The 142152-nt window shown below is 48.1% G+C and overlaps 1 protein-coding gene, 1 long non-coding RNA gene and 1 other non-coding gene across 10 annotated transcripts; 2 read left to right on the forward strand and 1 right to left on the reverse strand.

Annotated features, from left to right (window-relative positions):
• Positions 1-1799: 1799 nt before the first annotated feature.
• Positions 1800-94442, forward strand: ACTR3B (actin related protein 3B). 8 transcript variants are annotated; one of them, XM_043590015.1, is made up of 12 exons: positions 2948-3099; positions 22835-22890; positions 37296-37420; positions 38301-38411; positions 49490-49585; positions 51596-51703; positions 54381-54524; positions 57453-57626; positions 59208-59300; positions 92001-92126; positions 93013-93096; positions 93576-94442. In XM_043590015.1, exons 1-12 carry the CDS (start codon positions 3056-3058, stop codon positions 93669-93671), a joined length of 1257 nt encoding a protein of 418 aa, XP_043445950.1. In that variant the 5' UTR covers positions 2948-3055; the 3' UTR covers positions 93672-94442. The 8 variants fall into 8 exon arrangements, with proteins under 8 accessions (XP_043445952.1, XP_043445954.1, XP_043445950.1 ...); XM_043590013.1 differs by lacking the exon at positions 2948-3099 and adding an exon at positions 4007-4617; XM_043590017.1 differs by lacking the exons at positions 2948-3099; positions 22835-22890 and adding an exon at positions 1800-1912.
• On the forward strand, positions 41897-41999 carry LOC122488805. Its single transcript, XR_006298728.1, has one exon. It is a non-coding gene; the product is annotated as a U6 spliceosomal RNA (small nuclear RNA).
• A 21913-nt stretch (positions 94443-116355) lies between the features above and the next one.
• On the reverse strand, positions 116356-119307 carry LOC122486519. The gene is made up of 2 exons (XR_006298177.1): positions 119092-119307; positions 116356-118819 (listed from the first exon to the last, which is right to left on the reverse strand). It is a non-coding gene; the product is annotated as an uncharacterized LOC122486519 (long non-coding RNA).
• Positions 119308-142152: the final 22845 nt, after the last annotated feature.

The raw sequence follows: 142152 nt of genomic DNA on the forward strand, positions 1-142152 counted from the left end.
GAATATGATCTTATTTGGAAAGAGGGCCTTGGCAGCTGTCATCAAGTTAAGATGAGATCATTAGAGTGGACCTTAATCCAATATGACTGATGTCCTTATAGGAAGAGGGGAATGCTGTGTGGTGATGTAGATGTGCATGGGGAGAACACCGTGTGACAGTAGACAGAGGCAGAGATTGGAGTGATGCATCTATAAGCTGAGGAATGCCAAGAATTTCTGGCAACACCAGAAGCTGAGAGAGATGCACAGAACAGATTGTCCTCTGGAGTCTTCAGAGAGGACACAGTGTTGCCAACACCTGATTTTGGCCCTCTTTTCTCCAGAACTGTGAGATAATAAACGTTCGTTGCTTTGAGCACCCCAGTTTGCGGGCTTTGTTACGGTAGCCCTAGGAAACAAATTGAGTCAGGTTAATGAAACATGAGGGGAAGCTGCTAGGGACTTCTGGGAAAGTGCTTCCTTCCTCTCGCTCTTAGAAAGGAATGAAGATGGGGACATTTCCCCCTGTCCCTGTCCATTACCGTTATGTGGAGTGGCTGTAGCCATCTTGTTTTTTTTTTTTTTTTTAATTTTTTTTTAACGTTTATTCATTTTAGAGACAGAGAGAGACAGAGCATGAATGGGGGAAGGTCAGAGAGAGAGGGAGGCACGGAATCCGAAACAGGCTCCAGGCTCTGAGCTGTCAGCACAGAGCCCGACGCGGGGCTCGAACTCACGGACCGCCAGATCATGACCTGAGCCGAAGTCGGTCGCCCAACCGACTGCGCCACCCAGGCGCCCCATCCATCTTGTAACAGTAAGGTGGTAAGCCTGAAGACAAAGCCCAGTGTGCAGAGCCTGGTAGAATGGGACGTACAGGCCTCTGATATGTCATCGAGTGGTCGAATTATCCTGGAGTTTCTGGATTTCTTTTCTTTTTGTAATTTTTAAAAATATTTTTTAGTGTTTATTTTTGAGACAGAGAAAGACAGAGCATGAATGAGGGAGGGTCAGAGAGAGGGAGACACAGAATCCGAAGCAGGCTCCAGGCTCTGAGCTGTCAGCACAGAGCCCGACGTGGGGCTCGAACTCACGGAGTGTGAGATCATGACCTGAGCCGAAGTCAGAGGTTTAACCGACTGAGCCACCCAGGCGCCCCTGGGGTTTCTGAATTTCTTATCATAAGAAATAAAATTTGCTCATTCTTTGTGCCACCTTAAGTTTTCTGTTATCTGCATATGAAAACATCTTAGCTGATACACCAAGGGGTATCAAGAGGGAATATCGAGGTCAGGAAATCTTTTATTTCCTACCAGCTGCTGATCATGGCCACCATTCCCAACTAGTCTTATGCAGAGGGGACACCCCCACAAAGGCACATGCTTTATCATTAGCTAGTCCCAATTCCATTAAGGCGTCTTCTCTGGTGAAGCAAACTGGGCCATATGTGACATAAAACCTCACAGTAGGCACTTGGTAAATATATACTAAGTGAATGAAAATAAGAGACATGGCAGTGACAAATTGCAATCTGTAGTTTACCTACAACATTCTGACGAGGGCCTTGAAAAAGTGGGAGCTGGGCCGGCCCTCGGCAAAACGCAAAGTGGGCAAGTCAGTCTTTGTCCCTGGCTTTGGGGTCCTATACTGGGCTTCTTCCATTCTCCTGACCTTTCATTTCCCTCTCATCTTCTATTTCTCTCTCTAGCTCCCTTGGTGGGGGTGAGGGTAGGGTGGGGGTAGGGGATGATCATGGGTTACCTAGAATGACCAACTAACCTATTACTTCTTCTAGGGAGAAAAGCACATTGCTTTAAAACTAAACTGTATGGAACTATGTCTCCAGAAAGCTCCTAAAAATTAATGTCACAAATTTATGATAGGGCAGGAGCCGGAAGCAAATGGGACTTTCAGCACCTTCATAACACAGTAGGTAGGTGCTTGCCTGCTTTGGTCCCCCCCACTTTTTAAAAAATGTTTTATGTATGTATGTATGTATGTATGTATGTATGTATTTTAGTAATCTCTACATGCTCTACCCGCTGAGCCAGCCAGGCACCCCCCCCCTCCCCGCCCGTCCCTAGTTTCAGTAAGGACTTTGGGGGTCATCTCATGTTTGATGCTTAAAAATATTTTCCCATGAGGATCTTGCTGTAGCGTTAACTCCATCTAAGGTCATTGATTGCTTTCTTTTTTTTTTTTTTTAATTTTTTTTTCAACATTTATTTATTTTTGGGACAGAGAGAGACAGAGCATGAACGGGGGAGGGGCAGAGAGAAAGGGAGACACAGAATCGGAAGCAGGCTCCAGGATCTGAGCCATCAGCCCAGAGCCTGACGCGGGGCTCGAACTCACGGACCGCAAGATTGTGACCTGGCTGAAGTCGGACGCCTAACCGACTGGGCCACCCAGGCGCCCCGATTGCTTTGTCTTTATGGTGAAGGTTATACACTCATTCAACAAAGAGTTGGGTGCTTCCCGTGTACGCACAAATACCGTGCTAAGCACCAGGTCATCAATGGTAAGACAGACACGAGCCCTATCCTGGTGGACCCTACAGTCCAATGGGGTGGGGCTGGGGGGGAAACTACAAATAAATTAACGTTAAAAATTTGCTCCAAGCTTTGTCAATGAGAGCAGTAGGCTGTTGAGATAGAGTAAGGCGCAGGGAGGAGACCTAGTTAGGATGATTAGGGACAACTTCCTGAGAAGGTGACATTCCAGCCGAGATTTACGGGATGAGAAGGAGACAGGCCCCGGCAACGAGGTCATGCTCACCGTAAGTCAGATAAAAATAACTCCCAATCTCTCTCCAGCAGCGGCACCTGACGTCCGCGCCAGCAGGCCTCGCCGCCAGCACTAAAGATGGCGGGCGGGCGGCGGGGCGGGGCGGGGCGTGCCCGCGGCCTGATTGGCCGGCCGGGCAGCGTCACGTGGGCGGCCGCCGAGCATCCGGGCCCCCCGGAGGCGGCGGCGGCGGCGCTGCGGAGGCTCCCGGGAGCGGGCGGCGCGGCGAGCGGACGGCGGCGGCGCCTCCCGGGCCGCCCGCGTGGGCCGAGCGGCACGCGTGCCGAGCATGGCGGGCTCCCTGCCTCCCTGCGTGGTGGACTGCGGCACCGGGTAAGAGCCGCCGGCGCCCGCCCCGCTCCCGCGCGGCCCGCCCCCGCCCCGGCGCCGAGCACCTGCTCCGCGGCCCGCCCTGTCTCACCTGGCGGCCGCACAGCGCCCCGCCGCGGGGCCCGGGCCCGGCTCCCGGCCGCCCACCTGTGCGCCCCGCCCCCTCCTCCCGGCCCGCGGAGGCCGCGCGCCGGTCACCTGCTCACCTTGCGGGGCGCCGCCCGCCTCGCCTCCCACTCCTCCCGGGCGCCGGGCCGCTGCAGCCCCTCCTGACGTTACCTGCCCCCTCCAGCCGCCGGCCCGTGCCCCTGCCCGAGACCGGCCCTGGTCCTGTGCCCCCCAAGTGCATGTCCCTTCTTGTTAATAATCCTTTAGCACTTACTTGCGGAGGTTTTTACGTCGCTCTACCAACTTGACACCTTTTGTGCAACCCGCTCTGCTCCCTCCGGGTGTCGAACGGTTCACTCAGCCTCAGCTCTTGCTTCGCTTGGCCGGTTCACCTGCCTTTTCGCTTTAAAAAAAAAAAAAAAAAGAATGATGTTAAAAAGCCTCCATTTTGGAAAACAATGTCTAAATTGGGGAAAGCCTTTTTTTTTTTGTGGTCTAGTTTTTTTTCTTTCTTTCTTTCTTTTTTTTTCCTTCTTTACTTTTCGGTTGAGATAGTTTCTTCTGATGTTGTTAGCGACGCGCGAGAGAGACCTTAGGAAATTTCCCGTACTTTCAGTGTCCCAAGCTTCGCTGAGTTTAGTTAGGAAGGTGAATCCATCCGGCTGGTGCTTTGGAAATTCAAGCATGCCTGCTTGCGTTACAGAGGATGTACTTGGTAAAATAGCCTGGAACTAAAATTGAGTCTCGTAAAGATTTTTCGACACGGGATTTTAAGGGTTTTTGCCATAAAATCTTCTGGTGGCACGTTCACCTTAACCTTGATTCTTTTCTGTAGGAAACTGCACTTGGTTTGGTTTCCTTGACAACCTTGTGGGGGTGTCTTTAATTTGTTACAGTCCATCTCCTACTGATCGTGCTTTCCTTTTCCTGCTGAAGCCACTAGCATTGGTTACAGGCTGCGAAAAAGTGCCTCTTGGCTTGTGCTAATTCCTTTTGAAATAAGCATTTGTATCCGAAGTCACGTGGCCTTTTATTTTAGAAGTTGTTTTGCTACCCCAAACAGAAGCCAAAATCAAAATTGGTGTGAACACCTGCCCCTTAATTGTTGGCGTCTGACGCATTCGTTCCCCCTGCAACATCTGTATGCATCCCATGCCCAGCCGAGCTGTGGTCGTGTCAAAGAGTGAAGGCCACAGGGAGATGTCTTTTTCATTCCCACACGTGCATGCGAAACCCTTGCTTTTGTATTTTTGGTCTTGTAAACCTAGTGAAATCTAAAGCAGTTCTTGGTAGCTGGCGCTTAGATAATGCCCACGGAGTTCGTCATACCTTTTATGTTAGTGAGACGGGAACCTTACTCATCGCTCTTGCTATAAATGCCTACAACATGGTGCTCAGTTTTGACCTTTGGAGGTAAGTGATAAATGTAACTTGGCTTGCTTGGAGATAACACTTCAGTTATGTCACTGTTTTGTGACCCCACTTCCTTGCAGTTGTTTTTTTTTTTTTTTTTTTTTTTTTGTCTGTCGTAGGCTTTGGCAGTCTGTTGTAGACAGTGGCAGGGAATCTTCCCAGTGGGTTCCGCGCGGACATATTCAGTTATGGAAGTGACTGATTTATGAATTCCCAGGGCCCAGTATGTGGTCAGAAGGAGCAGCCGGGGAAGGCTTAAGTTCACTTTAGTGTATCAGTAGTTCCTGTATTTCCCAGAGAGTGAAAACTATTTTTGGATTGACTTTAGCCTCAAAATGGGATTAAATAAAAATGCACCTAAAATGAGCCAGGACCAAGGGGAGTCCTCCTACGCTGTAGACAAGCGGCTGTTGTAGTTGGGCCTCGCATTTGGCCTTAGTCTCCCTGCCTGACAGTTACGAGAGAGTCATTGCCAATTATGTAATTGTTGTCATTAGGAAGGCAGAGGCATACCTGCTCCTCAGGTGAAAAAGCCTTTTTTCTTAAAAAAAATGTTTTTTTTTTAATGTTTATACTTAGAGCGTGAGAGAGTGCGCACCAGCGGGGGAGGGGCAGAGGGAGAAAGAAACATGGAATCCGAAGCAGGCTCCAGTCTCCGAGCTATAAGCACAGAGACAGACATGGGGCTCGAACTCCCAAACCGCGAGATCATAACCAGAGCCGAAGTCCAACACTCAACCTACTGAGTCACCCAGGTGCCCCTGAAAAAGCTTTTTATCTAGTATTAAATTCTAAAAGAAAAATTCATGTTGAACTGTACATAGTGAACAGTAGTGATTTAGCAGTGTACCGAATAGTGTATATGTACATATTTTTTTCTTTTCATAGCAAATAAATTTCATCTCTGTAACTGCACATCCTCCTCTAATAGTCCCTGAGATCACCTTAGTGAGCACAAGTGTGCTGGGGACCAGGAGAATATGGACCAAGGTACCCGTTTGATCTGAAGATAAAGCTTTGTTTATTTAAAGGGACTAGTGGGTTACAGAGTTTTAAGAGAATATTCCACAAATTCCAGTCTTGCTTCTCTTAACTTTTTTTGCATTAAAAAAAAAAAACAAACCAACCTTAAGTAATGTCTACACCCAGCATGGGGCACTTGAAACCACAACCCTGAGATCAAGAGTTGCACACTCCACTGACTGAGCCAGCCAGGTGTCCCTTTCTTGCATTTCTAAACTTATTTTGGAAAAAAAAATCAGAAATATTGGAAAGCTACAAGAAGAGTACCAAACTACTATGTATCCTTCACCTAGCTTCACCAGCTGTTAACATCACTTCCATCATTCTGGGTATTAACTGTACATAGTATTTTTCTGAACCATTTGAGAGTAAGTTGCAGATCTTGTGCCCTTTTATACCAAAATACTTCAATGCATACAGGGACTGTCTCTTCTGTAATCACAGACCAATGACTAATGTGAAAGAGTCTAAGATGCATGCAGTGGTGTTGTCCACACAGCCTGGATCCCCAGGGCCTGTCCCATGATGACTTGTGGCCTCTTCCGTCCCTTGTCCAGCTCCGCACCTTGTGTTTTGTCGCCAGCCTGCCTTTCAGATCTCATTCAACCGGATGAGTCCCGGAGCTGTTTTCTGTTTTTCAGGACATTGACATTTTTGGGAGCCAGTTGCTGCGTATATGGTCCCTCGGTGTAGGCTTGTCTGGTGTTTCCGCAGGATAGATTCAGGACACGCGTGCATTTTGGTCAGGAATACCACACGAGTCGCCATTCTATCCAAGTGCATCCTACCAGAATCTCCCCACCCCTAGCGTGATTGAGATACAGAGACCCTTGTAGAAGTTCAAGTTGTGCAACATTTTGATTCGTTTTATCTGTTGCAAAATGATTACCACCTTAGCTTCAGCCAACACCTCCCTCACATCACATAGTTGCCATTTCTTCTTTGTGGTGAGAACATTTAAGGTCTCTTAGCAACTTGCAAGTACATGATACAGTATTATCAACTGTAATCACCACGCTGTACGTTAGATCCTCAGAACCTCTGCCTCTAGTCAGAAGGCTTAAAATAGTGAGTGATCTGTCTCCTCTTGGATGAAGCTCGCTTGGGTTATTTGGATAGAGTGATGTCTGCTAGATTTCTCCACTGCAGTTTTCCCCTTTGTAATTAATATCATTTATAGAGAGAGATTTGAGATTATGCAAATAAATACCTGTTCTTTCCTTAAACTTTCACCCATTAGTTTTAATCTCCACTGGTGATTTTTGCCTTAATTGATGATTGCAGTGGGGTTGCCAAATTGTGATTTAAGTTTAAACTCTAGCATCATTTCTACTTTTATTAATGTTTTCGTCTAAGAGCACACTTTTCCATCATTGTCATCTATTTATCAGATTCAGTATGTAGGGGCTGTTGTTTTATTCAAAAGGTAGTAATCTGTTATAATCAAAAGGTTTTTATCTGTTATTGCCATTATTTGTTTTGATGCTTAAATTGTTCCAGATTTGGCCAATGAAGGCCCATGCAAACTGTTTCTGGTGTTCTTTAGACCTGTCCCCGTCTTTTTTTGAGCATGTTGCTGTTATCTGAAGACTTCAGCAATAGCCTTGTGCATGCATACATCTTTTTGTGTGTTTTCCTGGGTTTCCCTGGGATAGATTTCTAGAAGTGGGATTTCTGGGTCAGAGGGTAACTGCATATGCAGGTTTGCCCATCAGTGCGAAATCCCGCTCAGCAGTATGTATCCTTACCAGCAATGTGCGAAAGGGCTTGTGTCTTCTTATAGACTCACCAACAGAGTACATTGTCAAAGATTTTGATTTTTATCAGTCTAGAAGATAAGAAGTGATAGTACAGGTTTTTTTAAGCTTATTTATTTATTTTGAGAGAGAGAGAGTGAGCGAGGGGAGGGGCAGAGAGAGGGAGAGAGAGAATCCCAAGCAGGCTCCATGCTGTCAGTGCAGAGCCCGATGCGGGGCTCGAGCTCACAAACCGTGAGATCATGAACTGAGCCGAGATCAAGTGTCAGAATCCTAACTGGCTGAGTCACCTAGGCACCCCAGTGACATTAGAGTTTTGAGTTTCTTCTCATGTGGGAAGATGAGTATCTCTTCATGTGGTTAAGAGGCGTTACATTTCTGTGTCATCATTTCTCTAGCCCATTTTTCTGTGTGTTTTTGGTCTCGTGCTTCTTTGATTTGGGAAGCTCTTCGTGTGTTAGGATGTGTTGGACGTCACACAGACTGCTCCTGGCTTCAGTGATTTTCTAGGAGCAATTACAGGACTGTAGTGAAAAAGTACAAAGCAAAAACAGCCAAGGGAAGAGGCGGGAGGAAACCAGGAGCAAGTTTCCAGAGTCGTCAGTGGAGTGACACGGACGTGCTTAGTCAGCACCCAGTCTGACAGCACACCAAGGAAGCTCATTAAAGACGGTGCCCGGTGTTACTGGGCCTGGCCATTTCACCCCTGCCTAGCACATGCCGAAGTTCCAGAACCCCCTAAGGGAAGCAGATGTTCAGCATCAACTACTGTTTGCACGACTTAGGCACAGTGAATACCGTTTAGGGAATGGGGGGAACCCTCCTGAAACCCGAGTTCCCAGATGCCAGTCAGAGGCCCAGCTGGCAAGCAGGACTTGTCTCAAGAGAGCCATCTTGAGCCTGTTGACTCTTTTCTGCACGTGAGGGTGTTAGCTCTTCATGGTGTCAGTTGCAAAGGCATTTTCTTCCCTATGTATCATTTGTCTTTTGCTCTGCAAAGATTTTTTTTTAAGCAATCACATTTATCTTTTCCTTATTGTTTATAGAGTTTGAGTCAAAGTTTTTTTCCCCCTGTTCCCAGGTTATTTGGTGTTTTGTTTTCTTTTTTTTTTTTTTTAATTTTTTTTTTCAACGTTTTTTATTTATTTTTGGGACAGAGCGAGACAGAGCATGAACGGGGGAGGGGCAGAGAGAGAGGGAGACACAGAATCAGAAACAGGCTCCAGGCTCTGAGCCATCAGCCCAGAGCCTGACGCGGGGCTCAAACTCCCGGACCGCGAGATCGTGACCTGGCTGAAGTCGGACGCTTAACCGACTGCGCCACCCAGGCGCCCCTGGTGTTTTGTTTTCTAATGGTTTCATTCCTCTCTTCTCCCCCCCAGCCCCCATTTAAATCCTTAATCTATTTGGAATGTATCCTGGGATATGTAGTATGAGGAAAGGACCCAGTTGGAACGATTCCTGTCTTTTTTTCCTTTTGGCTGTGTCATTTATCTCAACATCATTTATGAAAAAACCCCTGTGCTTAGAGATGCTGTCTTTATCATGTACTAAATTTGTGCAGTTGTTTTTAGTTCTAGATTTTGTTTTGAGTTGCATTAATTGGTCTATTCATACACCACCGCCACAGGGTTTTAATTACTGAGGCTTTAGGATGATTTAATACCTGGGGAGGCCGGCCTCTCCTACACATCCCATTCTTTTTTTAGGGCTTTCTGATAGATTTTTGCTTGTTGTTCCTCCAAATGAGCTTATAATCAGCTTCTCTAGTTGAGCGGGGGGTGGGGGGAAGAATGCCTCCTGGCATTTTTATTTGGAGTCTATTAAATTTATAACTTAATTTAATGAGGACCAACGTCTTTTTTTTTAATTTAGTTTTTTATTTTTAAAAATTTACATCCAAATTACTTAGCACATAGTGCAACAATGATTTCAGGAGTAGATTCCTTAGTGCCCCTCACCCGTTTAGCCCATCCCCCCTCCAACAACCCCTCTACTAACCCTGTTTGTTCCCCGTATTTAAAAGTCTCTTGTTTTGTCCCCCTCCCTGTTTTTTATATTATTTTTGTTTCCCTTCCCTTATGTTCATCTGTTTTGTCTCTTAAAGTTCTCATATGAGTGAAGTCATATGATAGCTGTCTTTCACTGACTAATTTCACTTAGCATAAGACCCTCCAGTTCCATCCACGTAATTGCAAATGGCAAGATTTCATTCTTTCTGATTGGCGAGTGATACTCCATTGTATATGTATGTACACCACATCTTCTTTATCCATTCATCCATCGATGGACATTTGGCTTCTTTCCATACTTTGGCTATTGTGGATAGTGCTGCTAGAAACATGGGCGTGCATGTGTCCCTTCGAAACAGCACACCTGTATCCTGTGGATAAATGCCTAGTAGTGCAGTTGCTGGGTCCTAGGATAGTTCTATTTTCAGTTTTTTGAGGAACCTCCATACCGTTTTCCGGAGTGGCTACACCAGCTTGCATTCCCAATGAGGGCCAACATCTTTATGATGGTGACTCCTCCTATGGAAGAACATGGCGTAGCTTTCCATTAGTTCAAGTCTGTTTGTGTCTTTTAGGAATAATGTTTCCCTTAGGTAGATTTCTTGTTAAGTTTACACATAGGTATGGAATTTCTGTTTTGCTGTCATAAATGGTGGCCTTCCTTCCTTCCTTCCTTCCTTTCGCAGGACTTGAACTCACAACCTTGAGATCAAGATCTGAGCTGACTTCAAAAGTCTGACACTTAACCAACTGAGCCACCCAGGCACCCCAATGTGTTTTGTTTTTCATTATGTTTTCTGTTTTTCTTGAACACATTAAGGGTATTAGTTTTCTGTGTGTGTTAATTTTGTAACTTGTTACTTTAAAAGATACTGTTGTGTTTGTATGAGTTTTTTCCTTGATCTTGAGGGTTTTCCAGATACAAAATCTTTGGCAAATAGAGTGTTTTTCCCTTTTCTTTCTATTGGTAAGGACTCTGTTTTTTTTGACACTTCAATGACCATTGCCTCTAAAATGTTAAATAGGAATGGAGTTAGTGGGCATTATTCTTTTGTTCTTTACTTTAGTGGGGGCAGCTTCTGGTGTTTCTAAAATAATATGCTGGCTTTTGGGCTACTTTGTGTGTGTGTGTATGTGCCTACATACACACATGCATATGCAAGTATACAAATATATGTATGTACGCACATGCACGCACAAGCATACAAATACATGCGTTTACATGCACGCACATATACGAACACACGCATGCATGCGCATGCACACACAAGCCACAAACACGCATGTATGCGCATGATACAGATACACGCGTGTGCATGCACACATGCACACATAAGCATACAGAGACACACGTGTACGCACATCCATGCACATGCATACGGAGACACACGTGTATGTGCATGCACACACAAGCACGCAGAGACCCGCGTGTACGCGCATGCATGCAAAGCACGTAGAGACCCGCGTGTACGCGCATGCATGCAAAGCACGCAGAGACCCGCGTGTACGCGCATGCACGCAAAGCACGCAGAGACACGCGTGTATGCGCATGCACGCACAAGTATACAGATATACGCATGTACGCACATGCATGCACATGTATACAAATACACGTACGTACACATATGCATACATATATCATGTTATTAATCAGTTTCTGTTTTTTGGAATGTTTACAACAGGAGTGGGTGTTGGATGTTGTCAGGTATCTTTATCGTAAATGGAACAGGTAGTTTTCTTCCTTAGCCAGTTAGTATGATGGGTTATATTAACAGATTGCCTAATATTGAACCCCTTTTGCATTCTGGGATAACCCCCATTTGATCATGATGCATTATTTTTTGATGTGTAGGTAGATTGTTAACATTTTATTTAGATTTTTGCTTCAATGTAAGTGTGACTGATTAATGGCTTAGTGTTTTTGGTGCAATCATTGTCAGATTTTGGAGTCAGCATTAGGCTGTCTTCATAAAACAAATTAAGAGGTTTTCCTTCTCCTTCTATGCTCTGGGACGGTCTGGGATAGTATTGGGATTACCTGAGTTTTAAGGTTTTGGTAGAATTCCCCCGTGAAACTGTCTGAGCCTAGTGCTTTCTTGTGGGGAGAGTTTTGTTGCTCACCCTATTAGAAGCCTGTGGGACTTTCCATCTAGTGGAATCAGTTTTGCTGTGTTGTGTTTGTCTAAAAACAATTCTTTTCATCCAGATTTTTCAAATGTATGTATACAGTAGCCTCATGATTTAAAAAAGTGTCCTCTGCTTTTTTGGTTATTTTTCCTTTTGTCACTCAAATTTATGTGTTTTGTTTTCATCCTTTTTTTCTTGGCTGACCTAGTGACTTGTCTTGTGGATGTTTTTTCAAACAATGAGCTTTGGGGTTTACTTCCTAGTTGTTAGTTTTGTGTATTTTGACTCATTTATTCTGCTTTTGTCTTTCTTTTTTTTTTTTTTTTTTTTGCTTTCCTTTATTTTATCTTTTTATTTTTGCGCTGGTTGTTAAACTTATTTTTATTTTTTCCTTTACTTGAAAAGGCATTTATTACCACAAAATTTTGACTGATATATTTTAGGCTGTATGTATCCCTTAGACTTGGATTTATTTTTTGCATTATAATTTTCAAGAAATTTCTGGGGGCGCCTGGGTGGCGCAGTCGGTTAAGCGTACGACTTCAGCCAGGTCACGGTCTCGCGGCCCGTGAGTTCGAGCCCCGCGTCGGGCTCTGGGCTGATGGCTCAGAGCCTGGAGCCTGTTTCCAATTCTGTGTCTCCCTCTCTCTCTGCCCCTCCCCCGTTCATGCTCTGTCTCTCTCTGTCCCAAAAATAAATAAACGTTGAAAAAAAAAATTAAAAAAAAAAAAAAAAAAAGAAATTTCTGTATTTTTGTTTTGAGTTTCCCCCATAACTCAATATTTCCCTACTAGCATGTTTTAAAATTTTCAGGTATAAAGGCCTGTTTGGTTTTTTATTTTGCTTTTAATTTCTGGTGTTGTTGCAGTATGTCCACAGAGAGTGCTGTTTGCTTTATTTCTGTTCTTTGGACTTCATGGGGTCTAAGACCCGGTCAGTTTTGTGAATGTTCTGCACGGACGTGCAGATGTGTTTTCAGCTAGTGTGTCCAGAGTTTGAAGCGTACCTGCCTGTGTGAGCCGCTTACATGATGTTCCCCGGGCCTTCGGGTCTCCCCCGCTTACTCTGTGTCGGCCCGAGAATGGTGTGTTACGTCTTGCACCCTTATTTCCCTGGCCTTCTGGAAGGGGGTGCTGTCCCATCGGGTACCTCTGTGCCAGCAGTTTGTGTCTCCCCGAGCTGTGACTGTAGTGCTGTGAGGGTGTCCTGTTTTTAGGGGGCTTTGCAGTCCCTTGGGAGTCCCAGTTCTGCTTTGTCAGACAGTAAAAAGGATGTTCAAAAACATGCCAGACTAACAGCAGGAGTGTTATTTAAGCTTTAAAGGAAGCAAGCGGTTCATTTAATCATTTGTTTTGGGGCTTATGTAAAAATTTTCATTTTATCAGAGTAATATGCATACTGATTAAAGGTCAGATAGAGCTCAGGGGCTTATGTGAAGACACATGGGTGCTGTCCTGCCTGCTTTTCTCTTTCTTCAGAAACAGCTGCTTTCAGCTCTTAATTCTGTATCTTTCAGCATTTATGGATTTCAGTGTTTCTAAATAATATGCACATCAGTCTGTCTTTTGATTATCAAATTTTCACATTATCTCTTTAATTCTCTCATCCTGGGGCACCTGGGGGGCTCAGTCGGTTAAAGGACAGACTCTTGATTTCGGCTCAGGTCACGATCTCATGGTTCGTGAGTTCGAGCCCTGCGTCGGGCTACACGCTGACAGTGCGGAGCCTGCTGGGGATTCTCTCTCTCTGTGTCTCTCTCTGTCTCTCTCAAAACAAATAAATAAACTGAAAACAAGAAAAGGGTTAAATTCTCTCATTTTGCCTTTGCCCTCTGTTTCTCCTTCCCTCTTCTCCCAAAAGGGGTTATTACATTTTCCAGCTAGTTTGTGACGCGTGTTTGTGTTACCATGCGTGTGCAGATGTACTTGCTCATGGAGTAAAAGTGTGCCATGATTATTTTTTCTCTTAAATTTGGTTTTTATGGAAGCTCATGATTGCCGCCTTTATTTGGGTTTCTTTGTATCCACTGCTAATGACTTTCCATATTTTCGAGTAGCCAGCTTCTCACTCCAGTTTTCCACAAGGTTAATGACGTTATAGATCCCACCAGTCAGTTTGTTTTTGGAGATGTTCCTTCTGCAGACTTTGGCCCTTCTCTCTGGGGTGGTTGCTTCCCAGGCCTGCCCGCCACACAGCCTAGGACTTTGCTTATAACCTTCTAGGCATTTCCTTTGCCTTTCTCCTGGATTGAGTCCGTTTCCTGAATCCTGCCTTCTGGCTGCTTGCTTTCCTCTCTGCCGGTGGCCGTCCAATAGCCAGCTTTGTGAGGCTGGGAGGCACCTGTGGGTGCAGGGATTCACAGTGAGTGCTTTTGACATGCCCGTGTCCCTCGTCCTGTCCCTCCTCTCCAGTGGGTGCACCTTTGTCATCCTGGCGTCTCCTGCCATCATTCTGGGGCACACGAACCTCTCTCCCGTGTGTTCTCTGTTCCATGTCGTCGTCTTTTTTGGTTTTCTCCTTTGTGTTGGCAAAGGACATCCTCCAGTAGCTTTCTGAGAAAGGGTATGCGGGAGGGAGATGTTTACCTTTCCTGCTTGTCCAAAACGTGTTTGTTCTAACCCTTCACTTGGTTGATCATTGGGTGTAGTATTCAGTGTTGGGGAAGTAATTTTCCCTCAGTTTTTCAGACACTGATTCTTTGTGTTCTTCTGCTTTGCTGCTAAGAAGTCTGAAGGCTTCATAAATGACTTTGATTCCCCTACTCTGCTTCCTGGAAGCTTTTAGGGTTTCCTTTTTGTCTCTGGTTTCTGAAGTTTCACAACAACGTGCCTTGAAGTGAGTGTGTTTTCCTCTGTTGTGCTGGGCTTTGTGTGAGCTCCTGCAGTCTGAAGACTGGCATCTTTGAATTCTGGGTAAAACTTTAAAAATGTTTCTTCCTTTGCTGTGTGTGTGTGTGTGTGTGTGTGTGTGTGTGTGTGTGAGTGCACGTGCTCATGTGCATGCTCTTTCTGGAACACCTGTTCACGTGTTGAATACTTAGGCTGTTTCTCTGATTTTCTTACTCTTTCTCTCTTGTTCTCCATCATTCTGTCTCTTTTCCTTCTAGGATATGCCTTGCCTTATTTTCTAGTCCTTCTCTTCAGTTTTTTCCATTTTTGCTCTTATTTAAATTTCCAAGAATTCTTTTTGTTCTCTAAATGTTCTTTTACTAATAGTATCTCGTTTTATTTTTTGAATGTAGTATCTTCTTGTAGGGTATTGATGATGGTGTTTTTATGGTGGTGTTGGTGCTGTATCTCCCTATATAGGTTTTGTTTTTTCTCCTTTTTAAAACATTTTTTAATGTTTTATTTATTTTTTGAGAGAGAGCATAAGCAGGGGAGGGGCAGAGAGAGAGGGGGACAGAGGATCCAAAGTGGGATCTGCACTGACAGGCTGACAGCAGCGAGTCCGATGTGGGGCTCCAAGTCACGAACTGTGAGATCATTACCTGAGCTCAAGTCGGATGCTCAACCGACCGAGCCACCCAGGTGCGCCTGTCTTGTTTCTTCTGAGTTTTCATCTTTTTCTGCGGTAGAAAGGGTTTCCTCAGATGTTGGTAATTTCTGGCTGCCTGCTTACGATGAAAAGTCAGAAAATGGAAAAGCTCATTGGGCTTTCTGAATGTGTAGATTTGCGTATTGATTTTGAACGTCACCAGGAGTGATGCAGGCAGGTTGTTTGTTGGGGAATGTTCTGGCGTCTGCGTCTTCAGATTCTTCCTTTTGGACTGGTCAGTTTCCCCAGAGGCTACACTTCGGGTCCTCTGCGTGGAGGCCGGGCCTGGGTGCTGGGCTTCTGAGAGCGGAGCGGGGAGAAAGCAGTGGTGGGACAGGGTGTCTGAGCCCTCAGCTTTTGCCCTGTACACGGTCAGGCGGCCCTTCGTTTTCTGATTGGTGCTGGTGTCCCCCATGCCGAGTGACTGCCGGTGGAGGCCCTTTGCCTTACAGTCTCCAGAGAGTCCACGTGCAGAGTGCGCTGGGGTCACGGGGGAGCTGTGGCCCAGCTGTGGACGGAGGGGAGTCTCGCTCGGACCCCCTGGTTTGGGCCCTCGGGTCTCAGTTCCCCAGAGCCCGTGCAGCTCCCAGGTCTGGAGCCTTTCAGGACGCGCGCGTGCGTGCCGGGCTGGTCCTCAGCTCTTGCCTCTGCTGGTTTTCTTCTCCCCAGGCCGGTCACCACTGGTCCTCAGCTCTCCGGAGCCAGACTCTCGCTGTTGTGTCCCTTCTTTTCTTCCCGTCATTGGGGATCGATATACCTTTAAAAAGTCATTTTGCTTTGAGTTTTGTGGGGCTTTGGGACCAAGTGAAATAATGAAATCATACGTTTGGTCCACCATTTTAATCTGGAAGTTAAAGTTCCCTTTAGGGAGATCAAAATCCACAGAGAGACCGTACCTCATGATGTTCTGTTTCCCCAAACTAGGGCAAAAAATGCCACCGATAGAAGGACAAATGGACAAGTGTATGTGGTCAAGTTCACAGGTCAACAGACAAAAGAAGGGTGTTGGATTTAGGTGAAATAATTAATACATTTGAACTTGTCTGTTGAACTCTTTGTCCTATAAACAGAGACTCCCCTTTTCTATTCAGTAGCCCAAGGAGTGTTTGAAGACCTTAGACCTTGATCATGTGCCAATTTACAGTCTCGAGAGGGTGTATATTACTTAGAAACTATAATTAAGACATGAGGATAATTTTAGTGTCCTGAGAACCATATTCTAAGGCAGTTGTGGTCCCCCCCCCTTTTTTTTAAACTGAAGACCTTACGAAGGAGGGGAGCTATTTTGGCGGAAGTTTGGGGTTTGAGACTGGACCTCATAAGGGGTCTTAATCAAAAGAACCTCCCTATAGGATACGGTTTGAAAAACACTGTTCTAGGATGTGACATTTCCACTTTTAAACATAGATTAATTGAGCTTAAATTGTCACCTTCTGCTCTAGACACATGGTTGTAGGAGGAATTTTAACTATATATAAATATGTTGAGTTGACAGATTAATTCTCTTGACTGCAGAATTGAAAAGTCTGTGTTACTGCCGTGGAAAAATAGTGGCGCTTAACGGAAGAGTGAAAGAGGCTCTGCCCAAGAGCTGTTTAAAATGTTTGGGGCAAATGAGGATATTTTGTATTGACAGAAAGAGACTGTGGAAGGATACGTAAGAATGGGAGGTGGTGGAAGGCAGGGGTGGGGTGGATGGTGTCGGCCTGGGAGTGAGATTTGGTGTTTGGAAGTTTGAGCTAAGAGAACATATTTGTTTAAAAGGCAGAGTGGTATTGGTATTGCTTCATGCAGCTTTTCATTCTGTTTCCATGTGAGAAAGGGTCTCTGGTCAGGGGATGCATGGATGTGGCATTGAGTTTGAGAATGTGGCACAGTTTATGTGTTTTTGGAAGCAATGCCTACCTCAACTATGCTGGCTGTCCTTTCGGAAGATCGTGTTCAAACAGAAAACCAAGGGCTTTTAATGTAAAAGTTGTTGGTCTTGATTCCTTATGTACACATATTTGGGACAAGTTGATTGACATAGCTCTCTCCATTTGGATGAAAAGACATACATAGCACTGGAAGAGGAGTAATATGAAATTTTAGTAAAGTGAGGGACTTTTCAAAGTAGAAACTACCCAGGAAGTTGTTCAGGAAGATAAATGGTAGATTTGATCATCTAAACTGTCAACGGTTATATTCCAGGAAATGTATAACTGGGAAAAATTGGTGACGTATATGAGCAAGCATTCATGTCCTCAATATGTAAGGGCTCGCACAAATTGATCAGGTAGTAAAGCTGTAGCAGAAAATTATTGAGGGGTCATATGTGGAAAAACATAGAGGGCTACTGTGCCTCAAATAACATTTAATAGTAACAAAGTTATCAAATAATGGGATCCTTTTACGTTTTGAATTAGGAAATATTTTCTGGAAATGGTAATATTTAACATTGGGGGGGTTATTATCATTTGCCTCTTACAGATGAAGAAATTAAGGTACGGAGGGGTTAACTTACTTGCCTGAAGTAACATAGTGCTGTGTTTTGAGCCCAGCATTGTGAGTCCAATTAAACTCCCTTACATCACAAACATATACTGTTTTGCAGCTTCTTTCAAACCGCATTGCCTATCTGTGTATGGCAGTAACATAAATCTTCATTTTTGATGGCTGTGTAGCATTTTATGGAATTATTATAATTTACTTCCTACATCAAATTGATGGCATTTGAGTGTTTCCAGTGTTTTGTTGTTTTGCTATTAGAATGCTGTAGTGAATATTTTTTTGTTCCTGTCTTTTTTTGCATACATCTAAAAGTGCTTCATTGGGGTAAATTCCCAGAAATGTGCCATTTGGACAGTAGGGTATATGCATTTAGAGTTCTGATAGATAATGTGAAACATGTGTGTATAATGACTCTTCAACCTTTTACTGTCACCCATGTATAAGTTACTACCACTGTCTTCAGTATTGGCCCAGATTTTGAATGGTCTTGTAATCAGTTTGTAGCTGGATTTAATATTTGATGTTTCTTTCTTTCTTTGTTTTTTTTTTTTAATGTTTATTTATTTTTGAGAGAGAGAGAGAGACAGACAGACAGACAGACAGACAGAATCTGAAGCAGGCTCCAGGCTCTAGGCTCTGAGCTGTCAGCACAGAGCCTGACCCAGGGCTCGAACTCACGGACTGTGAGATCATGACCTGAGCAGAAGTCAGACGCTTAACCGACTGAGTCACCCAGGCTCCCCAATGATATTTGATGTTTCTTAAAAGAATATTACTCTTCCCATGTAAGAGTAAGACTTCTCTCAATTTATTTGCCTGCTTGTATATTGAGAGTTCTTCACACACATTTACCTATCTCTGTATCTCTATCCATTTATCTGTATAGTTTAGTCCTAAAGGTAATATTATTGCCTTTAGTAATAGTAAAGGTAAGTAGTAAAGGTAAATTGTTGCCATTGCAACTAGGGTCTCTTCATACAGCATAGATTCTCACTTGTTCTTGTTAGGTAGGAAAGTTGTTGATTTTTGTCTGTTTATTTAATACCTGGCCATCCTACCGAATCTCCTCTTTCCTTTAATTTTCTACTTAATTTCTTTAGATATTCCAGGTCTGCAATTACCGTTTACAAGTAAATTTTTGTCTTCTCCTTCCCAGCGTCATTCCTTTTCTTTAGTTCTTTGTGATTTGTATTATCTAGTGATTTCTAAGCATGTTGACCATCCGAACCATGGGGTTGGGACAAGGAATGTTCAAAATATAGGTGTCCAGGCTCCTTCTCTGCAGATTCCCATTAACGGTTCTGGGACAGGCACTGGGAATTTGTATTTTAGAAATTTCTCCGCGATCTGTTCAGCGGGTTTCTTACGTTTTTTCTGGAAGCCTACCCAGATGATGTTAAACTGGCCTGCCGGAGAAAGTAGGCCATGGTGCAACAAAAAACTCAATTTGAAATCCTGTTTCTAAAAGGTAAACATTTTGAGGAGGTCTTTGAGGGTGGGCTCATGCTTTCTGCCTCCCTCTTCATTATCCTTAGAGTATGGCTGCTACATGCATGGTTTCTGGCTAGTAAACTGATGGGAATAAAGTAATGCTGCTTTGTTTTCATAAATGGTGTCTGGGACATGGTCCGTATTTAAGAGTTGTGTTTTACTTGCTGATCTTTTTTTTTTGGTCCTGCTGTTTATATATAGTTGAGTTGTTCTAACATCATCTCTAACGGGGCATACCAGTCCATCACTGGATTGTCCTAGGAGGGAGTTTTAGAATGAGCACTTGCTAGCTTACATGTACTGGGTTCTAGATAATAGGTTCTCACTGAAGTTTGGTATGAGCCTGGCTTGATGAAAATTTTATTAACATTTGAAATTTGAATGTTTCTTTAAAAAAATCTTGCTAGACATTGGTTACATTGTGGTTATTCAAAGAAACTAAACCTCAAGTGTGTTTGATGCTGTATAAGGGGTAGCACAGAAAAACTAAAGGCATTAAGTGACCATAAGTGATCTGAATGGTTTGTACTTTTGCCTTTGTTTTGAATGGTTTCAGTTTTGGTAGGAGGGTAAGGGAGGATCTCATAGTAATTTATTTATACATAAGAATGTTAATATGTCTTAAAAATTTTTTTTTTTTGATGTTTATTTGAGAGAGAGAGAGACAGAGAGATGAGTGGGGAGGGGCAGAGAGAGAGGGAGACACAGAATCGAAAGCAGGCTCCAGGCTCTGAGCTGTCAGCACAGAGCTCGATGCAGGCCTCAAACCCACAAACCATGAGATCATGATCTGAGCTGAAGTCGGATGCTCAACCAACTGAGCCACCCAGGTGCCCCTGAGTATTAGTATATCTTAATGTTAGTTTGCCTCAGTCATGAAAATCGTCGTTCACTTACTGTTACCGATGCTGCGTTACCTGCGTGACTCCATGACAGAGGCCTCCCTTGAGGGCCGTGCTGTCTGAGAGACCACGGTGGCCTCAGGGTCTCCGCATGCGCACAGCTGCTGTCGAGGGGCACGTGCTGGTGGCATCATCAGTATTCAGTTGAATTTTGGTCTAAACGTGCACCAGCCCATCTCTGCAGCCTGACCTTTTGCTTCTCGGGGCCATGGCTCACGATTTCAGGGTACAAGACACAATTGTGGAAGGATGTCTTCTATCTGCTGGGCTTACCACTTGTGCATTTTATTTCCACCGCAACGCAAAGTGGGGTGTCTGTGCTGTAGAGTCACGTACAGCAGAGGGACTGAACGAGGCCACAGAACATGCTGTGTGCGTTTTCCGAACCTTTCAAAACTTTTAAGTTAGGAAATATTTCAAACACACAGAAAAATAACAGTCAAAAAACTTACTATTATTTTTTAATGTTTACTTGTTTTTGAGAGAGAGCGAGAGAGAGAGAAGCTGAGTGAGCAGGGGAGGGGCAGAGAGAGAGGGAGACCCAGTCTGAAGCAGGCTCCAGGATCCAAGCTGTTCGTACCATGCAGGCACTCCCCCACCCCCCTCAAAAATATAACTTATATAGGTAGCACTGTTCTAGGGCTTTCTCTGCTTCCTTATTTATATATAAAACTCACTAAGCCTAGGAAACAGGTTGTATTATTATGCCCATTTTACAGATGGAGAAACTGAGATACAGATAGGTAGAGCAACGTGCCGAAAGTCACACATTTGGCAAATAACAGAGCTGGGACTTGAATCCAAGCAGTCCGGTGCCAGAGTGCATGGTCTTGACCAATACAATGCACTCTGTTGACTTTCAGAAATACAAAATATAATGGAACAGATAGAAATGATACTTTCACCTCATTTTAATAAAGGTTAACATTTCACTGTGTTTGTTGTTTGTTTGTTTGTCTTAACTTCATCACACAAACAAGTGTTTTCTCATGTGTAGATGACAGATTGTGCTTAGACGATGGCCCTGGTCTTTATGTGGCCCATCGCATTGTGTTTCTGACCTTCAGCACCCCCCTTTCTAACACTGCCCCTCTCCCCCGCAGTTTGGCAGTAAATCCCTTTCCTTACAAGGGTAAGAACTCATTCAGCAGATATTTATGGGGTGCCTGCCACATGCCAGGCACTGGAGGTACAGTCAAGAAAAAGAACTGCGTTCTGTCATCATACAAGCTATAATCTCACCACGCGGGCAGGCAGATAATCTGAGTGCAAGCTGCATAATTTTGGGGGGATGGGTGAGTGATGTGGCCTTTAAAAAAACCACAGTCTTAAATTTGAGGATTTTAGTGATTTCTGACCTGCTTGTTAGGTTTCTTTAGCCTTGGGTCAGCAATTCAGTTCATTTGTATTTATTGTCTGGAACATACTTCCAGAATGATGGTCGAATTGGGAATTTTTGAAGTTCAGTATATGTTGCTTTCCTTCTGGAAAGTCCCCAGGCAGGTCTGGGTCAGCTTTGAAACCTTGCTCTGGGTCTGGTGAGCCCTACAGTGGGGTCCACTTGGTTTGTGCATCTGGTAATTTGTGGAACCTGGAGGGCCCACAGATGGCTCCCAGAAACTCCTGGCATGGCCTGATGGTTTTCAGAGCCCAGCCTCACCCAAGTTCCTGTGGCACCAAGAACTTGGAGACTGAGCAGTAAGGCGTGATTTAAATGGAGCGAACTTGCCGTTTTGGGCTCCCCACGCCTTATTCATTCACTATGTGTTCAAAAATAGTGAAATTAGCATATGGTAAAAATACATCTACAAATCATAAAATTAATTTATTAGAATTTGGAATGTAGTACCACATCAAAAAATGTTAGTATCAAGCATCTTGAAATAATTTATAAAAATGGAATGAATTAACAAAGTGACTTTCAACACTGCTGGGAAGTGTTTTTCTTCGTTATGAGCGTTACTGCAGGATGATGGCTCAGTTGTCCAGACTTTACTGTTCATTACAGTCGGCTAATAAGGAAGGAAGGGCTCATGAGTCTTTTCGATTTTCAGTTTTTTATTTCCAGCAGATGGTTCTCCGTGGTGGTCCCCCCCCCACCACTTTTAAAAAAAAAATTTTTTTTTTTATTTAAGGGATTAGCAAATGCTTTTGGAACAGATAGTAGTATTTTGGCATTTGTTTTAGTTAAGACTTTTGGAACCCATCACACAGAGTATCTTGACAGAAAATGGGCTCGTTCTGAAATGAGATGAAAAAGAGATGCTCCTGTCAGATATTCTCAGGAGGTGGCAGTGGCTGTTTCTAGACATATGCCATGACATTTTAAGAAAATTATATAATCATTTTTTAAGCGCCCCCCCCCCCCCCTTTCAAAAGTTCATGAAGTTTGAGAAGTAAGTGTGCTTCTCTGAGAGCCAGCTCTGGAGTTTAGCCTGCTCATTCAGATTCGGGTTCTTTCTCTGTTCACCAGCTGCTTGGCTCGGGGCAGCCGAACGAACATCCCAATGCCTCAGTTTTCTCATCTGCAAAATAGGGACAAGGGCTACTCCCTTTGCAGGACTTTTGTGAAAAGGAAAAGAGTGTAAAAGCACGTTTAAAGCCGTGAGGGACACGCAAATGTAATTTATGTGTTAATGCATGTGTGCAAAATTTTTTGCCAGTAGAAAGAAGCTTCACATTTTATGTTTTAATAACAGCTCGCTTATCTGAAATTAGTGTTTGATTCTCAGTCATCATAAGCTTTTTTTTCTTTTTCCAAGTGAATATTTTGAGGCTTGATGTTGTAGGACTTGGAGAGCTTATGATAAAAGACACTAATGGGATCCAGAGGACAGTATTATTATCTAAACCTGTGTTGATGACTTTGTGCTTTTAGGTATACCAAGCTTGGCTACGCAGGCAACACTGAGCCACAGTTCATTATTCCTTCATGTAAGTACAGCCCCACCCTCAACGTGTGTGAAGGACCGGGGTTCTCGGCATTGTGATTCTGTTTTCCAAAGCATATTCATTGACTTGCCATCTGCTTTTAGAAGATTGTCCTGGTTACTGGGGAGGGTTATTGATTTTGACACCTAGTCCTGAATACTGATATAGACCGTAGCTGTGGCCTAAAATCCCCCAACTTTCTGGCCCTTTGGTCCTCTTCTGAGAAAGCCCCTTGTCACCATCGTTGGAGTTTCAGCCTGGGTGGTTGGCTGGGGCTTTTCCTTCAGTCATAAATGTCTGAGCTGCCTTGAAGAAATCTGGTCCTTTAAGGTTCATTTGTAATTTTAAGTAAGTATAGTTTTATTAACTTAGCGACTCCGTGGACTGAGCATCCATTGTGCTGCACTGTTCACTCTATTGAATGCCCTTTAAAAAAAAACCCCAAAACACGAGAGGCCTGATGACTGTTTTATTGTGTTCAGAGTGTCTGCTTTTGTTTAAATTTTGGTCAGTAGAGAGTGATGGACGTAAAAGAAGAAATGTTCTCACATCTTGGCAAGAGTACGTCCTACCCACTCTTTGTTTCCCACAGGAGCCTCCAAGGTCAGGTCAGTTGTTTTTAGGGTAGAATTTTTCTCTGAAATTGTTTAAATTCCGGGTTATTATTTGGAGACCGTTTACCAGACTAACTTGTATCAGTCCAGGGGGAAGGGAAACACTGCCTCCTAAGTGTAGATCTTGTGCGATGAATTGTGATCTTAGAAGTTGTAAGGTGGTGCGGGGCCAGGGACCCAGTGAGGGTAGGCCCTTGTCAGCAGTATGGAACATTATGGAACATGGACAGCTTAGGAGAGCTGGGGAGAGGAGGCTTAGCGTTTATTCCAGGGAAGGCGCAGGCCTTTTTGGTGTATATGGGTACTCACCTCACTAGGAAGTGTACCCCAGATTCCTCGAGCACATGTTATTTATCTCATTCTCCTTCCTTCCTTGCTTGCTGTATAATTGATCATGAATCTGATTTCTAGGTCTGAACACCCTGGTACCATGGCGGGTGTCCTTAATAACAGGCACAATTTGTCTGCTGTGTTCTTTATTTAGGATTCATAATTTGGTGTATTAGTTTGCTGGGGGCTGCCGTTATAAAATACCACAGAGTGATGTCTTAAATAATGGAAATGTATTTGATCCCAGAATGGAGGCTCGAAGTCCCAGATCAAGGGGCCATCAGGACTGGTTCACAGTGAGGCCTCCTTCCCTGGTTCTCAGACAGCACCTCCTCACTGTGTCCCCACATGGCCTTTTCTCTGCATACAACCGAAAGAGAGATCTCTGTGGTCTCTTCCTCTTCTTATGAGGACAACGGTTCTCTTCGATTAAGTCCCACCTTACGACCTCATTTAACTTTTATTACCTCCTTACGGTCCCCACGTCCGAACGCAGTCACACAGGGGGCAAGGGCTTCAACATAGGAATTTTTAGGAGACGTAATCAGGTCCATCACGTCTGGCGCTTTGTAGGCTAGGTCAGTCCTTTGAGAATTTTATTATTGCGAATGCCCCGGAACTTGATCGTTCCATGTTGGATTGATAAATCGGACGTTCTGACTTTTCAAAGCAGATTGGATTTTAACCTTGCTAAGTGCCACGGCTCTGAAAGGCTGACCTTGCACCTCCTGCTTTAATGCGTTGCCGTTTCAAACTGCCAGCAGCGTTCAGCCGGCTGGCCCGTTCAACCCGTCATCATCAACAGGGAGGAGAACTGAAGTCAGTTATTAGCGGGATTTCATTCGCCGCCAGACAGCAAGGCGGCTCTCAGATTGGTGCTTTCAGAACCTTCACAGTAGCAGAAGCTAGAAAGAGCATAGAAAGTCGGAGAAGCGGGAGGAAAGCCACAGCTATATCGTCGGCTGAGTCCGTTGCAAGGGATGGAGAAGCCCCGGGAGGCGGGGTGACAAGATTTGGGGGCCCGGTTAGGATGCTGGGTTGGGTGCAGGGCCTCGGTCGCCCGGGGCTGTCGGCTTTCCTGCTCGTCTTCGTTCCGGGAGCTGAATCATTTTTCCGGCTCTAGAGGCTCCGTCCACAAGGTGAAGTTCGAGACGCACGCGCCGAAGTGGCACCCGCAGACAAGAGGTGGGGCTCGTGCGGATGTGCGTCAGCTCGTCGACGACGCTGGCGGACATGGGCGGGGCCCGCTGGGTGGGCGAGGCGCGTGCGGGCCCTCGTCGTGCCGGAGGCCACGGCCCTCGGCAGCCAGTGGTCCAGTGGCCGGGAACGTGGCCGGGAACGTGGGGGAGGGCCAGATGGCGACAGACTCTGTTCTCTCGAGGGATTTTACCTTTATCTCGCACCCGGGAATTTCCACGTTGTTCCCCGAAGGGCTCCCTCGGGCCTGAGCCAGCGGACGGGCGAGGTGCCGCGCGCCCCGGGCGGCTCTGCCCGTGTCCGGCGTGCGCTTCTGGGCGGCGTGTTCAGGATTGTTCGAGTGGAGGCTTTCCCGGCCTTTTTTTGGTCTTTAAGTTGTCGGAGTGTATTGAGAGTCATTGAAAAGTTTCCGGCAGAGGGGTGAGGACGTGTGTGGTGATGGTGTCCGTGGAAGGCGCACGAGGGAGGTGCGGGGAGGGGTCGGGAGAAAGTTAGGACGTGTCAGACCTTCGGCGTCGGAGGAGTTCGGTGTGAAGGTCCCGTTGGCATCAGGTGAAAGGCTTCATGCTCGGAGGAGCGTCTCCACGGGAGGTGGGGACTGAGCCCAGGGATGTTTTTGGGTTTTCTTTTAATGGAATAGTTACAAAAAAGTTTTTGGAGGTTTATTTGTTTTTGAGAGAGAGGGAGACAGAGAGAGTGAGCTGGGGAGGGGCAGAGAGAGAGAGGGGAAGAGAGAGAGAGAGAGAGAGAGAGAGAGAGAGAGAGAGAGAACGAGAACCCCCAGCAGGCTCCTCACTGTCAGCACTGAGCCTGATGCAGGGCTCCATCTTGCAAACTGTGAGATCATGACCTGAGCCGAAATCAGGAGTCGGATGGACGCGTAACTGACTGAGCCACCCAGGCGCCCCTATTGCATAGAGTTTTAAAAAAATGTTTATTTCAGCTAAAAACGGTTGCAGAAGATAATGTGGCACAGACCTGTGTACACACCCACTACTCAGAATGAACAAACGCTGACATGATGTCATCCTGTAAATCTGTAAACCCATGCATCAGAGTGGGCAAGGTCCTCTCCCTTTTCCTCCAGCCCATTCCCCTCTCTTGCTCTCCCTCCTCTGCCGGGAACTTCCTGTGGCCAGTGTGTTCTCTCCTGACCTTATGGGAACAGGGTTCCTTAACTGTATGTGGCCTTGTTCTGCCCGTTTAGACCTTTCTAAATGATACCATACTGTAAATCACTTTCAGCATTGTCCTTTTATAAAGAACCCGCCCCCCCCCCCCCCCCCCCCCCCGGAAATAGGTTTTTAAGATTTAGCAATGTTGATACATACAGTTCTTGATCAGAGTTCTAGCATTTGAATCTCAATTTTTTTTTCATTTGGGCATTTTCCAGTTTTCTCTGTTACACAAAATGGTGCAGTAAACCTCTCCTTACGCACACGCGCTAGTTTCCCAAGAGAAGATGAGGAGAAATGGGGTTGTTTCATCGTGCAGGTGTGCACCTCTTCAGCTTCTCAGCTGTTGTCAGGCTGCTCTTCTGAGTGCTTGTGCTGAGTTAAACTCCCGTAGGTGCTGGTAAAGGGTTTTTGTTTCCACACAGCCTTGACAAAAGTTGGTGTTGGTAGACTTAAATTTTCGCCAGTCTGACGAATGTGAAACGATGCATCATTTTATAAATTTGCATTTCTCTGATGACTAGTAAGGTTGGGCACCTTTCATTGCCTGTTCGTATCTTTGCCCATTTTTTCTATTGCATATTTTTTTAAATCTTTTTTACGGAGTTTTATGGAGTTGTCTTTGTATACTCTGAATATTAATATGTTGCAAATATTGTCTTCTATTTTATGGCACCTTTTTAAATGATTTTTTAAATCTAGACACGTAAAATTTTGATATAGTTAAAATATTCAGTATGCATTTTCCATTTATAATTTGTTTCTATCTTGAAAAATGCATTTCTACTCCAAAGTCATAAGGACTTTCTGCATTTTCTTCTGCGACAATTTTGAGTTTACTTTTTGAATATGGTGTGAGATAGTTATTTTACTTATTTTCTGAATGGAAGGACACTTGTCCCAGCACCATTTATTGAAGAGTACATTCCAATTTGTTATGCCTTTTAAATCATATTGAGGTACCATATATGCTTGGGAATATTTCTGGTGTTTTTATTTGGTTTCATTTATGCATTTGTTTATCTTCACTCCAAATTCATGCTGTCTTAAGTGTTATTACTTCAGCCAGTGTCTTGATATCTGGTAGGTGTGGTTCCTCTTCCCTTTTTTCTCAGAATAACCTCAGCTATTCTTAGGCCTTACTTTTTATTACAGATTTTATTTTATTTTATTAAAAAATTATTTATTTATTTATTTTGAGAGAGAGAGAGAGAGAGAGAGAGAGATCGTGACCTGAGCTGAAATCAAGAGTAGGACGCTTAACTGACGGAGCCACCCAGGTGCCCCTTTACTACAGATTTTAAAATTAGTTAAGGTCTATGAAAAATTGTAGTGGGGTTTTGATTAGAGACACATTCAGTTTATAGATTAATTGGGGAAGAATTTGACATCTTTATGAATTGAGTTTTTCTATCCATGAATATGGTATATATGATCTTTATTAATGGCTTTTGTGTTTTTCAGTAATGTTTTTGTAATAGACTTCATAAAGCTCATACACCTTTTACTAGATTTAACTGTAGGTACCCTTTGTGTTTGTTGCTGTTGTGAATTTTCTGAAATTACATTTTCTAATTAGTAATTGCTAGCATGTAGAAATGCTATTGAGTTTTTTGTTTTTTAATCCAGCAACCTTACTTGCTTCTCTTGTTTGTTCTATTAGCTTGGAGATTCTTGTAAGTTTTCTATTCAGAGTATTAACTGCAAGTAATGGTTGTCCCTTTCAATCTCAATATTTTATATATATATTTTTTGGTCTTTTGTACTGGCTAGAACTTCTCCTGCCGGAGTGACTAGAGCTGGAGGTAGTGGGTGCTTTTGTTAGTCTGATTTTAAAGACAGTGATTTTAGTGTGCCACTAGTCATTGCTCTTGGTTTTTGTGGAAATGCTTTTTTCAGGTTAATACAGTGCCCTTTCTATTTCTAGTTTACTGAGAGCTGATCATATGGTTTTGGATAGTTAAGGTCCTATAATATGATGAATTACATTAATATATTTTCAAGTATTAAACAGTCATTTATTTCATTCTTGAGATAAACCCTACTTGGTTATGAAATATCAACTACATGTTGAATTGTATTTGCAAATATTTATTTGGGTTTTTGCATCAGTGTTTAAAAGTGCGATTACTCTATAATTTATCTTTCTTGTACATTTTCGTCTGGTTTGAATATCAAAATTAGACTGGCTTTTGGAGATGAGTTTTTCAGCTTTCTTTTCTGTTCTTTAGAACAGTAAGTAAGATAGGAATTATTATTTCTTGAAGGTTTCATCAAATATATGACATTCTTTTGGGAAATATACTGGATGTATTAGTTAAGAAATTACTGTTGTCTGGTAATTACTGTAGTAAATGTTCCTAAGGTCTAGAATTTATATGTAAGTTTTGAGCACCTTTCTGATAATCTTCCCTAGATTACCCTCAGATGACCTTTTAACATTTGGAAAATAATCTGTTTCTTCTGGTTACCCCCATTCTATACTCCTACAGTTTTTTTAATCTGCAGAACTTTTACATTTTTCTTTACTAAGTTTAATCTTATGAGTTTTGGTTCGTCATTAAGCTAACTGAGGGGGTTTATTTTTTAATTTGTTTAAATAATTTACAAACTATATTTTATTTGTCTTCAAATATGTTATTTTGAGATAATTGTAGATTCATAGGCAGTGTAAGAGAGAGCTTGGAGAGACCTGTGTACCCTTCTCCCTGTTTCATCCAGGGCTACATCTTACATGGTTATACTATAGCATTAAAGCCAGGAAATGGAAATTGGTGCAGTGTGTGTGTGTGTGTGTGTGTGTGTGTGTGTGTGTCTGTTCTGTGTCTGTGTCTGTGTGTAGTTCTGTGTCCTTTTCTTCCATGTGTAGATTCCTGTGATTACCACTACAGTCAAGATGTGGAACCATCATATCACCACAACAGTCTCTCCTGAGCTGTTTCTTTATAACTACACTTGACTCTCCTCCCCACCATTCCTAACCTTTGGCAACTACTAATCTGTTTCTATCTCCATAATTTTGTGGGGTTTTTTTGGAGAATGTTTTATAACTGGAACCATCCAGGCTATGTCCTTTGTGATTGGCTTTTTCACTTGGCATAATGCCCTTCAGATCCATCTGAGTTGTTGTATGTAGTATTGACAGATAGTTTCTTTTTTTTTTTTTAACATTTATTTATTTTTGAGACAGAGAGAGACAGAGCATGAGCAGGGGAGGAGCAGAGAGAGAGGGAGACACAGAATTGGAAGCAGGCTCCAGGCTCTGGGCCATCAGCCCAGAGCCCGACGTGGGGCTCGAACTCACGGACCGTGAGATCGTGACCTGAGCTGAAGTCGGACGCTTAACTGACCGAGCCACCCAAGCACCCTGATAGTTTCTTTTTTTATTTGAGTCGTATTTCAATGTATGCATGTACCAGTTTGTTTAAACATTCATGTACTGAAGGACTTCTTGATTATTTCCGCTTTGTAGCTATTATAAATAGAGCTGCTATGAAAATTGTGTACAGGTTTTTGTGCGGACATAATTTTTCCTTTCTCTAGATAAATACTGTGTAGTGCAATTGCTGCATTGTATGGCAAGTTTATGTTTAGTATTATTAAGAAATTGCCAAAGTATTTCCCATAGTGGCTGTACCATTTTACATTTCTACCAGCTGTGTATGAGAGAGCCGGTGTCACTGCATCCTTGCCAGCATTTGGTGTTGTCACAGTTTTTTAATTTTAGCTCTTCTCATAAGTGTGTAGTTGTATCTCATCATGGTCTGAATCTTCATTTCTGTAATGGCCAGTGGTGTTGAACATCTTTTCATGTGCTTATTTTCCATCTGAGAATCCTCTTCTATTAAATGTCTCTTTATGTATTTTGCTCATTTTCTAATTGTTACATTTTTACTGTGAGGTTTTGAGAGTTCTTTATATATACTAAATAACGAGTCCTTTGTCAAATATATGGTTTGCAAACAATTTCTCCCGTTGTGAGCTTCTCTTTCCATCTTCTTCATAGGGTCTTCTGCAGAGCAAAAGGTTTAACTTTTGTTACACCAGCTTTTAGATTCATTGGTTTTCTCTGTTTTTCATTGATTTCAATTTCATTGATTTCTGCTCTCATCCTTCTTTCTTGCTTTGGGTTTTGTTTTGCTCTTCTTTTTCTAGGTTCTTAAGGTGGGAACATAGATTATTGATTTGAGACTCTCTCTCTCTCTTTTTTTAATTAAAAATTTTTTTCTAATGTTTATTTTTGGGAGAGAGAGACAGACAGACAGACAGACATGGAGTGTGAATGGGGGAGGGGCAGAGAGAGAGGGAGGCTGAACCAACTGAGCCACCCAAGGCATCCCAGAGAGTTTTTCTGTTTTCTAATGTAAACTTTTAGTGTTAAAATTTTCCCAGTTATCACTGCTTTTGCAGTGTCCAACACATTTTGATATTTTGTATTTTTGTTTCCATTCCATTCATGTATTTTAAAAACTTCCCTGAGATTTCCTCTTTGACACATTTAGAACTGCATTGTTCAACTTCCAGATGTTTGTGGGATTTTCCTGGTAACCTTTCTGTCATTGATTTTTGGGTTTATTCTGTTGTAGTCAAAAAGCATACTCTGTATAGAGTTTAACTCTTATAAAATTATTTATTCTTTACAGTTTATTTTGAGAGAGTGAGAGGGTGCGTGTGTACAAGTGGGTGAGCGGCAGAGAGAGAGAGAGAGAGAGAGAGAGAGAGAATCCCAAGCAGGCTCCTTGCTCAGTGTGGACCCCGATGTGGGGCTCGATCTCAATGACTGTGTGATCATGACCTGAGCAGAAATGAAGAGTCGGACGCTTAACCGACTGAGCCACTGACTGAGCCAACCCGTACAACCAACTGACTGTATGGTTTTACAGTGATTATAAAATTATTAAGGTTTCTTTTATGGCCCCGTATAAGGTTTATTTTGGTTCCACGGGCACTTGTAAACAGTATATACTCTGTTCTCTTTGGGTAGAGTATTCTGTATATGTTGGTTGGCTCCGTAGGTTGATGGTATTGTTGAGCTCTTTTGTCCTTCTATCAGTTGTTGAGAGAGGCATTGAGGTCTGCAGCTCTAATTGTGGGTTCGTCTGTTTTTCTCATCAGTTTTTGTCTCCAGACTTTGCACTTCCATTCTTTGTTACGTGCACGTTTAGGATTGCGGTGTCTTCTTGATGGACTGACCCTTTATCTTTTTTAATGTTCTTTTCAATTTTTTCTTTCTTTGTTATAAAATTTACTTTTTCTGATGGCAATATAGCCAATCATGCTTTCTTTGATTAACATTTGTGTGGATATCTTTTTCCATCTTTTTACTTTCAACCTACATATATCCTTATATTTGAAGAATCAGGTTCTTTCTCTTTTTCTTTTTTTTTTTTTAACGTTTTTATTCACTTTTGAGAGAGGGAGAGAGACAGTGCAAGCAGGGGAAGGGCAGAGAGAGAGGGAGACACAGAATCTGAAGCAGACTGTAAGCTCTGATCTGTCAGCACAGAGCCCGATGTGGGGCTCAAACTCACAAGCTCTGAGATCATGACCTGAGCCGAAGTCAGACGCTTGATGGACGGAGCCACCCAGGTGCCCTGTGAAGAGTCAGGTTCTTTTAATCCACTCTGCCAATCTCTGTCTTTTCATTAATGTATTTAGATCACATAATTTATTGTAATTATTGATTAGTGCTTTTTCTGCTTGTTCTTTTTTTTATTCCTTTGTTTTGTTTTACCTGAGTTCCTGGGGATTATTTGAGCATTTTTTTAGGATTTTATTTTGATTTATGTATTGTGTTTTTGAGTGCATCTCTTTTTATTTTTTATTTTTTAAAATTTATTCATTTTTGTGAGTGAGAGAGACAGAGCACAAGCAGGGGAGGGGCAGAGAGAGAGGGACACACAGTATCCGAAGCAGGCCCCAGGCTCCAAGCTGTCAGCACCGGGCCTGACGCGGGGCTTGAACTCACGGACTGTGAGATCATGACCTGAGCCGAAGTCAGACACTCAACCGACTGAGCCATCCAGGTGCCCGAAGTGCATCTCTTTATGTAGCATCTCAGTGGTTGGTCTATTACATTTCCTGTACATAACTTTTCTTAGTCTCCTGTGTTAACACCTTACCAGTCTGAATGAAAGGCTCCACATTTCTGATATAATTGTCTTGAATATTTCTTCTACGTACATTGAGAAGGACATCAGTGTTACAATTTTTGCTATAACTGCCAAACATAATTTAGAAAACTCAAGAGGAGAAGGAAAGTAATTATGCTTATTTTTTGCTCTTGCTGTGTTTCTTCCCTCCTGATGTTCCAAGATTCCTTCTTCTTTTTTGTCTTTAGTTTTTTTTAATGTTTATTTATTTTTGAGAGAGGGAGAGACAGAGCACAGGTGGGGGAGAGGCAGAGAGAGAGAGAGGGAGACAGAATCTGAAACAGGCTCTAGGCTCTGAGCTGTCAGCACAGAGCCCGACGCGGGACTCGAACTTGGGAACGGCAAGATCGTGACCTGAGCCGAAGTCAGAGGCTTAACTGGCTGAGCCACCCAGGCGCCTCCCAAGATTCCTACTTTTATAATTTCCTCTCCATTTAGAAAACTTTCCAAGCCATTTTTTAAGAGTTGGTATGCTGATGACAAATTCTGTTAGCTTTTGTTTACGAATGTCTTGATTTGCTCTGCATTTTGGGGGATATTTGGGCTGAATTTAGAATTCCGAGTGGACAGTTCTCAACACTTGAAAAATGTACCATTTCTTTCTGGGTGCCCTGATTTCTGATGAGAAATTTGTTGGAGGCTTTTAGAATTTTTTCTCTGGTCTTCAGTTTTTAGAAGTTTGGCTGTAATGTATCTTGGCATGGATTTCTTTGGGTTTATCCTGTTTGGGGTTTGTTCAGTGTTGAATCTGTAGGCTTATTTCTTTTTTAGTCAAATTTGGCAGATTTTTAGCCATTATTTCTTTGAATACTTTTTCCTTTTTCCTCTCCTTCTGGGACTTGGAATGCATGAATGTTAGCGCTTTTATTATATATCCTACATGTCCCTGAGGCCCAGTTCATTTGCTTTTCAATCTGTTTTCTTTGTTGTTCAGGCTGGGTAACTTCTATTGTTATATCTTCAAGATCAGTGATTCTTTTCTCTGTCTTTTCCTGCTGTTGAACTAATCCACCGAGATTTTTATTTCAGGTATTGTATATTTTTAGTTCCAAAATTTCCATGCAGTTTTGTCTCTGTCTTCTATCCTTGCTCTCACTTTGTGCTTCTTTGCTGAGACTTTCTTGTATTTTCCATTGTTTCAAGTGTGTTTGTAGATTGACGCATCATATGATTGCTCCTAAAATCTTGCTTAATAATTCCGTTATCTGTGTCGTCTTGGGGTGGGCATCTGTTGATTGTCTTTTCTCATTTCGGTTGAGATATTTCTGGTTCTTGCTGTGGTGAGGGATTGTTTTTATTGAAACCTGGACATTTAAAAAATTTTTTAAAAAATGTTTATTTTTTTGGTGGGGGGAGGGGCAGAGAGATTAGAAGGAGACACAGAATCCGAAGCAGTCTCCATGCTTTGAGCTGTCAGCACAGAGCCCGACGTGGGGCTCGAACTCATGAACCATATGAACCGTGAGATCATGACCTGAGCTGAAGTCGGAAGCTTAACCAACTGAGTCACCCAGGCGCCCCTAAACCTGGACATTTTAGATAGTCTGAGATTCTGGATCTTGTTTAAATCTGATGTTTCAGCAGGTTATTTCTGATACAGCTCCAGTAAGGAAAGGGGGATGCCCCTTGTTATGCCAGTTTGGGGTTGAAGTTCAAGGTCTCCTCTTGGCCTTTGTTGACACTGGGTGGGGGAAGGCTCCATGTTACTGCTCATTGTGGGTGGGAGTTCAGCCTCCGCATTAGGCCTAAGCAAGTAGCCTTCTGGCCGGGAGGGACAGGGGTGCCTTGTTACTGCTGGTGGTGGTGGCAGTCCTGACTTGCCACTCGGCCTCCTGTGACGAAAGCCCAGTGTGAGAGCAGAGGGGACAGATTGATCCCGCTGGGTGGGGTGGACGTTCAGCTTTCGCACTGAGGAGGAGGGGTGGTTTTCCTGAGGTGTTTGGAGTTAAGCAGGTATTGTTTAGACTGCCCCTTTTATCTTCTTTGGTTGCAGGTAGCAGGCTTTTGGGGGTATACCCTTCTTGTTTTGAGCTCATCGGTGTTTCTAGGGTAGCCAGTATGGGCCACAGGAGACAAAAAGAAGACCCAGGAGACTCACGGCTGTGTTGTTCCCAGAGTCCTGTGGTCCCCAGCCAGTCTGTCCGCTCTTTACCTTCTGGCCTCTGTGTTTCTTTCTTCTAGAAAGTCCCCGGGTTCTGGCTGTACTTAGAGCAGCAGGAAAACTAGGTTAACTCTGTCCTTGCAGAAGCGGAAGCCCAAATTTAATTAACTCTGAGTAGAAAATATATTCGTCTGCCATAGAAGTTAAATGGTATAATAGGACGCAGTGAAAATTAACTCTTTCCCACCCACTTCCCCTCTCCCTGGTTCCTTGTGTTTCCTTCCTGAGATGCTCTGTAAATCCCAGCAGATACACACAGGCATCTGTTTTCACACAGTGGTGGCATCTCACGTACACTGCTCCGCACCTTGTGTTTTTGTCAAGGCGCTACACCTTAGTCATCCTTCTAGATTGGTATATGAACACCTGCTGGCCTCTTTTTCGTGGCCTCCTGATATTCCATCGCGTGGAGATGCCACCTGTGTGGAACCAGTTGGAATGTTTCGCCGCTGACTCCATTATCTGTTCTATGCATTGTCCTTCCCATCTCAGTGTCACCTGTGTTGACACCTGTTACTGTATGTGGCGGTGGGTTGGAGATCGCTGCTGGGGTGGCACGGACCCTTTCTCTGTGAGGAGTCCTGTAGTCTGTGAAAGCTCATAGATGGTCTTTGATAGCTGCTCTCTTAGGCGCATTTCTCCATCATCTTCATAAGGACCGTGTGGACCACATCTTGCTTTTCGTAGGCTTACGCAAAAGAGTTTGAAGATAAGCTCTATGTGCCTTTACTCTGTTTTGTGGATTCAGTTGCTTCATGTATAATAGGTAGTAATAGTTAAAAGAAGTATACTTTGTTTTTGTTTTGTTTTTTGTTTTGTGTTTTTCTTATTTCTCATGGCCACTAAAACATACATCTACCATGATTTGGGGCCAGAGTACTTTGATTACCTTTTTGGGAGGGATAGGATTAACTTGGTTTTCATTTGTATTTCTGAGTGTGGTAGTGTCACCTCACTAAGTTTGGTATTTTTTCTTCAAGGTGGTGATTTTTCTTTTCTTTCTTTCTTTTTTTTTTTGAATTAAGTTTATTTGTTTTGAGAGAGTGCATGCATGCAAGTGAGTGGGGGGGAGCAGAGAGACAGAGACAGAGATTCCACCCAGGCTCTGTACTAACAGTGCAGAGCCTGATGCAGGGACTCGAGCACACAAACCATGAAATCATGACCTGAGCCAAAGTTGGATGCTTAACTGACCAAGCCACCCAGGCACCCCAGGGTGATGATTTTTCTTCTGGTTAATATGTTGCCCCCAAATTCTTGGCAAAGTTGAATGATGGAATGAATTGCAGAATTTTTTTGCCCTGTGTCTTCACAATCTTTTATTTTGACTTGGCAGTTTAATTATAAATTCATGCATAATTAAGTTTGATCTTGCCCAGAGGATAGAATCTGTCACTCACACTGGCACCCTGTGCGAGGACCTTGCGGTCTGCTGCGAGCCGTGCTGCCAGGGGCCCTCTGCGTGCATGACGTGTGCGTCAGATGATCCTGTGTGATGCTTGTCAGTGTGCCATTGAGTGGCCTGCTCAGTTTTCAGAGGTGGTTTTATTTGTTTCTGTAGATTGCTTCAGTTGTTTAGGGCCCAGGAGACTTTTCTGCCGTGACCAGCTTCAGGGCTCTGGACATGCTCACCACCTCTGACTGCTTGCTGGGCTTTGTCTCCAGCATTTCCACACCATACCTGCTACTTGAGTCCTGCAGAAATCCCATCCCCTAGATTTGTGCCACCTTTTGTAACTGGAAGGCTTTGAGTCTAAGTGTGGCAGTGAGCTGGATGGAGTGAGAAGAGGTGGACAGAGTGACTTCTACTCCGGACTCCTTTTTACCTCTTGCCCCTGTCGCTGCAAGACACCTTTCTCACAAACAGGGTTCACATTCACTCGTGTGACTGTTGCGACCCTTCATTCGTAATGATTTGGGGGTTTCAGATGATGTGCTCTAAAAAATACGTTCATGTGTCTGCTAATTTGTTTTGGGATAAATTTGATGAAGGTGAGTTTATGGGAGCTCAGAGTATGACCAAGGGTTAGGAGTGTAAATGGAAAATTTTATCTTTGTGAAGCTTCCACATTTCATTAAATATTAAATTCTGTAGTGAAGTTTTATGTGATTTTTACTAAGTATATTCTCAAACGTCACGGTTGACCCCTTATTAAAATGATGTATCAGAAAGCCATTGGCATTTTTACATAATACAGTTGTTTGATTATTGTACTTTTCTTTTTTGTGATGGATATTAGCCATCAGCCTCCTACTTGTTTCTTTGAGTGAAGTCAGTTTTTTTCCTATAACAAGATTAAAAGAATATATTTTAAATCTATTTGATGCAGAGTTTTATTTAAAAAAGGACTGGAGAGTGTATAGGTGTTATTTTTCAGTTTATTCTTCTTTTTTGTATTATATTTTTAATTTGTCTCCTATATTGTATTTTAAAATTTGGAACCTATTGATACACACCCCAAGGGCGTTTCATTTATTGTCTTGTGGGATTTTTCCAGATGAAATTGAGAAATATAGTGATATAGCTTCTGTCAGCATTAAAAGCAGATCAGCTAAGTTCCTTTGTACTATTCTGAAAATAATACTGCAACATAAAAGCTGTTTCTGTATTTTACGTACTCGTTGATAGTGTCTTTTCTATGAACACCCCACCCCATATAAAACCCTAACATTGAAATGTACATACATGGGGATTATATGATCCTTTCTTGATCATTCAAATAAATATGAATAGTGATGGAAATCTTTGTGCTTTTTTTTTTTTTTTTTTTTTTTTAAGGTATTGCCATCAGGGAGTCGGCAAAGGTAGTTGACCAAGCCCAGAGGAGGGTGTTGAGAGGAGTCGATGACCTGGACTTTTTCATAGGGGACGAGGCCATAGATAAGCCCACATATGCCACAAAGGTGAGCTCCCCTTAGGGATTTGCTGCTTTAGTGTGGAGCCAAGAACAGAACAGTAGAAGGGATAGTGCAGAATGGCAGATGGTCTAGAAACTGTACTTAGGAGTTAAGGGATGTATTTTTATTTTTATGTTTAAAAAGTTTCTTTTTTAACTTTATTTAAAAAAATTTGTTTTAAAGTTTATTTTTGAGAGAGTACTCATGTGTGTGCACACGCATGCGTGCAAGTGTGGGGGAGGGACAGAGAGTGAGGGAGAGAGAGAATTCCAAGCAGGCTCTGTGCTGACGGAGCCTGGTGTGGGGCTTGAACTCACAAAATGTGAGATCGTGACCTGATCAGAAACCAAGAGTCAGACACTTAACTGACTGAGACACCCAGGTGCCCCAGTTTTGTTGTTTTTGAAGGGGGTATTTAAAATTTTTGTTTACATTTTATTTATTTTTGAGACAGAGAGAGAGAGAGAGAGAGAGAGACAGAGCACAAGTGGGGGAGGGGCAGAGAGCAAGGGAGACACAGAATCTGAAGCAGGCTCCAGGCTCTGAGCTGTCAGCACAGAGCCCAATGTGGGGCTTGAACCCACGAACCGTGAGATCATGACCTGAGCCGAAGTCGGGCTCTCAACCGACTGAGCCCCCTCAGGTGCCCCATCTGTTACGCATTGTTAACGCACTTTCTTGTAGCTGGGAGTAAGGGCTGCAGAGTGGAAACAGGAGCAAGGCTTAATCTTTCTGCCCATGTGCCTGTTTCCTTTGGTGAGTGAGGTCCGTCCCTATGCTGGCAGCCCTCCCCTCTAACCCAGTCCGTCCTGGGCTGGCATTGTTGGACTCTTACTCTTACTGTTGTGACCTGAAGTCTGACGTATTTTGGTTTCTCTTGCTGTAGTGGCCAATAAGACATGGAATAATTGAAGACTGGGATCTAATGGAAAGGTTCATGGAACAAGTGATTTTTAAATACCTTCGAGCTGAACCTGAGGATCATTACTTTTTAATGGTGAGTAACTAGACCTGAGAGGAATATATCCTCAAAATCCCGAATTACTTAGATTTTTCTTTTTCCAGATTACTTAGATTAAAAAAATTTTTTTTCTAAATGTTTGTTTATTTTTGAGAGAAAGAGAGACAGAGTGTGAGTGGGAGAGGGGCAGAGAGAGAGGGAGACACAGAATCCGAAGCAGGCTCCAGGCTCCGAGCTGTCAGCACAGAGCCCGACGTGGGTCTCGAACCCACGAACCGTGAGATCATGACCTGAGCCGAAGTCGGACGCTCGACCAACTGAGCCACCCAGGTGCCCCCAGCTTACTTAGATTGTAAACTCAAGATAATCTTCCCTGGAGAGTTTTAAATTCCTGCTAAAGCCATTTGTATGAATCCGGTGCTTTTTGGGCACATAACAGAAGGCTCATCAAAAATGCCTGAAGTCAACAGGGGATCATCAGCCGTCAGAACAGCAAGGCCAGAGCTGGGCGGTTGCAGGGCTCACCACTCGAGGGCACTAGAGCGGCCTTGGTTCCCCATAGGCCCCAGGATGGCACCACCTCATGCTTTAGACGCTCTTAGAGGTAGAAACGCTTTGTAAGAATGGAGAGTCCCTTTCCCGGGAATGTTCCCAGCCTGTGTGTCCCATCTGTCTCTGCCTGGCCTGGTCACTAGCAGGGGGAATGAAATTACATTGATGGGTTTAGACTAATCCGATTTCTTCCTGGGGGCTGGGGAGGGGACGGTGTCTGATGGCCTGGCCCCAGGAGGGTGAGTACCTATACAGACTCCGTCAGCGAGGAAGATTGGGGCGGGGGGACCGTGTGTGGGTAGCGATGCCCTCCTGATGGAGCTGGAGGGCTAGGATTTTTGCTTTGTAGCAGAGGAAACCAGTGAAGCTACTATTTTGCCTGGCTTTAAGTCTTATTATAAAATAAGACTGAGCTTAGTTATGGGTCCTGATTATGGTACTTAATTGATCTTGTTCAAATAGAATAAAACATTACAGAGAAATGAGGAGAAATGTCTCTTGGTTATGGAATCTTTTCTAGTTGTTCTACTCAACATTATGTATTTCCTTCCATGAAATGTTCTTTTTAAGTTAAAATTAATTACATGTTCAAAACGCTTGCTTTATAGAGAGCAATTGCATGTAACATAAGCTGCATATTAAAACGTACATAATTTAGCTTTGGATTTTCTCCATGCAAGGATATTGTCAAATGGTCCCAGATCCAATTATATAATTCTTTCTAATGTTAAATATGGAGTGTGCTTTAGAATTATCTGACTTAAAATATGTTAACTGCAAGGCTATTGTGGTAGTTTGTGGAATCTATATATTTGATATCTATTAAGGCAAGTCCTTGAAAGTGCTCTGATCGTTTTTCTGGCTGTATCTTTGCAACTGGGAATTGCCAAGTATGGGTAATGTGTTTTACAGGCCACTGTGTATTTTCTATCCTGTGTACCTACAGTGGTTTATGTAAAATAAATGAAGCCAGGAAACTGACAGTGTGTCTGAGTGGCTTTGTCTTTATAGCCAAAACAAATCACAGGCTCCCACCTGTCACATTTGGCGTGTTTCCTTCTCTAGCACATCACATAACTACCTGTTGGATGGGGTTGTAGGACCAGGCACCGTGCCCAGCTGCTTCCTTCTGTCTGCCTCAGCTCTCTGCGCCAGGATTCCTCCCTTTCACTCCACACAGAGCAGGCCTGTGGCGCAAACGCTACCACCAGGACGCAGCCTGCAGGAAGTTTTCCCTAAAATCATTTTTTTTTGGCATGTTTAGAGGCTAGTGAGGTAAAGCCACTTGCCAGGAAGGAATTGGAGGTGTTTGCTTTGACCATGGAAAAGCTGAAGTCCATTTGCCAAAAACGAGTATCTATAATGGATGTTAAAGGGGCGCCTGGGTGGCGCAGTCGGTTAAGCGTCCGACTTCAGCCAGGTCACGATCTCGCGGTCCGTGAGTTCGAGCCCCGCGTCGGGCTCTGGGCTGATGGCTCAGAGCCTGGAGCCTGTTTCCGATTCTGTGTCTCCCTCTCTCTCTGCCCCTCCCCCGTTCATGCTCTGTCTCTCTCTGTCCCAAAAATAAATAAACGTTAAAAAAAAAAAATATAATGGATGTTAAAGAAAATCAAGTTTATTAAAGATAGGAAAATATTATGTACATTGTGCTTTGAATTCTGTAAGTCACTTCATTGCAGGCGGTGACTGAGAAAGTGATGAGAATGGTAAGTTTCCTTCAGGTTTATACCCTTAATCATCAGTTAATGGAATAGTTAAAGCGGAGGAAAGCAAGTGTAGAGATTTACGGCCAAGTGATAGAAGTTAATTGAAGACATTTGCTCAACTGCTACATCACATGCGAGCTTCTTGGTGTTAGTCTCAGAGGTCTAAATTATAGGTCCCTTGGTAGCTCACAGAATTGTTCTTTCTTTCTGCTGCGAGCAGACATCTGAACATACAGAGTGAGGATGAGCTCGTGACGTCTCCTGTTTTTCAAGAAGTTTCAGAGACTCAAGTCGTATTGGTCATGTGGACCGAGGAGACAGTAAATGAGAATTGTCCTCTGTTCAGTACCGAGTTGCCCGGGGTTCAAAATAGAGTCATGTGTTTTAGAGGGTTGCAGTGCCCTTGAGTGGAAGTGGAGTTATAACTTCGGGAGAGATGTGCACACATTTTGAACACGAATCAAGCCAGAACAAGCAAGCAGCACGTGCTGCTCACAAAGGCCTGAGAGCGGAGAGCTGCGGTGTCCAGGAGCAGGGATGACGGACACCCCGGCTCGAGTGGGGCGGGGCAGGGAAGAGAGGAGGATATGCCGCCCGTCCTCCGCCTTTCCCACGCATGTGCACGTCGGTGAGGGCAGATCTCTTTACTCAGTCTACCGGATGCTAATCTCCTGCAGAAACAGCCTCGCGACACGCCCAGAAATAATGCTCAGCCAGCTCTCTGGGCATCCCTGAGAATTAGTCGTCACGCGCAGTATGTCCTGTCTCGCTACCGTAGTTTCCTTCCTGTTCTTGAGAATGACTCGGACCCGCTCTGCCCAGTACGGTGGCTGGCGGCCAGTGCACAGGTTGGCTTCCTTGGGTTCGCCGAGCTATAGTTACCACTGGCCGTGCGCTTTCCAGCTTCCGGTATCTTGTCATCTGCTGTCCCGCTCTCCCTGCCTTGAGGATTTGTGTTTTTGAGGTTTCTCTACTGCAGGTACAGAGGCATGTGGGAGTGCAGTGATGTAGGTACGTGTGTTCATTTTGCTGTCTTTTTCCAGAAATAGGGATTGATTTTTGTGGTACTGATTAATTATTCATCTCTGAATCCATAGCAGATGATATTTTACCATTGTTATGAATAAGCATGTTTACGTTCCTTGCATTTATGTGCTGTTTCAGTCATATGCTTCAGTCTTTAAAAAAAGTAAGAAAAACTCAATACTGCCATTTTAGATATTGTCATACGTACTGGTTCGGGAAGGTTTTATTTCAGTTGATCTGTGTTCGTCGCGCACACACTAACATCGGAACGATACGGAGAAGATCAGCACGGCCCCTGCGTGAGGGTGACACGCAGACTCGTGAAGTGTTCCTTGTTGGAAAAAAAGATAAATTGCTCTCCCAAAGGAATAACTATGGCTAGGAAGCACAGAAGAAATGAAAGACGGAGGAGGACGGATTTATGTTACGTTTCTCCGAATCCTTGAGGATATTGCCCTTAATGCTGAACCAGATTCAAGAGCCAGGAGAGCCTAATTATACCATAAACGTTCCCTTAAATGGAAATACATAGATTTTGGTGTAAATTCTTCACAGATGGTGAATTGTTTGGCAGTGAATAATAAAAGTGTAAAAAACAGTCATTTAAACAAATTAGGGGTTTTATCTTTCTTTAATAGAAGTAGTGGGGGGGGGGCAATGCTGGTGTGGTGGTTCTCTAGTGTCATTAGGGACCTCTGGGCTCCACTATGTTTAGCATATGACTTCCATTCTAAGGATACCTCAGGATCACAAGTTGGCTACTGCCGCTCCAGTCATCATGTCTGTGTTCCAGGAGAGGAGGGGATAAGGGCAAGAGGGAGACTACTACTTAAGTCCTAACCTTGTACAGAGCTTTTCCAGAAGCCATGCTCACCAGCTTTTGTTTCTGATTGGCCGGAATGTACCCACTTGGTGAGCCCTGTCCACAAGGTGAAGTCTGGGAAATGCTTTTCCTCTGGCCTGTTGCCACCTCCTGTGACTGATCAGTGCTCTGTCAGCGTGGCAGAAGGCAGAATGGATGCTGGGTATGACGTGACCGCAGGCATGAGGACAGTGGCAGAACAAGAACTGAGCCGATTTCAGAACTGTGGCCGGGTTCTGCCTGTGCGGAGCGTGTCATCCTCCGGGGAGCCAGCAGGCAGGGCAGAGCCCTGTCACGGTGTGCTGTTCCCCCTCCTGTGCTGTGTGTCTGCGGATGCGTTAAGTCAGGAGGCTGTGATAGCAGTTCCTGTGGCGCTTCCCCTACAGGCTGTGACCCCGGGCTTCAGGCCTCTGGTGGCGATGTTTTTCCATTCCAGAACTGCAAGTATGGCAGAACATTGGGAGGACATCTCTGGGACTCTCCACAGTCCGGTCGTAGCAACTTAATTATTCACATTGGGCATAGTGTCATCTCATCTTTCCATTCCTGTTTCTAGATGGTTTGCACTCACTGTTGGGTGCCCCGCCCCACCTCATTTTCTCGCACAGCTGCCATCACTTGTTTTAGTGGCTGTGTGGTCCTCTATCCAGTGGGTACTTCCTGTCTGCTTAGCAGTTCGGCTCTTTTTAGACGTTGACTGTGTTTCCAGTTTCTTGATTTTATAAGAAACAATACAGTCTTTGCTCATACGGTTTCGCCCTCTATTTAGAGCATTTTTTTCTATAAAAAGAACTACCAGGGGCACCTGGGTGGCTCAGTTGGTTGAGTGTCCCACTCTTGACTTTGGCTCAGGTCGTGATCTCACAGTTCATGAGTTCAAGCCCTGCATCCGACTGCGCTGGCAGCGTGGACCCTGCTTTGGATTCTCTCTCCCTCTCTCTGCGTCTCCCCCCTCAAAATAAGTAAACCCTATAAAAAGAACTAGCAGCGTTTGATTTTGGGGTGCAGAAGTATGACTCGCCTTCTGAGCCTTTAGCCCCTTGTTCGTGCTCTGTCCGCAGTTGTACAGACACCACCATGTGGACTCCCGTCAGCATTCGTTGAGGCCTTTTTTGATTGGTTGATGGAATAAAAAAATCACCTTGTTTTATTTGCGTTTCTTGACAACTTTGACCTTAAACATTTTTTCACGCGTGTCTTAGTTTTCTTTCCTGTTGTGAATTTCCTGTTCATGTCCCATGCTCTTGTGGATATCAGTGTTTTATTGCTTGTATTTTTGCTGGGATTTCTTCCTTCCTTCCTTCCTTCCTTCCTTCCTTCCTTCCTTCCTTCTCTTTCTTTTTTGTCCAAAGAGACTCCTTTATTGAACTTATCAGGTGGTCTTGAGAAGCCACTGAAGAATCTTGTGGTTTTTTTATTTTTAATTTTTTAAAATTCACATCCAAATTAGTTAGCATGTAGTGCAACAATGATTTCAGGAGTAGATTCCTTAATGCCCCTCCCCCATTTAGCCCATCTCCCCTCCCACACCCCCTCCAGTAACCCTCTGTTTGTTCTCCATATTTATGAGTCTCCTCTGTTTTGTCCCCCTATTGCTGGGATTTCTATGAACTTTTTTCTGAATTAGAATTTTTTTTCTGATAGAATTTATCATTGTAACCATTTTTGAATGTATAGTTTGGTGGCATTAACAGTAAGTACATTCACCTTGTTGTGCAGCTGTGAACCCCATCGTCTCCAGAACTGAAGCTCTGTCCCTGTTAAACACTTAACCCCCAGCCCCTCCCCTGGCACCCCCCTCTGCCACTTTCTGTGTGTGTGAATCTGAACCTTCCCGGGACCTCGTACACGTGGAATCACCCAGTATTTGTCCTTTTGTGACCGGCTTCCTTCACTCAGCGTGGTGTGGCAGCTGCCAGAGTGTCCTTCCTTCTTGGGGCTGAGGAGACCGTGTTTTATACACATACTGCATTCTGTCTATATAGTGATCTCTTTCACGTAATTGGGAGGAGACTTTTGTCGGCAGCACATGTTTTTTTTTCTGTTGGTTTTTTTTTTTGCCTATGTTTTTTGAACATCTATAGCTCGAAATTTTTATGTAGTGACTCTCTTTCCATTTGATGTTTATACTTAATCTTCATCCATTTGGGGTTTATTTGGAACATATTTGACACTGAACTTAAACTCCAGAAAAGTCCAGGGAGCCAGGGTTACTGTAATTTTTTTTTCTGTAAGATTTATTTGTTTTTGAGAGAGAGAGCACAAGCTGGGAAGGGGCAGATGAGAGAGGGGGACAGAAGATCTGAAGTGGGCTCTGTGCCGACAGCAGTGAGCCCGACGGAGGGCTTGAACTCAAGAGAACCACGAGATCGTGACCTGAGCCGAAGTTGGACACTTCACCGACTGAGCCACCCAGGCGCCCCAGGGTTATCGTGATTCCTGTTGGTGATGTCGTCCTATAGGCTTGGTGTTTGCTCCGGACCAAACACTGCCCGACTATGCTCGTACTTTCCAGACCCTCTACACCTTTCTCTCTTGATGCTGACCCACTTCTATGCAGCGTAAATACTTTATTATTATTTATTTTTATAAATTTAAGTTATTATTCAAGTATGTGGGTTCCCATTCAAGGTGAGAGAGAACTATAGCTCCCTTTAGTTAACGTATGTGATTTCTGCTGCTTTGCAGTGCATGTATTGATAATAACTTGCTCTGTGCCCAGGCTCCCCCCACCCTCCCCGAGTGTTTACCTATATTTCTTTAATTCCTCCAACAACCTTGAGGTGGGTGGTTATTAGGCCCATTTTTCAGGTTGATCGGATTGATAGGTTCTCTGAGAGAGAGAGATTGTGGCCAATCCTGTTGGAATCTGCAGGCCTTGTTTGTGTGCTTTAACCAAAAGAAGTCTTTAACGGTAATCAGCCACATTTATAGCATTAACTACAGGCTGGGCGCTTTGCAGGTATTACCAAATTTAACCTCAACCCTTTGAGGTAGGGACTTTAAAATATGTAATATGTTGTTGAGTAACTTTTAGATCCCTTATTTATGATCTGCTTTTGTGTATGACTTCATTATTTTTCTCCTGTGTTTTAAGATTGCTCTCTGTCTCTCCCATCCAGGGAATATATTGATTCTGATTGCGGTGATTAAAACTTTCTCGTGGCCCTGTGTTTGAGCTTTGCATCAGTTGCTGCACAAGAGTTTAAACCAAAGCTTGCAGCTGGTTGATAGCTAGATTGTTTGTGTGTTTGACGAGGTAATATACGCAGACAGCCCAGGATTCAGAAGGTGCCGGAAGGGCTTCCAGGGCTAAGTGTGTTTCCTTCTCACCTCTGTTCCAGTTCCCAGACCTTCTAAGGGGGAGGGAGAGGAAACCACCTTTATCAGTTCTTAACCAGTTAATGGTGTATCTTTCCAGAGGTAATTGTGTGCAGACATGTGGATTATACATAAACTTTTGTGTAAGTGGCATCAAAATACCCACCTTGTTTTCTTTTTATTAAAGAAAATAAAAATGTTGTGATCAAAATGTAATATGAAATTTACCCTCCTAATTGTTATTTTAAACACATAGTTCAGCAGGGTTAACTGTGTTCACATTGTTGTCAGAGCTCTGGTCATTGCCCCTGGAACAATTCTTCGTTTGCTAAAAAGTTTTCGTTAGAAGTTACTGACACAGAGGAATATTTAAGAACGTAGATGGTGGGGGCATCTGGGTGGCTCATTCGGTTAAGCATCTGACTTCAGCTCAGGTCATGATTTCACGGTTCGTGAGTTCGAGCACCGCATCGGGCTCTGTGCTGATGGCTCGGAGCTTGGAGCCTGCTTTGGATTCTGTGTCTACTTTTCTCTCTGCCCCTCCCCTGCTTGCACTCTGTCTTTCTCTGTCTCTCAAAAATAAATATTGAAACAAAAAACAGAACGTAGAGGTTGTGGAGACCCCTTTCCCTTTTCATGTAACAGTTTGTCGTGATGGTTTCATGGCAGCACATGTGGATCTCATTCTTTGTCATTGGGGCAGATGCTCTCCTTTATGGATATGGCGTCGTTCACTTAATCGTGTCCTTCACGATGGCATTTAGGTGGTTTCTCCTCTTCTGATACAGACAGTGCTGACATTTGACCTGTCTGGAGCATCTTGCTCTAGATGGGTCTCTTGTCTCTCCACAATGTAATTTTATTTTGTTTCATGGTTTTCGCTGAGAGACATTTTTTTTTTTTTTTTTTTAGTAAGTGAGTTTCTCACTTGTGTTTGCTGAAGATTTTAGTCGTAATAATTCACTCTCATCAAGCACATTCCGCGTGCCAGGTGCTGCTACTGTAAGCACTTCCACTCCATCCATCTTTCCACCTCTGTGAGGTTAGTGCTCATTTCCCAGAGAGAGAAAATCACTTTCCATCCACAGTAGAGTCAACGGCTGGGATTTAACCCAACCACTGGGACTTGAGAACTCTCCTTTGGACTATGCTGGTCTAGTATGTTGCTACAGGACAGGCACGTTTGCTCTTCGGTGAGCTATTTTGCACTATGTTATGCTTTCTGGTTTTAATGTGTTTTATTTATGTGTTAATTTTTTAAACCTCAGGCTTAGTTTTCTCTTCGCTTTGTAGTGAGTGTGTATTCTTTCTAATTTGGTATTTCTTAAAACGTAATTTAATACAACTAATTGCATATATTTACTCTGTGTTTGTTTGGAGGTGATTGACTATTTCCTACTGTGATTAGTGAGCAAGTTGGTACATTTCCACATTTTCTTACTTCCTTTTCCTTTCTTCTGCCTTCTGCTTTTGATTGATTGTTACTGAACTTGTTCTGATGTCAGCATTCATAACGTTGTATGTACTAATGCCTCTAATGCCTGATCAGTTTAAAGCAGTGTATTTGAGTCCATGGTAAGAGGATATCATTGTCTTTGTATTCTCTCCTTTTCCTTTATACCTTTCAGCTTGATGTTATTTCTGCTGTTTTAATTTATGACATTTACATTCTGTTCTGTAAATCCCAGAAAAGAGCAATCTTCGGTGCTGCCTCGTGAAAGGATTAAGTGCTCACTGTAAGGCTTTGGCTGAACGTTATCTTCTAATAGAGTTCATCCACAAAGGGCTTCTCTGCGTTCTTGTATGTTAAAGAAATTTTGTTTTCGCAACATGCTCGACTGGCAGTGTGACCAGAGGTAGAATTCTTGGGCCACACCTTCCTGCCTGGAAGACTGTAAGGCCCAGGTGTCCCCGCGTGTCCCAGTGTTAAATGGAGCTATGTTGATAGCTGGGGCTGGCTGAACTTTTCCCACTGGAAAGGTAGCGAGGTCTGAACCAAGTACTGTAACGAAAGACCACAGGCTGGGCGTCTTCAACCACGGGCCTCTGTGTTCTCACAGTTCTGGAGGCTTGAGGTCCAAGATCCCGGTGGGGTAAGGCTTGTTTCTGGTGAGGGCCCTCTTCCTGGCTTGTAGGTGGCCCCTTCTCACCGTGTCCTCGCATGGCCTTTCCTCTGTGGTCACATGTGGAGAGACAGGGAGAGCTCTCAGGTGCCTGTTCCTTTTCTTGCAGAGACATTAGTGCTGTTGAATTAGGGCCCAGTCCTATGCTACTGCACCTGAATTACCTCCCGGAGGCCCCATCTCCAAAGGCAGTGACTTTGGGGGTTGGGCTTCAACATACGAATTTTGGGGACACAGTTCAGTCTATAACAAAGGGTATTGTGGGCTCTTTTTTTGCCGAAAGGCCCAGAGAATTTTTATTTATTCTTTTTTTTTTCTTTTTGCAGCTTTAAATATGTGATGTATGACCATATTTATTGGCATGGAAAAATGTTCACAACATATTGCTGAATGACCAAGAGCAGGTTTATTTATTCTTTTTATCTTTCTCTAATCTTCCAATTTGATAATGGTGATGATTTTAAAATAGACATTTGAGTTTTTTGAGATGATTTTGGTCTTGATTTGTATCTGCGTTTATTTTTCTATTTTTCTGGGCATGTGTTTTCCTGTTCTCTCTCCCCCCTCCTCTTGTTCTTCTCTTACTATTTTTATATGGTCTCTGGCTGGTTTCTGTGCACTTTTCCCTCGTCTTTTGAAGGGAGGGTGTTCTTCCTGGACCTGTGTGAGCGTGGGCTGGGGGTGGGGGTGGGGGCAGGGCAGTGTCTGGGGGAAGCCGCTTCTTCTCCCCTGGATTTTTTTCCCTCGCGGCCGACGGCAGAGATGCTGCTTCTGACCTTGTGTCCTGTGCTCTGGCGGCAGGTGGGGCTTGGGCGGCTCCTCGGCTCATCTGCTTAGACCGATACTCTTGTTCCAAACAAGGGCTCCCTGCTTCTGTTCTCCTGGGGAGAGCTCTGTACTTCGCCTGGGGTCCAAAGTCGCTGCTGTCCTCTTTCAGAGTCTTCGCTTGAGTTTTTACTGCCCTTGGCAACTAACTTGCGGCAGACCCGTTCAGTTTCAGGTGTTACGTTATTGAAGAAAGAATCTTATTTGCTGTAACTTGTTCCTGTTTTGGGGGTGGTGGTAATAAGAACAGAAATGTTTTGAGAAGTCTTTGCCATCTTTTTTAAAAAAATTTTTTTAAATGTTTTTATTTATTTCTGAGACAGACAGAGACAGAGCATGAGTGGGGGAGGGGCAGAGAGAGGGGGAGACACAGAATCCCAAGCAGGCTCTAGGCTCCGAGCTGTGAGCACAGAGCCCGACGCGGGGCTCGAACTCACGGACTGTGAGATCGTGACCTGAGCCGAAGTCGGATGTTCAACCAACTGAGCCACCTAGGCTCCCCAAGTCTTTGCCATCTTAAAGCTTTTACGACTCACAGCCAGATTTCTTTAATTAATCGCTGTAAATGTACTCTATCTGTAAAATTAGGGAGTTATACAGCATCCTAATTAACATGCTTTTAGGTTAATTTTTTTATGGTTCTGATGTAATTACAGGAAATTTGGGTGATCACTAAATATAGCAAATGTTTTCCTACAGACAGAGCCTCCACTGAATACACCAGAAAATAGAGAATATCTTGCAGAAATTATGTTTGAATCATTTAACGTGCCAGGACTCTACATTGCAGTTCAGGTAAGGGCAAAGTTATTTTTACAATTCCCAACAGACCTTAGCTGCGTAACCGTGGAGGAAATGGTGAATCCAAAGGCTCTCTGCTGTAGGAGTGTGCTGTGTGTTCTCATTTTCCCACTCCCTGAACACAGCTCCCCCACCCCATTCAGACACTGTAAAGAACGTGTTCCATGATTTATGTTTTTATATGTACACTGTTGATCTAGAACGTATCTGGCTCTTTTTACATGCCTTACAATCTAACGTGTTTTCTTTGGGTGACAAGATTGAGATATAGATATGGTTCTCTTTTTGGCCTTTCTCCCTTTTGATCATAGTAGAGGAAAGATACTATGGAGTCTGTTAAAAAAGAAAACAAACACCTTTAAAGGGTCGCCCCTATGGATCTGGGTTCCTGTGTTTCCACAAACTTCCAGAACTTCTCTTGAAACTTCTTGTTCACGGTGTGGGGAGTTTTGTTGGTTTTGGTAGTTGTTTGTCTGTGATCCTGTATAAAGAACTTGGCTGAAATTTGGGGGAATATTGAGATAGGTGTTTCCCAAAATGTTTTCTGCATGATACCTGGTCCCTTATTTTTAAGGAAAAGGAAGAGGAGTTGCATAGGAGAATAATTGGGGAGATCCTATGTGCTGTAGCCTGCATGTGGTGACTTATAGTGGGTAGCAGAGTAAAGGCCCTGAGAATGCCTGCGTTGAAGAGGTCTGTTCATCCCAACACTTCCACATCTATTCAACCAGAAATCTGCTCTTCTCATAGGTTATTTACGTTGCATGGATTAGGGAGACTTTTTAGAAAACCCTGAACCACAGCCAAGTGCATCAAGGCTGCCTGGAGGGCATTTTATTTTATTTTATTTTATTTTTATTTTTTTATTTTTTAATTTTTTTTTTCAACGTTTATTCATTTTTGGGACAGAGAGAGACAGAGCATGAACGGGGGAGGGGCAGAGAGAGAGGGAGACACAGAATCGGAAACAGGCTCCAGGCTCTGAGCCATCATCAGCCCAGAGCCCGACGCGGGGCTCGAACTCCCGGACCGCGAGATCGTGACCTGGCTGAAGTCGGATGCTTAACCGACTGTGCCACCCAGGTGCCCCTGGAGGGCATTTTATATAAGATTCTCAGGCTTCATCTGAGACCAAGGTTTTCAGCCCCGGAGCTTTGGAATGGGCCGTTCTCTGTGGTGGGGGCTGCCCTGTGTGTTGCAGGATGTTTGTCAGCCTTTGTGGCCTCTACCCACTAGAAGCAGCACCACCACCTGTCTCTCCTTCCCTGAGTGACAATCCCAAGTGGTTCTCAACGTTGCCAGAGATTCTCTGGGGGCGACATTGCCCCTGGTTGAGAGCCACTGCCCTGGTCCTGCCAGATGAGAGTTCCCAGGTGTGAGGCTTGGTAACCGGTGTTTTCTTCTTTTATAAACTCCACAAGTGGGGCGCCTGGGTGGCTCAGTCGGTTGAGCATCCGACTTCGGCTCAGGTCATGATCTCACAGTTCATGAGTTCGAGCCCTGCGTCGGGCTCTGTGCTGACGGCTCAGAGCCTGGAGCCTGCTTCGGATTCTGTGTCTCCCTCTCTGCCCCTCCCCTGCTCATGCGCGCGCTGTCTCTCTCTCTCTCTCTCTCTCTCTCTCTCTCTCTCTCTCTGTCAAAAATAAATAAACGTTAAAAAATTTTTTATAAACTCCACAAGTGATCCCTTACTGCAGCCCATTGGGCACTAGTGGCTTAGAGATTAAAATCTTCTTACCCCTTTATAAAGCCCTTTCTCATGGGCTTTCCTTTGTACAGATTTGATTTATTTTATTGGAAACTTGGCTCATTCAGTTTAAGTGTGTTCAATACCTCATACTCAATCCTTAAGTTCAATTTGGAATTTGGATTTTTGGGGAGAGTGGCGGACAGGGGAGGTGGAGAGTTACGTGGACTAAGTAAGAAAGAGCGTATTGATAGGCCTGATGTCAAGCGACTTGAGAAACATTCCTGTGTGCTGACGATTCTGCGTCTCTTATCCAGGCGGTGCTGGCCTTGGCTGCATCTTGGACGTCTCGGCAAGTTGGCGAACGCACGCTAACGGGGATCGTCATCGACAGCGGGGACGGGGTCACTCACGCCATCCCAGTGGTAAGCAGGATGTTCAGTGCTTCACTCTCTGTAGGCCTCACCTGATTTCGAGGTAAGGGAAGAAATGAAAGAAGACACGCTTTCTGTAATTAAAAACACCACTTTAAAAGTCACGGCTGTGCTTAGGAAAGGTAGCAAGAGCTTTTACACCCGGTAGATGAGAAAGGACAGCGCCCCTGGGCCGTGGCGTCAGCACTTGTGAGCTGGTCCTTGTGAGCACTTGTGAGTGGCAAGGTCCTGCAGTGGGGACGACAGCCATGGTCTGGTCCCGTGGCCTCTGCTTGCTCCTCCAGGCGTTTGCATCACCAGGGAGGTTTTCCTGGCCCACGTGCGGGGCTGCTGGGACAGACGTCATCTTGGATTCCAGACTGTAGGCGTGGTGCCTGGCCACCGGAGGGGTTATCGCCGTTCCGTGACAGGGTTGTATTCCTCTGAGTGGCTCATGCTTTAGAGGAATGACTTCCTGTCTTCAAATGTATTCAGGAGTGAGCAGCAGAGAAGGCACATTCTGACTTGCAGAATGCTCTGTGATGTCACTTGTTGGTTTTAATTTTCAAAACGTTAGAGAAGTGATTCCTAGTTCAGGCTTCAGGAGACACCTGCAGTCAGGAAGAAGCAAAGCCAGATCTGCCCCGCGCTGTCTCCTCGGGCCCCTGCTGGGTCGGGGTAGGGGGGCTGGGGCCGGGGCAGCTGGTCCCTGCAGGTCCGGTGCGGGTTGCACCCTTGGGCCGGTCTCCGCACACTCACTCCTCTTGTGGGTCCCCGAGGAGGCCTGGTGTGTGACGCTGACTGGCAGGTTCCGGCACCGGCTTCTCCCTGAGGTTATGCCCTTGACCTTGAGTACAGACTGAGCCCCGGGGAGAGACGGCAGAGGACCTTGTGGCCTGGCCTGGCGCGTGTCTCAGGTGAGGAGAAGAGGAGGAAACATTTCATGCCGAGTGCAGGCCCACAGAGAAAGTGGTCGTAGAAGTTTTTATCTCTGTCTTTTTATCCTTTTTTTTCTGATTATAAAAATTCCATTTGTTGTACGAGTTGTACTAAACTAACAGAAATGTGGAGAAGAAAATAACATGACCCAGAAACATGCCCAGAGAACTGCATTATGCTTTTTGTCTGGAGAGATTTCCACGTTCTTTTGCTTAGGTGCACACATATGTATGTTTTAAGCAAAACTGGAATATTCTATGTCTGGTTCTGTATTCTAACTGTATCATAGGATTCTAAACTTATGTTTTACATGTTGATCTCTGCCTAGTATTTTTTCTTGTGTTTAAATATTCTGTGAAGAAATATTTAATAATTGCCTAGTAGCCCATCACGTGGGTTTGGGATAATTCATTCATTGACTTTCCTGTTGTTGGACATTAGGGTTTTTTTTTATTTTTTTATTTTTTATTTTTTAAAGTCTTTAATGCTACGATGGAGCTGATACTTATTTAACACTGGTTGACTTTCTGGTAGAAAACGTTACGAGTGAGGCATGCAATATGATAATTATGAGTGGTTTGTGTCAGCTAGTATTCTTATGAGTTTAGATTGATCTTTAATTTATACATGAGTTTTACTTCCATACTAAGATATTTTATAAATAGCTTCGACTCTGCGGAGGGGCCAAATCTTTTCTTTCTTCTAGAGTTCAGGTACATGAGAAAAACCACGCGAGGAACTCAGTCACGTGCCCTTACAGCTTAGTGCTGACTGTGCAGTGCTGGTAACCATTAGCCCCGATCAACTGTAGATGAGGTGGACTGTCCCCTCCGCCCCATCTCACATGGGCACGTGGCGCAGACGCTCCTCTTTTCCTGCAGGGACCATGGCGGGAAGCCATCCCCTCTGGCCACCAGCCCCCAGAGAGTGAGCGGGGCGCGTGTGTCCCGGGAAGGCTGGCGAGGGACCTGGGCCACGCTGCATGCTGTGGGCGTGTGAGCTCTGGGCACGGCCACAGTTGCTCTCTGGGCACGGGTGGGCAGGCTTCACCTGCTGGGAAAGCAGCTGAGTGAGAGGGGTCCCTGTCCTGACCAGCACTGGCCTCCAAATGCACAGGCTGGGGGGTAACTCGCCAGAATTACTCCCAGCGAGTATAGCTCTTCGTGCAATAAATGGGGTTATTTACTGAGTCCTGAGTACATGCCAGAAACAGTGCTGTGTGCTTGCCTTCCTCAAGTCTCTATTGTAAACCCCCGTGGGGTCTTGTTCACCCCATACTGTGGGGCTGAAACGTGGTGACAGACTGGTCCGTGGTCACCCAGCTGACAAATGTGGAACCAGGATTCGAATGCAGGTTGTCTGAGTCCCCTGTATTTAACCAAATTGTTGACTCTTAAATATAAGTAGGTTTATAGTTGGTTTAATAGTTTGTAGGTAAAACCTTTTTCCTTTTTGTTAGACGAACACAAAACAGTTCCCTCTTCTGACAGCATGACTTATTGGAAATGAACCGGCTTTTCCTTTCACATTCCTGACACAGTCATCATTTTGCTTGCTTACACAGAGTCTCAGGTTATATTCATGGAACTGTGCATGCAGTCACTGTAAAAGACCTCCAGTCTTAGGCTTTGTGCACAGTGGGGACTCAGTAAACACTTGGTGTGCCGTGAGGGGGTGGGACACGGGGTCCGGGGAGCTCTGCCCTACTGGAGTTACTCATTCTGGTCCTTCTGCCTCTTTTCTTCCTTAGGCAGAAGGTTATGTAATTGGAAGCTGCATCAAACACATCCCGATTGCAGGTAGAGATATTACCTATTTCATTCAGCAGCTGCTAAGGGAGAGGGAGGTGGGAATCCCTCCCGAGCAGTCATTGGAGACCGCAAAAGCCATCAAGGTAAAAACAGATGGGAAATGGGCTGGTTTGGGCGGAGGGGGGTGGGGGGGAATGGGAGGGGGAGAAATGGTGTTTCGACCCTTCCCCTTGCTACCATCCCCCTGCTCCCGCTTTCCTTCCTCTCCCCGAGGACGTGGGTCTCTCGTTCTGTTTACCACTTGAGTTGCGGGGCAGAAAGCCTCAAAGCTTAGCTTTTTCCTCTGAGCATAAATGCTGTGGAAGCTCCAGCTGTAAATGAGAACAGCTTGATAACGGGTATTGAGCACAGGCGCACGTAGTACAGCATCATTTAATTGGAGCCTAATTAGATGGAACCCTCAATTAACTGCATGTGCTTCACGTCTGGAATGAGCAGCAAACAGCAGCCACAGCGGTGTTAGGAAGTCTGCGAAGCCAGCCAGGGCTCGGACTCCTGCCGGGTACTGCCGTGCGAGGTTCCTTGCCCTGAGAATAACCGTGGAGACTGAGGCCTTTCTAGGGTCCAGAATCGTTAAAACCCATCTGTAATTCCTGGCCTCTAGTTACCACGCTGGAGAAGTTACGGGGGGGTTTTAAAGATTAGAAGAAACATGGCTCATCGGTCCTCACTTAAGGTGTCTGCTGGGCCCAACCCTTCGGTTCGTCTGTGTTCCTTCTAAATGAAGATCCTTTTAGAAGGAACTTCCCCCTTATTACATTTCAGAATCAGGACAAATTATTGTTTGAGTCAAATGCAAGAGATTTCAGTGATGCAAGGATAGTTATCACATGGATTAAGAGGGAAGGGTTTGTTTTTGGAGAGGAGCGAGGTTGTGAGGTGGGATGTGTGACCTTGAGCATCTCCTTCCTCACGGGACACACACTTTCTGAGCCACAGAGGCGTTTGAGGGGAACGAGCCTAAACCCCACCCTCCCATCTAATAGCAGGTAACAGGCTGGTGGAGGAAACGTCAGACATGACTGCAGATTGGCACGTCTCTCCGGGCGGGACCAGGGGTATTTCTGGGACAGGGTGTGCTTGTAGAGGTCGGGCTCCTGCCGGTGGGATGGCCAGCTGCCCGGTGCCCCTGGGCCTGGAGCGTCCGGGATTCGGTGCTCTTGGTGCCAGAACAGGACAGCTCTGGGCAGACCTGGGGGCAGAATTGACAGAAGTCTCACAAGACTGTTTTTTAGGCTAAAGTATTTTCCAAGGCTTTCCCTCTTTCCCTGCCTGTCTTCAATGAAGGAAATTTGGATATTTGATTCATGCTTCCTCGCCATCCCAAGTCTGTTGCTAATGTGAATCAGAATCGAACTTCTTGTCCCTGACACTTAGGGGTCCCTCTGGGGAGTGTGAGTGTTCCATTTCTCGTAAAGATTATTGAGTGTGGTGACTGGTGCCTTCCCGGTCCTTGTGGTGGTGTTTGCTTTACTCACAGGCTATGCGGGGTCCAGACCCTGAGATTGGAGCGGGCCATTCAGGTTATGATGATGTCCTGCTCAGCTGTGAGGGCCGGAGTAGGAGACTCCTCCCTGACCCTCCAGATGAGCCGTGCTGGCCCTGCGTGTGGGTTACCTGCTGCCTGTTGCCTCCTCTCTGCTTCTGTAGAGGAAGAGATCCTGGAAAGATCCTGGTTGAGAGGTGCCCCAGTGTCGTGGTGCTACTGTGGCCATCTCCCGTGGCCATGAGCAGGCCTGAGGCTGCATAGATCGTGGCACACATCGTCCTTGCAGCCTGGGTCCAGAATTTAAGGCGAAGACTGCTGCACTCCGCCCAGCTTTATGAGGCATTTCACGCCACCGCTTAAGCCAGGGCAGATGCCGCGAGAAACGGACCAGGCTCTAAGGACAGTTCGGTGTCTCTGTCCGCAGCCCGGTGGATTTAAAGTCGTGTTGCCTGACGCCCCCTCCCTCTGTCATCAGGGAACAGGGATGTGTCGCAGATCTTGCCGTCCGTCTTAAAATTCTGCTAGGGTATATCAAGGATGGCATTAGAATACGTTTCAGGGATTCTGAGAAACTTTGATCTTAATGTCATGGAAACACCTGCACAGGTCCTTCCGGAATCTGTGGTGAGCGCCAGCTGCGTGCCTGACGCAGCGCCCACTTGGCTCTTGCCCACAGAAAGCTTCCTTTCGGCAGCTGGTACCCAAGTGCCACCTGCTGGTGTGCTGAGGTTAGCTCTGAGGACCGATGGTCGACCTGGCGGTTCCCCGTCAGGCCTTATCAGATGCTGAGGGGACGACTGCTGTGCGCATCTCCGGTTGGCTGCCGGTGAAGGCCGCTCGCGGTTCTCTCTTGCGGCGGCGCATAGGACCCCCGTCCCCCTATCCGCGTCTGCCTTTTTTTCGGCGGCACCTGCCACCACACAACATACTGTGTCATTGACCTCTTTGTTGTGGTCGTGGCGAACTGTGCGGCGCTCAGCCAGTGCGTGTGCTCTGGCGGCCAGGGATCCCTTGCACGTCCTGTACGCCTCGGCACTCGGGAAATACTCGTCCCGGGGCCCGTGACTGGGCCATGTCTGACTGCACAGCAGGTCAATGACCAACGGATCGATCGTGGCAGGTGTCAGGATCAGTCTCCTGCACTCGGCGCGGGCCTGCTGGTCCAGAGGCCGACGGCAGGAGCGCCTGGGCCAGAGCCATGTGGGGGCCTCAGAGGCGTAAGGGAGGAGGAGACGGGAGACAGGACGCCTAGTAGACACGTGTAGACGTGGTTCCAGACAGAACGGCAACAAAATCTGTTGGAGTGAGACTGGTTCATAGCTGAGTTGCAAAGAGAGCGGATTTACACGTCCGACATAAGAGCGTAGTCGTGTCTGCGGTGAAAGGTGACCGAGTGTGAGGCCCCATGGCACGTCCACACTGGCGTCCTGCTGTGTTCAGTGCTTGGGCTCACTGGGCGTTTGCTGGAGGGACGAGACTGCGCGGTTAATGCCTCGTGACGTCTTTGTGCTCGTGTCTCCAGGAGAAATACTGTTACATTTGCCCGGACATAGTCAAGGAATTTGCCAAGTATGACGTGGATCCCCGGAAGTGGATCAAGCAGTACACGGGCATTAATGCGATCAACCAGAAGAAGTTCATTATAGACGTTGGCTACGAAAGATTCCTGGGGCCTGAAATTTTCTTTCACCCAGAGGTAAGAGGTTTGCTCCCAGAGAGTGCACAAGTGAGGTGTGCGTGGCAGGACTGACACGTCGTGTGCGTGGAGGCCGCCCCGTCTGCGTGGCTGCTGCCCTCTGCCTCCGCACAGACCTCGTGGTCGAAAAGCCGGTGACCGATTGGCCTGCAGGCGGTTGGGGAGAGCAGAGAAGGTGATGGAATTCAAAGCGAGCTCACGCTGCTGCAGAAACTAGTTTCTCTCAGGGACCAAGTGAAAGTTGCCTCTTTTTAAAAGTGGGGTGACACGTGGCCTTTCCCTCTTTCGTGACCATCCTTCCTAATCCCAGGTTTTAGCCCAGGACAGTCCATCCTGCAGGGCGGGTTAAGCTTCTGCCCGAGGGCTGGCCTTGTCCGCTGTTACGTAGTGCTTGAGAATTACACGCGTCATCAGTTTAACTGTTAGTCACAAAAAATTATTAGTTTTGCGGGAGCAGTGATTATGAGGCAGCATTTTAAGGTTTAAAGGAAAGGCATTTTACTCGTATTTTGGTCTGTTTTCCTGCCTAATTCAGCTTATGTTCCCTAGGTTACAAACTGCTGCCTGTTTTTAGTTGTGTATATGACTGTTGTGTAGGGGGATGTCACACACATACGAGTTCCTACAATCTAGTCACATCGTGCTCATTCCCTCCTGCCTTTGACGACACTAACTTACAACAGCCATAAAGGTGACAGTGTCGGGTGAGCCGCTGAGCACCTGGGTCCCTGAGACTGTTGTACATTTGGGCTTTCCTTGATCCTAAAACATGCTTAAAATGCAATGTAACCGAGTTATTTATACTTCACCTTATGTAAGTTGTAGAATTAAATCTAAGGCTGTTCACTCAGCTTGCTTGTTACCGTGTTGATTGTGTCATTTTAAAGCCACTGTCATCACAGATGTACCCCTCCCCCCATCTTCTAGCCCGCTGCAGTGATATTTCATTGACTGTGCTCTTTGTTTTTTTTTTTTTTGTTATATCTTGGCTGATTTTTTCATACTATGAATATTCGTAAGTGTTACTATGTACTCACCGTGTCCCTTGTTCCATATTCCACACAATCACGCATGTGCTCCTAATGCAAAGCTGGTCTCTTTGTCAGCCTGATCACTTTCCCTCACTAAATCCACGTGTCTCATCTCTCTCTTTTTTTTTTTTTCTTAACGTTTATTTATTTTTGAGACAGAGAGAGACAGACCATGTACGGGGGAGGGTCAGAGAGAGAGGGAGACACGGAGAATCCGAAACAGGCTCCAGGCTCTGAGCTGTCGGCACAGACCCCGACGTGGGTCTTGAACTCACAGACCGTGAGCTCATGACCCGAGCTGAAGTCGGACGCTCAACCGACTGAGCCACCCAGGCGCCCCATCACACGTCTCATCTCTTAAGGGGACATATGTCATCATCACTACACACAGTCACATGGGATTCATTTGACACATTTGAACATTCCAAAGTGAAGTTTTTAAAGGAATGGTGAATTCTGTATTTGTTAAAGTTACTTTTTGAGAAGAGTTTTTCTTTTGTCCTGTTGACAGAAATGTATAATGTTTCTTTTACATTTGTATGAAATTTAGTTTGCCAACCCAGACTTTATGGAGTCCATCTCGGATGTCGTTGATGAAGTAATACAGAACTGCCCCATCGACGTGCGCCGCCCGCTGTATAAGGTATAAGCCGCTCGGGTAAGGTGCTTTGACCTCGTTTCAGCACACGTCCCCATTTCACTCTTGTTCGATAGGCTTTGTTCAAGGCCACTGTGGCAGTAAAATATTTTTCTTAGAGGAGTGGGGATGACCTAAATGTCTGGAAATAGTCTCATTAACCAGAAATATTTAATGTGAATATTCTAGTATCTTCTTATCTGGCAAGCTGTGTTAAGTTGGGCAGTCTTAACCACAGGTACTGATGGGAAGATAAAAGCGATACTTCTCATGCTTTTTGTGAATTCCACTCGTCTTGTTTCATGCATATTTAGTTCGGTGTCAAATGAGGTGTTGTCGGGAGAAGGTAGAACCTGAGACGAAGCAAAGAGAAAATGCTCATGTAATATTTTCTCCAAAGTTCTGTTTTATAAGGAGTTTTGAAACTTGAAATGACAAAAAGCTAGCCCGTGTGATTACAGGATAAAGAAATATGGCTGACAGCCACGTGCTGGGAGCAGAAGGTGGTGGTCGGGTGGCCTTCAGTGTCAGCGTCTGCCTGAGTGTGTCACCCCATCGGCTGTCTGCCTCACACTTTATCCCACCTTCCTCAGACTCCAGTACTTCACGCGAGAGAGGAGGGAATCAGGCTCAGCACTGCACGTGAGAGAGGAGGGAATCAGGCTCAGCACTGCACGTGAGAGAGGAGGGAATCAGGCTCAGCACTGCACGCAAGAGAGGAAGGAATCCGGCTCAGTACTGCATGTGAGAGAGGAGGGAATCAGGCTCAGTTGAGGGGGCTCATTGCTAAATTTTGTTTCATCTGCAGTCTTTGAAGAGAGTGAGGTAAATCAATGTCAGTTCAAATGAAAAGATGTCAACAGTGTGTATTGTTTAGTGAGAAAGCAAGTTATAAAATTTACATATAGTATTACGTCATTTTATGTAAAAATGGAGTTCTTAGTTGCATATGAGAAAAGGATTTGAATGATTACACAATATTGGGGGTGAGGAATGGATTTTACTTTCTGCTTTTTGTGTTTAAAATTATTAGAAATTTTATGGTTAACAAATTTTTTTTAAGTTTATTTATTTTGAGAGAGCACACAGTGGAGGAGGGGCAGAGAGAGAGAATCCCAAGCAGGCTCTGTGCTATCAGCACGGAGCCTGACGTGGGGCTCAAACTCATGAACCGTGAGATCAGGACCTGAGCCAAAGTCGGACGCATAATCGACTGAGCCACCAAGGTGGCCCAACAGATGTTATCTTTATTATTTGGAAAAATTCACTATATAGACAACTTTTATGGGTAAAAACAAGTTATAATTGTATTTTTATTTGTTGCATATTCTTTACATCTCTCTCCTCCAGTAAAGTGTGCAAGAAAAGGGAAACAAGACGGATGGCAGTATTGAGGCTTCATCTTTTTATTGTTGACGTAGCACGCGGCGTTCTTCCCACTCGGTACTCTCCCCCCACACTAGCTGTGTCTTCTCATCCGTGAAAGTGAGGAGCAGGTGTCCACTGTTTAGTCTTCGTTGCACCGTAACGGGAATGCAACTCGTGTGGCAGTTACGGATCGCTCGAGATACGGGGCGAGATTTTTCTCTGCACACTTTAGTTCACATTCGGTGGATTGAGAGGATTCTCAAAGAAGAAATGGCCTTTGGAGAGTGTGTGGACTGAGCCCCAGACATGGGAGAAGGAGGTACCCGGGCGAACTGGAGCAAATCGGTCTCAGGCTTTCTTTGGTCCTGCTTTGTGTGTCTTGTCCCAGGACAGGTTCCTTAACCTCTGTGACTTGAACTGGCAAGGTTGGGCAGGGGTGACAGAAAGGATGAGACGGTCTTTCCTTTTACCACTCTAACCTGCCCGGGGTCACCTGAAGGGGTTGGCCTCTTGTCTCTTCCCTTGTAGGGTGCCTGGTCCTTCTCTTCTGACCAGTAATTGCACTGGGATGCCACTTTCAGGCATGGAAGTTTTTAGTGGCTAATAACAGAGTCATCGGAGCGAAGGAGGATTAGAAGTGGGAGAGGATATGATTTTCCAAAGTGGAGGAGGGAAAACAGGTTTTAGGGGCTGGGAACGAGAGAGTCTGCAGAGGTGGCTCAGCTCCCGGCACTTTGCCTCCTCACCACTAGGGGGATCTAGCCTCCACTTCCGATGCTTTCTGGACGCTTCCAGGTGACTTTTCCTGTAGCCATCACAGTAGCTACACATGCAAGTCCCTGCTTACGTTTTTGTCTCCTAAATTGAGTGTCCTTCTGCTGTCACCAGTAGCTGTGGGCCGGTCGGGCCTGGGAACACAGAGTGAGAGGAGATATTGGCTAGTTCCATCGCCTCAGGGTCATCCTGGTGGGTGAGGTCCGTGGGGAGAACTTCCCTTGGTGCTGGTGGCCGTGCACACCCACTCGCTGGGCCACAGGCTGGAGGAGGTGAGCACAGAGCCTGGTGTCGAGGGGCGGGCCGGTGATGGGATGTGGAGGGTGCAGTGCAGCCCGGGGAGGGTCAGGACCGGCAGCGGGACAAAAGCAGGGCGTTTTCCAACATTTGTTTTTTTTTTTTTTTAAATGTTTTTTTTTTCAACGTTTATTTATTTTGGGGACAGAGAGAGACAGAGCATGAACGGGGGAAGGGCAGAGAGAGAGGGAGACACAGAATCGGAAACAGGCTCCAGGCTCTGAGCCATCAGCCCAGAGCCCGACGCGGGGCTAGAACTCACGGACCGCAAGATCATGACCTGGCTGAAGTCGGACGCTTAACCGACTGCGCCACCCAGGCGCCCCCCAACATTTGTTTTAAAATAAATTTTTTTATTAATGTTTATTTATTTTTGAGAGAGACAGAGACAGAATGCGAATGGGTTAGGGGCAGAGAGAGAGGGAGACACAGAATCCGAGACAGGCTCCAGGCTCTGAGCTGTCAGTACAGAGCCCAACACGGGGCTCAAACCCACAAACCGTGAGGTCAGGACCTGAGCTGAAGTCGGACGCTTAACGGACCGAGCCACCCCGGGCGCCCCTCCCAACATAGTTTTAAAATCTCAGATTTCTGTCAGCACTGTACTCGGGAAGTTGGAGAAAGTGATTGAGCTTCTCAATGTAATTTTTTAAATGATAGGAAATCTCAGATTTCCTTTTTTTGGTTAATTTGTTCTCCAGGTGCCCCTTACCTTGTTCAGAAACAGCCTGGGCGTCTCCATCTCCGAACAGGTTTCTCTTGAAGAAATCGTGTTATTTGTAGACTTTAAATGATCATTTCATAAGTAGCCACGGCTCCTTTGTTGAGTGCTGATACGCGTTGAGAACTGGGTTAAGCATGTTCCTCACAGCCGTGGCCTGGGGCGGCTGCGGTTTCTCTCCCCATTCCGCAGACGGACCCGAGGCGGCTGCTGGCTCCAGGCAGCCCTGCTGTGTCCGGTGCGGCCCGTCACGCGCAGGCTGTTGGTCTTTCCCTCCTCACACACATTCCTGGAGGACGATGATATCCGCCTTTACAGATCAGAAGACTGAGCTCTGAGAGCAGTTGGGGGCACGTGAGGTCACCGAGCTGCTGAGTGGCGCGGTCGGGTTTGGAGTGCAGGCCGTGTCCCACATCTTGGAAAACTCACGAGTGTTTCATCACGTGACGCAGGATGATCCTCCAAAGAGAAATTGCGTCCCTGACCACGTCACCTTTGGGCTTGTCGTTTCTCCCCTGTGGTCTTGGGAAGGGTTTAGTCGGCCGTGGTTGTCGCATTTGTGCCGAGTGCGTCTCACGTTTTATCAGCCACACAAGTTTCTCCGTGGCCTCTGCAGTGTCATCGCGGCCTCGCAGTTGGCTTAGGATTCGGGTAGGGTTGAGAGGGGGAGGCTCCATGCCCTGTGGGGAAAAGAGGGACACAGATGGGACCGCACCCCCTTGTCCCTTTGTAAGATATCAGGGTGGACTAGAATATGTTACCGGAAAACTTAACCCTGATACCTATGTCTGCTCAGGGGACACGTCCGGTGGAGGGTGGCAGGCCACGGGCAGCACTGTGACGCGGCCAGCTCTACCGCCAGGCACTGGGGGTGGGCGGGGCGATGGAGGGTCTGTGGGCACCAATGCCTCTGCCACGGCCACCGTGAAAGGAACTTGTTTCTAGAACACGGGGCTCGATGGGCATTGAAGCTCCGTGTAGAGGCCTGGGGGTACCTGCCAGGCACTGGCTGTCGTGGCGCTTCTCCCTCATGGGGACTTTTCTGCAAAGGGCCAGACGGTGAACGCTTGTGGCTTTTCAGGCCATTCGGTCTGTGTTGCGTTTCTTCGGTCCTGCCCCAGCAGCCGTAGGCGACGTGAGCGACTGGAGGTGCTGTGTCCTGGGAGCTGGGTCCGTTGCAGGCACGAGAGAGCCAGGAGCCCGGCCCCGACAGCGTCCCGATGGGCCCTCCGGCCTGCGTGTTTGCTTACTGGCGGCCGCTGCTGCCCTCGGGAAGCTGACTGTCAGGCCCTTTTCACTTTCGGGCTGCTCGGCCGGTGCTTGCTGAGCTTTCCCCGCTGTCACCCCTTGTGGGGCCGTGAAGGGCTCTCCTGGGGCTTTGTGGTTCAGATTCACCCTGTTCTTTTGGTCCCCCTCCACTGCCCCTCCTCCTCGTCAGGGTGGCCGTGGCCTTGTCACGGAGAGAGCCGCCAGCCGGCGTCTGTGTTGGGGAAGCGCGCACACGTGTGGGCTTGTAGGTTTACGAAAGTTGCCTGAAGTCTCTCAGTTGGAAGATACGCTGCGAAAACTTGAGGGGAGCACGCGGTGGCCCCGCTCCAGGGAGCTGCCGGGTCAGTGTCTGGGGCCGCGTGGGCGTCCCTCCTCTCTTGCTCCTCTGCCTCCCCGCCCGGCTGGCTCCGGCGGCCCCTGCACCTGCCCCGGCTCCAGCAGGACGGAGAGACCCGGACCCAAGTAGGAGACACGGTCCGGACCGCGGAACTCAGGACTGGGAAGGAGGTGGTGCGTGTGCCGAGCCCTGGAGGATTAGCCGCGTGGGTGCGCTGCCCCTCCGGGGTGTGGGCGCTGGGCTCCTGAGCCGTGGCCGCCGTGCGCCGTCCCTGCAGACCCCACAGCCTCACACGGGCGGCTGTGGGACCCTAGACACCCAGCAGGACTCTGGGTGCCCTGAGGGTCTGCCCTCGGCTTCAGGGGAGGCCGTCTTCCCCTCACCCAGCTCGCTCCTCGCAGGGCCGTCTAGACCGGCCAGGCCAGGACTGCTGTTTACCAGGCCCAGCCTCGGTCACCGCGGGTGGTTTCTGGGGAGGAGGAGAGCAGGAAGAGGCTTACTTTGGGCTCTGTTGGAAGCGCCTGAGACCGTGCTGGCCATTGAGCTAGCACCTTGCTCGGGCTAGTAGGCAAGAAAGCAGAGATGGTGGGAGAATGAGAATGATAGGTGGCTTTGACAATTTAGAATCTTTAAAAAGGCAAAACAATTTTTTAGACAAAAGTAGTCATAATCTAAGTTTTTATTTCATTCTGGCCTGTAGAGTAGAAGGGTAGGTATTTACGTGCCTCCCTTTCTAGTTCAGCTGCTACGTTACGGAGGCGGGAGGCTGGAGGGGTGCTCGTGTGAGGGTCCAGTCTTGGTAGTCCCGTGGTTTCCCCCAAAGACCAAGTTATGACAAGGAGCAGGTGCTTCTGGAAACAAGTTTTCATCCCTGGCCACCACGCCAACACCTCCAGAGCGTTACAGCATACACATGCCTGGGTCTCTGTCCAGGGATTCTGATATAATTGGCCTGGGCATCTGGATTGTAAAAGCTTCCCAGATGATTCTAAGGCTCAGCGAAATGAGAATCACTGTTAGCAACTAGTTCTCTTCTGGATTAGTCAGTGTTTTGTGACTTTTATGCTTTACTTGAGGGCAAAGCCACTTTGAGTTGCTTTGTAGTGCAATTAAATGTCTTCTATGTCTGAATTCTGTGTATCTGGTATCTGGGTACCTGCTAACTTCAGGACTCCATTGTCGTTCAGTTAGAGGATGTGGGTGTGTATGAGAGGTGGTTCTTGTCTTCCAAGACAAGAGCTTCAAGAGCTTCCAAAAGCCACAAATAATACCGAGACAATTTGAATGGAACCCCTGCAAGCTAAATGTCATTCAAGTGAGTCATGCAAATTCTGGTAATTGAGGGAAGGGGCAGATTGCATTTAATGAGAGGGGATCATGAAAGCCTTCAGAGGTGGCAGTTGAGCAGAGTCTGAGGTTCGGCCTGTGGAGATGAGCGGGGAGGCCGGCGGGGGAGGGCACTTCACAGGTAGTGGTGGGAGAGCAGGGCACGTATTTCGGAAATCCGTTTTGCGGGGCACCTGGGTGGCTCAGTCGGTTAAGCGTCTGACTTCGGCTCAGGTCATAATCTCACGGGGTTTGAGTTCGAGCCCTGTATTGGGCTTTGTGCTGATAGCGTGGAGTTGGCCTGGGATTCTCTCTCTCTCTCCCTCTCTCTGTCCCTCCCTCACTCATGGGTGCATACGCTCATGCACTCTCTCTCTCCCCCCCCCCCCCAAAATAAATAAATAAACTTAAAAAAAGAAATCTGTTTTGGGTGGATTCTCAGGTGGTATTGAAGGCAGTCAGAAACAAATCTAGGAGGGAGGGCAGGCAGGGCTAGTGACAAGATCTTGTTAAACGTGCCTTAGCGGTGGGTTGGGAGCTGTTAAGAAGTCTTATTACGTTTGTCAGGCAGGTGCGAATACGTCTTGAAACGGTTCAAGGAATGATTTTTCTGTAACAAACTGTTTGAATCGGGTATACGTATTTTAATTATGGTACGGCCTTTTAAATCAGGAGGCACGTTGCAGAGTAAATGAATTATATTTATTATATTTGTTCTTAATGTTGAATCAGTTCAAATATCTTTAGTATTTGAGAGAGAGAAAAATACATATTTTAGGATACTGTTTTTTTTCCCAGCCCTTTTCAAAATAGGCCTCTTATTCAGATGAAGTCCTGATTCAAGTCTGACACATGAATAGAGAAAAGGCAGCTGCTGTGTTTGGGGCAGGGCGGTGGGCAGAGAAGTTTCCAGAGCTCTGCTGGTTCAGCCCTGACTCTGTGCCTGTATCCCCCATAACCCTCAGCGGTGTCTCCTGCGGACGTCTCCGGAAGTGCACGGTTGTGGTGTCACCCGGGAGAGACAGCGACGCCCACCCCTGGACTTTGAGTAGCTCACTGCAACCGGAGTGGGGGAGAAATGGGTGACGGTGTCCCCCAGACAGCGCTGAGTGCATGTTCACCCAGCACCCGCACAAGGCCAGGCCACTGGCGACACAGATAGGCAGACCGCCATCGCGGGGTGCGGTGGGCTGTGAGGGCACAAGGGGCGCTCCCTCCGACGGGGTGCGAGGGAGGCTCCTGGTGGGCAGCGTCTGAGCCCGTGTTCTCGGCACACTTTTCTGCCATGGTGGACACGTTCTGTATCTGTGCCCTTTGGCGCAGCTGCCACTGGCTGTAGTGGCTGCTAAGCCCTTGGAACGTGACTGGTGCGACCGAGGAACAGCATCTAGAGTTTGTTCACTTAAAATTTAAGCACAAACGGCCACGCGTGGCTGCTGGCTGCTGGGACTCCCTCTGTGTCCCGAAGGCTGGTATGGCGTCCTGGTCAGCAGGCGGGAAGGGTGTTCGGCTGGTGGACGTAGTCTGTTTGTGGGGCCAGGGGAGAAGGACAGCAGGGCATTTGTGTGTCCGGAGGGCCTCCTGCATCTCGACCTGACACTGAAGGGTGGGGGCTGCGCGCGCGGGGCCCACAGGAGGGGGCGCTGCGGGCGGCTAGTACTGAGTGGGTTTGGAGGGTGGTGTGGTGGGTCTGGAGGGAGGGGCCTCGTGTGGAGTCAGCTTACCCTAAGGGCATTGACGGTTTTACGAGGGGGGGAGACACAATCCAGTTCAGGTTTTAGAAGTGCTGAAGAAGTGATGGGGCCAGAAAGGCCGTGGGACGGCACCCAGGCTGGGGAAGCAAGCGGTGGCAGACAGGGCAGAGGGCGGGCGGGCGGGCGGGTGGAGAGGAGACGGGCTCCACGGTGTCTGATGATGTTCCGATGAGGCCGGTTTCTTGCACATCTGGGACGACGGGGATGTCATTACCAGGGTAGCAAATGCAGGAGAAGGGGAGCCCACTGAAGGGTCACAAGATGAGTTCCAGCTTCCAGTGACGTGGACTTGGATCATGGGCTGTGGAGGATCAAGAAGACCGGAGGATCATCGGTGTCACCAAGGGAGAGAGTGCCGGTGATGAGACAGGAAGGTCAGATTGTAAGGGGCAGGCAGAGGAGGGGGGGCCAATGAGGCCATCAGTCAGGGTCTCCTGAGGGACAGTCAATAGGATATCCCCCCTCTGTCTCTATCTGTATGTCTGTGTGTGTATATATCTCTATATCTGTGTCTTTACCTGTCTGTGTATCTAGATGTGTTTATATCTATCTGTATTTATATCTATGTATCTATTTTTGTATATCTATATATATCTGTGTATCTATAGCTATATATGTGTGCTTATATACCTATAACTATACATCTATATCTCTATATATTTCTATATCTGTAATCTATATATCTCAATATCTCTACCTCTAGATTTCTAATCATCTATATATGTATATGTATTTATGTATCTCTATATATCTATATTTCCGTATGTCTATATCTCTGTGTCTGTGTATCTATATCTCTATCCCTGTATGTCTATATCTACCTAATCATCTATCTAATCTTGCTTTAGTTCTGTATAAGATTTATTGTGAAGAACCGTCCTGCTTTCAGACCGGCAGGTCCAGAATCCACAGGGCAGGCCAGCAGGCTGGAAACCCAGGCAAGAGTTGGCGCCATAGCCTTAGTGACAGGCTTCCGTCCACTCCAGCAACCTCAGTGTTTGCTCTTAAGGCGGGTCTTCATCCGTGCGAGTGAGGCCCATGCACGTCACCGAGGGTGCTCGCTACGTTAACCGCATCGACGAAATACCTTCACAGCGGCACTTGGGCTAGTGCTGATGAAGTCGCCAGTGCTGTAGCCAGGCCGGGCCGACTCATAAAATTAACCATCACAGAAGCGTAGAGGGAGTAGCTGAAGAAAGAAGAACGAAAACTCTGGGGGTGCCTGAGCGGCTCAGGTCATGATCTCACGGTTGGTGGGATCCAGCCCCGTGTCGGGCTGTCGGCTGCTAGTGTGGAGCCTGCTGGGGATTCCCTCTCTCTTTCTCTGTCTCTCTGTCTCTCTCTCTCTGTGCGTGCACATGTGCGTTTTCTCTCTCTCTCTCTCTCTCAAAAAAGAAAACTGTGGAAGGCAAGGGAAGACAGCTGTTATCAGCCTGGTCAGGTGATGCCGATGAAGGTGGAGAGGTGGCCGTTGGGCTCTCAGAGAAGAGGCCAGATGACAGCACCTGCAGGGAATAGAGGGCTCACAAGGGGGAGAGAGGATGTGCACTCTTGTGAGACATTTGTCATCAGTTGTTTCGTCCCCCAGATCAGGCAGCTGTCTAGAGCCAACCCCGGAGAGGCACTTGGATTTTCTCGGGGACACTGGGGGGCATCCTGCAGCCCTTATTTCCATATTTCACAAACAGGCTTGTTCAGACTTTGCTGGGATTGCAGTCTCTGGCTTCCATCTGAGTCCAGAAGCTCTCGTCCCTAAAGAGGGCCAGCCTTTCAAGAGTACAGTGTATGGGTCGTTCCCAGGAGCTTCTGACGGAGTTTTCTCACCTGCAGTGAGTGGCCGGGCGGAGACTCCCCTGGGAGCATTTTACTTTGTGCTGCAGCAAACCCAGTGAACCAGGAACGTGGGTTAAAGTTACACAGGATGGTGGGTAGGTGGCAGTGTATGTCTGTCAAACTGAGTTAAGATGAGATTAGAGTCTCTAGCACGGAATCTGCTAGCATGACAGAAATGGGAGTTTTTGTCATGCTTTATTTTTTATTTTATTTTATCTTATTTTATTTTTTTATTTTTTATTTTTTAATTTTTTTTAATTTTTTTTTAACGTTTATTTATTTTTGAGACAGAGAGAGACAGAGCATGAACAGGGGAGGGGAAGAGAGAGAGGGAGACACAGAATCGGAAGCAGGCTCCAGGCTCTGAGCCATCAGCCCAGAGCCCGACGCGGGGCTCGAACTCATGGACCGCGAGATCATGACCTGAGCCAAAGTCGGACGTTCAACTGACTGACCCACCCAGGCGCCCCAATTTTATTATTTTTTTAAACATTCATTTTTGACAGACACAGAGTGTGAGAGGGGAGGGGCAGAGGGAGAGAGGGAGACAGAGACTGTGAAGCAGGCTCCAGGCTCTGAGCTGTCAGCACAAAGCCCAACGTGGGGCTCAAACCCTGAACCACGAGATCATGACCTGAGCCAGAGTCGGATGCTCAACCGACTGAGCCTCCCAGGAGCCCCATAACTTTGTCATTGTTAATGCCATATTAGGTATTAATTAATGGAACTTACTGGTAATACATACCGTATTTCCATTTTTCTGAGTGAGGCTTCAGGTGGCTAACCGGTTACGTGCAGTGTTACAATGGCACGTGCTGCAGTGGCCTTTCCTAGCATAAAGACAGGGCCTTTCTGTTTTTAGAGGTATTGTGTAATCGAGACTTCTATTTGACATCATGAAACAAACATTTGTGCGGCCAGGTAAGGCATTATTATGATTGCTGAGGGCTCCTGAAAAACCCAGGCAACACAGTGAGCTGAATAAATGGATCGTGCGGTCACCTTGAGTGAGAGGCGTGCTGTGCAGCTAGGATTCGTGGCCATTTAGCAAGTCGAGCCTGCGTCGTGCATACAAATTCAGTCTAGAAAATTTACACTCTGTAGATGAGCAGAGATTATGATTTCCAACTTAACATGCATTTAGAAAGTTTGAAAAATACCAAAATCTTCAATAAGGAAAACAAGTCAACACAATAGGGATGCCCACTGTCACCACTGTTGTTTACCATAGTTTTGGAAATCCTAGCATCAGCAATCACACGATAAAATGAAAGAAAAGGCATCAAAATTGGCAAAGAAGTCAAACTTCCACTTTTCACAGATGACATTATACTCTGCATGGAAAACCCAACAGACTCCACCAAAAGTCTTCTAGAACTGACACGTGAATTCAGCAAAGTTGCAGGGTACAAAATCAATGTACAGAAATCGGTCGCATTTTTATATACCAATAATGAAGCAACAGAAAGAGAAATAAAGAAACTGATCTCATTTACAGTAGTACCAAGAACCGTAAAATACCTAGGAGTAAACCTAACCAAAGGTGTAAAAGATCTGTGTGCTGAAAACTATAGAAACCTTATGAAGGAAATTGAAGAAGATACAAAGAAATGGAAAAACATTCCGTGCTCATGGATTGGAAGAAAAAATATTGTTAAAATGTCAATACTACCCAAACCTATCTACACATTCAATGCAATCCCAATCAAAATTGTACCAGCATTCTTCTCGAAGCTAGAACAAGCAATCCTAAAATTTGTATGGAACCACAAAAGGCCCCGAATAGCCAAAGTAATTTTGAAGAAGAAAACCAAAACAGGAGGCATCACAATCCCAGACTTCAGCCTCTACTATGAAGCTGTAATCATCAAGACAGTATGGTATTGGCACGAAAACAGACACATAGACCAATGGAACAGAGACTCCAGAATTGGACCCACAAATGTACAGCCATCTAATCTTTGACAAAGCAGGAAAGAGGATCCAATGGAAAAAAGACAGCCTCTTTAACACATGGTGCTGGGAGAACTGGACAGCAACCTGCAGAAGAATGAAACTAGACCACTTTCTTACATTATACACAAAAATAAACTCAAAATGGATAAAGGACCTGAATGTGAGACAGGAAACCATTAAAACCCTAGAGGAGAAAGCAGGAAAAAACCTCTCTGACCTCGGCTGCAGCAATTTCTTACTCCACACATCTCGAAAGGCAAGGGAATTAAAAGCAAAAATGAACTATTGGGACCTCATGAAGATAAAAAGCTTCTGCACCACAAAGGAAACAATTAGCAAAACTAAAAGGCATCTGACAGAATGGGAAACGATATTTGCAAATGACATAACGGATAAAGGACTAGTATCCAAAATCTATAAAGAACTCACCAAACTCCACAACCGAAAAACAAATAATCCAGAAAGAATTGGGCAGAAGACATGATTAGACACTCTTCCAGAGAAGACATCTAGATGACCAACAGGTACATGAAAAGATGCTCAACGTCACTCCTCATCAGGGAAATGCAAATCAAAACCACACTGAGATACCACCTCACGCCGGTCAGAGTGGCTAAAATGAACACATTGGGAGACTAGAGATGCTGATGAGGATGTGGAGGAACGGGAACCCTCTTGCACTGTTGGTGGGAATGCAAACCAGTGCAGCTGCCGTGGAAAACAGTGTGGAGGTTCCTCAAAAAATTAAAAATAGATCTACCCTATGACCCAGCAATAGCACTGCTAGGAATTGACCCAAGGGATACAGGAGTGCTGATGCATAGGGGCACTTGTACCCTAATGTTTATAGCAGCACTTTCAACAATAGCCCAATTATGGAAAGAGCGTAAATGTCCATCAACTGAGGAATGGATAAAGAACGTGTGGTTTATATATATATAATGGAATACTACTTGGCAAGGAGAAAGAATGAAATCTGGCCATTTGTAGCAACGTGGATGGAACTGGAGGGTATTAATGCTAAGTGAAATAAGTCAGAGAAAGACAGATGTCATATGTTTTCACTCATACGTGGATCTTGAGAAACTTAACCGAAGACCATGGGAGAGGGAAAGGGAAAAAAAGTTACAAACAGAGAGGGAGGGAGGCAAACCATAAGAGGCTCTTAAATACAGAGAACAAACTGAGGGTTGATGGGGGGTGAGGGAGAGGGGAAAATGGGTGATGGGCATTGAGGGCACCTGTTGGGATGAGCACTGGGTGTTGTATGGAAACCAATTTGACAATAAATTATATTAAAAAAATAAAACGAGTCAGTTCTCTGTAATTATTGCTTATTGCTTTGACTACCTTTCCTTTTTATGTCTTTGAAATGTGAATAGGTAGATATATCATGCTGCCTTTATATTTTGTATCCTGTGCATTATGTTGTGAACATTTTCTTAAGTTAACATTCTTTAAGAACATTATTATTATTATTATTTATTTTTTTTAGAGAGAGCACGCGTGAGTGAGGGAGGGGCAGAGAGAGAAGGAGAGAGAGAACCCCAAGCCCAGACATGGGGCTTGATCCCACAACCGTGAGATCATGACCTGAGCTGAAAGCAAGAGTCTGACACTCCATGACGGAGCCACCCCGGCGCTCCCCAAAACATTATTTTTAATGTGACCTAATGCTCCATCCTTTGTTTTTGTCAGTATCGGACTCATTTCTTGCATTAAGCTTTTGATACTTTTGTGGCTTAGGTCAAGATCTTTCTTCCCAGGACGTAGTCTGACATTCCGGGTGGTGGGTCGCTGGTGAACCTTTCTGAGCAGGCCGGTTCTGACGGGAGGGTTTGTGCTGCCTGGCGGCAGTGCCCATCTGGGTCACCGGGTCTGGGATCGCTCCTGGATTTCCAGTTGAAATCCTGCGTGGGCCTGCAGGAGGCCCTGGTTGGGAAGGTGTCCCCAGAGCGGAGCTGACGGTGGGGGCTCCGACCCAGGACCCATTCGTTGAGCAGTACTTACCGGTAGCTGCTATGTGCCGGTCATTGTTCCGGGTGCTGTGGGGTCAGCTGTGACTGAAGCAGGAAGAAATTCCCTGCCATCATGCTGGTTACACTCTTGTGGGGCATTCGACAAAAATAAACAAACGGGTAAAATGCATACGTGCTAAGGAGGAAGGCCTGGCAATAGTTGGGGAATGAGGATTTAGTCTCCACTAGGGGGTGGGTGCCGTGGGGCCCTGACTTGCCATTTCCATGTGTTGTGAAGTATTGCTCTTTTGTTTTCTTCCCCCCAACCTTTTAGGGATGTGAAGGCGATTCTCCGCTCATAGGTTGTACCAGAAGAGTCGGTGGCCCAGTCTTGGCCCCCGGAAGGAGTTGCCAACCCCCGGTCTCAGTCAGTGGCCGCCCTAGAGTTATGCAGCGCACAACCTGCGTAGCAGCCTGGGTCTCGCGAAGTGTAGGGAGGGCTTTGTCTTAGGCCCTGAGAGAGCTGAGAAGCCATCGGAGGGGTTTGGGCATGGCGGTGACGCGACAAGACATGTTGTAACTTGATGGTCATGACTGCCATGTTGGAAGCAGGGGACAGGGGTCAGGACTGAAGTCAGGAACCAGCTGGGAGGTTCCCTCGGCACCCAGCAGGACACAGTCATGGGGGTCGTGGGGAGCGGTCGGGTTTCGCCATACTTCGGGGGTGGAGCCATCGGGGTTTTGGGAAGTAGAAGTGCAGTGTGAGAGGAAGAGCAGTGAAGGCGTGACTCAGCAACCAGAAGGAGACGCTGTCGTGAACTAGGCGGAGTGCCCGTGGCATCATCGCCAGTCAGATCCAGGAGGGCTTCCTGCCACGTTCCAGTGGTGGTGGCCGGTTCCGTGACCTGCTGTTTTATGCACACCTTCCAAAGACCTGCGGCTCTGGTTGCGCAGCGGGAGACAGGAGTTCCTGCCACACGTTGCAGAGTTCTCTTGATAGTTTTGAGTTTTGATAATTGTGTTTCAGCCCAATTGGTTTCCTTTGTGATCCTGCACATTTTATGCCTTTAAGAATATTATCATGGGGGCGCCTGGGTGGCTCAGTCGGTTGAGCGTACGACTCTGGTTTCGGCTCAGGTCATGATCCCAGGGTCGTGGGATCAAACCCTGGGTTGGACCCCGAGCTGAGCGTGGAACCTGCTGGGGATTCTCCCTTTGCCCCTCTCCCCTGCTCACGCTCTCTCTTACTCTCTCTCCCTCTAAAGAACAAAGGACACAACAACATTATTGTGGGGAGGGGTGCGTGGCTCACCGAGGTCCAGACCTCCTGCCCTAGCAGCCCCTCCCACTCTTACCTGCAGCCGCCCTCCCTGGACACCTGAGGATGCCTCCGCCTGAACGTCACTCTTGCGGTCCCCCCTTGCTATGGCATCCAGTAACAGTCAGCTTAGAACAGGCCGTTACTTCTCAAAGCTGTCTTAAGAGGCCCTCTGCACCCTGCTTGTGTCCGCCCACCTTTCCTTTCTCCGCTCTCCTTGACAGAAGTCCTGTGCAGCTTTTCTGTGCACTTGTCCTCACCTTCTCACTTGGGTACCTCCAGACAGAACCTCACCCTCGTGGCTTTCCCCGTGCTGACCCTGTGCAGGGGGCGGGGGGCTGGGGTCCCGGACCCTCCCCTTCTGTGGCCCACCCCCTTCTGCCTCGCCACCCACTGCTTCCTGTGCGGGGTAGGATGGGGGGGGGTCCCGGACCCTCCCCTTCTGTGGCCCACCCCCTTCTGCCTCGCCACCCACTGCTTCCTGTGCAGGGTAGGATGGGGGGGGGGTGGTCCTGGACCCTCCCCTTCTGTGGCCCACCCCCTTCTGCCTCGCCACCCACTGCTTCCTGTGCGGGGTAGGATGGGGGGGGTGGTCCTGGACCCTCCCCTTCTGTGGCCCACCCCCTTCTGCCTCGCCACCCACTGCTTCCTGTGCAGGGTAGGATGGGGGGGGGGTGGTCCTGGACCCTCCCCTTCTGTGGCCCACCCCCTTCTGCCTCGCCACCCACTGCTTCCTGTGCGGGGTAGGATGGGGGGGGTGGTCCTGGACCCTCCCCTTCTGTGGCCCACCCCCTTCTGCCTCGCCACCCACTGCTTCCTGTGCAGGGTAGGATCGGGGGAGGGGGGTGGTCCTGGACCCTCCCCTTCTGTGGCCCACCCCCTTCTGCCTCGCCACCCACTGCTTCCTGTGCGGGGTAGGATGGGGGGGGTGGTCCTGGACCCTCCCCTTCTGTGGCCCACCCCCTTCTGCCTCGCCACCCACTGCTTCCTGTGCGGGGTAGGATGGGGGGGGGTGGTCCTGGACCCTCCCCTTCTGTGGCCCACCCCCTTCTGCCTCGCCACCCACTGCTTCCTCTGCAGGGTAGGTTGGGGGGGGGGTCCTGGACCCTCCCCTTCTGTGTCTGTCGGCTGCCTTCGTCACTGCTTATTCTCCGATGACTCCACGCTTGGTGCCTGCAGCCCAGACCAGGTCCTCTCCCATGTCCACGGGCGTCTGGCAGACCCTCGGACTCCGGGTGCCCTGAGCAGAGCGCCCCATCTTGCCCCGCAGACCTGTCACCATAGTTAGCGGCAGCTCCAGCCTTTCAGTTAGTTTTTAGGCCAGAAACTCTGGAAATGGGCTTCTTGGTTCCTTTTTTCTCTCAACTGCACATTCACCCCGTCATCAGGCTCTGCTGGTTTTGTTCTCAAAAGGTACGTGGAAGCGTCTCTCATTGCCACGTCCACTGCTGCCCCAGGTCAAGCCACTGTCGTTTCTCGCCAGTGCAACTAGAATAGTATCCTTAACTGGTGTCCCTTCTGACTTCAGTGTCAACGCAGTGGCCAGAGTGATACTGTTGACATCTCAGATCAGGCCCTGCGAGAAAAACCCTCCAGAGCCTTCCCAGCTCACTCGGGGTCCAAGCTGCTGGCCCTGGAAGGGCTGCACGGCTCCAGGTGACCTGGCGCGTTAATTTAGGAGCTCACATCATGCTCCTCCTGTCTGCCTTGCCTCACTCTGGACTCCTCCTTTCCTTCCTTGCTGTTTGACAAACACGCCAAGCACACTTCTACCACAGGGCCTTTTTACCTGCTGCCCCTTCCGCCTGGGAAATTCTTCCAGGTATCTACTTGACTCACTTCTTTGGTGCCTTCAAGTCCTCTCTTAAATGTTCTCTTCTAACGAGACTTCCTGACCAGCCTGCTAAAAATCACGTCTCCGCCCTGTCCCTTAAACGTCCTTGCCTTGTGTGTCCTGTGCACCACCTCCCTCTGCCGCGCCTGTTACTTTCCTCCGTGTGTATAGCCGGTGTCTTCTCCGTTTTGACCTGTCAGGTTCAGCACTGACCACGGCGGGCTCTCAGTAAATGTTGCCGGGCGAACGCACAAGAGTACGTCGAGCTTGGGGAGCTCCGAGGCAGGGAAGGGGGTGCTGCCGGACCTGGAGGGAGGCGCGTTGGGGTTCTGGCACAGGTCCCACTGTGTGGAGGCAGGGAAGATCACAGAGCTGCGGAGGCCGTGTGGGCGTGACCACGAGGAGGCAGGGCAGACACTGGGGTGAGATCAGAGGGGTTTGGTGTGCACTCCTAAGGAGTTTAGCCTCAATTAAGACCAAATCTAGAGTCTTAGTAAAAAAAGTACTCAGAGAAGTAGGCTCAGTAAATATTTAACTGTTAAAGGAAACATTAAGTTCAAAATCGTATTTGTGGCTCAGTCAGTTGAGCGTCCGGCTTCGGCTCAGGTCATGATCTCACGGTTCATAGGTTCGAGCCCCGCGTCGGGCTCTGTGCTGACAGCTCGGAACCTGGAGCCTGCTTAGGATTCTGTGTCTCCCTCTCGCTCTGCCCCTCCCCTGCTCGCACTCTGTCTCTGTCTCCCTCTCAAAAATAAACATTAAAAAACCGCTTATACAAATTCAAAATTGTATTTTAAGAGGTTCTGTTGACTGCTTTACAGTGAGAGTAGTGGTCTACACTGTTTCTTTTGTAACTTCGCATACGGTATTAGATAATTAGGGCACATTAAGATGCTTTCTCTGTGTTTGGTGCTCGGCTGTGAGCCTTCTGTCCTTGCTCGTGTGTTACGATAATTTGTTCCATGGGTCTGTTTCTTTTCTATAAGGGGTTTGACTTTAGAATATTAAAGTTTTATTATTTTTGGTGCCCTTAGAACAACATTTACTCACTCTTCCAAGTGGGAATTGGTTTCTGATCCTTGAGGTAAGTGTTGGTGTTTCTGAGGCACAGATTCATTGTAATGGGTGCTGTTGCTTCACTCTGAAATGAGATGGAGAGAATATATTTATCGGTCATTTCACCGATTTCTCTTTTTCTGTCTCTGTTTTTCTCTCGCTCTGAAAGCGAAAGAAGCACTAAACCAAACAGATGATGCCTGTGAGCGAGACATAAATGTCAGGATGGCTCTCTGGGCACTCACTTGGGTTGAAAATAGTAAGTCTGGGTAACACTGTACCTCTCTCGTAACGCCAGTTAGGAGACGGGTCCTGTTTGCACCCGGCTGGCCGGCGGCTCCCCGCCTCCCCCAGCCAGCATCTCGCGTCTGGCCTGTCGTCAGGAGTCCTGCCCGACACGTGTCGGGAGCCATTTCTCAGAGCAGAGTGGGTGATATGTCGGTAAGAAGGATGCGGTCCCGCGGAGGAATGGTGTGGCGGGGCGAGGGGGGGGAGCCTGGCCGAGGGGCCGAGGGGCCGAGGACCAGCCTTGCGGTGGCACCTTGTGGCTCCTCATGTGGTTCATCTCTGGCATCTTCAGGGCGACACAGGCCCCGCTTGTGGACAGTGCGGACGGCCCAGGGGCTGCTGGTGCGGCGGGTGGGCCTTCTGGTCTCTTTATAAAAGAGCTTTTTCCATTCAAATTGTGCCTGGGGTGACGGGAAGGGTGTATTTTTGTAGTTGAATGTTGAGAAAGGTTTTCCTGGGTTAGTTAGGGAAATACTGAATTTTTGATTTCCTCTTTGTAACGTACAACCTGGTTGGTGATTGTAAGAATCTGCCAACTCCCGAGGGGCCGGGAAAGTGCCAGAGCTTTCCTCTAGTTCCTGCTGCTGTGGGTGTGGTGCTTTTCCTGCCACCGTTGTTCTCTGCTGTTAGGAGATGCTGTTGGTTGACCTTGGTTGCCCGCCCCTCCCGTCCCTCCCGCCACGCCCCGGGCAGGACTCCATTTCCCCTTCAGAGTTTCTTTACCCTGCGTCGATGGGGTGGTCCTCTGCTGTGTGTGGTGGGCACGTTGTTAGAGGCTTGATATCAAATCTTGCGGCCTCTCCGGAGCAGGGTCGCCGGGTCCTGGGGAGCCCCGTGTGCAGGAAGGCTGGGGCAGTGGCGCTGTGTGACCTGAGAAGGAAGACCCAGTAGGGAGCTCCGTTCGCGCTTTTGTGCAGATGGGTGCCAGGGCTGGAGCAGGCCCAGTGGGGGGCGTGGGGCACTGGGGACCGTCCCGCGGGGCCCAGGAGGGAGGGATGGCCCGTGCGCTCCCTGGGTCCGAGCCCTCCCCGCGGGGGCTACTCCACCTCTCTGGGCCTCAGGGTCCTCTCGGGCTGGGCCAGCGGGGCGGTAGCGTCCCCGAATGACGCTGCTGCGGGCCAGGTGCGGGGCCTGCAACTCGGCGGACGCCCCTCCCGTGACTGCCGGCAGTGTTCCAGGTGCCATGCTGGCCCCATGGACAGCGCCTCGTGCCCCTGTGGGCTCCCACTGATGGCCTCTTCTCATCTTCAAGTTAAAGTTCCCAGGGGTCTTTCCCAGTTTTCTCTGCTTTCTTGTTGCAGCGGCTGCTGTTTTGGGGTCGAGAGGGGCACATGTCTCTCTGGGTTTCTTAACACGGGAGCGGGGCTCTTAGTCTCGGTGCCAGGGATGCTGGGCCAGAGAATCCCGTCCTGCGGGGACCGTGGGAGTCTACTGCTGGGTGCCGGGGGCGTCCCACCCTCCCGTTCCTGACCCTGGCAGACGTCTCCGGACAGTCCCGGGTGCCCCCTGCGTGCGCATCGTCCCTGGTTGAGAACCTGTGCACTGGGGGGATGTGAGAGGACCGCCGTGCAGGAACTCCGTGGAAGTGGTCACTCCTGTTTGTGGCTCCTGAATTACTTGCTGGAGTCTTTTCCTCCCCTTTCCCCCTTTGTTCCAGAGCCGAGGAAAGCGACATCCTTCACTGTTGCCCCCACGGCCCCAGATGCTCGCCGGGGAGCCACCGCTGGCCGTGCGCTGTGCCAGTGACGCTACGCAGAGTGTGGGCGGGCCTGCCCTGCTCAGTCCCCAGTGTGTGTGTCGGGGGTACGGTCCCACCGGCGTCGTGAGGCCTCCGCGAGAGAGCGCCCGTGCCTGGGTCTGGCCCCAGGCCACGTGCTGCCCGTGTGTTACCTTCCTCGATTTCCGTACAGACCTCAGGAGAAGATGATTTGCCTGTTGGTCTCAAAACCAGCAGAGACGAGTGTGAGCCCCACTGGGGCTGTTGCTCTGGCTCCAGTGGAGGGGGCACGGGCCAGCGCTCAGACCGGGAAGGGCCTGGACTGCCTGCTCCAGAAACAGGGTCGCTCACACGAGTGTGTGTTTACCTTTAGGATGCTGTTTTCGTGCTTTTGCCTCCTGTTCCTGTGGGGCGGGGGGGTCATGCAGAGCCCGGCTTTCTGCGTTGTGTAGTGTAAATGGCTGGTGTGTCTTCCTTTGAAAGCTGTGCCCTCCGTCCCACCCGGCAGCAGGCAGTGTGGCCGGGGAAGGCATCACAGCAGGGTCGGCACGGGGGGGCTGTGGGTGGGTGTTAGGCTGCGGCCATCTAGGGGCAGCGGAGGCTGCATCAGTGGGACGCCCCTGCCAGGCAGCTCTGTTCTCAGCAGCCTTCCCATGTCTACACAGCAGCCTTCCCAGGTCCACACGGGGCCTTCGCATGTCTACACGGCAGCCTTCCCATGTCTACACAGCAGCCTTCCCATGTCCACACGGGGCCTTCCCATGTCTACATGGCAGCCTTCCCATGTCCACGTGGGGGCCTTCCCATGACCACTCGGCAGCCTTCCTATGTCCATTTGGGGCCTTCCCGTGTCCACTTGGGGCCTTCCTGTGTCCACGCAGCGCCTTCCCGTGTCCATGCGGTGCCTTCCCGTGTCCACGCGACGCCTCTCTAGCCTGGAGGTAGAGTTCACGTCCCAGGGAAACCCGTATCATAGGCAGAAGTGCAGCCTGCTAGAATGAGAGAGTCGAGAACAGCAGCCTAGAAGTGTCGCCAGGCAGAGTAAAGGCTCCGGTTTGGGCCTGCAGCTTCTGGTTAGGGGTGTGCAGTGTTACCGACCCCAAGTCGTTGCTGGGCTCCGGGACCCGCTGATCCCGTCACGCGTGTGTGGAGCATACGTGTGGACGTGCCCCCGGTAGCTCGGTGCTCAGAAGCCTAGGCAGGAGCCGAACACGAGAGAGAGAGACCAGTGCCCTGGCTGGGGCACTGCACACTTACCCCTGCGGCCCGGAGCCTCTGTCGTGGGTCTCCGTGAAGGAAGGTGCTTGCTAGTGGGGGGCATCCAAGTGGGGGTTGAGGACGACAGGTGTGTGTTCAGAGGCAGAAGGGCAGGGTGGGCAGTTACGTGTAGGCGAGCGGGTTGAGATCCAGGGTTGGTCCTCTGTAAGTCTCTTGAGATTACTGGGTCACATTAGAATTTCTCGATTCCGAGCACAGTGTGGAACCGGGGTGAGGCCTGGAGCTTGCTCGGGGCCTGGGCCACAGAGCCCGTGTTTCTGCCGTCCACAGCAGCGCCTGGGAGTACATGTTCAATAAACTTGGATTTGGCTCTACGCCTCCTTCCTCATGTGGGCGGAGTACATTAGGGCAGTGAGGGGTTAGAGACACCCGGCCTCCTGAGTGGGATCGCCCCCCTCTGGCTTCCTTGCTCCGTGCATCTAGGGGGCTGCCCGTTCAGCGGGTCCTCAGTTCACCGTAGCCCTTCCTCTATCACGTGCTGTTGCCCTGTTTTAAAAAATTCAACTTGGAGATCTAATTTACTTACAGTAAAATAAACCCATTTTAAGTATGGTTTGAAGAGATTTGACAGGTTTACCTACCCGTATAATCAACACCACAGTTAAAATACAGAACATGACCGTCACCTGTACAAGGTCCCCTGTCCTCTCCCCGGCCGTCCCTGTCCCTCCCCAGCTGCTGGAGAGCACGGACCTCTCTGTCACTGCAGATCCGATCGGACTTCCCAGGGATGAGTGTGAGTGCAGTGCTACCAGCATGTCCTCTGTTTCTGGCTCCTTTTACTCGGTTTGTGCTTTTAAGTTGCAGGTTAATGTAGGTCATAACTTTTGTCCCAATTAGCACCTGCTGTAGGATACACTACAATGTGTCTCTCCCCCCCCCCCCCCCCCCGATATAATTTGGGTTGTTTCTAGTTTCTGGCTGCCACAAAACCTTCTGCACATTTGGGTACAAGTTTGTGTGGATATATGTTTTCTTTCCCTTGGGTAATTACCCAGGAGTGTGATTGCTTTATCATATGATAAGTGTATGTTTAACTTTATTTATTTATTTATTGAGAGGGGGGCAAGTGAGCGAGGGGCAGAGAGAGAGAGAGAGAGAGAGAGAAGTGGGGCTCACCTGGGCTCGTGCTCACCCGCAGCCGGACTCGAGCCTACCTGCTGTGGGACTCGAACTCATGAACTGTGAGATCATGACCTGAGCCGCAGTCAGATGCTTAACAACTGAGCCACCCAGGCACTGTGTTTAACTTTATAAAGACTACCAGATGGTCCCCAAAGTGGTTGTGCCGTCGTTTATGCTTCCACTGACAATGTAGAGGTTTCATTCGTTCATATCTTAATCTGAACTTGGTGTGTAATGTATGATTTCGTATGATTCTAGTACAAGTGCTGTTGATTATCTTTTCATGGACTTATTGGTCGTTTGTAGATCTTTTGTGAAATGTGTGAATTTTTTGACTTTTTTTTTATTGGTTTATCTTATTGAGTTGTAAGAGTTCTTTTTATATGCTGGATACAAGTCCTTTGTCAGATATATGTATTGCAAATATTTTTTCCTACTCTGTGGCTTGTCTTTTTATTTTCTTAGTTGTATTTATTAACTTAATTTAATTTAATTTTTTTAAGTAATCTGTACCCCTGTGTGGGGCTCAAAGTCACGACCCCAAGATCAGGAGTTGCACGCTCCACCGACTGAGGCGGCCACGTGCCTCTCTTAGTGGTATCCCTGAAGAACAAAAGTTTTTCATTTTATGAAGTCCAGCCCATTTTTATCATGCTTTTTTAATGTGCTATGAAAGAAATTTTTGCCTACCTCAAAGCCATGAAGATTGAAAAAGCCAGAATTCTTCTGGAGGTTCTACATAGTTCTAGCTCTTACGTTTAAGTCTGATCCATTGTGAGTTCTGTGCACGTGAAGTTCGATAATGAGCAAGTGCTCACGTCCTCCTATGGGCGTTTTTCTAACATCATTTCTTGCTTGAAAAAGACCATTCTCTCCCTATTAAAGTCCTTGGCAACTTGGTCTAAAGTCATTTGACCGCGTATATTTAGTGCCATTTTTATTATTGTGTGAATGAAAAATGGATCTTATGTATTATTTCTCTGAAGGCAACTCAAGACCTTGCAGTGCTTCTAAAGTCTCATAATGAACATTCATGTTCAGACTCTGGTGAATTATTTTTTAATTAAAAAATCCATTACAGAGATATGACAGATAATTGCAGTAACCCTAGACCAGGTCCGGGACTGGAGGGATAGATATGCTATAAAGACTATTAATAGGTCAAGTGACAAAATTGGAATAGGAATAATAGATTAGATAGAAGTTTTGCATTCATGTAAGTTTATGAAGTTGACAGTAGTACTGTGGTAACGTAAGAGAATATTCCGGTTTTTAATAGACACATTCCTAAGTATTTAGGAGTAAAGGACCATGGTATACGTAATTTACTCTCAAATGATTAAAAAAGCGTGTGTGTGTGTGTAGAGAGAGAGTTTTTGAGTGCAAATGATAGAGCAGATGTGGTCAAGTGTTAGGTAACTCTGAATGAAGATGTACCACTTTTGCTACCTTGAAATTACTTATTTTCAAATAAGTTTTTTCTTTTCAAATAAAAAATCCATTACGTCAACTTGTTGAATTAATATTTGCCTTTTCTAAAAAAGTAGGATTAAATGTATTAAAATAGTCATTAACTGATTTTTAAAAATTTTTTTTAAAAAAGCTAGGTTACTGTGCTTATCTTGGTTGAAATATAAATAGAAATGTATTTGAAAAATAAATGGTCATTCTAGATGTAATCTACCAAATTTTTTATGTATTTAAAAAAATTTTTTTAATATTTATTTATTTTTGAGAGACAGTGTGAGTGGGAAAGGGGCAGAGAGAGGGAGACACAGAGTCTGAAACAGGCTCCAGGCTCTGAGCTGTCAGCACAGAGCCTGACATGGGGCCTGAACTCACGGACCATGAGATCATGACCTGAGCCGAAGTCGGCCGCTTAACTGACTGAGCCACCCAGGCGCCCCATAAAATTTTTTAGGTATTTTATGATGATGGCTTGTGTTACAAATTCTGTTTCTGAAATCCAGCTTCGAGTTCTGTTGTGTAAACTGGCCTATTTGAAATTTTCTGATGATAGTTTCTATTTCCTTACAATACCTTTAAGTACCTAGTTTGATTGACATGTTTTAACATTATTACAGAGCCCTGTGCACCAGATCCCTTTGTATGTCTTAGTCAGGAAGACGGAATCACTGTTAAGTTCAGGCATCACTCCAGGGATTTAATGTCAATCCAACTTTGTTTTACCAAGTACTGTTTTGTATTTAATCTCTTTTCTGCCACAACAAAATCAACAGAAGAAGCCTTATAATCTGCAGGATAGAGATGATCTGTTCTAGGGAAGAAATGGGAAAGGATTCAGGGCGAAATCAGTATAGCCAGTACATTCTCACAAAGTGATGCTTAGTTCACCTTATCAATGAGAGCCATCCTGTCCATTGACTGTGGTCTTTGAGACCCATTTTGTCCACTTGCAATGGACAGTGAGAGCTATCTTGTCCACTCAGTGATGGTCAGTACGAACCATCTTGTCCACTTACCATCATCAATGAGAACCATCTTGTCCACTTGGCTTGGTCAATGTGAACCATCTTGTCTGTTTGCCATGGTCAACGAGAGCCATCTTGTCCACTTAACTGCGATCAATGAGAACCATCTATCCATTTGCCATGGTCAACGAGAGCCATCTTGTCCACTTAACTGCGGTCGGTGAGAGCCATCTATCCATTTGCCATGGTCAACGAGAGCCATCTTGTCCACTTAACTGCGGTCAGTGAGAGCCATCTATCCTTTTGCCGTGGTCAACGAGAGCCATCTTGTCCACTTAACTGCGGTCAGTGAGAACCATCTATCCATTTGCCATGGTCAACGAGAGCCATCTTGTCCACTTAACTGCAGTCGGTGAGAGCCATCTATCCATTTGCCATGGTCAACGAGAGCCATCTTGTCCACTTAACTGCGGTCAGTGAGAGCCATCTATCCATTTGCCATGGTCAATGAGAGCCATCTTGTCCACTTAACTGCGGTCGGTGAGAACCATCTATCCATTTGCCATGGTCAACGAGAGCCATCTTGTCCACTTAACTGCGGTAGGTGAGAACCATCTATCCATTTGCCATGGTCAACGAGAGCCATCTTGTCCACTTAACTGCGGTCGGTGAGAGCCATCTATCCATTTGCCATGGTCAGCGAGAGCCATCTTGTCCACTTAACTGCGGTCAGTGAGAGCCATCTATCCATTTGCCATGGTCAACGAGAGCCATCTTGTCCACTTAACTGCGGTCGGTGAGAGCCATCTATCCATTTGCCATGGTCAACGAGAGCCATCTTGTCCACTTAACTGCGGTCGGTGAGAACCATCTATCCATTTGCCATGGTCAACGAGAGCCATCTTGTCCACTTAACTGCGGTCGGTGAGAGCCATCTATCCTTTTGCCATGGTCAACGAGAGCCATCTTGTCCACTTAACTGCGGTCGGTGAGAGCCATCTATCCATTTGCCATGGTCAACGAGAGCCATCTTGTCCACTTAACTGCGGTCAGTGAGAGCCATCTATCCATTTGCCATGGTCAGCGAGAGCCATCTTGTCCACTTAACTGCGGTCGGTGAGAGCCATCTATCCATTTGCCATGGTCAACGAGAGCCATCTTGTCCACTTAACTGCGGTCGGTGAGAACCATCTATCCATTTGCCATGGTCAACGAGAGCCATCTTGTCCACTTAACTGCGGTCGGTGAGAACCATCTATCCATTTGCCATGGTCAACGAGAGCCATCTTGTCCACTTAACTGCGGTCGGTGAGAGCCATCTATCCATTTGCCATGGTCAACGAGAGCCATCTTGTCCACTTAACTGCGGTCAGTGAGAGCCATCTATCCTTTTGCCATGGTCAACGAGAGCCATCTTGTCCACTTAACTGCGGTCAGTGAGAGCCATCTATCCTTTTGCCATGGTCAACGAGAGCCATCTTGTCCACTTACCATGGTCAATGAGAGCCATATCGTGTCCATTTACTGATGTCAGTGAGAGCCATGTCGTCCACTTGCCATGGTCAGTGAGAGCCATCTTGTCCACAGGGGGGACCCATTGGTGGTTTATCTCACCACTTGTCACTTTTAGTGTCTTAATTGACTTAGTTCAGGGACTTGCTTTTCTTCATTTCTAGTCCTACAGTGAAGTTAAATACACATTTACACACAGTATATTCTACTTCAGTAAATCTCATTACAACCTGGATCCAGACCACCCCTAATTTAGTCTTTTCAGTTCTGCTTTTTTATTATCTTTCTTGTTGCACATTGCTGTCATTTGCTGATTACTTTTGAGCTTATGCATTTGAAAATATGAATTTTCTGACTTCTCCAGAATGTTCTTGATAGATAGAACTATCTTAAATCTTGCCATTATCCGTGCGATATTTTCTTCAGGATTCTCTCTGTAGCATAGTTTTAAAGTTCACTGTTCTTGACCATGTTAACTGTGGTTGATCTAGACAGAACATAATGACTATGTGGATGGAGCTCCAAACCGTGATTTTGAGCTCATGTTTATTTCCCAATGAGGACATCCTAATTCCAGATAATAAGCAAAGCAATGGAAAAGAGGGTTGTCTTGTCTTTTACCTGTCATTGGGTTGTGACCTTGCCTCATAGATTCTCCTGATATGGACGCTTGCTTCTGAAAGGACTCAACTCTTTTTCAGGGGCCTGTTACATAGCTCTCATTAATGGTGGTGAGTGGGCACCTTGGAGGTGGGGGATCCACCAGTGGTCCAGGGACCCTGCTTCCAGAGCCAAATCACTGCCACTTCAGTGCACCTTCAGCTTCCCCGTGCAGTGACCTTCCTGGGCATCTCTCAATGATCACAAAGTTTCAGTCACAGAATGTTTTGTTTTGTTTTTTAATGGAAGAAACAAACAGCTCCTGTTAGAGAAAAATATGAAATTAACAACTTTGAAATGCTTTTGGAAGGTTCAAAACATTAACTTCTTAAAACGTCAGTCTCGGGGCGCCTGGGTGGCGCAGTCGGTTAAGTGTCCGACTTCATCCAGGTCACGATCTCGCGGTCCGTGAGTTCGAGCCCCGCGTCAGGCTCTGGGCTGATGGCTCAGAGCCTGGAGCCTGTTTCCGATTCTGTGTCTCCCTCTCTCTCTACCCCTCCCCCGTTCATGCTCTGTCTCTCTCTGTCCCAAAAATAAATAAATGTTGAAAAAAATTAAAAAAAAAAAAAAAAAAAAAAACAAACGTCAGTCTCCACAATAATGACAGAAAGTTGCATTTTAAAGTTTCACTTTTTTACATTTTCTAACTTTTTTTGAGATCACAGGCCCCTTTGAGAATCTCTGGATTCTTGGGATTCAGACATCTTCAAAGCCTGTGAATGAACTTCCACCACCCAGGTTACGATTTCTGCTCTTTGGTGCTCCGCAAGGTCTTTGCATTAGCGCCTGTCACAACAAGTGCACGAAAGGGAATAGGAAGTTGACTGTTGGTTACAGCAGACTTCAGGCTGTCGAGGTCTGCTGTGTGACGAAGGAAGGAGTGAAGGAAGGAAGGAAGTCCAAAGTAAGACGAAGCATTCTTTCATAAGCTCCAGTCTCATTGAGCTATTTTGTCTGAAGCTGGTTCTTACGTGTTCAGCTTTCCTGTTTGTCGGCTCCTAGAAACTTCCGCCCTCTACCTGCCCACCCTTAGCGTGCAGAGTTTGAGGTGGTTGGGAAAATACGTCTAATGTAAAAGGCGTCTGGGCAGGGAAAACAGGGTAGCAGACTAACATGGCAGGGCAGGACGAGGACAGAGCAGAGCCCGCCATTCACGAAAGGCCCGTTAGCCAGAGGAACGAGGGAGGCCTCAATCTGTCATGGAAGTCACAGGGCCTCTGAGACGTGCGATCACAACCAGTGAGTTTTCCTGAGAGGTGCAGCCTTTCCTGATACAGAGACCTAAGAGACGCTGCCGCTTCAGACCTTCGCCGAGAGTACGTTCTCCAGCCGTCTCTACGAGAGCGGCCTGTGCCAAAGATGCACAGTCCCTTGGGTGGATCCCAAGAGAACACCGAGCACACGGGTAGCCTTCCGACCATCTGTTGTGACGTAGTAATAAAATTTAGATCACTCAGAAGCATGAATATACACTGTATACCCGTTAGGTTATCTTTCAAAATAACAAGCACCCAGTTTTGAGATTCGGCAGCGGAAGATTCTTGGTTGGTCGTGTTGGGTGTTCAATTAAAAGCAGTTCATATCTTTTGACAGCCACTTAAGGGGAGAATAGGCTCACAGGGGCTTCTTGGGACTTTCAAGGAGCTGGCCACTGTAACATGTTGGCCACACTGAGGTGGGCTGAGGGGAGCCATGGACAGACCCGGGCTTCCTCGGGAGCCCTCAGGGCACGCCATGAAACGGCCGTGGAGCAAGGCTGTGTGGTAGTCTTAGCCTGGAAGGGTTTTAAAAGAGTTGTGTGTGGTGGGATTTAAGAAATAAAAGTAAGTGAAAAACAATAGCAAAAAACAAAGCACCTCGTTAAAAGCACACTTCAAAATGTCAGATTTCACACAGGCGTGGTCCTTGTCCCTCCCCCAGCTCCTGCTTAATTCTTCCTCAGTATAAGCTGAGTTCTTTCCAGGAAATAGTCGGTTGGTCTGACCCGCATTTATATTTATTTTTTTAATTTAAACTCAAATTAGTTTACATACAGTGTGGTCTTGGCTTCAGGAGTAGAACCCAGGCATTCATCGCTTCTATATAACACCCAGGGCTCATGCCAACAAGTGTCCTTCCTCATCCCCGACACCCATCTTCCCCACCTCCCAACCCCCTACCCCCAGCAACCCTCAGTTTGTTCTCTGTATTGGAGAGTCTCTTACGGTCTGCCTCTCTCTCTGTATCTTATTTTTCCTTCCCTTGCCCTATGTTCATCTGTTGGCTTTCTCAAGTTCCACATATGAGATCTGTCTTTCTCTGACCGACTTACTTCGTTTAGCATAATACCCTCCAATTCCATCCACATTGTTGCAAGTGACAAGGTTTCGTTCTTTTTGATTGCCGAGTAATACTCCATTCACATCTTCTTTATGCATTCGTTTGTTGACGGACAGTTGGGCTCTCTCCATACTTTGGCTGTTGTCAATAGCGCTGCTGTAAACATTGGGGTGCATGTGCCTCTTTGAGCCAGCATTTTTGTATCCTTTCTGACCAGCATTTAGAAAGTGGGATCCGTTGCTATTTGAGGCTTATTCTAGGATACGATGACCAAAATCTCAAGAATACTTTTGAGTCATAATTAATCCATTCATTCATTCATTCATTCATTCATTCATTCAGAGACAGCATGAGCAGGGGAAGAGGGGAGAGAGAATCCCCAAGCAGGCCTCACACTGTCAACACAGACCCTGATGTGGGACTCGAACTCAAGAACCATGAGATCATGACCTGAGCCAAAATCAGGAGTCAGCCGTTTAACCAAGACTGAGCCACCCAGGGGCCCCATTGAGTTGTGATTTTTTTTTCTAAAATGTTTATTTTTGAGAGAGACAGAGTGTGAGCAGGGGAGGGGCAGAGAGGAGGAGACACAGAATCCAAAGCAGGCTCCAGGCTGTCAGCACAGAGCCCGACGTGGGGCTCGAACTCGCCACCTGCGAGATCGTGACCTGAGCTAAAGTCAGCGCTTACCTGACTGAGCCGCCCAGGCCTCCTGTGCTGTGATCTTTAACAGCAAACAGATGTGCAGTTTGTGTGTGTCACCAGGTGATGACACCTCTCTGAAAGGACATGGAGTCAGAACCCCTCGTTGTACTTCATTTAGGATTTCCCTGTGGTCTGTCCAGGACTGGTTCCTGCAGGTCTCACCCTTGGGTGTTGTCGTGCATGAGCGTCAGACCCAGGGTGACCCCGAGCTCTGTGTTTCTGAAGCTGCAGCTGTGGGGGATGCCCCTCCTCCGTGCCTCTGACAGGAACCAGACTCTCTCTTGTTGTTTCTGGGAGATTTCTCCCCAAGGTGATGGAGCATAACAGTGATTATTCATGATGCTGGTTCTGGGACAAGATGTTGCTTGAGAGATCTAGGTTTGCAGCTTGCCCCACAGTCTCCGTGTGTGGGCAGGGGTGTCCGTAGAAGATTCTCTGTGTGTGGGCAGAGGCGCCCCTAGAAGGTTCTCTGTGTGTGGGCAGGGGCGCCCCTAAAAGGTTCTCTGTGTGTGGGCAGGGGCGCCCCCAGAAGGTTCACCACGTGGGCATGGGTGCCCTGAGAAGGTTCTGTGTGTGGGCAGAGGCGCCCCAAGAAGGTTCTCTGTGGGTGGTCAGGGGCGCCCCGAGAAGGTTCTGTGTGTGTGGGCAGGGGCACCCCGAGAATGTTCACCATGAGGGCAGGGGTGCCCCCAGAAGGTTCACCGTGTGGGCAGGGGCACCCCGAGAAGGTTCTCTGTGTGTGGGCAGGGGCGCCCCCAGAAGGTTCACTGTGTGGGCAGGGGCGCCCCCAGAAGGTTCTCTGTGTGTGGGCAGGAGCGCCCCGAGAAGGTCTCGCGGGGGCGTCCGTAGAGGCGGAAGAGGCCGCGGTCTGGGCTCCCTGGGGACCGTGCCACAGCGCTCAGGGAACACTGAAGCACACAGGTGAGGACCGGCCGTGAGGGGTGCTTCTGGCGGCAGAAGGCCTTCCGGTTCCTTGTGTCTGGTGTGTATTCGCAGAGTCTGGCCGAGGGGGGTCCCCCCGGGGTCTGCGGTGCGCAGCGTTGCTTTCCTTCCAGCAGAAAGGGGCCGCCGCAGGGTGGGGGGCAGCCCCGCGGTTGCTCAGGGCTCTGGGCTGCACGGCGCTTCTCCCCCCAGCGAGGCCGTGGGCGTTTCAGCCCAGAGTCAGCCCCGGTTCCCGGCCTCGCCAGCCCCGATCGGCCGGCATCAGTGGGCTGGACGGAGACTTCTTTTTTTTTTTTTTTTTAAATTAAAAAAAAAAAATTTTTTTTAACGTTTATTTATTTTTGAGACAGAGAGAGACAGAGCATGAATGGGGGAGGGTCAGAGAGAGAGGGAGACACAGAATCTGAAACAGGCTCCAGGCTCTGAGCCATCAGCACAGAGCCCAATGTGGGGCTCGAACTCACGGACTGCGAGATCGTGACCTGAGCCGAAGTCGGCTGCTCAACCGACGGAGCCACCCAGGCGCCCCGTGGACGGAGACTTCTGACCGTGATGGAAACGTTAGCTCAACTGCTGGCTGCTTACTGACGCTTCCCCTGCCCCCCCCCCCCCCCCGCCGCCACCGGCCATGGCTTGCTCAGAGACCCCCCTCTGGCAGTCTGTCTAGCCCGGCGACCCCAGGCCGCGTTGGGGTGGTGGGCAGTCCGCGGACAGGTCGCGAAGGTGGCATTTCCCTCTGCGGACGCTCGGGTGGAGATGGCGTACATCCCCAGGAAGGGGACAGGATCACTGGTGGCCTCTCGTGCACCTGCTCCTTCTCCTCCAGTCTCTGAGCTCACCTGTGTGTCTCTCCTCGAGGCTAAGCGGGTGCTGGTGGCTGTTGTGGGCGTTGGCGAGAAGGGGCGGTCTCTCTGTTCAGCACGAGGACGGCAGGTGTCAGGAAGGGCATGTTCTACCGTCATGTCAGCTGACCTGTAACCCGGGTCACTGGCGACAGGAAGGTCTGCTTCCCCGTTCTGTTCCGTGTGGTGAGGGATTTATGTTCAGACAGGACTTGGGTGGGTGTGGGGTGTTCCTGCAGTTACTCAGGGCTTTCGGGGAGAGCAGGGTTAGGTCTAATGTTTAGTGTCGCCAGATGGTCTTGAAGCGGGGCTTCTGGCTCCGGGAAGGATTACTTTATTTTCTTGTACACAGTTTTCTCAAGTGATACTTTCTGTAAAAAAGTTGTCAGGATATCCTGATTCTTGCTTTATTGTCGTAAATATTATCCTGTGTCCCGAAAGAACACAGTATTTGTCTTTCATCAACATCCGATAAGAGATTTAATACAGCTCCCCTCCTTCCCCCTCCCTCCCCCTCCCTCCCCCTCCCTCCCCTCCCTCCCCCTCCCACACAGGCTTCTGTCTGGCCGCTTAGGGGCATCTGAGAGTGATGGGGGGAGTGGGCAGCAGGGTGTCATTTCTCCACATGATCCCCTAGGGAACCCTTTGTCCCCAGCCTCACCCTTCCAGGAAGCTTCAAGTATTAATGGAAAGACTCCCCCACCCCAGTAATTATTACGGCAAGATAGCTAAAGATCCAGTGTTAATTTGGCTTTAGATTATTCTAGCAAGTCAGTGTGGGGGTTTATAGATTGTTTGAGCCTCTTGGTCCTTGTGAAGCTCTCTCGTTGTCGAGGGAGCTTGTGGAGCAGAATTGCTTTACGGCTTTGCTTGGTTATGATTAAGGAAAAGTGCGGAGAGAAGGAGTTTATGACACGGGAGCCAAACGCCACGAATGTACGCCGTGGGGTAGCACGGGCTTTGCTTCGGTTCTTACCTTCTTAGATAGGTCGAAGGGTGTTACTCACAGAAGCGGCGAGGCGGGTTACAGAACAGTGTGGGCCGGTGATTTCATCAAAGGAAACCCTCTGCTTTGTGTCTTCTAGAACGTCGTTCTCTCAGGAGGCTCCACAATGTTCAGGGACTTCGGACGTCGACTGCAGAGAGATTTAAAACGAGTGGTCGATGCCAGGCTGAGACTCAGCGAAGAGCTCAGCGGTGGCCGGATCAAGGTAGGAGGCGTCTCCGGGCCCCGAGCGCGCCTGGCTGTGCCTCCCCAGCGCCGGCCAGCTGGGGAGCCCGCGCCAGGGTTCAAGTCCCTTCCCCAGCCGCACCGTGAGATCACGCTCGAGGGTCGCTGCTGCCGAACTCATCCCAAGAGTGTCGTTAAGGCTGGTGTCCCTACTGGGGTGGCACCAACCACTTTGTGACCCACCCCTGCCGGCGCTTTCTCTGTGATGACCAGGATCTACGGGGTTGGGACCAGTTGACAGTGAGGGTCTTCTATGTTTTTTTGGAGGTGTTCTCACGAAACTAAAGTAAGCACCCTTAGCGGGAGTCTCGGTGTGTTACCCGAAGGTAATCGTCGACGAGCTGCTGAGTTTCCCTGGGCTTCTGGGCAGGGCTGGGCCTCGGTGTAGACGGGACCAAATGCACACCCTCTGGCCTGGTGGAGTGACTGGTGGCAGATCTCTCACGGTGTTTTCAGGACGCGTGGCATTAGTTCTGTGACGCTGAAACATCTAATTTGTTTAGTAAAAAAAAAATCAACTGGGTTAGTTGCTTGGATTTCTTACTGTTTCAAACGCCTTTAGTTTCGTGAAAGATAACCCTTCCTTGATGTGGGCGCTTTGTTCTCTGTACCATCCCCGCTGGGGGCTGGGGCTGGGGGCTGGGGGCTGGGTGCATTTGGCCGAGACCCTTCCTGTCAGAGGCTGTGCGTGGCCGATGCCACCACCGAGGCACTAGAACATCGGGGATGGGCCTCGAGCTGTCAGCTGGGAGGAGGCCCCTCAATGGTCAGCACTCAGGGCAGAGCTGTCCTCTTGCCTGCCGAGCGGTTGCTGGGTGACCAGTCGACCGCCCTGGCGACTCAACGTCCCTTACTCTCTTTCGCAGCCTAAGCCCGTGGAGGTTCAGGTGATAACGCATCATATGCAGCGCTATGCGGTGTGGTTTGGAGGCTCGATGCTGGCCTCAACTGTAAGTCCTTTTCTAGATTGTTGTCTGTTTTCATTTCTGCGTTCTCTGTCGAGTTGGGATGCACGTTGCCCTGTGAAGGTTAAATAGTGCGTGGCTCTCAACAGTTGCACTTTTAATTCTGTGACGTATAAGAACCGTCTTAATGGTAACGTCCATCGCACGGCTAATCCTTCCTAATTAGGGCTTGCAGACAGTGTGGGTAAGCGGGATCCCAAAATAACCTCGATTCCCATGACTGCCCCAAGTAGTTTTTACTCTCCTCCTCACTCTGGGACGAGCTAGTGAGTCGCCAGTGTAGGGTGGCCCGCGGTTGGTTCGAGCGGAGGGTGAACACGTTCAAGAACCGAAGTGACCTCCGTCCGTAGTCGGGCCTCAGAGGGCGAGAACCTCACCACCGGGGTCTCCTTTGCATGACGGTTTACTAGTCCTGTTCCTTTCCGGAAGGTGTCTGTACCGCTCCTAACCGCTGCCTCCCCTAGCCCGAGTTCTTTCAGGTGTGCCACACCAAGAAGGACTACGAGGAGTACGGCCCCAGCATCTGCCGCCACAACCCCGTCTTCGGAGTCATGTCCTAGTGTTCGCGCCGACGGCGTCTCCCAGTCACGCGGCGCCGGGCTGAGACCGCAGCTCCTGTACATAGTGGCGTCCAGTGTCGATGTCGAGAAGCGTGCTTGCGTCGCCGAATGCATGAGGCGGTTCCGTGCACGCCCCCCGTGTGCCTGCCCTTCGACGGCCGCCCTCCCTCCCCGCGCCCTCCCCGCCTCCCCGCCTCCCCGCCTCCGAGCTTCTAGTCCGCGGAGAATTCTGAAGGAATTCACCTGCGACTTTAAAAATGGTGAGGAAATCCCCCCAGAAGATGGCGCAAACTGGTCCCCGCGGGAAAGAATATGGGGCTGCACCCCCTTTTCCTCCCGGCCTATTTTTGTAAATAAAACGTTATAAACTTGAAATACAAATTGATGTTTATATTTCCTATTATTTTGTATTTCCTGGTATTTGGTACAACTGGCCGAGCCTAAGCACGAATAGATTTTGGTGTCTTGGAGTTGCTGTAAAAACGTTTCTACTTGTGAGGCATGTTCTGATGTGTCTGTAGGCAAACAAAACAAAGCAGCAAACTTTTTTGCCACATGTTTGCTAGAAAACGATCACTCTTTATTGGCGTCACATGAAGTTTCAACACTAAACGCTGTTGTACGAGAATCATTACAGATAATGTATCGCTTCATTTTCCTGTTTGACCTTTCTGGAACTGTTTTATAGAGGACGCTGGTTTGCCGTTGGAGTGTTGGATGAAATGCTACCGTGCACCGTTGTAATAAAAGCGGTTAGACTCTTTATACAGATTTCCTGTCGTGCTGTGCTGGTCTTTCCGTTTCCCCTTTGGGCTCATGCTTGTTCCAAAGGGTGTTGCGGTTTGTGTCCCGTCACCGGAGGATTTGGTGATCGGTACCGAGTCCGCGGAAGGACGTTTCCCAAAATGACGGGGACCGCCTGCCATCCATCAGTGGCCACTCGGTCACCAGCGGCGCTCCGGATGCTCACGTGAGAGGCTCTGGATGCGGGGCGGGGAGGGTGCTTCTGCGGATTTCCAGCATCCCTTCCTTGGAACCCAGGACTCACCGCTGAGCTTCGAGTGGTTGCTCTGACGTTTGCAGAGTAGGTTGCTGGCTTAAGAGGTACTTGGCAAAAGTAAGAGATTTAGTGTTGCCCCGTTCTTCGCGTCATACGTCCCGTGTGACACCCTTACGGTACTTCTTCTAAGTCACGAAGTAGGTTTTATTCTCCGAAACTTAGCCTTCATAAAGAAACATTTAGTTTTATTATTTAAGTTTAGAAACGAGGTTGAGAACAGCAGTCAGTTCCCAGCGTGGAGAAATCTGAGTTTCCTCTGCCCGAGGCCGTCCCTGCCTGGTTCCTCCCATCCAAGTACTAACCAGGCCCGACCCTGCTTAGCTTCCGAGATCGGACGAGGTCGGGCGCGTTCAGGGTGGTATGGCCGTAGACCGTCCCTGCCTGGTTCCTGATTAATTGTCAGCGACCCCAGACCCTCGTCTCCTCACTGGGGACTCTCAGACCACTCAGTTCTTACTTTGTCCAAACAAACAGCTTCTCTGCTTTCCCTCTGGGGCCTGCTGCTTCTCAGGACCACGGGTCTGTTCTGGTTTCTTGTGGTTTCTCCAGCCACTCTATCGCACTGAGTCCCGTGCCGCTCTGTCTGCCTTCACGCACACCCATGCGTCCGACACGTGGCAGCAGGAGCGCCACGTGTCCTTCCACGTGGAACTTTGCCAAGCGGGGACCGTGCATGACCTTCCTTAATCTTAACAACAGCTCTTGGAAATTGGCCTCACTGTTACCCCATTTTCCAGATAGGAAACCGTGGCTGCAAAGAATTCAGTGCGTGCTTACCAGCAGGTAGGAAGCAGAGAAGGCATTACCGATGTAAAGTGTGCTTTCCTGATTCTTGTCAAAGGAGGAGGAGAACTGTGACCAGCGGGGGGAGCGGGGGTCCAACCCGATGGCCTGAGCCTGTGCAGTGATTTCACGAGATGCTGGAATAAAAAGAGTTTGGAAACAGCCGCAGGAGCTAGCAAGCATTCCCCCTGTCATCCACATCCCTTGGTATGGAATGTGTTCTAGGAAGCTGCTGACACAGGATTTATAGCATGTTTTGATGTTGCATTATTTTCATTTTTGTCCGTAACGTTTTGCTCATGTTTCTTTTTTTTTTTTTTTAAATGTTTGTTTATTTTTGAGACAGAGACAGAGCACGGATGGGGGAGGGGCAGAGAGAGAGACACACACAGAATCCGAAGCAGGCTCCAGGCTCCGAGCTGTGAGCACAGAGCCCGACGCGGGGCACAAACTCACGGACTGTGAAATCTTGAACTGAGCTGAAGTCGAACGCCCAATCGACGGAGCCACCCAGGCGCCCCGCTAATACTGTTTCATCATGTGCGTGAACTTTGTTGTATTTCACAAGGCAAGTAAAAGAGTTTGAGCACTTAGAGCCATAATGGGCCCACAGTAAGTGTTCAGTAAGTTTTAGCCATTGTTATTCTGTTCATAAAGCAATTATCATAGGGGCGCCTGGGTGGCTCCGTCGGTTAAGCGTCCGAATTCAGCTCAGGTCATGATCTTGCAGTTTGTGAGCTCGAGCCCCGCGTCGGGCTCTGTGCTGACAGGTCAGAGCTTGGAGCCTGCTTCGGATTCTGTGTCTCCCCCTCTGTCTGCCCCTTCCATGCTCATGCTCTGTCTCTCTCTGTCTCTCAATCATAAATTAAAAAAAAAAAACATTAAAAAAATTTAAAGCAGTTATTGTGTCCTGAGAGCCCTACTTGTCACAATTGCATTAAAAAATAGTTTTGGTGGGGGAAGGGAATTTTCGGTTCATGCATTCAATGGCCTTCAGAACTTTCAGTAAGAAGATATTTTTTTTTTTTTAACGTTTATTTATTTTTGAGACAGAGACAGAGCATGAACGGGGGAGGGTCACAGAGAGAGGCAGACACAGAATCAGAAGCAGGCTCCAGGCTCTGAGCTGTCAGCACAGAGCCCGACGCGGGGCTCGAACTCACAGACCATGAGATCATGACCTGAGCCGAAGTCGGATGCTTAACCGACTGAGCCACCCAGGCGCCCCAAGAAGATATTTTTAAAAAAAGATCTCCGTGTAGAGTTGTAGGATCTAAACGTCACCTGGCCTCTTGTTAGCATCGCACTGCTGATACAATCGAATCACTTTAACATCCATACAAAAGCCTCCACTGCCGCACTGCTGCTGTCCCCCTGCCCAGCTCTGTGCTCTGAGCCGCTCTTTCATAACCAGCGCGAGGACATCTTTGGTTTGGGTCATGCTTGTTTCACAGGCACGCCTCAGGTGAATGCACCGAGACTGGCTGTCACTGGGTGGTCGTGGCGGCAGGTGTGGGCGCCCTGGAGTGAGCGACCCCCAGAAGGGCTCCTTCCTTCCGAGGGCTCCGGCATCCCCTCTGGACAAAGCCTCTTCCCCCGTCGGGCCAGCCTCTCCACGCTCCAGTGATGCCCTGTGGCCCTCCCTGGACGGAGGTCCTTGAAAATAGGGGACTGATCTTTGTACCCCTGGGGACCTTCCAACGCCTGGCACACGGTATGTGCCCAGTACCTTTAGAGATAAATTCCCGTTCACACGGAGACTCCCTTCCTGGTTTTTCCAGGCTGTGCGTGCTCTGCACTGACAACTGTTCTGTGTTTGGGTGATCTTATATGAAAGCTGGTTTTCTTTCTTTTTTTTTTTTTCATTTTTTTTTCAACGTTCATTTATTTTTGGGACAGAGAGAGACAGAGCATGAACGGGGGAGGGGCAGAGAGAGAGGGAGACACAGAATCGGAAACAGGCTCCAGGCTCTGAGCCATCAGGCCAGAGCCTGACGCGGGGCTCGAACTCCTGGACCGCGAGATCGTGACCTGGCTGAAGTCGGATGCTTAACCGACTGCGCCACCCAGGCGCCCCTGAAAGCTGGTTTTCGAGCGTCTGGGGCATTCACTCTCATTACCTTAAGACTTCCTTTTTTTTCCCCTTTGATTTCATTTAATTCATTTATTTTGAGAGAGACAGAGAGCAGGGGAGGGGCAGAGAGAGAGAGAGAGAGAGAGAGAGAGAGAGAGAGAATCCCAAGCAGGCTCTGCACTGTCCGTACAGAGCCTGACACGGGGCCGGAAGTCATGAACCGTGAAATCATGACCTGAGCCAAAACCAGGAGTCGGACGCTTGACCTACTGAGCCATCCAGGCCCCCCTTGACCTTAGGACTTATGACGATAGAAAATCTCGTTCTGGACGGAGACTCTGGTAGATGTGCCGTGTGCTGGAAGGTGGGTATGTCATGTTGTCACATGTCTCGGAAGGTGGGCTTCCCTGAACGGTGGTTACCGCCTGCACTGGAATCGACAAGGGTCCAGTGGAGGAAATTGCCCCACACAGATCTTGAAGACCTCCGTATATTGTACGGTAGTAATAGTTCCTTCTCCAACTTAACCAATATGAATAACGAGCTCTTGTGTGACCGAACTCCTGATCGTTTTGTGATTAATTCATTCTTTACGATCCCTCCATTCTATCTCATTTGTAAAAATTACACTAGTGCAGACAAGCTTGTGAGGTTTAATCAGGTGCACAGCTCATTTACAACCACGAGAGAGCCCCATTAAAAATATTTATCTGTTAAATAATTCTTTACTTAATTGGAGAATATTTCATAACGTTTCGTTTAAAAGTAGCTGTCAGGCTTGTTAAGGAGAAATGTAAGTTGATTGGCAAAATAATTGTGTGGGGCTCTAATTGGCGATTACGTCAGTTTCACACGGTCAGATGGAAATAAATCTTTTTAAAAAGGAGAAAAGAAACTATAGCTTGATATTGGTATCATGGAAGATTTTTCTAATGTTAAGACGTTAGTTCCTTCTGCCCTGTGTTACGTCTCAAAAGTAAGCGGCTATTTATTCCCTGGTTGACTTTTACCCTTTTTTTAGCTTGGCGGGGGGTGCCATGGATGATTTCTAATTACGTGTGTATGCACAAATATATATTAGTTTAATGGTATTTGCTACTGAAAACTTCAGAACTTTTTAATTGGTAAAAATGAATATAACTTTAAATTATGAAAAAATTAATAATTAAAAACCTAAGGGGTTTATGGTGTCAAAATAGAAATGACATGTCCTGGCTGTATTTTCAGTATTAAGGGGTCAGATCAGCTGTCACAGTTGATCAGAGCTCCATTTAATTCCCTCTTGGCCACGTTAACACTTACTGCAGATGTATTCTGAGTAGTTTCCCACCAGATACCCTTTGGCCTTGAGTGATCTTTCTTCGTGCTTCTGGTGTGCGCTCGGCAGTGACACCAGATGATGGAGTGTTTCGGCGAGGTGCCCTTTGTGTCATTTGCTCATCGTAGTGCGGCGGGGCTGAGAATAAGGCGGAGAGCAGGTCGTCTGAGATCCCCAGTTCACACCCTGGCACGGCGCCTGGCTGGCGGCTGGGCCACTTGGGACATGCTCACCTCCCTCTCTGCCTCCATGAGCTGTGAGCCAATGGCAACGCGGCCAGGAGCCCGTTGGGGCGCCCTGCGGTGCGGAACATCCCAGAAGAGATGCTTGCTGGAAAGAGGAGAAGTGAGAGACGGCCGTGGGGGACACTGTCGTGTGACGGAAGTGACACGAGAGTGTGGGGCTGCTCTCTCACAACTCCAGGGGGACCCCTTTAGGCTGCCGGCTATAGAAACCACAGCACCCTCTGTTTGTGCGGCCCATCCTTTGTGCCTCAAGTTTTTATGTTTTTTAAGTTTATATATTTATTTCAAAAGAGAGAGAGAGCAAGCAGGGGAGGGCAGAGAGGGAGAGAGAGAATCCCAAGCAGGCTCTGCACTGTAAGTGAGGAGTCTGACAAGGGGCTTGAACTCATGAACCACGAGACCATGACCTGAGCTGAAGTCGGACACTTAACCGACTGAGCCACCTAGACACCCCCTCAAGGTGTTTTTAAACCAGGAAAAGCCATCATCTGTTGATGGTTGCTGGGTTCCGGGTGCTCCGCTAAGGTCCCCATTTTGTGACTGCACATTGTCTAGGGGCCTGTGAGCCACGGTGTGAAGGGGTCCGGGAACAAGTCACAAGGGCAGTTTTCAGTGCAGCACTAATGCCTGGTGTGGAAGGCAGGGGGGACATAAGGGTGTCCAGGATGGGGCTGGGGTGAGAGTTTTGGTCTTTCTCTTAACATATTTCAGTATATGTGCTGCCGAAGCGAGCACAGGGCTTTCTCTTAAGAATAAAGCCCTTAAGCAAGTGAAGAGGGATGATGAGATTCGCACAGACACGCCTGGGAGGTTGTGCCCAGAGCTGTAGCTTTTCTGGAGTCACTGAGCGAACCTGGAACAGGAGAGGTGAAGTCGGCTGGACGTGAACGCTGGTCTGGAGCTGGCGAACGTATGCATGAAGGTCAGAGTCTGATGTCTTACTCTGTAAAACAGCGGGCAAAGTCGATGAGGTGTGTCAGAGGGGAATCAGAAATCAGAACAATCGGAAACTGTGATCTCTGGATGAAGGTAGGGAATAGACTTTTTGAAATTTAGGATGCAGCTTTCAGCGTAAAAACTGAAAGATAATTTCTCTCGCTGTATTTAGAAATAGTCGGTCTTTTGCATTCTTAGCACGGTGCTTTATTTCTTTTGCAGAAAAAGAGCGACTGTGATTTGCCCGTTACCAGGGATACTTGAGAACTGTCAAAGAATTTAGGATAACAGCATGGTGTACAGTACTCCTCATAATAATTAGAAATAAGCCATCTAGGGGAATAAGTAGTGAGCTGTAAAAGTACAAACGACTAAGTGATATTTTCCACTGATGTTTCCCATCTCAGCTGGGCTAGTCTATGTGCTTGCATTTCTGATTATGTAGCCATTTTCTTGAACGAAATTAGTAGGTTTTCACATGTATTCATTAGGTCTTATGTCCGCAGTAAATTAAACTTTATAGGTAATCGAAACATCATTGTGTGATATAATTACAGCTCTCAGAATTAGAGTTTAAGAATGTTATTGCAGTAGGACGTACAAATTAAATGTCCCCTAATGGCAAAGATTAACAGCATTATAAACTTTCTAGAAATACGCGGCTCGTGGTCCTGGTTGACTGTTGAGTAACTTTTTTTTAATTAAGTCTTTTTTTAAGATTCTTTATTTTTTATTTATTTTTTGTTTATTTATTTTTGAGACAGAGAGAGACAGAGCATGAACGGGGGAGGGGCAGAGAGAGAGGGAGACACAGAATCAGAAACAGGCTCCAGGCTCTGAGCCATCAGCCCAGAGCCCGACGCGGGGCTCGAACTCCCGGACCGCGAGATCGTGACCTGGCTGAAGTCGGACGCTTAACCGACTGCGCCACCCAGGCGCCCCATGGGCCGAGAGCTCTTAATCACTTGGGAAGCCTACAGGGGTGATGGCTCTCGGCCCCAAGCTCCGGAGGCCAGAGCTGGGGACACCTGTCTATGTGGGGTCCCCCCGGGAGAGAGGGAGCACCAAATCCTAACCACTAGACCACCGGGGAACTTGGGGTCCCCCCGGAAGAGCTGCCTTCACGAGGGGGTGTCGGTGGAGGGACGCCTGTGTTTCCGCCCCTGGTAGACTGTTCTGTGAGAGAGAAGATGAGGTTTCTAAAAAGGACTTTGTTTAGGAAAAAAAAAAAAAAAAAGTCTCTCTCTTCCCCTCCCCCGCTCTGTCTCACTCTCAAAATAAATAAATAAAGTTAAAAAAATTAAAAACTTTTTTCTTCGGAATATTACTTGTATCGTGAGCTGAAGAGAACTCCTAATGGTGCTTCTGGTGGCCACGGGTGGTAAGTGAGGGACATTAAGTTCCAGCGGCTATTTTGGTGCTTTGCAGAAAGACGGACAGATGGCTGTCTCGTGTTTCTTTTTGTGGTCGCTCATTTCTTAGGCTCATACTCATCCGAGGTAGCGCAGATGTTCAGTCTGTTACTCTCCTCAGACCGCATTTAGGCAGACATTTGTTCCTTAAGGGCACAATTTTCATTTACTGGAATTTCAAATATAAACAAAATGCCCCAAAGGGAAGGGATTTGGGGGGGGGGGGGCGGTGATTCCTACAGTGTTATCCGCGTGGCAGTTGATGGTGTGGTCATCGCTGTGATGTCTAATTTCTAGTTTTTAGTGAAAACAACCCCTTTTGATGAGTAGGATAAAAATAAAAATGATGTGATGCTATGTTGATTCATCCTTTGTTTTCAAGTGAGAACGCCCAGTGTTCTATAAGTTCTGTGCTTTGGGGAATATTCTTTTTTTTTTTTTTTAATGTTTTATTTATTTTTGAGAGAGAGATAGAGTGCGAGAGGGGGAGGCACAGACACTGAGGGAGACACAGAATCGGAAGCAGGTTCCAGGCTCTGAGCTGCCAGCACAGAGCCCGATGTGGGGCTCGAACTGACGGACCGTGAGATCATGACCTGAGCCGAAGTCGGACGCTTAACCAACTGAGCCACCCAGGTGTCCCATGATTTTTATTTACTTTTTATATTTATGTTAAAAAGTTTTTAAGACATTTAAAAAATGTTTACTTTTTGAGAGAGAGACAGGGTGTGAGTGGGGGAGGGGCTGAGAGAGGGAGACACAGAATCGGAAACAGGCTCCAGGCGCCCCTGATTTTTAAGCTAAATAAAGCCACTGCTTCTGTGAGCGGCCCCTACGTGCAAATATAACTGGTAAACAGTTGTCTCTTCACTTCCCACACACATCCTGGGTTTCCTTTTGCCCCTAGCTGGACTTAGACCTTGGTACGCACACATCAGGGGCCATGTCAGCCCTCAGCAATGACTTCACTTCTCTCAGGATTTGCTTTTTTTTTTTTTAATTTTTTTTTAATGTTTATTTTATTTTTGAGACAGGGAGAGACAGCATGAGCAGGGGAGGGTCAGAGAGAGAGGGAGACACAGAATCTGAAACAGGCTCCAGGCTCTGAGCCGTCAGCACAGAGCCTGACGCGGGGCTCGAACACGCACACCACGAGATGATGACCTGAGCCGAAGTCAGATGCTTAAGTGACTGAGCCACCCAGGCGCCCCTGTCAGGATTTGCTTTTGACGCAGGGGGCCAGGAGGCATGTCACGGCTTTCTTTTTTGTCAAATGCAAATTATCACCGCCTGCGGGTGACTCTTTCTGGAATCATTCATTTAGGACAACATATTTAGTGTTTGTTCATGATGGGCAAATTCCCGTGGCCTCTGGAGAGGTGGATGGTACGTAGTCCCTGTTCTCTGGAATCATCATCTTTTTTTTCAAGTTTTTATCTAAATTCCAGTTAGTTAACATACAGTGTAATATTAGTTCTGGGTGTATATTAGGGTGATTCAACACCTCTATAGCACCCTGTGCTCATCACCCAATCCCCGTCTCCTGTTTCTACCCCCCCCTCCCCACCTCCCCTCTGGTAACCATCACTGTGTTTTCTGTGGTTAAGAGTCCGCTAGAATCATTCTCAGCCAGGGTGGAGATTAAAGGGGAGGGCAGACCATGCAGCTTATGGACCAGTCGATGGCGTCGAACTGAGGGGCAGAGGCCGCATCGGGCATGGAGCCACTCCCGGCGATGGATGGACCCAACCGGTTCTTCACTCAAGTTCATTTTCCTTTTGGTCAAGTACAAGTCGGTTACCCGGCGGAAACCTGCAGTTGTGTCAGACGAGTCAGAAAGTGCAGGATTTGAAAAACTCCGTGAAAATGAGTATATAAAAATGGCATTGGCAGTGCACCCCGTGGTCATGGAACGTGGCTGTCATTTACAAGGGGAGACTTGTCTCCATAAAACGAAGCAAGGACAGGATTTCAACAACTGTGTCCACAGATTTCAGGCAAGAGTTTGTGCAAACATCGATCAATTCAGACAACATTTACGGACCCTTTACTTCCACAAGGTTGTCTTTTTATCCCCAGAGAGCCTTCTGTTAATTAATTCATGTTGGAGTTGTGCCACAGTGCATTGGTACACGCTGAGGTTGTCCTCCAGAGCCGATCACTTCTAACTTTTGGTTGGCCACAGATAGAACACACTGAAAACACAAAGTCCGTTCAACTGAGTGAGGCTGGAAGGGGATTTTAAGAAATACCTGCCCCGAGCTTTTTTCTGCTGTCGATACTTTCAGGTTTAAATAAGATCCAACTGCAGAAAGGTTTAGCATGGAGTTCCTGAAGGAGCTGGGCAGAGATTTGCATACAAGACCCAGCATTCCGAGCGCCGCTTTCCCGCGTATCGGGGGTTCCAAGGCAGCTTTTTAAAGGAGCAAGTGTTAGGTGGCTTCACAATCCCAGGACAGCCGGGGACGTGCTTGCCGGGAGCAGGGTCAGGGATCCAGCCGGAAACGCCCCGGCCCCCTCCCCGACGTGGCGCTCGGGCCAAAACCCACAGCTGCCATCCGAGAGCTGCCCGGGGCCAGATTTCCTGGTGTGAGCCTTGCCCACCGCTGACTCCTGCCCGGATGGACCCTGGTCCCACGCGGAAGGGCACCGCAAGGCCAGCTGGGAGATGGGCTTTAGCTTTCCCGTCCCGATTGTGCGGGACCCACACAGAGATGTGCTTGGCACGGAGTCGAGTGTGTCCCCTGCAGTGATTTCCCAAGCACACCTCTGAAGTCTCTCCTCTCTGTCACATGCCCGCCATTCTGCCTGCCCCCACCCAACTACCACATGTATGTGTTCAACAGTGGTCCTACGTGCTGTCGCTTACCTCCTGGAGGTGCAGCCCCAGTGCCCACACCATCTTTCAGTTATGGGGAGATGCTCCCTGCCATTCTGGGGAATAAAACTTTCCGTCTCTATGTATCTCTATTGTTGCCAAAAATATTTGGTTGTGTCCTGGACTTGAGGCTTCAGTGTCAGCCTGGGTGATGAAGTGTGTCAGGAAGAAGCTTCCTCTACCTGCCCTCCAGGGTAGGTGGTGTCCCCTGGGTAGGTGGTATCTCCTGGGCGGTGATGTCCCTTGTGTGGTGATGTCTCCTGGGTGGGTGATGTCTCCTGGGTAGGTGATGTCCCCTGGGTGGTGATGTCCCTCGGGTGGTGATGTCTCCTGGGTGGTGATGTCTCCTGGGTGGGTAGTGTCTCTTGGGTGGGTGGTGTCTCTTGGGTGGGTGATGTCTCCTGGGTGGTGATGTCTCCTGGGTAGGTGATGTCCCGTGGGTGGTGATGTCCCCCACGTGGTGATGTCTTCTGGGTAGGTAGTGTCTCCGGGTGGGTGGTGTCTTCTGGGTGGTGATGTCCCCTGGGTGATGATGTCCCCTGAGTGGTGATGTCCCCCACGTGGTGGTGTCTCCTGGGTGGGTAGTGTCTCCGGGTGGGTGGTGTCTCCTGGGTGGTGATGTCCCCTGGGTGGTGATGTCTCCTGGGTAGGTAGTGTCTCTGGGTGGGTGGTGTCTCTTGGGTGGTGATGTCTCCTGGGTGGGTGGTGTCTCCTGGGTGGTGATGTCCCCTGGGTGGTTATGTCTCCTGGGTGGGTGATGTCCCCTGGGTGGTGATGTCCCCTGAGTGGTGATGTCCCCCACGTGGTAGTGTCTCCTGGGTGGGCAGTGTCTCTTGGGTGGGTGGTGTCTCCTGGGCGGTGATGTCCCCTCGGTGGTGATGTCCCCTGGGTGGTGATGTCTCCTGCGTGGTGATGTCCCCTGGGTAGGTGATGTCTCCTGGGTGGTGATGTCTCCTGGGTGGTGATGTCCCCTGGGTGGTGATGTCTCCCGGGTGGTGATGTCTCCTGGGTAGGTGATGTCCCCTGGGTGGTGATGTCCCCCGCGTGGTGATGTCCCCTGGGTGGTGATGTCTCTTGGGTCGGTGGTATCTCCTGGGTGGTGATGTCTCCTGGGTAGGTAGTGTCTCTTGGGTGGGTGATGTCCCCTGGGTGGTGATGTCCCCCGTGTGGTGATGTCTCCTGGGTAGGTAGTGTCTCTGGGTGGGTGGTGATGTCTCCTGGGTAGGTGATGTCCCCTGGGTGGTGATGTCCCCCACGTGGTGATGTCCCCCATGTGGTGATGTCTTCTGGGTAGGTAGTGTCTCCGGGTGGGTGGTGTCTCCTGGGTGGTGATGTCTCCTGGGTGGTGATTTCCCCCGGGTGGTGATGTCCCCCACATGGTGATGTGTCCTGGGTAGGTCGTGTCTCTTGGGTGGGTGATGTCCCCTGGGTGGTGATGTCCCCCGCGTGGTGATGTCTCCTGGGTGGTGATGTCTCCTGGGTAGGTTGCTACTTCCCCCTTTGAAGAAGGCATCTGAAATGCGCGGTGTGCTTCAGGCTTTTTCAGACCCTTGCTATTTTTTTTGTTAACCTTCATTTGTCACCGGTCTAATTCCAGACATGTTGCTTACTTTCCTGTGTGAGTGGATCTGAACTCTGAAGCAGTGAAAAGCAAATCGAGTTCCTCCAGGAAGGAGCACATGAGGCCAGGGCCTAAAGGCAGGGACGAGAGAACTGGAGGGACAAGAGACAGGTAGTAGCTGGCCCACCTGTCCCCTTTGTCAGGAGCGACACACGGATGAACGCTAGTTCCGACGTTAGTTAAACTGTATTTTTTGTAGGATCAAATTCTTCGAATAATTTTGGACATCAAAATGTTATCCAGTGACTACGAGTTTGGAGGGGAGACTACCCAGGTCAGCGGAAGACAGAGTCCCAAGTTCCCTGTCAGATTGAAGCATAAGTCGAATCCAAGCATCAGAGCAGTAAAAAGACAAAAAAGAAATAATTTAAACAGTTCTTGTTATGGAAACTCTGTACCCTCTCCTTGAGGGTGAGTAAAGTTTCCTGTGAGGCAAGTAGGAAAATATTCCCTTTTAATGAAGCTAATTATTTTCAAAGAAGCTTTCCATGGATAGAGGATAGTTAATTGGCCTAAATTCTTCCCCTCCATGTATTTATTGGGCTGATGTAAGAGTGGAGTTTTTATTTGTGAATAAAAGAAGCTTCTTTGCACATGACAGAAAACCATCGACAGTAGTTTTAATACATAGGGGTTTTGGTCTTTTTTCTTTTTTCATGCGGCTGTCCGTGGCTGCGCTCACAGTTTCTGTGAAGACATCAGGGGCCCGTGTTTCCTCCAGTGTTCTGGCCTTCCAGCCCGAGACTGTGGCCCCCGTTCTCATGGCCCAAAGTAGTGGCTGGAGCTCCAGCTGACACACCTGCATTCCGGCCAGCTGGTGAAGGAAGTGGCAAACAGAGCATGCTTCTCCCTTTTCAGGTTACCTCACAGACACACCCTCTAGCACCTTCTGGAACTTGGTCACATGGGATGGCGGTAAATGTAGTCATTTAGCCCGGTGGCCCTGGGCCCAGCTAAGAACGCGTGTTTTATTATTAAGGAATACGAGAGTGGACGTCGGGCAGTAATAAGCGGTCTCTGGCCACAGCTCAGTTGAAGGATCAATGTTTATAGGTTTCCTTCTAAAAAGGGTGGGCTGAGCCTCCTTCCTGGGCCTTGTGCTTCAGGCCGCCCGCCCTGCGGTCTCACAGGTGCTGACATTCGAGCCCATCACCCAGGAGTCGGTCCAGGCAGCCTCAAGGTGCACGGATGCGTTTCCATGGCGCTTTCCTTTGACCTTAAGGAAATAGAACACTTAGATGGTGCTCACGGCTGGCTTTTCGTTCCCTGAGAACACAGCCAATTCTGTCTTCCTCGGCGCACCGAGGGTAGGCACGAGGCCATAGAAAGAAAGAAGGGGAAGAATCCTTCATTTCAACCTCATAGTTTCAGTCTCCTTCCTTAGCCCCCCTCTCCCTCTGACTGCTGTTTAAGGCAAACCAAACAAAATAATGCACCTGGATCATTTCCCGGGCTGCTGGCACAACCTGGCAGGTCGGGGAGGGGACGTGGCGGGGAGGGTCTAAACAGCAGGAGTGGAGGCTGGAGGTCTGAAATCAAGGGTCTGCAGGGCCACGCTCCCTGTGCCAGCGTCTGGGGGGGCTGGCGCTCCTTGGGGTGCCCTGGGGTGCGGCTGTGTCCCTCCAGTCCCGCCGTTTTCCCTCTGTGTGTCTGCACGTTCTCCTGTCTGCGTCTCCTCTCGTGAGGGCACCTGTCATATTGGGTTAGGGGCTCACCCCACTGCAGCGTGACCTCATCCTAACTTACATCTTAACGTCATCGGCAAAGACCCCGTTTCCAAATGAGGTCCTGTTCTTGGGTTCTGGGAGGTAAGGCTTCTAGCACAGCTTCTCAGGGAACACAGTTCAGCCAGTAACGGCCAAGTCCACGCTGGAGGCAGGGGTTCAGTGCCCTCGCTAGTCCGCACGGTGGCTGGTGGACAGCTTCTGTTCCGACTGACCCAGTTGCTGCGCTAGCTAGGTCAATATCATTCCCGTAGGTCCCCGAGCTTTTAAATTCTCCGCTGGTTCCAGTAGCTCAGGGATCTTGAAAAATGGGAAGGAGAAGAAAAGGATAGGTTGTGAGGCCTGGAAGAAAAGAGTCAACCCTCAGCGTGATTGTCCAGAGAAGACTGGGTCCTTGCTACTGGCAGGATGTTCCGTGGGCCGGAGCGTCGATCTGTGCGCACAGTCAAGCGTGGGAGACAGGCCTGGAGGGGTAGAGCAGAGGAGGCAGGAAGGGAGAGCCTGAATCTAAGATGCTGTGATAATTCTAGCAAAGTCCGGTCCCTGGTTAAACCCGGAAAGGCTGTTGGTTCGCTGGTTGAGAAGTTCTCATGGTGACTGACAGGAAGAAGGCTGCATCGGGGCAGCGCGGTGAGGGACAGGGCAGGGTGCTTCCTTCCTCCTGAGCCGAGGGTGTCAGCCAAAGAGGAGCAGAGCGGTCGTGATCGCTGGTGGCGCTTTCAGGGGCCTCCAGCCTGGGGAAGAGCGAGGGACAGGTGTGGGGGGCTGAGGGTCTAGGAGGGGCCCGGGAGGTGCCCCACGATTCCGTATCCCCACAGACTGGCACCCCGCAAATCGACTCCTTATTCGTTGTTGTTTCTCCCCTGGGGTTACTGAGCATAATTGACATAACGCTCTGCGTAAGCTTAAGGGGTACACAGTACCCACATTCTGGATGAATGTCTAATAGACCAAAGTTTTAGGTTTTACGATTAGAAACAACTGATGTAAAGTGCAGACGTTTTGGTGAAGCAGTCAGCTTGAGGTTATGGACTCAGGTGACAAATGACGAACGCCCCCCCTCCAGGCGGACGGGGACAGTGAGGTGCCTGTGGCGAGAGGGGCCGAGGAAGCCGGGGGCGCATCTTGGCCAGCTTCTGGTTACTTGTGGTTGTGCCGCGTGGGGGTTTTGTGCTCGCCCCTCCCCACCCACTCAGGAGCTGGAAGGGAACCACGTTCCTGCGGCTTCCTGTGCAAGAGCGGAGCTCGGATTCTGCAGGTTGAAGCCCCACGCGGGCGTTCGCAATCTGTGTGACTGATGGCCTGATCTCCGTCCCCCGGTCGACAGCACGAGACTCTGGCAGCTTCCCTCGCAGGGAGGTTGGAGAATCAGCCAGGATGACCTGTGAGAGGCCTTTGTCGGCCACCTGCAAAGTCGCATTGTCCCAGTGGTGCTTCCGTTTGGCAGACGTCTGCGTGAGGGAAGGGAGGCTCACTCTTGGAGCGTGTGTTGGCCGTGAGGACGGGACGTGTGGCCGAGTCTTCTAAACGGCTGCCGTTCTGACTCGGAGACAGGACGCCCACGCCCCATGCCAGACCCGGAAGCGCCGAATGATGCCACGGGCCGGGGGCCCCGGGGGTCACCACGGCGTGCGGTTGCGTGGGCTCCGTGGCTGAAGAAGGGGAAGAGACTTCAAGCAGCCTCTGTCACTTGGAGCCACAGAGCCACGCAAACGGAGCTGCGCCCGGGCCGGGTCCTCACTGCCAGTCAGTCGGAGCCGAGAATCTGTGGTTACTTCCCTGGCGGAGGGGTGTGCTGGGGAGGCCGCGGGGAGGCCGCGGGGAGCCTGGGTGCATAAATTGGATCCAGAAGATTGGGGAAGTGACCGGGGAAGAGGGTAATCTGTTTTCACAATGGAGCTTTCCGAAAGTCTCATTAGTGTTAGCAGTTGGGTTGGGTGATTTCTTTCTTCCGCGCAGTCTCGACGAAAGCAATTAAGTCTTGCTGCATCTGTATGTTACCGCGTGCGCCGGCCGTAAGCAAGGGAAGGCCTATTTAGCCTGACTGTTGCCTCTTGGCTTATAATGGAGAATCAATTTATTTCAGCTTATTAAACTATTAGTGCCTATTGGATATTAACTCCGCTTTTTCTTGAGGCCCCCCCTCCCCCTTCCCCTTTCCCAGGCGTCGGGGAGGAGATTCTAGGACTTCAGAAATGGTGAGCGGGACCTTCCAGGAGGCAGGGGAGCGAGCCGGGTGCCTCCTGGGCCCTCAGGGAAACTTACGATGGAATTAGGAAGTTCCTCGGGGCTTCTACGTTCTGTGACTGTGCATCAACTTTAAAACCCGTGTTCTGCTAGGAAGTGATGCTGTTGAGAACCTGTTCGGTGCATAGCCTCCGTGCCTTGTTTCAAGGGTTCTGCGGAGGTATTGGAGGTCTGGGTGGTGTTGGATTGGCCCGCCTGGGCTGTGGTGCCCAGCTGTTGGCCAGGCACTCGTCTAGATGCTATCTGGAAGCTGTTTGGCAGATGCGATTAGCGTTTACAACATCAGTTACTTTGGGTTTTCTATTTATTTGTTTATTAAAAAAAAATTTTTAAATGTGACTATAGCTGGCACACAGTTACGTTCGTCTCAGACGTACGACACGGTGATTCGACACGGTCGATACGACGCCATCGACTGTATTCTCTGTGTTGTGACTGCTGTGCCCGTGACCCATTCATTCCACAGCTGGGAGCCCGTGCCTCCCCGTCCCCTCCCCCATCTTGCCCATCCCCCCACATCTCTCGTCTGGCAGCCACCAGTTTTTCTCTGTATGTATAGGTCTGTACAATTTAAGTGGAGGAGATTACCCTCCATAATGAGGGTGTGCCTCATCGGATCAGCCGGTGGCTTTAAGAAAAGACTGAGAGGTTCCTAAAGAAGAAATCCTGCCATGGGGCGCCTGGGTGGCGCAGTCGGTTAAGCATCCGACTTCAGCCAGGTCACGATCTCGCGGTCCGTGAGTTCGAGCCCCGCGTCGGGCTCTGGGCTGATGGCTCAGAGCCTGGAGCCTGTTTCCGATTCTGTGTCTCCCTCTCTCTCTGCCCCTCCCCCGTTCATGCTCTGTCTCTCTCTGTCCCAAAAATAAATAAACGTTGAAAAAAAAAAATTAAAAAAAAAGAAGAAATCCTGCCTTAAGAACTCCTGCCTGCATTTCTAGCCTGCATCCTGCCGCCATATGTATTTCAGATTCAACACTGCAGCACCAAGTTTCTCTGGGTTTTGAGACTGCCGGCCAGCCCCACGGGCTCCACACCTGCCAGTTCCTACACCTGTGAGGGCCGTTTTCCTAAAATAAGTCTGGCCCCTGCCCCCCCCCCCCCCCCCACGTGTGTATGTCCTGTTCAGTCTGTTCTCTCCTGGACACGCCTGAACTACCCACCCTCTCTCTCCAGCCCGGGTGTCCCGGGCGACTGCTGCAGTGGTCTTTCCTCCATTCCTAAATGCAGTCTCAGAATCTTCTGGAAGAGTCCATGAACACAGTTGTTCGGAGCTGGCACCAGAGAGAAAATCTGTTTGCTGTTCTAATTTTAGGGGATACTCTTGGTGGCTGTTGGCTGATAAAACCATTGATTGTTCTCATATTAAGTACCATCTAATTAATTTTTCAGCTAACATTTGTGGGTCTCTGATGCCAAAGTACCAAGCATTTCTTGGCACACGTCTGGCTGGGAGCTCACTGCCGGCAGAGCCGAGGAAGGGGCCGAGGAGGGGATGGCTTCACTGGTGCCCGTGGCCTCCACCACTCGCTGCATTTGGTAAGCTGCGCTGATGGGGGCTGGACGGCATCGCCGATGGGCCAGTGGGAGGGGGCCACACAGGCCCCCGTGACCTTGCAGCCTGGGTTCATCATGTAAGAGCACTGCCCACTCCACCAGTTTTTAATGCTAGCATTTATCAAGCGGCCCCTTCAAGCCCCCCAGATATAATGGAGACAATGGTTCACCGGGTAGTTGGAAAATCAAGTTTTTATTTTATTAAAAAATTATTTTTAATGTTTATTTATTTGGGGGGGGGGAGGGGCAGAGAGAGAGAGAGACAGAGAGACACAGAATCCCAAGCAGGCTCCAGGCTCTTAGCTGTCAACACAGAGCCCAACATGGGACTCGAACCCATGAACCGTGAGATCATCACCTGAGTCAAAGTCAGAAACTTAACCTCTGGAGCTACCCAGGTGCCCCGAAAATCGAGTTTGTAAATTTTTTATTTGAGAGAGAGAGAGAGAGAGAGAGAGAGAGAGAATATGAATCTCTCTCCAATGTGGGGCTTAATCCCATGACCCTGGGATCATGACCTGAACCGCAGTCAAGAATCAGATGCTCGACTGACTGAGCCACCCAGGCACCCTGGAAAATCGAGTGTTTCACCAGAAACGGGAGACAGTGAAGGAAGGACTTGGAGTCACCAGGACGTGTCCTCACGTGTGCTGCCGTGTGGGGGCGATGGTGGTTGTGGCATATGATCGAAGTGACGGACGATGCCATTAATAAATGAGGAGGAGCTTTTAATTTAACAGCAGCCCCAGATTGGAGATTAATTTTTTAAATGTTTCCTAACAAGAAAAATGAAGCAAATAAATCCCGACGATGAGGAAGTAATGAAGCCCTTGCGGGAATAGCTTGTTGCCACAGGCAGATGAGGGAATTTGTGGGACGTCTGAGGCCAGCGTAAACCAGCAGGCTCGGGTCCCCGCATCTCGGGCCCTAGGGGCCTTGGCGGGCTCGCCCTTTGAGCCCAACTGGTCATCTTTGACTAGAGAGCTTAGAGAGTGTGCGGAGAAAGACAATGGCCGTGAGCAGGCTGGATCCCCATCCCCCACCGCCCTCACCCACGTCACCCTCTGGCTGCCACTGACCGGGCACCCGGGGGCCGTGGCGGCCAGCTGGCTCTGCGTGGACGTGCTGGTCTCCCGGACGGCGGCCGGCGACCGCTGGGGACGTGAGCGGGGACACTGCCAGCTTGTGCAGGCCGCAAAGGGCTCAGGAGCCTGGACGCGGGGCAGTTCCTGGCCCTGGAAAAAGGGGAGGGGGGTCTTGGATGCGTCATCCCTCACAGATCAGGACCATTCTGGATTGTGGGCTGTCAGCATCTGTGGTCTTTTGTACCTTTATAAAGCACAGACTCCTGAAGATGTCCGTCTTAATCTTAATTTGCTCAGGCATGCCGTTTATTTATTTTATTTAAAAAAAATTTTTTTTACGTTCATTTATTTTTGAGACAGAGAGAGACAGAGCATGAATGGGGGAGGGTCAGAGAGAGGGAGACACAGAATCGGAAACAGGCTCCAGGCTCTGAGCCATCAGCACAGAGCCTGATGCGGGGCTCGAACCCATGAACCGTGAGATCATGACCTGAGCCGAAGTCGGCCGCTTAACCGACTGAGCCACCCAGGTGCCCCTCGGGCATACCGTTTAAACAGTGGCAACTGACCATGGCTTCTAGCATCCTGACGTCCTCAGACGCCTTTGTCTTCAGCGTGATCCTGCCTGGGCTGCTGGAAGCCCAGGGCTGGTTATGGCACCTCTCTGAGCTCAGCCTTCTGCTCTCTGAGGATTCCACCTGCCTGACCTTTCTTGCAGCCCCCCCCCCCCCCTTCCCGCTGCATTACACGCCGAGACTTGCAATGGTGTTGAACTCTCCTTTGTGAGAGCCAACAACAGCGGCAGCGATAGTCGTGGGTGACATTTACACGGCATTCGCAGTGAACCGGGTCCACACACGTCCATTCGTCCTCTTGACAAGTGGGGGACGGGCCTGCGCCCAGCGGGTGTGCGGCGCGCCAGGCACTGCGCCCGCCGATTCGCGGGCGGGGGCGGGGGCGGGTGAGCGTCTCGTTCTCGGATCCACCCAGGGCCTCGCGCTCTCGCTCTCGTTCTCGCGTAGACGGGGGAACCGAGGGGCTGACTGGCGCATCATCAAGTGGGCGAAGGAGGAGGGTGTGAACGCAGCAGGCCCCTGTGTGCAGGGCCACAGGCACCCCCACCCCCCCCACCCCCCCCCCACCCCACGTGCGTGGTGGGGCTGCAAATGCCAGCGCCTGGGGGGTCGAAGGGTGTGAGCGGTGGGCGTCTGGGAGGAGGGGTGCGGTGGCCTGTAAAAGCATCCATTAGGGGCTACATTGTGTCCCCCCAATTCACGTGTAGGGGGGCCCGAACACCCGTCCTTCGGAATGTGACTTCATTTGGAAATCGGGTTCGCGTGTCACTGGCAGGTGTGCTTAGTCAGGCCCAGAGCGAGATGGGCCGTGCTCCGATGTGACCGTGTCCCCATGAGCAGGGGGGGGGGCCCGCTCAGGACACGCACACGGCGGGGAGGGGAGCACCTCGCGAAGACGAGGGCGGGTGGCCCTTCCACGCACCCGGGGACGAGGGGCGCTGCGGGTTGGCCGCCCGCGGAAGGAGCCGGCCCCGTTCACACCTGGATCCGTGACATGGGACGTTTCCGTCCCCTGTCTTCAGCTGCCGGCCTGAGTACTTTGTCGACAGACCTAGCAAACTAGTACAGTGTTCGTGTTTGAAGTCCTCGGAAGGGCCAGCGCCCGCCAAACCACATCTCTGTCACAGCGGCCCCTGACGCGCATCGGACGTGACCTTTCTCCCTGAATTGACCTCCGCTCGGTCTTTGGCCAGCCAGCTTGGAAGAGAGGGGCCTTCGAGCAAGCATCTTCCCCGGGGTGTCCTCCAGCACATGTGACATGACGATAATGACGCTGGCTGGCTGAAGTGCAAACAACGCCAGGCCAGGTTCTAATGCTTCCGTGAATCAGTGCCCCCGATTCCCCCAAACTCCGTCGATCGCTATCGCCCTGCCCTGCTCTCGACTTGGAAACGGAGGCGCGGAATGGTACTCGCTGACCGGCGGATACTTCATCAACAGTGTCGGTTTTCTTTTCTGTCCCCCCAAAGCCCTGAGGATTAGCATTTTGTTTGTTTTTGTTGGTCCCCCCCCCCCGCCCCTATTCAAATAAAATAATTCCAGCCCTCCTCTCCAATATTGGTGGGGGGCCTGGCATCTTGTTGAGATTTTGATGATTTTGTGGCGAGGGGGAGATCTCATATTCTTCCCTGCATGAAAGTTGGGAACTCCCACCTATTATTTTATTATTTATTTATTTATGAATTTATTTTTGAGAGAGAGAGCGAGCGAGCAAGTGTGGGGGTGGGGGCAGAGAGAGAGGGAGACACAGAATCCAAAGCAGCTCCAGGCTCCAAGCTGTCGGCACAGAGCCCGACGCGGGGCTCGAACCCATGAACCTCGAGATCATGACCTGAGGTGAAGTTGGATGCTTAACCGACTGCCACCCAGGTGCCCCTCCCCCTTGTTTTTAAATTAGGGAAGGTGACAGAAAGGAAAGTGGGTGGAGACACGGCGGCAGAGAAACTGGAAAGCCAGCTCCAGCCGTGTGCCATGTTTATATTCTTCAACACCTTGCCCAGCAAAGATGGGAGCCATGCTGCCCGAACGAGGTGCCGTTCACATCTGGGTTAAGGGCAGGGTTTGCCAGGAAGCTGCCTGAGGCACTGATCGGTCATACGTATTTAGACAACATTTGAATAACCCAGAAACACGGTACCAGTTTTCTCCATGTCCGACATGACGAACGAGGTGTACGTTTTTAGCCCCATTGATGCAAAAGCAGATCCATAAGAATTTCATCACCACCAATTCCAAATGGGGCAAAATAGGATATGCCATTCAGGGCCTTTAATGAATGCCTTATTTTGAATATAAAGAGGTATAAAATATTTATGAATAGAAAAGTCATTTCTTCCCACCTCCACTGAAAATAGGGTAGTCACATATGAAAGACTATTGCTCAGAAGGGAGCCCATAGGAGTAATTTTCCTGGCATAACTTCATTTGTCCGTATAGCTGTTTCACTCACGAACCAGGCTGGCCCCGAGGTATGTGTGTGTTGACGTTTCCTCTTGCCTCTTTTTCTGCACACCTCCTGCGTTCTGGGACCCCCACCCATCTCTCTGCCTCACATCCCCCGCCCCAGCCAGCTCTCAAATAGGGCTGCCAGATAAAATACAGGATGTCAAGTTAAGCAGAAATTTCTGTTAAATAGCAAATAATTTTTAAGCATAAGTATGTCCCATGCAGTATTTATGACACATTCCAAACATTACATGGGACATACTTATGCTAAACATTATTCATTTTTATGTGAAATTCAAACTTGCCTGGATGTCCTGTATTTTTGTTTGCTAACTCTGGCAACCATACTCGCTAGTGGTTTGGGGTCGTTTCTTAGAAGACACGTGTGCGGTGTATGTGTGTGTGTGTATGTGTGTGTGGGGGGTTGTGGTGTGTGTGGGGGGGTTGTGGAATTGTCTGAACTATCAGTTGATTGGGTAGGTTAATCTTTGGTTTATAATTTAACATTAAAACCATCACGGGGCACCTGGGTGGCTCAGTTGGCTGAGCATCTGACTTTGGCTCAGGTTATAATCTCACAGTTCAAGGGTTCGAGCCCCGCGTCGAGCTCTGTGCTGACAGCTCGGAGCCTGGAGCTGCTTCGGATTCTGTGTCTCCCTCTCTCTCTGCCCCTCCCCTGCTCACACTCTGTCTCCGTCTCTCTCAAAAATAAATAAAATATTAAAAACAATCTTAAAACCATCTATTTCACTAGTGAAAACAGAAATATGACCAGTAATTCCACTGTCTGGAATGCCTTCCTCGTGCACGACATCATCTAATACTTTGGCTGTGCTTATGAGGTGATGTGTTTCTTTCCTTTGGTTAGTGAGCACCCTGCGAGGTCCAGTGCCTGCTCCGGCACATTCTGCATCTCCAGACCACTGGGATCTTACTTTTGGGTCAACCCCTAACGACTTCCATCCTGTCTCCTCCACTCATTAGTACATAATGATGTTTATAAGCCCTGGCCCGAGAATCTGGAGGCCAGGGTTTTAATCCTGGGTCCTATTTATTAATTGTGTGAGCCTCTGTGTATTTCTTCACCTCTTTGACCCTCAGTTTCCTGGTCTCCAAATCAGAGGATGTAAATGGGGCTCTCCGGGGTGCTGGGAGGGGAAAGGTGGCAGGGATGCAGGGACGCAAAAGGACCGGGATGGGCCCATGCTGGGAATGAGCGCTTTGCTCTCCCTCCTCCCTTTGTTCTCCAACTCCTTAGATTCCAGGGAGGGGAGCCGCACCTGTCACAGTACGCGTTTCCTGGCCCCATCAGGGCTCACGGTGGGGCTGGCCCTTGAAGGGATTTGCGGGCCGGCTATCCCAGAGGAGGACACCAGAGGGCGCCCCGCACCGCCGCCCGCCTGCTTGGCTGCGTGTGCGGAGCAGTTACCGCCGGACCGCGCGGCACCCACGCCCAGTTGAGGTCGGTTCTGAGTTGAAATCAGGAGTTCCGTGTGCTTGAAAGTCTCGTCACCGCTTGGGGCGGTAAAGAACCGAGCAGGATTTAGGTGGCCGGGCAAACTGTCTGCCTTCAGAGCGCCTGTGCCTGTAAGACCCTCTAGCTCCTTGGAAACAAGAACCCAGAGGCAAGTGCAGAGGCTGGGTCCGCGGCCCCTGCTGCTCCCGTACCCGAAGCCCCAGCCGTGTGGGGCGCGCCTGGGAAGTGGGCCCTGAACCCAGGAGGGCCGGCGTGTCTCAGGCACAAACTGCCCGGCCCTGGCCTCTTAGCACACGGGAGGCCACACATCGGAAGGGACGAGAGGGCTGCCTTCCAGCTGTGGCCATGACCTTGCCAATACAGAGGAGGAAGCCAGCTCAGCACCGCGGTCCGTATGCACAGGGATGGTTCCCAGGGATGGGCAGGAGCGCGGTCGCGGCTTCTGGCCGAAGAAGGCGTGAAGACACGGCGTAAATTTGGGAAAGCTTTTTAGGTTAACGTGGCTACCATAAGGCGTCGGTCGATGAACAGGCGGGCCTGACCGGGTCATCTAGAAATGTCACTTAAGCAGCATCTTATTCACTGATGACGCCCGGAACCCTGAGAGCGTGTTGGTTTGTGATGACAAGGGTCGCGTGAAGGTCTTCTGTGTCTTACAGGCTTTAATGGGTGATCATGGTTTTTAAACACTCCCCCAACGCCTCCTGGTTGTTGGTGAGTGTTGGGATGGGGACGGGGAGGGGATGCTGCAGTGAGGCCTGGTGTGTGCGGGGGCCACAGCTGTGACCATTCACATTCGCGGGTGCGTGGTGATGGAGGTCACGGCTGCGGCCACCAGACCTTCCTGAGATTCCCCCCGGGAGGAAAGGCGGCAGATGGGACACCTGGGAGCCTCTTGTGGCTGCTCGGTTTTTCCAAACCCCGGAGGAAGAGTCCAACCGGTGTAGGATGGCCTGGCGAGGGGCAAACCGTGGCTCTTCCTGGACGCGCTCCCTCTTGGCCGCATTTCTGATTTCTCCCCACAGCCCTGGGCTCCCCCGAGCATAGCCACACCTCTGTGTCACACAAGAACAGAGGTGGGAGAGCCAGCATCTGGGGACTCCAAGGGGAGTGCCTCCGGGCCACGTGACAGGCACAGCGTGCCGGAAGCCAAGCGTGGCAGGTGGAACAGCAGACAGACCGTCGAATGCTGACGATGGCGGACTCCCCCAGCTCCTGGGCCCAGCCCCTTACCTCACAGAGGCATTCATTGCTTTGCAGGCTCCGTGTCTGCACGCTTACGCTCTGCAGGGTGCCCACGACGAGGTATTGCTCCCGGATCCCACCCCGTCTCTGTCGCTTTGCCTTCACGCAAGGCTGAGATTGACCAGCAGCTCGAACTGCAGCTGTTTGAAGGAACATGCAGTCTGCACCATGTTCGAAAAGCGAAACCCAGCAAACTTGCTGGGAGATGTTCTTGGGACTCGTATGTCATACATGCATCTTAGGCTCGGAGCTGTGGCTTTTGAAATAGATGCAGTAATGCCTGATTTGTGCCCCTGGGTGGCGCAGTCTTACCCTTGGAGGTCCGAATAGATTTGACTGTTTGCTGCCCGCAGGCTCCAAAGCGGGGGGGGGGGGCTGTGGGCAGCTCGGCGTTTGGAGATTAGAGGTCTGCAGAACTCATCGCCAGCCCCAGGGGACACCCAGCGTGGCAGAGGAACGTTCTGTTTTCCTAAAGATAATGGGAGATGAGGAGATCCTTTAATAGTAGGATATTTCATTCAAGGCGATGAAAATTTATTTGTTAGATGCCATTTTTTATTGCTATTTTGACGAGTGATGGGTGAGTGTCGGGACATGCCCCCAGGGTTGTGCCACCTGCATCGCCCCCAGTGACAGTCAACCCTAGGCTGAAGCCCCCACAGGGATGTCTGTGCTGCAGAGAGCCCCCCCCCCCCCCCCCCCGCCAAAGGCCACCCCTGCTTCCTGGACCTCCTGTCTCACCCTTGCTCCTCCTCCAATGCCTTGTCCCTGCCTCAGACCTTCACCCAGGGTCAGCCGAGGCCTCTGTTCAGATTGCACCCCAGCCCAACTTCTCCTTTGGCTTCATGCCTTCCTTCCCTCCCTGCCCTTCCCCACCTGTGCATCCCCAGAAACCCCTGTGTGCTAATCACCATCTGAGTCGGCTTCCCCGGAGCTCTCCTGACAAGGCAGCTTATGACATCACAAAGAGACAGACCTGAGGTCAGGTGAGGGCCGCGTGGCCCCTGGTGCACAGGTGTGCACTCCAGAGAGCAGGGTGGAGGGAGGAACCTCCTTGGCCTTGGAAGGTTCACTGGGAGGGGGTCACATTGACTTGAAGCTTTAGGGACTTTTAAGGATGTAGGAGTTTCCCAGATGGACTCGTATGAACAGGCAAGGTCACAGAGATTGTGCAAAGGGAAGTGAGCCCTGTAGCCAGAGACTGGCAGTGACTCGGCACGAGGGAGGGAGTGAGGAGACTGGGCCCGGCATGTGGAGGTGTTGAGATTTTACCCTGTAGCCAGCGGAGGCCACGAGCATATTCTTCTGTAAGAAAGACCATTATCGTGAGGACAGTGCATGAACGGGGGGCATGGGAGACAAGCTATCCACCAGCTGGGCGTCCCACGTCTTCCCCTCTGTCGAGTCAAATGCCTCCCCTTTATGATACAACCGGGATCCCATCTCCTTTGAGGGGATTTCTCTCCCTTAATGCCACCAGCCCCGGTGGTGTGTCCCACAACTCCGCTCGGTACTTGCGGGCAGGTTTGTAAATCCCCCGGGGCTGTCTCTGCTCTCTGGACCAGATCAGACTTTGACTTTTTAAAAAATTTTTTTATTTATTTTTAAAATTTACATCCAAGTTAGGTAGCACATAGTGCGACAATGATTTCGGGAGGAGATTCCTTAATGCCCCTTAACCTCTTTAGCCCATCCCCCCTCCCACAACCCCTCCACTAACCCTCTGTTTGTTCTCCGTATTTAAAAGTCTCTTATGTTTTGTTCCCTCCCTGTTGTTATATTATTTTTGCTTCTCTTTCCTTGTGTTCATATGTCCTGTGTTTTAAAAGTCCTTATATGAGTGAAGTCATATGATGTTTGTCTTTCTCTAATTTCATTTAGCATAATACCCTCTAGTTCCATCCACATGGTTGCAAATGGCAAGATTTCATTCTTTTTGATTGCCGAGTGATACTCCATTGTATATATATCTCACATCTTCTTTATCCATTCATCCATCGATGGGCATTTGGGCTCTTTCCATATTTTGGCTCTTGTCGATAGTGCTGCTAGAAACATGGGGGTGCCTGTGTCCCTTCGAAACAGCACACCTGTATCCTGTGGATAAATGCCTAGTAGTGCAATTGCTGGGTTGTAGGGTCGTTCTATTTTTACTTTTTTGAGGAACCTCCCTACTGTTTTCCAGAGTGGCTGCACCAGTTTGCATTCCCACCAGCAGCACAAAAGAGATCCTCCCTCTCCGCATCCTCACCGCCATCTGTTGTTTCCTGAGCTATTAATGTTAGCCATTCTGAGGTGTGAGGTGGTATCTCATTGTGGTTTTAATTTGTATTTCCATGATGGTGAGTGATGTGGAGCATTTTTTCATGTGTCGGTTGGCCGCCTGGATGTCTTCCTTGGAGAAGTGTCTATTCATGTCTTTCGCCCATTTCCTCACTGGATTATTTGGTTTTTGGGTGTTGAGTTTGATAAGTTCTTTATAGATTTTGGATACTAACCCCTTATCTGCTATGTCATTTGCAAATATCTTCTCTCATTCTGTTGGTTGCCTTTTAGTTTTGCTTATTGTTTCCTTTGCTGTGCAGAAGCTTTTTATTTTGATGAGGTCCCAATAGCTCATTTTTGCTTTTGTTTCCCTTGCCTCCAGAGATGTGTTGAGTAAGAAGTTGCTGTGGCCAACATCAGAGAGGTTTTTGCCTGCTTTCTCCTTGTGGATTCTGATGGCTTCCTGTCTTACATTTGGGTCTTTCATCCATTTTGAGTTTATTTTAGTGTATGGTGTAAGAAAGTGGTCCAGGTTCATTCTTCTGCATGTCACTGTCTAGTTTTCCCAGGACTACTTGCTGAAGAGATTGTCTTTATTCCACTGGATATTCTTTCCTGCTTTGTCAAAGATGAGTTGGCCATATGTTTGTGGGTCCATTTCTGGGTTCTCTGTTCTGTTCCATTGAGCTGAGTGTCTGTTTTTGTGCCAGTACCATACTGTCTTGGTGATTACAGCTTTGTAATACAGCTTGAAGTCCGGGATTGTGATGCTTCCTGCTTTGGTTTTCTTTTTCAAGATTGCTTTTTTTTTTTTTCAACGTTTATTTATTTTTGGGACAGAGAGAGACAGAGCATGAACGGGGAAGGGGCAGAGAGAGAGGGAGACACAGAATTGGAAACAGGCTCCAGGTTCTGAGCCATCAGCCCAGAGCCCGACGCGGGGCTCGAACTCACGGACCGCGAGATCGTGACCTGGCTGAATCGGACGCTTAACCGACTGCGCCACCCAGGCGCCCCAAGATTGCTTTTTTTATTTGGGGTCCTTTCTGGTTCCATAGAAATTTTAGGATTGTTTGTTCTAGCTCTATGAAGAATGCTGGTGTTGTTTTGATAGGGATTGCACTGAATATGTAGATTGCTTTGGGTAATATTAACGTTTTAACAATATTTGTTTTTCCTATCCAGGAGCATAGAATCTTTTTCCATTTTTTTGTGTCTTTTTCAGTTTCTTTCATAAGCTTTCTATAGTTTTCAGTGTGTAGATTTTTCATCTCTTTGGTTAGATTTATTCCTAGGTATTTTATGGTTTTCAGTGCAATTGTACATGGGATCAATTCCTTGATTTCTCTTTCTGTTGTTTCATTGTTGGTGTATAGGAATGCAACTGATTTCTGTGCATTGATCTTACATCCTGCAACTTTGCTGACTTCATATATCAGTTCTAGCAGTTTTTTGGTGGAATATTTTGGGTTTTCCATACAAAGTATCATGTCATCTGCAAAGAGTGAAAGTTTGACCTCCTCCTAGCTGATTTGGATGCCTTTTATTTCTTTGTGTTGTCTGATTGCTGAGGCTAAGACTTCCAATACTATGTTGAATAACAGTGGCGAGAGTGGCCATCCCTGTCTTGTTCCTGACCTTAGGGGGAAAGCTCTCAGTTTTTCCCCATTGAGGATGATATTAGCGTTGGGACTTTCATATATGGCTTTTATGATCTTGAAGTATGATCTTCTATCCCTACTTATTGAGGGTTTTTATCAAGAAAGGATGCTGTATTTTGTCAAATGCTTTCTCTGCAGCTATTGAGAAGACGATATGGTTCTTGTCCTTTCTTTTATTGATGTGATGAATCACATTGATTGTTTTGCAGATATTGAACCAGCCCTGCGTCCCAGGTATAAATCCCACTTGGTCATGGTGAATTTTTAAAAATGTATTGTTGGATCCGGTTGGCTAATATCTTGTTGAGGACTTTTGCATCCATGTTCATCAGGGAAATTGGTCTGTAGTTCTCCTTTTTAGTGGGGTCTTTGTCTGGTTTTGGAATCAAGGTAATGCTGGCTTCATAGAAAGAATTTGGAAGTTTTCCTTTCATTTATATTTTTTGGAACAGCTTCAAGAGAATAGGTGTTAAAAGCCATCTGGCCCTGGACTCTTGTTTTTGGGGAGATTTTTGATTACTAATCTGATTTCTTTACTGGTTATGGGTCTGTTCAAATTTTCTATTTCTTCCCGTTTCAGTTTTGGTAGTGTATATGTCTCTAGAAATTTGTCTATTTCTTCTAGATTGCCCATTTTATTGGTGTATAATTGCTCATAATAGTCTCTTATTATTGTTTTAATTTCTGCTGTGTTGGTTGTGATCTCTCCTCTTTCATTCTTGATTTTATTTATTTGGGTCCTTTCCTTTTTCTTTTTGATCAAACTGGCTAGTGGTTTATCAATTTTGTTAATTCTTTCAAAGAACCAGCTTCTGGTTTCATTGATCTGTTCTACTGTTCTGTTTTGTTTTTGTTTTTTTGGTTTTGATAGCATTAATTTCTGCTCTAATCTTTATTATTTCCTGTCTTCTGCTGTTTGGGGGTTTTATTTGCTGTTCTTTTTCTGGCTCCTTAAGGTGTTAGGTTAGGTTGTGTATGTGAGATCTTTCTTCCTTCTTTAGGAAGGCCTGGATTGCTATATACTCTCCTCTTATGACCGCCTTTGCTGCGTTCCAGAGGTTTTGGGTTGTGGTGTTATCATTTTCATTGGCTTTCACATACTTTTTAATTTCCTCTTTAACTTCTTGGTTAGCCCATTCATTCTTTAGTAGGATGTTCTTCAGTCTCCAAGTATTTGTTACCTTTCCAAATATTTTCTCGTGGTTGATTTCGAGTTTCATAGTGTTGTGGTCTGAATATATGCATGGTATGATCTCGAATTTTTTGTACTTACTTAGGGCTGATTTGTGTCCCAGTATATGGTCTATTCTGGAGAACGTTCCATGTGCACTGGAGAAGAATGTATATTCTGCTGCTTTAGGATGAAATGTTCTGAATATATCTGTTAAGTCCATCTGGTCCAGTGTGTCATTCAAAGCCATTGTTTCCTTGTTGATTTTTTGATTAGATGATCTGTCCATTACTGTGAGTGGGATGTTGAAGTTTCCTACTATTATGGTATTACTATCGATGAGTTTATGTTTGTGATTAATTGATTTATATATTTGGGTGCTCTCACATTTGGCATGTAAATGTTTACAATTGTTAGGTCTTCTTGGTGGATAGACCCCTATGATATAATACCCTTCTGCATCTCTTGATACAGTCTTTATTTTAAAGTCTAGATTGTCTGATATAAGTATGGCTACTTCGGCTTTCTTTTGTTGACTGTTAGCATGATAGATGGTTCTCCATCCCCTTACTTTCAATCTAAAGGTGCCTTTAGGTCTAAAGTGGGTCACTTGTAAACAGCATATGGTTGGATCTTGTTTTTGTATCCATTCTGTTACCCTATGTCTTTTGATTGGAGCATTTAGTCCATTGATGTTTAGAGTGAGTACTGAAAGTTATGAATTTATTGCCATTATGTTGCTTGTAGAGTTGGAGCTTCTGGTGGTGTTCTCTGTTCCTTTGTAGTCTTTGTTGCTTTTGGTTTTATTTATTTATTTATTTATTTATTTATTTATTTATTTAATCTTTTCTCCCCCCAGAGAGTCCCCCTTAAAATTTTTTGCAGGGCTGGTTTGGTGGTCACAAACTCCTTTAATTTTTGTTTGTCTGGGAAACTTTTAATCTCTCCTTCTATTATGAATGACAGCCTTGCTGGATAAAGAATTCTTGGCTGCATATTTTTCTGATTCCACCCATTGAATATATCCTGCCACTCCTTTCTGGCCTGCCAAGTTTCTGTGGATAGATCTGCTGCAAACGTGATCTGTCTTCCCTTGTAGGTTAAGGACTTTTTTCCCCTTGCTGCTTTCACAATTCTTTCCTTGCCTGGGTATTTTGTGAATTTGACTATGGTATGTCTTGTTGATGGTTGGTTTTTGTTGAATTGAATGGGAGTCCTCTGTGCTTCCTGGATTTTGATGTCGGTGTCTTTCCCCAGGTTATGAAAGTTTTCTGCTATGATTTGCTCACATAACCCTTCTACCCCTTTTTCTCTCTCTCTATCTTCTGGGACCCCTGTGATTCTGATTTTTTTCCCTTTTTAATGAGCCACTGATTTCTCTAATTCCTAAATTGTGCTCTTTTGCCTTGGTCTCCCTCTTTTTTTCTGCTTCATTATTCTCCATAGGTTTGTCCTCTATATCACTGATTCTCTGCTGTGCCTCACCCATCCTTGCCACCGTGGCATCCATTGAAGATTGCAGCTCAGTTACAGCATTTTTAATTTCATCCCGACTAGCTTTTACTTCTTTTATCTCCACAGGAAGGGATTCTAATCTATTTTCAGCTCCAGCTAGTATTCTTATTATTGTGATTCTAAATTCTGGTTCAGACATCTTGTTTGTATCTGTGTTAGTTAAGTCCCTGGCTGTCGTTTCTTCCTGCTCTTTCTTTTGGGGTGAATTCCTTTGTTTCATCATTTTGAAGGGAGAAAAGGAATTAATGAGGTAAAAAGATTAAAAAAATTAAAATTAAAAAATGAAAAACAACAAACATACACAAAAAAATAAAATAAATGATGCTAGATCTCGGTGTGTTTTGGTCTGGGTGTTGAAAGGGGCTTGATGGATTAGAGAAAAAAGGGAAAGGGAAAAAAAGGAAAAAAAATCATTTGAAAATTTGAAAAAATGAATACACTGAAATAGAATAAAAAGAAATAATGGAAGTAAAATAGAATTTGAAAAGTTGACACAAATGTAAAAAATATAATAGAAAAAAATTAAAAATATTTTTAATAAAAATTGAAAATAAAAACAATTTTTTTCTCTTTCTGTATTCAAGAAAAAGAAACGAAAAAGAGAAAAAAAGAAAGAAAAAAAAGAAAATTGAATAGATGGAGCAGCGAACAATCTGAAATATGATAGAAATTACCTCGTTTTCCCCTAGAAGTCAAACTGTGAAGAGCTTTACAGTTTGTAATCTAAGCCGGCGCAGAGACTTGTGTTCCTGAAGAGGGAGGTTGGCCCAAGCTGGGCGGGGCTTAGTGGAATGGCTCTGTTTTCCACTAGATGGCGCTGCTAGCCTACTGCGGTAGAGCATTGCGGCGCTCGTAGGTGCATATGCGCATGCGCGGGAGCGGTAAAAATGGCGTCACCCAGCCGCCGGTCTCTGGTATCGGAATTCTGGTCTCCCGGACCAGCCGTCGCGCACCCGTCCTTCGTCTCCGGCTTCCGTCGTTTCCCGGCTTTTACAGTGCCCGTGACCGAGCCCCAGGTGGCGCCTCCCTCCTGAGTTTTATCTCCGACGCGGCTGTGGTTCCCGACCCCTCACTTCTGAGGGACTGAGCTCTGACCCGCTCACATCCTCTGCGAGGGTCTCACCGAGCCAAGGCCGGTGCCCGCCGCCCCCCGGAGCGGTCGCGGGACCTTGCTGCTGCCGACCCCCGGGGACTGCGGCCGGGTGCCAGCCCGCCCCAGAAAAAGTTCAGGCGGTCGTGCGGCAGCAGCGTTTCAGGGATGGTGGCAAATCGCAACGCGCACCTGGCCCCGGCTTCACCCCCAACGACCCCGTCCCAGCACCAGCGAGCGTGGCCGTTCTCCGGAGGCTGCTGGCACCTTTGCCCGTGGGGGGCCGCGCCGCCTCTGCCAGATGTCCTCCCGGCAGGGGAACCGCCTCTCCCGTGTGGCCCGAAGACCCACCGGACTTGACTCTGCTCCCGAGGACCCGCCCTTCCCGCCAGAGCCCCGCCAGGTACCGAGCCGCTCCCCTGTTTATAGAGTCTTGATGGCATTTAAACCCTGTCCTTTCTCCCTTTTCAGTTCGGTCCCTGCGGCTGTTCCCACTTTTCCTCTTTCTCTCCAGCTGCTTTTGGGGGGCTGCTTTTCCCGTGTTCAGCCCCCCGCCTCTCCATCCTCTCTCCGCCTGCAAAAACGGCTCCCTGCCCTCCGCCGCTTTCTGTCCCCCTTCACCTCTCCCTGCCGCGTACCTGCTGAATCCTGTGGTTCGGGTTGTGAGGATTGTCCTGTTAATCCTCAGATCAGTGTTCTAGGTGTGCGGGATGGTTCAGTGTTGATCGGGCTGCATTTCACGGATGCAGACACAAAAAAGCTCCCGTGCTGTTCCGCCATCTTGGCTCCTCCCCTGACTTTGACTTCTTTTAATCACGAGAACAGAAATTGTAAGACACCCCAGGTGCGGAAACCGGCTAACGGTTTGGAGTGCCCCCTGTGCACTGTCATGAGCAGCGCTTACAATTTCTGGCTCCTTCTGCCTCTCGGCCCTGCATCCAGGCGGGGACCTACGGCGATAGGAGCAGCAGTGTCCCGCGGAGGGTGCACGCAGAAACAGGTGGAGCAGAAATAGAAGGCTTTGTCGCAGGCTGTGGGCAGACAGAAGCCCAGCCACCTCCCGGCAACAGCACATGGGGGTCCCCTCCATTTCTGTGTTATTTCAGGCAGTGGAAGACTTTAGTGAGAACCGGTGTCGACTCCCGTTTGCTCATTCAGAATACAAGGTGTTTTCCTGCCCAGTCTCAGGGCAGAGATTGTCCATCCCCGAGAAGTTCAGCTGCAGGCCTTTCCTCTCTCTCATCTGTGCATGGTCAGAAAGAACACGCGTGGTTTCTCAGACAGTGATCAGGAGATAAGCTGGTGTTCCGTACTTCTCGTTGGGCCCGCCCTACAGGAATAGGGTTGACTTTTGGTGCGCCTCGCTTAAGAACACTGGTCACTCTGTTAGTCTCACTTCTTCCTGGAGGAAGAAAAAAGGATGACAGAAAAGTCTGCGGGCTTCTGTTCATTTTGGGGGTTTTCAAAGGAGCTTCTGTTATTTATATTTAATCTTCAGATTTTATTTTACTTACTAAAAAAATTTTTTTTAATGTTTATTATTTTTGAGAGAGAAAGAGAGAGACAGAGACCAGGCAGGAAAGGGGCAGAGAGAGAGGGAGGCACAGAATTGGAAGCAGGCTCCAGGCCCCGAGCTGTCCGCGCAGAGCCCGATGCAGGACTCGAACTCACGGACCGCGAGATCATGACCTGAGCCATAGTCCGCCGCCTGACCGACTGAGCCACCCAGGTGCCCCAAATCTTCAGATTTTATTGGGGACCTACTATATGCCAGTGTATTAGTTTTCTAGGGTTGCCACACAAATCTGCTACCGACTGGGTGGTTTGCACGGCAGAGATTTACTGGCTCGTGGTTCTGCAGGCGGAAGTCTGGGATCAAGGTGCCGGCCAGCCTGGTTTCTCACGAGGCCTCTCTCCGTGGCCTCTAGATGGCCATTTCCCCTTCCCGTGAATGCACGTCGTCCTGCCCTACATGCACGTCTATCTCTGTGTCCAACTTTTCCCCCTTTGTAAGGACACCAGTCAGGGCCACCCTACGGACTCTGTTTTAACGCGATTAAGTTCTGCAGAGCTGGTGAGATCACATTGCGAGGTAGTGGGGTTAGGCCTCCGGCATTTTGGGGACGACGCAGGTCAACCCATAACAACTGCCAAGGGGGCGTTGTCCTTTTTCCTTTTCCCCTGTCTGTGTGTGTGCATATGTGTCTATGGTTATATCTATGGCTCTCTCTGTACTTCGCGACAGGTGCACAATGCTTCCTGAGACCCTGTAGGTGAGGTGTGGTATTTCATTAATGTAACCAGGTTGGTGCAGTAAAGCCCAATGTTTGGAAAGAGACCCTGAGCCAGCACTCCTGGGCGCCCCTCCGTCCGCACTCTGGGGTGCCCCTCTGTCCACGGACGCACACTTGCCTGCAGCTTCCCTCGCAAGAACGGCCTTTCTTTGGACCTCGGTTTCTCTTGGAGCTGGAGGCCCTGTGCTCAACGACTCTGTTCCTGGTCCTTCAGCACGATTCGGGCCACTCTTTTGTGTGCTTTCCTCAATAAAAAAAAAAACCTTCTCGGTCGTGCCCGAGTTAATGGTATCCCTTCTGGTGGCAAAAAGTAAAACATTCCAGAAATTTGCAATCGTAACAACGCTCCCTGGGTGCAAGCCAGCCCCAGCGCATCTCCTGCAGGGTGCCAGGGTTCGGGGCTGCTGGACTGGCACTGTCCTGGGTGACTTCTCCACAGGGGGCTGGGCTGCTGGTGCCAGAGGGAGGGGACCACCTGACTTTAGGAATGTGTTTGCAGGGCACCTGGGTGGCTCCGTCGGTTAAGCGTCCAACTTCAGCTCAGGCCATGATCTCATGGTTTGTGAGTTCGAGCCCCACGTCGGGCTCTGTGTTGACCCTGCAGAGCCTGCCTGGGATTCTCTCTCCCTCTCTCTCTACCCCACCTTCCCCTCTCTCAAAATAAATAAATAAACTTTAAAAAAAGGAATATGTTTGCAAATTTTCTGTCATTTTGGAAACCATCTGGCAGTGTTTTCTATGCTGTTTTTAAAAATTGAATTACCCGTCCACATTTTCTGGTGTAGGGCCACGGTTTCAAGCTGTTTTTCAGGATGATTTATTTAGGACTGGGTCTGTAAGAACCAGCCCGGGTGCCCCTGGAGAGCTCCGAGCCACACATGGGACTAAACTGTGTTCTTGGCTCTCCCCTCCAGGCTCCCTGCCGTTGCCCTGGGACTCTGGGGACCCTCTGCACCATCAGAGAAGCTCCTGGTGTCTGAGTTTCTGACCAGACCATGCATCTTCTTGGCCAGCTCTCAAACAAGACAACTTGGCAGCTCCCTCATAGAATACATGCTTCTAGAGTTTTCTGTTGGGAATCTCTGGAGAGATTCTGAGAACTAAGTTTCCCAGAGCAGAGATTCTCATCAGACTGTATTTTCCCTCTCCAACGTGAAGTATGTTGAAATAAAATGAAGGATAATCCCGTGACTGGCTACAGCCACCCGGTGTAGACACCGTGTCATTGGGTGGCATCTGAGAAGGTGGCTTCAGAGGCTGCCCTAAAGCCACGTCTTCTCCGCTGTTCCCTCTCCTGTGTTTGTTATTTACGTCCCTAAAAATGGCCACCAGGCTCTGCGACTCTCGATATCTGTGTTCACTCATCTTGGGGAGTGATAGAGAGGGACAGATGTGACTGTGGGAGTAGAGGTTGGGGGGGTGGGGAGCAGGGGATCTGAACGTGGGGGCAGGGATTGGAGAAGGTGTAACTCCTGGTGGCTGGGGGTTAGTCCTAGGCAGCTGAGTGAGGCTACAGGTGCAGGCTGGGAGAGGGGAGAGCAGGTGCTCAGAGGAGGTCAATGCAAAGCCCAGGGGTGTCCCTCCCCGCCCCCCTCCCCCCCCCCCCAGCATGGCAGGGAGACCCTGGGAGAGCTGCGCCCACCCTCTTGGTGGGTCTCGGAAAGCCTGTGAACTGATCAAGGGGATGGCAGGACAATCAAGGGGACTGTGGCAGCATGGTAAGGAAGGGCAAGGGTTTCCCAAGCCCCTGGAATCGGTGCGGGGGGTGGGGCATGGCCGGTGCTCCCTCAGCTCGGAATAGGCTGCGGGGCACATCAGTGTGTCTCACACGGGGTCCGGGACCTGCCTTCAGGGGCCTGTATGCCAGGAGATCCCGTTCACGGGAGGCGTGGACCTCCCTTCCGAGAATATAGCTCATGGGTACCCTCACCTTTGGGGAGCAGTTGCTCCCTAAAGAGTGAGTTTCTGGCCTGTTTTGCTCATAGCTACTGTGACGTGTCCACAGCGGGCCCCACGCTGGCTCCCCAGCCCCAGCGTGGCCTGGCTCCCATTCCTTTCCTTCCTGTTGCTTTTTCTCCAAAACCCACTGTCACCTGTTCACGTCAGGATGTTGCTGGCCGGGTGCTGAGCCCGTCTGACACACCGTGAGCAGCACTGACCTTATGAGGCTGGCATGACGACACGCAGGGCGGGTGACCTTTGAACATCAGCCCGACCGTGACTTTGCCTTGGTTACTCTGTTTCCATGGCCACGTGCTGTGCCAGCAGACATGAGGGTGTTCGGACAACCCTGTGTTGCTACGGCCTGTCCCCGTAACAAGAAATCCAACGTCGTGGAGACCTCTGGCTGGTCCCGTCCTGCAGCTTGGTGGTAGGACAAACACAGTTCCTGCTTCCTGTGGCAGGTATGTTCTTGGAAACCCACACATTACAGTAGAGTTTCCCATGGAAAGTCATGGCAGATGAGGCAGCCATCCATGTGTCCCTCTATATCTTTTTACCGTTACAGAGTTTTCTTTTTAAGCAAGTTTTTATGTAAATTCCAGTTAGTTAACATACAGTGTAGTATTAGTTTCAGGTGTACAATATAGTGATTCAACAGTTTCCCACATCACCTGGTGCTCATCACAAGTGCATCCTTAATCCCCCCCACCCACCTCCCTTCTGGTAAGTTCTCTATAGTTAAGATTCCGTTCTCTAGTGTGCCACTTTCCCCCTCTCTCTTTTCTTCCCTCTGCTCATGTGTTTGGTTTCTGAAATTCCACATATGAAATCATATGGTATTTGTCTTTCTCTGACTGACTTATTTCACTCAGCATTATACTCTCTAGCTCCATCCGTGTTGCAAATGGCAAGATTTCATTGTTTTTTATGGCCGAGTAATAGTCCATTGTATGTATAGCCCACATCTTCCTCATCCATTCATCTGTGGGTGGACGCTTGGGCGGCTTCCACATCTTGGCTATTGCAAATAATGCTGCAATAAACATAGGGGTGCCTGCACCCCTTTGAATGAATGTTTTCATATTTTTTGGGTAAATAGCTCATAGTGCGATTGCTAGCTGATAGTGTGGTTCTGTTTTTAACTTCTTGAGGAACCTCCGTACTGTTTTTCAGTGGCAGCACCGGTTTGGATTCCCAACAGCAGTGCAAGAAAGTTTCTTTTTGTCCACATCCTCGCCAACAGCCAACACGTACGTGTTGTTGCTTGTGTTTTAGATTTTAGCCATTCTGACAGATGTAAGATGATATGTCATGGTGGTTTTGATTTGTATTTCCCTGATCATCAGGGATGTTGAGCATCTTTTCATGGGTCTGTTGGCCATCTGGTTGTCTTCTTTGGAGAAATGTCTGTTCATGTCTTCTGTCCATTTGTTAATTGCATTATTTGTTTCCCCGTGTTGAGTTGTATCAGTTCTTTAGATATTTTGGATACAATCCCTTTATCAGATATGTCATTTGTAAATATCTTCTCCCATTCCATAGGCTGTCCTTTAGTTTTGTTGGTTGTTTCCTTCACTGTGCAGAAAGTTTTTATTTTGATGTAGTCCCAATAGTTTATTTTTGCTTTTATTTCCCTTGCCTCCGGAGACATATTTAGAAAAAGTTGCTACGGCCAATGTCAGAGAAATTACTGCCTGTGCTCTCCTCAAGGATTTTTATGATTTCCTGTCTCACATTTAGGTCTTTACTCCATTTTGAGTTTATTTTTGTGTATAGTGGAAGAATGTGGTCCATAACATAGTATTTTCAACAACTATGTATAACAATAATGTATACTAAATGACTGAAAATATATAATCCACAGTGTAGGGACTAAGAGTGCAGGTTCTGGAACAGGACCAGGATCTGGTTCCAGGTCTTTTCTTACTACTCAAGAGATCTCTGGCAAGTTACTTCACCTCCTCTGTGCCTGTTTCTTCACCTGTCATGTCAGGTAATAACAGCATCTACTTGTTTGAGAATTAAATGAGTTGGCACGCCCAACAGTGCCTGGCTCTTTGGAAATGCTCGATGACTTCCGGTTTCAGATGTTCCCTAAAAATGAAAGGTGTAGAGAAATACACGTACAGCTTCCTTTAGATTTATAGTCTGTGGGCTTTGCCGGGAAGACACGTATGACGCTGGTGCTGAAGACTGGTGGTGGGTGAAGGAGAAAGGCCCAGAGAAAGGAAGGAGGAATAGGAGAGAAGGTTCGTGTGACAGCACGAACACGTGGTGATGACGTCATCAAGACGGTGGTGTTGGAGAAGGAGGTGGCGCTGTGCCTTCTCGAAGCTCAAACGTGCCCACAGAGCACAGTTGAGGGTAAGTCTGTCTCTCCTGTGACCCCCTTGCCCTCTCGGGGCTAGCAAAGCCTGCCCGATCTCCTATCGCCCGTAGCTCTTGATAACATCAAATGTCACGGCAAAGAGAAAGCCTTTTGTGGTTTCTTGGCACCAAAGCTTCTCGAAGAAGATTTTCAGTCTTCTCATCAGGCAAGCAGCGTGATAGGAGCCCCCGGGTGCAGCATGGAGAATTCCAGCAGAGCCTGGACACCAAGAGAACAGGGGGGCCTTGGCAGGGGTGCTGGGCACGCGGGGAGGGGTGCTACCACAGCCAAAGCATTGCGCCCCCCTGCCCGTGCACATGCATGGACCTCAGAGGATTCTGAAGCTGAATCGAAACCACCTAAGGAGCGGAGGACTGATGTCACCATCTGATTGAGACATTTTCCTGGGTGCCTGTTTGCGAGGTACATGCCGTCAGGAATGAGATTTCCCATTCTGTTCTGGAACTTGTGCTCAGACTTCCACTTTAAGGTTAAATTTGGTTGGCAGAAGAAAGATCTAGATCTGTAGTCTGAGATATTTTGCAAGCTAGCAAGACAATTTATTCAGTGTATTCAGAGGCAATTTTGCTCGTAAGAGAATGGCCAGGTCAGAGTTACCGCGTTAATTATAACGGGTTGGTAACTGCATTCAGTTTTCTGTGGCAAACATTGTTCACGACTTGAAGAGAGTAAGCACGATTTTCTGTGACAAACATATTCTAACAGGGTTTCCGGTAGCACACATTTAAGGGGATCTGGAGGTAATCTAGATTTAAGGTGGAGGCCGCGTGGGGTAGAGTTCAGACCTGTTCCATTTGATCTTAAAGCAGACTTCGTTCCCCTGCAGGGTGGGGTTATTCGTTCTGCTGTGGTACACGTTGCGGTGACATGGACGAACCCTGTGCAAGCGGCAAACAGGGCAGTGTTTTCGGTGTAAGGAAGAGTCACATTTTCATCAGTGGTCTCCCCTCGCACACGAACTAGCGAACAAAGAGCAAATGAAACTTGAATTAAGCAGAAGAAAGAGGACAATAAAGATAAGAACAGAAATCAATGAACTGGATGGTAGATAAACAATAGAAAAAACCGATGACACCAAAAGTTGGTTCTCAGGGAAGATCAACCACACTGATAAGTCGCTAACAAGACCGGTGGGAAATGACAAGGTGAGGTCCAGCATGCTGACATCAGGAGTGAGACAAAAATCCAACAGGTTCGGCACCTGCATATTATGAACAATTTATGGGATAAGAGCATATTATGAACAATTTATGCCAAAAAATTCTACCACTTAGATAAAAGGAACAAATTCCTTGAAAGCCAGCCTGTCGAGCCCATGCAGGAAGGAGCAGGTGTGTTTCATGTTCCTACATCTATGAAAAAAATGGATTTATGTAATTAAAAGCCTTCACATAAAGAAAACTACAGCTGTATTGGTGAAATCTACCCAAATTTAAGGAAGACATAATACCAGTTCTACAGAAACTTCCAGAAAACTGAAGAGGAGAGAATACTTTCCAATTCATTCTCTAAGGCCAGTGTTGCAGTGATACCTGCACTAGAAAGACAATACAAGACAATAAAACCACAGGCCAATATGTATCAAGAACTTGGATGCACATATTCTTTTTTGGTTTCAAATATTTATTTATTTATTTATTTATTTACTTATTTATTTATTTTTTATTTATTTATTTAGAGAGAGGGACAGAGAGCAGGAATGGGGGAGGGGCAGAGAGAGAAAGAGAGGTGCGGGGGAGAGAGGGAGAGAGAGAATCCCCAGCAAGCTCCATGGTGTCAGTGCAGGGCTTGACATGGGGCTCAAACCCACGAACCGTGACATCCTGACCTGAGCTGAGATCTGAGTCGCCCAGGTGCCCTATGGATGCACATATTCTTAACACAATTTTAGCAACTTGAAATATATATATTTATAAATATATAAATAAGTATAAAATGCATTGTGGCCAAGAGGGATTTATCCCAGGAACGTGAGGTTGATCTGACATTCGAAACTTGGCATAATCCATCATATTTACAAATTACAAACAAAAAGCCATATGATGATCTCAACAGATGCAGAAAGAACATTTGACAAAATCCAGCACCTGTTTCTGACAAGAACTTCCAGTGACTATTAATAGAAGGGTTTCTACAACCTGATAAAGAGAATGTACAAAGTATAGCTAATGTTCTACTTAACAGTGAAAGAAACTTAATGCCAACACACTTGAATACAGATTCATGAAACAAACGAGTTCCCAGAATAACTCACCAAAACTGACAAAAGGGATAAACAGAAACCAACACATCTCTATTATGAAAGAAGTGAAAGTTAATGTTAAGCCTTTCCAGCACAGACCCAGGTGGCGCCACATTGAAATCCACAAAACATTTAATGAAGAAATAACTCCAACCTACACTTTTGATTTCCCTGAATTAATTGTCTTTTCATTAAACTCTTCTTCAATCGTGCCCTTTGAGTATGCTATTCATTTCCTCCTGGGACTCTAACTGATATAGTTTATCTTGAGACAACTCATAAAATCAAATATATACAGTCTTTGGGAATGTATATAGTGCATCTGTATTTTATAAATCATAATAGCATCACATTTTCCCCAAATTGTATGCACAATCAGTACTATTTATTCGGTGTTCAACCAGTGCTTGGTTAGTACAGATTTGTGGGTCCCTTGTAATAATCTCCCACGTTCTCAGCAAGGTCCCAAAGCCCTAAGTTTGAGAGCCCCTGTCACAGATCATTGCAAATCAGGAGCATCAGTCACCATTGCCTTGAGAATAACCTGTGACGTAAGCCACGGACCCCAACCTGGCTGGTTAACAGAATCACCCGAACCTTTCAAAATGCTGATTCCTATGCCCCAGCCACTACCTTCTGTGTTTCACTCCCGGGGCCTCTGATGATCAGCCGTGTTTGAGATCAACGATTTAAGTAACTGCGAGTGCCTACAGGGCCTGGGGACTCTGACTCTTAGAAGTCTGGCTTTTAGAAGAAAGGTCAGCCATGAGGGTGAACAGTTCACTTTCGGTAAATCCGATATATGTTACCTACTGTCAGGGCTCACGGTATTTCCTGTGAGCTTCCTCCCTTCCTGGATACACGGAAAATGTTTATCAGCCCCATGGCAGTGACTGACTGCCATTGGTCTGGGAGCAGAAGTGGCACGTGTCACTCGGGGAGCAGGTAAAAGCCGCCGTGTGGTTCTCCACATGCTCTCGCCCCTCTGCAGTGGCCCTGGCATCACACTTGGGGCAGGGGAGGGCACACTGCACCTGAGTGAGCCGTCCATCGGGGCCAGCTGCCTGCACGGACTCCAGACCCGCAGTGGAATTTGAGTGAGCATAAAATAAACCTCGTCGAGATGGTTTGGAATTGATTGTAATCCCAGCAACATCTAGTTTATCTGATTTAGCATGGTTGAGACATTGCTAAACTCTTGTAGATTATAATTCTAAAAGTACATAGGGACGCCTGGGCGCCTCACTTGGTTAAGCATCTAACTCTTGGTTTCGGCTCAGTTCATAATCTCAGAGTTTGTGGGCTCGAGCCCTGTGTTGGGCTCTGTGCTGACAGAGTGGAGCCTGCTTGGGATTCTCTCTCTCTTCCTCTGCCCCTCTTCTGTTCTCTCTCTCTCTCTCTCCCTCTTTAAATAAATACATAAATAAACAAACAACTAAATAAACATTAAAAAAAAGCTACATAGCATCATGGGAAAATGCTCAGGCAGGGGAGGAGGGGTGCTTAAACCTGCCTCACCCACCACGAGTCTGCTTGACCTTGACCTAAATCCTACCCCCTAGGAGAGTATTCGTAGCATTCTTTATAGACGATGAAGGTCCAGGAAGTGGGACTGCTGGAGAACTTCCTGGAGAGAGCCTCCTCAGAAGGACAGATGGCGTGTGTTCTGTGTACTTTGTAGGGGGCATGGAGATGGCCACCCCATCTCCCTTCAAGGAGGGGACCAGCTGCCCCAGATGCTGGCAGGCCCCCCAGGACTTGTCTTGGGGGCAGAGTTGTCTGGCCGCCCAGGCTCACTTTCTTCCTAGATGTCACACCTCCCACCACCAGGGGCCCCCTGTCTGATGGCTGTGCAGCACTGCGGTGTTCTGGGACCCCTGTGGGGCTGCCCGGCCCCTGTGGAGCTCTGGTACCCACCTGCACAGGTGTGTGTGCCTCGCAGGTGCCCCTGGCCTAGATGCCCCTGCAGCATCGGCTTCTGGGGACCCGGCCTGTGATGGGCGAGGGGTGTATGTTGGGCGTCCAACACCACGAGAGCTCCAGGCCTCCCAGAGGGGCTGGGGCGTGAGGCGTACCGACAGAAAGAAGCCACCCAGGAATGAAAACGTCAAAGCCATTTGACACAAAGGCGCGGAAACTGCTGAGATGGCGTTTGGTTAGGGCTCCTTCCTGAGGCGGTTACGCACATCAGGCAGTATATTTTCCCAGCCACGCTGCCCCCGACAAGATGGAGTGTGTTCCTGACACACAGAATTTTCCAATAAAGATTTCATTGTCTCGTTCCCCTGTGAGAAGTGAGAAGTGAACTTGATATCTCTCTGTTCAACCTTCATCAATAAAAAATTTTTCTGGTTGGGTTATTCCTGTTGATTCTTAATGAAGTGGCGTTTTATGAGGTGCCATTCAGTTCCAAACTTCAGAAAGAGTCAAGGATATATGGCCTGGCAGAGTGGATGCATTAAACATTGAAATGTATATTAATGGCTGTGTGCATACATAACGCGGTGAAATAAATACACAGTTATCGGGGATTTAATACACCTCATCCAGAAAAGGATATATCACACATTAAAACATAATTACTGGCTGGAAATGGAAATAGATCACCTGCTAAACCAGATTCATCAAGCTGACTCCCATATATCACCCGCTGAGCCAGATATAGCACCTATTGAGTCTGACATATCACCGCCTCGCCCAGACACGCAGCAACTGATTTAGATCCATAGCACTAATACACTAAATCGGTGACCACCCCTTGACTGAAATATATTGTCACTTAGTGAAAAATATCTTTGTGACGGAGCACGTTGACTGAAAATTGCATCCGCTATACGGTCTGGTAAACTCAGCCGGGCTGCCTGGCATAGGCAGTAACTGAGGGTGGGCCTGGGGCCCCGGCGGGGAGGCTGGTCATGCTGGGGGAGGGGGCAGTTTGCCATCTGTGACTCAGCCAGTGATGGAGGCCAGCACGAGCCGAGGGCCCCGCCCCGAGCAGGGGTCTCTGGGGACGAAGGAGGAGGTAGCTCCAGGGACAGGCTCGCTCCCTGCGGGCAGGAGCCTGGCTGAAGTGGGGGAGCGAGTGTCACTGCGGATTTTCTTTATCAGTTCAGCTTATTGGGGGCCCTTGGGTGGCTCAGTCGGTTAAGCGTCTGACTTCGGCTTAGGTCATGATCTCATAATTCATGAGTTCGAGCCCCGCGTCTGGCTCTGTTTGGAACCTGCTTCGAATTCTGTGCCTCCCTCTCTCTCTCTGCCCCTCCCCAACTCGCACTCTGTCTCTCGAAAATAAATAAACATTAAAAAAAATTTTGGGGCGCCTGGGTGGCGCAGTCGGTTAAGCGTCCGACTTCAGCCAGGTCACGATCTCGCGGTCCGTGAGTTCGAGCCCCGCGTCAGGCTCTGGGCTGATGGCTCGGAGCCTGGAGCCTGTTTCCCATTCTGTGTCTCCCTCTCTCTCTGCCCCTCCCCCGTTCAGGCTCTGTCTCTCTCTGTCCCAAAAATAAAAATAAACGTTGAAAAAAAAATTAAAAAAAAAATTAAATTCAGCTTATGTTACGCCCTTTTCTTAATCTCCAAACACCATTTTGTGTGTGGGGTATATGTGTGTGTGTGTGGGGGGGGGGTGGTGGAAAACCCTTTCTAGGCACTTTTTACATTTATTTAAATTCAAGTTAGTTAGCATACAGCATAGTACTGGTTTCAGGAGTAGAAGCCAGAGATTCATCCCTTACATATGACACCCAGTGCTCATGTGTCCAGCATGTGTCCTCCTCAGTGCTCGTCACCCGTTTAGCCCATCCCCCAACCCCATCCCCTGCAGCAACCCTCAGTCTGTTCTCTGTATTTAAGGGTCTCTTATGGTTTGCCTCCCTGTCTGTTTTTATCTTATTTTATTTTTCCTTCTCTTCTCCTGTGTTCATCTGTTTTTGTTTCTTAAATTCCATATAAGTGAAATCATGTATCTGTCTTTCTCTGACTGATTTCACTTAGCATAATACATTCTAGTTCCATCCACGTTGTGGCAAATGGTAAGATTTCGTTCTTCTTGATCACTGAGTAGTATTCCATCGTATGTACACACATCTTCTCTATCCATTCATCATCCATCGATGGACACTTGGGCTCTTTCCATCCTTTGGCTCTTGTCGATAGTGCTGCTAGAAACATGGGGGTGCGTGTGTCCTTTGAAACAGCACACCTGTATCCCGTGGATAAATGCCTAGCAGTGCAATTGCTGGGTCGTAGGGTCATTCAATTTTTAATCTTTTGAGGAACCTCATATTAGGCATTTCCTTAGAATATCTCCTTAAAGATCTTCCTTCTCCTAGACCACTTCTGGTGTTCACCTCTTAGCCAGTTTAACTCCCAGGGGGTCCGCATGCGCATGCGCGTCCCCCGGGTGGGATCCTGGATGGGGTCCGCTCCAGGCTGCAGACCTGTGCACCCCTGCTCAGCCTGGCTGGGGGCTGGGGATCCTGGAGGCGACAGGGAGAGGGGACTGTGGAAATCAGCTGGCCGGGCCTGTGTTTTAGGTGAGGACCCCGCTCTGCAGACAGCAGTGACACAGCCTTGGTCCCACTCTCTGTGAGGCCAGGCTGTCTGAGCCTCAGGCGGCGGCGGTGACCCAACATGGTGCGGAGCGCGATTCCGGGACTGCATGATGAGCACCTTTGGGTTTGTGGGAAACCACTGAACTGTCACGTGTCGCACCCCCACCAGCACAGAATGGCCGTGATCGCCGTTGCCTTGCATGCTCCCAGCGTCTGGTGCCTCACTGTTCCGGATTGTGCTATTCTACTAGGTGCCTGGTGAGATTCTGTAATTGCCAAGGGCAGTTTTTAAGACCTCTAGATGAGGCTCTCCTTCTGATCCTTCCCCCTCTTTCCTTGCACCCCATCCCACCCCCCAGGCCACGTTCCTTCTACCCACACGGTCCACTGGCCCCGAGATTCTGCATCAGACTGGCCACCGTGAGAAGCGCCTTGTGCTCCAGGCAGCCACCCCCACCCCCTGGACCCTCCGACCATGCAGTCGCTTCAGGCCTGTTAGACCAGAGGTACTCAGTTTACTCAACTCACAAAACATGTAATTGACTAAGAGCCCTGGAATTCTCTATGTATTTCCATTCTGGAAATACCACTCTCGTATTTGTTCACCCTGAATTTTGTTGCTAAAGACCCAAATTTATTTTATTTTTATTAAAAATTTTTTAAAAGTTTATTCATTCTGAGAGCGAGAACGAGAGAGAGAGAGAGAGAAAGCACAAGTAGGAGAGGGGCAGAGAGAGAGAGAGAGAGAGAGAGAGAGAGAATCCCAAGCAGGTTCTGCTCTATCAGCATAGAGTCCGACGCGGGCTTGAACCCACGAACCACAAGATCATGACCTGAGCCGAGATCGAGAGACACTTAACCAACTGAGCCACCCAGGAGCCCCCCAAATTAATTTTAAACTAGAATTCCTAGATCTCTCCGTCTGTTTCCTCACCTGTACAAAGGGCCTATTGGACCCTGTTCATCCTATAGGATGAATTTCTACAGTCTGACCAAAATGATTAAAAGAAAAAATTGAGGAAGTCTGGCAGAGTCTTGGCAGTCATAGGGTGATGGGTGTCTGCACGAGGCAGGCTGGAGGTGCCTTCTGCTGTCTGGGAGCTGGCTCTCTAAACTGCTCTTGCTTTTTGATTTCTTCCCATGTTTCTCTTCTTTTTTTTTTTTATTTTTTTTATTTTTTTTTTCAACGTTTATTTATTTTTGGGACAGAGAGAGACAGAGCATGAATGGGGGAGGGGCAGAGAGAGAGGGAGACACAGAATCGGAAACAGGCTCCAGGCTCTGAGCCATCAGCCCAGAGCCTGACGCGGGACTCGAACTCACGGACCACGAGATCGTGACCTGGCTGAAGTCGGACGCTTAACCGACTATGCCACCCAGGCGTCCCTTCCCATGTTTCTCTTCTGAACCTACAAGGTCTCTAAAACCTCCTGGTGACTTACTCTCAAGCCCACAGAGGCTCCCCCTGCAGCAGCCGAGGAGGCCCAGGTTAGAAGAGGGGACAGAGAAGATGCCCCATCATACACCTGCTGCTGGTACACTGGGGTCTTACAAGGGACCCTTGAGCAATTCAGTCCTCACAAAGGGCTCCCCTGCCATCGGAGGGGACAAGGCAGTCCCAGCCCACCTACAACGTGCCCAGCAGTTCTGAAAATGAAACTGTGCATGTGGTGACCTGGCAGGGGCGCGAAGGGGGGTCAGGTGGAGAAAACTTGTTAAAAATTCACCTTCTGGCGTTCCACCTCCAGGGGCTTGGATTCTGTAGGCCCGGGATGGGGCCCCGCAATCTGTATTTTTAATAAGTGCTTGCTGTGGATTGAATTGTGTTCCTTCCAAATTCGTATGTTGAAGCCCTAACCCCCCAGGTTGTGACTGTTTGCAGACGGGGCCTTTACAGAAGCAGTCAAGGATAAATGAGATAAAAAGGTAGAAACCTGATCTGATAGGATTAGTGTCCACAGGAGGCCACAGGGTGGCTGTCTACACACCAGGAGGAGAGCTCTCCCCAGAAACCAAATCAGCCGGCACCTTGATCTGGGACTCTGAGCCTCCAGGACTGTGAGAAAATCAATTACTGCTTTTCTTTAAACAGGCTTTAATTTACTTTATTTTTCTTGTACAAAACTGTGTGGTGGCTGGAGTCTGGTGTGGGTCTTACAAGACAGTGAATTCCTGATAGGGAGACTTGGGGAACTTGGTCTCTCCCCAGAGGTCGGAGGTGAGATAGCCATACGCCTTGGAAATGGCATCAAAGTGGCCTTGGTGAAGTTGCCCCAGGTGGGGTGCAGTCCCCAGCCGAGGGGCAGCCGTCGTCAGCACCGGCCTTTGTCAGTAGCTTCTTGGGCACAGGGGCTGAGATGATGCCAGTGCCTCTGGGGGCAGGGATGAGGCACACCAGTGCAGAGCCACGGTGGCCGGTCACCTTTGGTGGCACAATGTGAGGCTTGCTGGTCCGGTTACCCCAGTAGCCTCGCCGTACTGGACAGTGGGCAGCTTAGTCAGGGTGATGGCCCCACGGATGGCAGTGGCTACCTCCTCGGAGCACTTAACACCCAGACCGACATATCCAACATATCCATGGTCATCTCTGATGGCAACAAGTGCCCTGAACCTGGTCCTGTGGCCAGCCTGGGTCTGCTTTTGCACAGGCGTAATCTCTGAAACCTCGTCTTTGAGGG

Source organism: Prionailurus bengalensis, chromosome A2 (genome assembly GCF_016509475.1).
Source record: "Prionailurus bengalensis isolate Pbe53 chromosome A2, Fcat_Pben_1.1_paternal_pri, whole genome shotgun sequence".
Taxonomy (NCBI): domain Eukaryota; kingdom Metazoa; phylum Chordata; class Mammalia; order Carnivora; family Felidae; genus Prionailurus; species Prionailurus bengalensis.

Bases quoted from the DNA above. Each gene is read 5' to 3' on its own strand.
- ACTR3B (XM_043590013.1), top strand. From the start codon at position 4,430: ATGCGAAACCCTTGCTTTTGTATTTTTGGTCTTGTAAACCTAGTGAAA. The intron at 49,586-51,595 runs GTAAGGGCAAAG...TCTCTTATCCAG, and splicing joins GACTCTACATTGCAGTTCAG to GCGGTGCTGGCCTTGGCTGC. The intron at 59,301-92,000 runs GTATAAGCCGCT...TGTGTCTTCTAG, and splicing joins TGCGCCGCCCGCTGTATAAG to AACGTCGTTCTCTCAGGAGG.